General features: G+C 44.2%; 1 protein-coding gene across 3 annotated transcripts; it reads right to left on the bottom strand.

Moving 5' to 3' along the window:
• Positions 1 to 47,033: 47,033 nt before the first annotated feature.
• Positions 47,034 to 102,553, bottom strand: LOC142581968 (neprilysin-1-like). 3 transcript variants are annotated; one of them, XM_075691401.1, is made up of 12 exons: positions 102,423 to 102,553; positions 91,886 to 91,954; positions 90,284 to 90,472; positions 82,766 to 82,933; positions 77,992 to 78,129; positions 75,291 to 75,467; positions 72,571 to 72,712; positions 70,472 to 70,570; positions 69,447 to 69,737; positions 65,440 to 65,637; positions 63,518 to 63,744; positions 47,034 to 48,198 (listed from the first exon to the last, which is right to left on the bottom strand). In XM_075691401.1, the coding sequence occupies exons 1-12, from the start codon at positions 102,495 to 102,497 to the stop codon at positions 47,851 to 47,853; spliced, it is 2,121 nt and encodes a 706-aa protein (XP_075547516.1). In that variant the 5' UTR covers positions 102,498 to 102,553; the 3' UTR covers positions 47,034 to 47,850. The 3 variants fall into 3 exon arrangements, with proteins under 3 accessions (XP_075547516.1, XP_075547517.1, XP_075547518.1); XM_075691402.1 differs by lacking the exon at positions 70,472 to 70,570; XM_075691403.1 differs by lacking the exon at positions 63,518 to 63,744 and having other exon boundaries at positions 48,060 to 48,198.
• Positions 102,554 to 105,088: the final 2,535 nt, after the last annotated feature.

A 105,088-nucleotide genomic window follows, 5' to 3' on the forward strand; every position in this document is an offset into this window, starting at 1 on the left:
GGCTATAGGCTTACCGATTTTTCATTTTTTCGAGAAAATTATTCTGAGCTTATTCGTTTAGTTCTTGCACACAGAACAGCCAGCACTTGCGTTAGGTGTGATTTTTGCGCCGCAGCAGCGCTTTGAGAGAATATTTTTAGCTGGCTGAGACAATATTTTCATGGGCTATAGGCTTACCAATTTTTCCTTTTTTCGAGAAAATGATTCAGAGCTTATTCGTTTAATTCTCACACAGATAACAGCCAGCACTTGCGTTAGGAGTGATTTTTGCGCCGCAGCAGCGCTTTGAGAGAAATTTTTAAAGCTGCCTGAGACACTATTTTCATGGGGTATAGGCTTACCGTTTTTTCATTTTTTCGAGAAAATTATTCTGAGCTTATTCGTTTAATTCTCGCATAGAGAACAGCCAGCACTTGCGTTAGGAGTGATTTTTGCGCCGCAGCATAGCTTTGATAGAAATTTTTCTAGCCCGGCGGAGACGCTATTTTCATGGGCTACAGGGTTACCAATTTTCCATTTTTTCGAGAAAATTGTTCGGAGCTTATCCGTTTAATTCTCGCATAGAGAACAGCCATCACGTGTGTTTGGAGTGATTTTTACGCCGCAGCAGAGCTTTGAGAGAATTTTTTCTAGCTGGCTGAGACGCTATTTTCATGGGCTATAGGCTTACCAATTTCCCATTTTTTCGAGAAAATTGTTCGGAGCTTATTCGTTTAATTCTCGCATAGAGAACAGCCAGCACTTGCTTTAGGAGTGATTTTTGCGCCGCAGGAACGCTTTGAGAGAAATTTTTTTTAGCTGGCTGAGACAATATTTCATGGGCTATAGGCTTACCGATTTTTCATTTTTTCGAGAAAATTATTCTGAGCTTATTCGTTTAGTTCTTGCACAGAGAACAGCCAGCACTTGCGTTAGGTGTGATTTTTGCGCCGCAGCAGCGCTTTGAGAGAATATTTTTAGCTGGCTGAGACAATATTTTCATGGGCTATAGGCTTACCGATTTTTCCTTTTTTCGAGAAAATGATTCAGAGCTTATTCGTTTAATTCTCGCATAAAGAACAGCCAGCAAGTGCGTTAGGAGTGATTTTTGCGCCGCAGCCGCGCTTTGAGAGAAATTTTTTTTAGCTGGCTGAGACAATATTTTCATGGGCTATAGGCGCACCGATTTTTCATTTTTTCGAGAAAATTATTCTGAGCTTATTCGTTTAATTCTCGCATAGAGAACAGCCAGCACTTGCGTTAGGAGTGATTTTTGCGCCGCAGCATAGCTTTGAGAGAAATTTTTCTAGCCCGGCTGAGACGCTATTTTCATGGGCTATAGGGTTACCAATTTTCCATTTTTTCGAGAAAATTGTTCGGAGCTTATCCGTTCAATTCTCGCATAGAGAACAGCCAGCACGTGTGTTAGGAGTGATTTTTACGCCGCAGCAGAGCTTTGAGAGAATTTTTTCTAGCTGGCTGAGACACTATTTTCATGGGCTACAGGCTTACCGATCTTCCATTTTTTTGAGAAAATTATTCTGAGCTTATTCGTTTAATTCTCACACAGATAACAGCCAGCACTTGCGTTAGGAGTGATTTTTCCGCCGCAGCAGCGCTTTGAGAGAAATTTTTAAAGCTGCCTGAGACACTATTTTCATGGGGTATAGGCTTACCGTTTTTTCATTTTTTCGAGAAAATTATTCTGAGCTTATTCGTTTAATTCTCGCATAGAGAACAGCCAGCACTTGCGTTAGGAGTGATTTTTGCGCCGCAGCATAGCTTTGATAGAAATTTTTCTAGCCCGGCGGAGACGCTATTTTCATGGGCTACAGGGTTACCAATTTTCCATTTTTTCGAGAAAATTGTTCGGAGCTTATCCGTTTAATTCTCGCATAGAGAACAGCCATCACGTGTGTTTGGAGTGATTTTTACGCCGCAGCAGAGCTTTGAGAGAATTTTTTCTAGCTGGCTGAGACACTATTTTCATGGGCGATAGGCTTACCGATTTTCCATTTTTTCGAGAAACTTGTTCTGAGCTTATTCGTTTAATTTTCGCATAGAAAACAGCCAGCACGTGCGTTAGGAGTGATTTTTGCGCCGCAGCCGCGCTTTGAGAGAAATTTTTCTAGCTGGCTGAGACAATATTTTCATGGGCTATAGGCTTACCGATTTTTCATTTTTTCGAGAAAATTATTCTGAGCTTATTCGTTTATTTCTGGCATAGAAAACAGCCAGCACGTGCGTTAGGAGTGATTTTTGCGCCGCAGCCGCGCTTTGAGAGAAATTTTTCTAGCTGGCTGAGACAATATTTTCATGGGCTATAGGCTTACCGATTTTTCATTTTTTCGAGAAAATTATTCTGAGCTTATTCGTTTATTTCTCGCATAGGGAACAGACAGCAGATGCGTTAGGAGTGATTTTTGCGCCGCAGCAGCGCGTTGAGAGAAATTTTTCTAGCTGGCTGAGACAATATTTTCATGGGCTATACGCTTACCGATTTTTCATTTTTTCGAGAAAATTATTCTGAGCTTATTCGTTTATTTCTGGCATAGAAAACAGCCAGCACGTGCGTTAGGAGTGATTTTTGCGCCGCAGCCGCGCTTTGAGAGAAATTTTTCTAGCTGGCTGAGACAATATTTTCATGGGCTATAGACTTACGATTTTTCATTTTTTCAAGAAAATTATTCTGAGCTTATTCGTTTATTTCTCGCATAGGGAACAGACAGCAGATGCGTTAGGAGTGATTTTTGCACCGCAGCAGCGCTTTGAGAGAAATTTTTCTACCTGGCTGAGACAATATTTTCATGGGCTATAGGCTTACCGATTTTTCATTTTTTCAAGAAAATTATTCTGAGCTTATTCGTTTATTTCTCGCATAGAGAACAGCCAGCAGATGCGTTAGGAGTGATTTTTGCGCCGCAGCAGCGCTTTGAGAGAAATTTTTCTAGCTGGCTGAGACAATATTTTCATGGGCTATAGGCTTACCGATATTTCATTTTTTCGAGAAAATTATTCTGAGCTTATTCGTTTATTTCTGGCATAGAAAACAGCCAGCACGTGCGTTAGGAGTGATTTTTGCGCCGCAGCCGCGCTTTGAGAGAAATTTTTCTAGCTGGCTGAAACAATATTTTCATGGGCTATAGGCTTACGATTTTTCTTTTTTTCAAGAAAATTATTCTGAGCTTATTCGTTTATTTCTCGCATAGGGAACAGACAGCAGATGCGTTAGGAGTGATTTTTGCACCGCAGCAGCGCTTTGACTGAAATTTTTCTACCTGGCTGAGACAATATTTTCATGGGCTATAGGCTTACCGATTTTCTATTTTTTCGAGAAAATTATTCTGAGCTTATTCGTTTATTTCTCGCATAGAGAACAGCCAGCAGATGCGTTAGGAGTGATTTTTGCGCCGCAGCAGCGCTTTGAGAGAAATTTTTCTAGCTGGCTGAGACAATATTTTCATGGGCTATAGGCTAACGATTTTTCATTTTTTCGAGAAAATTATTCTGAGCTTTTTCGTTTATTTCTGGCATAGAGAACAGCCAGCAGATGCGTTAGGAGTGATTTTTGCGCCGCAGCAGCGCTTTGACAGAAATTTTTCTAGCTGGCTGAGACAATATTTTCATGTGTTTTAGGCTTACCGATTTTTCATTTTTTCGAGAAAATTATTCTGAGCTTATTCGTTTATTTCTGGCATAGAAAACAGCCAGCACGTGCGTTAGGAGTGATTTTTGCGACGCAGCCGCGCTTTGAGAGAAATTTTTCTAGCTGGCTGAGACAATATTTTCATGGGCTATAGGCTTACCGATTTTTCATTTTTTCGAGAAAATTATTCTGAGCTTATTCGTTTATTTCTGGCATAGAAAACAGCCAGCACGTGCGTTAGGAGTGATTTTTGCGCCGCAGCCGCACTTTGAGAGAAATTTTTCCAGCCTGCTGAGACAATATTTTCATGGGCTATAGGCTTACGATTTTTCTTTTTTTCAAGAAAATTATTCTGAGCTTATTCGTTTATTTCTCGCATAGGGAACAGACAGCACTTCCGTTAGGAGTGATTTTTGCGCCGCAGCAGCGCTTTGAGAGAAATTTTTTTAGCTGGCTGAGACAATATTTTCGTGGGCTATCGGCTTACCGATTTTTGATTTTTTCGAGAAAATTATTCTGAGCTTATTCGTTTAATTCTCGCATAGAGAACAGCCAGCACTTGCGCTAGGAGTGATTTTTGCGCCGCAGCATGGCTTTGAGAGAAATTTTTCTAGCTGGCTGAGACGCCATTTTCATGGGCTATAGGCTTACCAATTTCCCATTTTTTCGAGAAAATTGTTCGGAGCTTATCCGTTTAATTCTCGCATAGAAAACAGCCAGCACTTGCGTTAGGAGTGATTTTTGCGCCGCAGCAGCGCTTTGAGAGAAATTTTTCAAGCTGGCTGAGACAATATTTTCATGGGCTATAGGCTTACCGATTTTCCATTTTTTCGAGAAAATTATTCTGAGCTTGTTCGTTTAATTCTCGCGTAGAGAACAGCGAGCAAGTGCGTTAGGAGTGATTTTTGCACCGCAGCAGCGCTTTGAGAGAAATTTGTCTAGATGGCTGAGACAATATTTTCATGGGCTGTAGGCTTAACGATTTTTCATTTTTTCGAGAAAATTATTCTGAGCTTATTCGTTTATTTCTCGCATAGAGAACAGCCGGCTCGTGCGTTAGGAGTGATTTTTGCGCCGCAGCAGCGCTTGGAGAGAAATTTTTCTAGCTGGCTAAGACAATATTTTCATGGGCTATAGGCTTACCGATTTTTCCTTTTTTCGAGAAAATTGTTCGGAGCTTATTCGTTTATTTCCCGCATAGAGCACAGCCAGCACGTGCGTTAGGAGTGATTTTTGCGCCGAAGCAGCAGCGCTTTGAGAGAAATTTTTCTAGCTGGTTGAGACAATATTTTCATGGGCTATAGGCTTACCGATTTTTCATTTTTTCGAGAAAATTATTCTGAGCTTGTTCGTTTAATTTTCGCATAGAGAACAGCGAGCAAGTGCGTTAGGAGTGATTTTTGCGCCGCAGCAGCGCTTTGAGAGAAATTTTTTTAGCTGGCTGAAACAATATTTTCATGGGCTATAGGCTTACCGATCTTCCATTTTTTCGAGAAAATTATTCTGAGCTTATGCGGTTAATTCTCGCATAGAGAACAGCCAGCACTTGCGTTAGGAGTGATTTTTGCGCCGCAGCATAGCTTTGAGAGAAATTTTTCTAGCCCGCCTGAGACGCTATTTTCATGGGCTATAGGGTTACCAATGTTCGATTTTTTCGAGAAAATTGTTCGGAGCTTATGCGTTTAATTCTCGCATAGAGAGCAGCCAGCACGTGTGTTAGGAGTGATTTTTACGCCGCAGCAGAGCTTTGAGAGAATTTTTTTTAGCTGGCTGAGACACTATTTTCATGGGCTACAGGCTTACCGATCTTCCAATTTTTCGAGAAAATAATCCTGAGCTTATTCGTTTAATTCTCGCACAGAGAACAGCCAGCACTTGCGTTAGGAGAGATTTTTGGGCCGCAGCAGCGCTTTGAGAGAAATTTTTCAAGCTGCTTATGAGACACTATTTTCATGGGCTATAGGCTTACCAATTTTCCATTTTTTCGAGAAAATTATTCTGAGCTTATTCATTTAATTCTCGCATAGAGAACAGCCAGCACTTGCGTTAGGAGTGATTTTTGCGCCGCAGCAGCGCTTTGAGAGCAATTTTTCAAGCTGGCTGAGACAATATGTTCATGGACTATAAGCTTACCGATTTTTCATTTTTTCGAGAAAATTATTCGGATCTTATTCATTTATTTCTCGCATAGAGAACGGCCAGCACTTGCGTTAGGAGTGATTTTTGCGCCACAGCAGCGCTTTGAGAGAAATTTTTCTGGCTGGCTGAGACAATATTTTCATGGGCAATATTCTTACCGATTTTCCATTTTTTCGAGAAAATTATTCTGAGCTTATTCTTTTATTTCTCGCATAAAGAACAGCCAGCAGATGCGATAGGAGCGATTTTTGCGCCGCAGCAGCGCTTTGAGAGAAATTTTTCTAGCTGGCTGAGACAATATTTTCATGGGCTATAGGCTTACCGATTTTTCATTTTTTCGAGAAAATTATTCTGAGCTTATTCGTTTAATTCTCGCATAGAGAACAGCCAGCACTTGCGTTAGGAGTGATTTTCGCGCTGCAGCAGCGCTTTGAGAGAAATTCTTTTAGCTGGCTGAGACAATATTTCATGGGCTATAGGCTTACCGATTTTTCATTTTTTCGAGAAAATTATTCTGAGCTTATTCGTTTAGTTCTTGCACACAGAACAGCCAGCACTTGCGTTAGGTGTGATTTTTGCGCCGCAGCAGCGCTTTGAGAGAATATTTTTAGCTGGCTGAGACAATATTTTCATGGGCTATAGGCTTACCAATTTTTCCTTTTTTCGAGAAAATGATTCAGAGCTTATTCGTTTAATTCTCACACAGATAACAGCCAGCACTTGCGTTAGGAGTGATTTTTGCGCCGCAGCAGCGCTTTGAGAGAAATTTTTAAAGCTGCCTGAGACACTATTTTCATGGGGTATAGGCTTACCGTTTTTTCATTTTTTCGAGAAAATTATTCTGAGCTTATTCGTTTAATTCTCGCATAGAGAACAGCCAGCACTTGCGTTAGGAGTGATTTTTGCGCCGCAGCATAGCTTTGATAGAAATTTTTCTAGCCCGGCGGAGACGCTATTTTCATGGGCTACAGGGTTACCAATTTTCCATTTTTTCGAGAAAATTGTTCGGAGCTTATCCGTTTAATTCTCGCATAGAGAACAGCCATCACGTGTGTTTGGAGTGATTTTTACGCCGCAGCAGAGCTTTGAGAGAATTTTTTCTAGCTGGCTGAGACGCTATTTTCATGGGCTATAGGCTTACCAATTTCCCATTTTTTCGAGAAAATTGTTCGGAGCTTATTCGTTTAATTCTCGCATAGAGAACAGCCAGCACTTGCTTTAGGAGTGATTTTTGCGCCGCAGGAACGCTTTGAGAGAAATTTTTTTTAGCTGGCTGAGACAATATTTCATGGGCTATAGGCTTACCGATTTTTCATTTTTTCGAGAAAATTATTCTGAGCTTATTCGTTTAGTTCTTGCACAGAGAACAGCCAGCACTTGCGTTAGGTGTGATTTTTGCGCCGCAGCAGCGCTTTGAGAGAATATTTTTAGCTGGCTGAGACAATATTTTCATGGGCTATAGGCTTACCGATTTTTCCTTTTTTCGAGAAAATGATTCAGAGCTTATTCGTTTAATTCTCGCATAAAGAACAGCCAGCAAGTGCGTTAGGAGTGATTTTTGCGCCGCAGCCGCGCTTTGAGAGAAATTTTTTTTAGCTGGCTGAGACAATATTTTCATGGGCTATAGGCGCACCGATTTTTCATTTTTTCGAGAAAATTATTCTGAGCTTATTCGTTTAATTCTCGCATAGAGAACAGCCAGCACTTGCGTTAGGAGTGATTTTTGCGCCGCAGCATAGCTTTGAGAGAAATTTTTCTAGCCCGGCTGAGACGCTATTTTCATGGGCTATAGGGTTACCAATTTTCCATTTTTTCGAGAAAATTGTTCGGAGCTTATCCGTTCAATTCTCGCATAGAGAACAGCCAGCACGTGTGTTAGGAGTGATTTTTACGCCGCAGCAGAGCTTTGAGAGAATTTTTTCTAGCTGGCTGAGACACTATTTTCATGGGCTACAGGCTTACCGATCTTCCATTTTTTTGAGAAAATTATTCTGAGCTTATTCGTTTAATTCTCACACAGATAACAGCCAGCACTTGCGTTAGGAGTGATTTTTCCGCCGCAGCAGCGCTTTGAGAGAAATTTTTAAAGCTGCCTGAGACACTATTTTCATGGGGTATAGGCTTACCGTTTTTTCATTTTTTCGAGAAAATTATTCTGAGCTTATTCGTTTAATTCTCGCATAGAGAACAGCCAGCACTTGCGTTAGGAGTGATTTTTGCGCCGCAGCATAGCTTTGATAGAAATTTTTCTAGCCCGGCGGAGACGCTATTTTCATGGGCTACAGGGTTACCAATTTTCCATTTTTTCGAGAAAATTGTTCGGAGCTTATCCGTTTAATTCTCGCATAGAGAACAGCCATCACGTGTGTTTGGAGTGATTTTTACGCCGCAGCAGAGCTTTGAGAGAATTTTTTCTAGCTGGCTGAGACACTATTTTCATGGGCGATAGGCTTACCGATTTTCCATTTTTTCGAGAAACTTGTTCTGAGCTTATTCGTTTAATTTTCGCATAGAGAACAGCCAGCACTTGCGTTAGGAGAGATTTTTGGGCCGCAGCAGCGCTTCGAGAGAAATTTTTCAAGCTGCTTATGAGACACTATTTTCATGGGCTATAGGCTTACCGATTTTCCATTTTCTCGAGAAAATTATTCTGAGCTTATTCATTTATTTCTCGCATAGAGAACGGCCAGCACTTGCGTTAGGAGTGATTTTTGCGCCACAGCAGCGCTTTGAGAGCAATTTTTCAAGCTGGCTGAGACAATATGTTCATGGACTATAGGCTTACCGATTTTTCATTTTTTCGAGAAAATTATTCGGCGCTTATTCATTTATTTCTCGCATAGAGAACGGCCAGCACTTGCGTTAGGAGTGATTTTTCCGCCACAGCAGCGCTTTGAGAGAAATTTTTCTGGCTGGCTGAGACAATATTTTCATGGGCAATATTCTTACCGATTTTCCATTTTTTCGAGAAAATTATTCTGAGCTTATTCTTTTATTTCTCGCATAAAGAACAGCCAGCAGATGCGATAGGAGTGATTTTTGCGCCGCAGCAGCGCTTTGAGAGAAATTTTTTTAGCTGGCTGAGACAATATTTTCATGGGCTATAGGCTTACCAATTTTGCATTTTTTCGAGAAAATTATTCTGAGCTTATTCGTTTATTTCTCGCATAGAGAACAGCCAGCACGTGCGTTAGGAGTGATTTTTGCGCCGCAGCAGCGCTTTGAGAGAAATTTTTCTAGCTGGCTGAGACAATATTTTCATGGGCTATAATCTTAACGATTTTTCATTTTTTCGAGAAAATTATTCAGAGCTTATTCGTTTAATTCTCGCATAGAGAACAGCCAGCACTTGCGTTAGGAGTGATTTTTGCGCCGCAGCAGCGCTTTGAGAGAAAATTTTCTAGCTGGCTGAGACAATATTTTCATGGGATATAGGCTTACCGATTTTCCATTTTTTCGAGAAAATTATTCTGAGCTTATTCGTTTATTTCTCGCATAGAGAACAGCCAGCACGTGCTTTAGGAGTGATTTTTGCGCCGCAGCAGCGCTTTGAGAGAAATTTTTTTAGCTGGCTGAGACAATATTTTCATGGGCTATAGGCTTACCGATTTTTCATTTTTTCGAGAAAATTATTCTGAGCTCATTTGTTTATTTCTCGCATAGAGAACAGCCAGCAGATGCGTTAGGAGTGATTTTTGCGCCGCAGCAGCGCTTTGAGAGAAATTTTTCTAGCTGGCTGAGACAATATTTTCATGGGCTATAGGCTTATCGATTTTTCATTTTTTTGAGAAAATTATTCTGAGCTTATTCGTTTATTTCTGGCATAGAGAACAGCCAGCACGTGCGTTAGGCGTGATTTTTGCACCGCAGCAGCGCTATGAGAGAAATTTTTCTAGCTGGCTGAGACAATATTTTCATGGGCTATAGGCTTACCGATTTTTCATATTTTCGAGAAAATTATTCTGAGCTTATTCGTTTATTTCTGGCATAGAAAACAGCCAGCACGTGCGTTAGGAGTGATTTTTGCGCCGCAGCCGCGCTTTGAGAGAAATTTTTCTGGCTGGCTGAGACAATATTTTCATGGGCAATATTCTTACCGATTTTCCATTTTTTCGAGAAAATTATTCTGAGCTTATTCTTTTATTTCTCGCATAAAGAACAGCCAGCAGATGCGATAGGAGTGATTTTTGCGCCGCAGCAGCGCTTTGAGAGAAATTTTTTTAGCTGGCTGAGACAATATTTTCATGGGCTATAGGCTTACCAATTTTGCATTTTTTCGAGAAAATTATTCTGAGCTTATTCGTTTATTTCTCGCATAGAGAACAGCCAGCACGTGCGTTAGGAGTGATTTTTGCGCCGCAGCAGCGCTTTGAGAGAAATTTTTCTAGCTGGCTGAGACAATATTTTCATGGGCTATAATCTTAACGATTTTTCATTTTTTCGAGAAAATTATTCAGAGCTTATTCGTTTAATTCTCGCATAGAGAACAGCCAGCAGATGCGTTAGGAGTGATTTTTGCGCCGCAGCAGCGCTTTGAGAGAAATTTTTCTAGCTGGCTGAGACAATATTTTCATGGGCTATAGGCTTATCGATTTTTCATTTTTTTGAGAAAATTATTCTGAGCTTATTCGTTTATTTCTGGCATAGAGAACAGCCAGCACGTGCGTTAGGCGTGATTTTTGCACCGCAGCAGCGCTTTGAGAGAAATTTTTCTAGCTGGCTGAGACAATATTTTCATGGGCTATAGGCTTACCGATTTTTCATATTTTCGAGAAAATTATTCTGAGCTTATTCGTTTATTTCTGGCATAGAAAACAGCCAGCACGTGCGTTAGGAGTGATTTTTGCGCCGCAGCCGCGCTTTGAGAGAAATTTTTCTAGCTGGCTGAGACAATATTTTCATGGGCTATAGACTTACGATTTTTCATTTTTTCAAGAAAATTATTCTGAGCTTATTCGTTTATTTCTCGCATAGGGAACAGACAGCAGATGCGTTAGGAGTGATTTTTGCACCGCAGCAGCGCTTTGAGAGAAATTTTTCTACCTGGCTGAGACAATATTTTCATGGGCTATAGGCTTACCGATTTTTCATTTTTTCGAGAAAATTATTCTGAGCTTATTCGTTTATTTCCGGCATAGAAAACAGCCAGCACGTGCGTTAGGAGTGATTTTTGCGCCGCAGCCGCGCTTTGAGAGAAATTTTTCTAGCTGGCTGAGACAATATTTTCATGGGCTATAGGCTTACGATTTTTCATTTTTTCAAGAAAATTATTCTGAGCTTATTCGTTTATTTCTCGCATAGGGAACAGACAGCAGATGCGTTAGGAGTGATTTTTGCACCGCAGCAGCGCTTTGAGAGAAATTTTTCTAGCTGGCTGAGACAATATTTTCATGGGCTATAGGCTTACCGATTTTTCATTTTTTCGAGAAAAGTATTCTGAGCTTATTCGTTTATTTCTCGCATAGAGAACAGCCAGCACTTGCGTTAGGAGTGATTTTTGCGCCGCAGCAGCGCTTTGAGAGAAATTTTTCTAGCTGGCTGAGACAATATTTTCATGGGCTATAGGCTTACGATTTTCATTTTTTCGAGAAAATTATTCTGAGCTTTTTCGTTTATTTCTGGCATAGAGAACAGCCAGTACGTGTGTTAGGAGTGATTTTTGCGCCGCAGCAGCGCTTTGAGAGAAATTTTTCTAGCTGGCTGAGACAATATTTTCATGGGCTATAGGCTTACCGATTTTCCATTTTTTCGAGAAAATTATTCTGAGCTTATTCGTTTATTTCTCGCATAGAGAACAGCCAGCACTTGCGTTAGGAGTGATTTTTGCGCCGCAGCAGCGCTTTGAGAGAAATTTATCTAGCTGGCTGAGACAATATTTTCATGGGCTATAGGCTTACCGATTTTTCATTTTTTCGAGAAAATTATTCTGAGCTTATTCGTTTATTTCTGGCATAGAAAACAGCCAGCACATGCGTTAGGAGTGATTTTTGCGCCGCAGCCGCGCTTTGAGAGAAATTTTTCTAGCTGGCTGAGACAATATTTTCATGGGCTATAGGCTTACCGATTTTTCATTTTTTCGAGAAAATTATTCTGAGCTTATTCGTTTATTTCTGGCATAGAAAACAGCCAGCACGTGCGTTAGGAGTGATTTTTGCGCCGCAGCCGCGCTTTGAGAGAAATTTTTCTAGCTGGCTGAGACAATATTTTCATGGGCTATAGGCTTACGATTTTTCATTTTTTCAAGAAAATTATTCTGAGCTTATTCGTTTATTTCTCGCATAGGGAACAGACAGCAGATGCGTTAGGAGTGATTTTTGCACCGCAGCAGCGCTTTGAGAGAAATTTTTCTACCTGGCTGAGACAATATTTTCATGGGCTATAGGCTTACCGATTTTCCACTTTTTCGAGAAAATTATTCTGAGCTCATTCGTTTATTTCTCGCATAGAGAACAGCCAGCAGATGCGTTAGGAGTGATTTTTGCGCCGCAGCAGCGCTTTGAGAGAATTTTTTCTAGCTGGCTGAGACAATATTTTCATGGGCTACAGGCTTACCGATTTTTCATTTTTTCAAGAAAATTATTCTGAGCTTATTCGTTTATTTCTCGCATAGAGAACAGCCAGCAGATGCGTTAGGAGTGATTTTTGCGCAGCAGCAGCGCTTTGAGAGAAATTTTTCTAGCTGGCTGAGACAATATTTTCATGGGCTTACCGATTTTTCATTTTTTCGAGAAAATTATTCTGAGCTTATTCGTTTATTTCTGGCATAGAAAACAGCCAGCACGTGCGTTAGGAGTGATTTTTGCGCCGCAGCAGCACTTTGAGAGAAATTTTTCTAGCTGGCTGAGACAATATTTTCATGGGCTACAGGCTTACCGATTTTTCATTTTTTCAAGAAAATTATTCTGAGCTTATTCGTTTATTTCTCGCATAGGGAACAGACAGCAGATGCGTTAGGAGTGATTTTTGCGCCGCAGCAGCGCTTTGAGAGAAATTTTTCTAGCTGGCTGAGACAATATTTTCATGGGCTATAGGCTTACCGATTTTTCATTTTTTCGAGAAAAGTATTCTGAGCTTATTCGTTTATTTCTCGCATAGAGAACAGCCAGCACTTGCGTTAGGAGTGATTTTTGCGCCGCAGCAGCGCTTTGAGAGAAACTTTTCAAGCTGGCTGAGACAATATTTTCATGGGCTATAGGCTTACGGTTTTTCATTTTTTCGAGAAAATTATTCTGAGCTTTTTCGTTTATTTCTGGCATAAAGAACAGCCAGTACGTGCGTTAGGAGTGATTTTTGCGCCGCAGCAGCGCTTTGAGAGAAATTTTTCTAGCTGGCTGAGACAATATTTTCATGGGCTATAGGCTTACCGATTTTCCATTTTTTCGAGAAAATTATTCTGAGCTTATTCGTTTATTTCTCGCATAGAGAACAGCCAGCACTTGCGTTAGGAGTGATTTTTGCGCCGCAGCAGCGCTTTGAGAGAAATTTTTTTAGCGGGCTGAGACAATATTTTCATGGGCTAGAGGCTTACCGATTTTTCATTTTTTCGAGAAAATTATTCTGAGCTTATTCGTTTATTTCTCGCATAGAGAACAGCCAGCACGTGCGTTAGGAGTGATTTTTGCACCGCAGCAGCGCTTTGAGAGAAATTTTTCTACCTGGCTGAGACAATATTTTCATGGGCTATAGGCTTACCGATTTTCCATTTTTTCGAGAAAATTATTCTGAGCTTATTCGTTTATTTCTCGCATAGAGAACAGCCAGCAGATGCGTTAGGAGTGATTTTTGCGCCGCAGCAGCGCTTTGAGAGAAATTTTTCTAGCTGGCTGAGACAATATTTTCATGGGCTACAGGCTTACCGATTTTTCATTTTTTCGAGAAAATTATTCTGAGCTTATTCGTTTATTTCTCGCATAGAGAACAGCCAGCAGATGCGTTAGGAGTGATTTTTGCGCCGCAGCAGCGCTTTGAGAGAAATTTTTCTAGCTGGCTGAGACAATATTTTCATGGGCTATAGGCTTACCGATTTTTCATTTTTTCGAGAAAATTATTCTGAGCTTATTCGTTTATTTCTGGCATAGAAAACAGCCAGCACGTGCGTTAGGAGTGATTTTTGCGCCGCAGCCGCGCTTTGAGAGAAATTTTTCTAGCTGGCTGAGACAATATTTTCATGGGCTATAGGCTTACCGATTTTTCATTTTTTCGAGAAAATTATTCTGAGCTTATTCGTTTATTTCTGGCATAGAAAACAGCCAGCACGTGCGTTAGGAGTGATTTTTGCGCCGCAGCCGCGCTTTGAGAGAAATTTTTCTAGCTGGCTGAGACAATATTTTCATGGGCTATAGGCTTACCGATTTTTCATTTTTTCGAGAAAATTATTCTGAGCTTATTCGTTTATTTCTCGCATAGGGAACAGACAGCAGATGCGTTAGGAGTGATTTTTGCGCCGCAGCAGCGCGTTGAGAGAAATTTTTCTAGCTGGCTGAGACAATATTTTCATGGGCTATACGCTTACCGATTTTTCATTTTTTCGAGAAAATTATTCTGAGCTTATTCGTTTATTTCTGGCATAGAAAACAGCCAGCACGTGCGTTAGGAGTGATTTTTGCGCCGCAGCCGCGCTTTGAGAGAAATTTTTCTTGCTGGCTGAGACAATATTTTCATGGGCTATAGACTTACGATTTTTCATTTTTTCAAGAAAATTATTCTGAGCTTATTCGTTTATTTCTCGCATAGGGAACAGACAGCAGATGCGTTAGGAGTGATTTTTGCACCGCAGCAGCGCTTTGAGAGAAATTTTTCTACCTGGCTGAGACAATATTTTCATGGGCTATAGGCTTACCGATTTTTCATTTTTTCAAGAAAATTATTCTGAGCTTATTCGTTTATTTCTCGCATAGAGAACAGCCAGCAGATGCGTTAGGAGTGATTTTTGCGCCGCAGCAGCGCTTTGAGAGAAATTTTTCTAGCTGGCTGAGACAATATTTTCATGGGCTATAGGCTTACCGATATTTCATTTTTTCGAGAAAATTATTCTGAGCTTATTCGTTTATTTCTGGCATAGAAAACAGCCAGCACGTGCGTTAGGAGTGATTTTTGCGCCGCAGCCGCGCTTTGAGAGAAATTTTTCTAGCTGGCTGAGACAATATTTTCATGGGCTATAGGCTTACGATTTTTCTTTTTTTCAAGAAAATTATTCTGAGCTTATTCGTTTATTTCTCGCATAGGGAACAGACAGCAGATGCGTTAGGAGTGATTTTTGCACCGCAGCAGCGCTTTGACTGAAATTTTTCTACCTGGCTGAGACAATATTTTCATGGGCTATAGGCTTACCGATTTTCTATTTTTTCGAGAAAATTATTCTGAGCTTATTCGTTTATTTCTCGCATAGAGAACAGCCAGCAGATGCGTTAGGAGTGATTTTTGCGCCGCAGCAGCGCTTTGAGAGAAATTTTTCTAGCTGGCTGAGACAATATTTTCATGGGCTATAGGCTAACGATTTTTCATTTTTTCGAGAAAATTATTCTGAGCTTTTTCGTTTATTTCTGGCATAGAGAACAGCCAGCAGATGCGTTAGGAGTGATTTTTGCGCCGCAGCAGCGCTTTGAGAGAAATTTTTCTAGCTGGCTGAGACAATATTTTCATGTGTTTTAGGCTTACCGATTTTTCATTTTTTCGAGAAAATTATTCTGAGCTTATTCGTTTATTTCTGCCATAGAAAACAGCCAGCACGTGCGTTAGGAGTGATTTTTGCGACGCAGCCGCGCTTTGAGAGAAATTTTTCTAGCTGGCTGAGACAATATTTTCATGGGCTATAGGCTTACCGATTTTTCATTTTTTCGAGAAAATTATTCTGAGCTTATTCGTTTATTTCTGGCATAGAAAACAGCCAGCACGTGCGTTAGGAGTGATTTTTGCGCCGCAGCCGCACTTTGAGAGAAATTTTTCCAGCCTGCTGAGACAATATTTTCATGGGGTATAGGCTTACCGATTTTTCATTTTTTCGAGAAAATTATTCTGAGCTTATTCGTTTATTTCTCGCATAGGGAACAGACAGCAGATGCGTTAGGAGTGATTTTTGCGCCGCAGCAGCGCGTTGAGAGAAATTTTTCTAGCTGGCTGAGACAATATTTTCATGGGCTATACGCTTACCGATTTTTCATTTTTTCGAGAAAATTATACTGAGCTTATTCGTTTATTTCTGGCATAGAAAACAGCCAGCACGTGCGTTAGGAGTGATTTTTGCGCCGCAGCCGCGCTTTGAGAGAAATTTTTCTAGCTGGCTGAGACAATATTTTCATGGGCTATAGACTTACGATTTTTCATTTTTTCAAGAAAATTATTCTGAGCTTATTCGTTTAATTCTCGCATAGGGAACAGACAGCAGATGCGTTAGGAGTGATTTTTGCACCGCAGCAGCGCTTTGAGAGAAATTTTTCTACCTGGCTGAGACAATATTTTCATGGGCTATAGGCTTACCGATTTTTCATTTTTTCAAGAAAATTATTCTGAGCTTATTCGTTTATTTCTCGCATAGAGAACAGCCAGCACTTGCGTTAGGAGTGATTTTTGCGCCGCAGCAGCGCTTTGAGAGAAATTTTTTTAGCGGGCTGAGACAATATTTTCATGGGCTAGAGGCTTACCGATTTTTCATTTTTTCGAGAAAATTATTCTGAGCTTATTCGTTTATTTCTCGCATAGAGAACAGCCAGCACGTGCGTTAGGAGTGATTTTTGCACCGCAGCAGCGCTTTGAGAGAAATTTTTCTACCTGGCTGAGACAATATTTTCATGGGCTATAGGCTTACCGATTTTCCATTTTTTCGAGAAAATTATTCTGAGCTTATTCGTTTATTTCTCGCATAGAGAACAGCCAGAAGATGCGTTAGGAGTGATTTTTGCGCCGCAGCAGCGCTTTGAGAGAAATTTTTCTAGCTGGCTGAGACAATATTTTCATGGGCTACAGGCTTACCGATTTTTCATTTTTTCGAGAAAATTATTCTGAGCTTATTCGTTTATTTCTCGCATAGAGAACAGCCAGCAGATGCGTTAGGAGTGATTTTTGCGCCGCAGCAGCGCTTTGAGAGAAATTTTTCTAGCTGGCTGAGACAATATTTTCATGGGTTTTAGGCTTACCGATTTTTCATTTTTATGAGAAAATTATTCTGAGCTTATTCGTTTATTTCTGGCATAGAAAACAGCCAGCACGTGCGTTAGGAGTGATTTTTGCGACGCAGCCGCGCTTTGAGAGAAATTTTTCTAGCTGGCTGAGACAATATTTTCATGGGCTATAGGCTTACCGATTTTTCATTTTTTCGAGAAAATTATTCTGAGCTTATTCGTTTATTTCTGGCATAGAAAACAGCCAGCACGTGCGTTAGGAGTGATTTTTGCGCCGCAGCCGCACTTTGAGAGAAATTTTTCCAGCCTGCTGAGACAATATTTTCATGGGGTATAGGCTTACCGATTTTTCATTTTTTCGAGAAAATTATTCTGAGCTTATTCGTTTATTTCTCGCATAGGGAACAGACAGCAGATGCGTTAGGAGTGATTTTTGCGCCGCAGCAGCGCGTTGAGAGAAATTTTTCTAGCTGGCTGCGACAATATTTTCATGGGCTATACGCTTACCGATTTTTCATTTTTTCGAGAAAATTATACTGAGCTTATTCGTTTATTTCTGGCATAGAAAACAGCCAGCACGTGCGTTAGGAGTGATTTTTGCGCCGCAGCCGCGCTTTGAGAGAAATTTTTCTAGCTGGCTGAGACAATATTTTCATGGGCTATAGACTTACGATTTTTCATTTTTTCAAGAAAATTATTCTGAGCTTATTCGTTTATTTCTCGCATAGGGAACAGACAGCAGATGCGTTAGGAGTGATTTTTGCACCGCAGCAGCGCTTTGAGAGAAATTTTTCTACCTGGCTGAGACAATATTTTCATGGGCTATAGGCTTACCGATTTTTCATTTTTTCAAGTAAATTATTCTGAGCTTATTCGTTTATTTCTCGCATAGAGAACAGCCAGCACTTGCGTTAGGAGTGATTTTTGCGCCGCAGCAGCGCTTTGAGAGAAATTTTTTAGCGGGCTGAGACAATATTTTCATGGGCTAGAGGCTTACCGATTTTTCATTTTTTCGAGAAAATTATTCTGAGCTTATTCGTTTATTTCTCGCATAGAGAACAGCCAGCACGTGCGTTAGGAGTGATTTTTGCACCGCAGCAGCGCTTTGAGAGAAATTTTTCTACCTGGCTGAGACAATATTTTCATGGGCTATAGGCTTACCGATTTTCCATTTTTTCGAGAAAATTATTCTGAGCTTATTCGTTTATTTCTCGCATAGAGAACAGCCAGAAGATGCGTTAGGAGTGATTTTTGCGCCGCAGCAGCGCTTTGAGAGAAATTTTTCTAGCTGGCTGAGACAATATTTTCATGGGCTACAGGCTTACCGATTTTTCATTTTTTCGAGAAAATTATTCTGAGCTTATTCGTTTATTTCTCGCATAGAGAACAGCCAGCAGATGCGTTAGGAGTGATTTTTGCGCCGCAGCAGCGCTTTGAGAGAAATTTTTCTAGCTGGCTGAGACAATATTTTCATGGGTTTTAGGCTTACCGATTTTTCATTTTTTCGAGAAAATTATTCTGAGCTTATTCGTTTATTTCTGGCATAGAAAACAGCCAGCACGTGCGTTAGGAGTGATTTTTGCGACGCAGCCGCGCTTTGAGAGAAATTTTTCTAGCTGGCTGAGACAATATTTTCATGGGCTTACCGATTTTTCATTTTTTCGAGAAAATTATTCTGAGCTTATTCGTTTATTTCTGGCATAGAAAACAGCCAGCACGTGCGTTAGGAGTGATTTTTGCGCCGCAGCCGCACTTTGAGAGAAATTTTTCCAGCCTGCTGAGACAATATTTTCATGGGGTATAGGCTTACCGATTTTTCATTTTTTCGAGAAAATTATTCTGAGCTTATTCGTTTATTTCTCGCATAGGGAACAGACAGCAGATGCGTTAGGAGTGATTTTTGCGCCGCAGCAGCGCGTTGAGAGAAATTTTTCTAGCTGGCTGAGACAATATTTTCATGGGCTATACGCTTACCGATTTTTCATTTTTTCGAGAAAATTATACTGAGCTTATTCGTTTATTTCTGGCATAGAAAACAGCCAGCGCGTGCGTTAGGAGTGATTTTTGCGCCGCAGCCGCGCTTTGAGAGAAATTTTTCTAGCTGGCTGAGACAATATTTTCATGGGCTATAGACTTACGATTTTTCATTTTTTCAAGAAAATTATTCTGAGCTTATTCGTTTATTTCTCGCATAGGGAACAGACAGCAGATGCGTTAGGAGTGATTTTTGCACCGCAGCAGCGCTTTGAGAGAAATTTTTCTACCTGGCTGAGACAATATTTTCATGGGCTATAGGCTTACCGATTTTTCATTTTTTCAAGAAAATTATTCTGAGCTTATTTGTTTATTTCTCGCATAGAGAACAGCCAGCAGATGCGTTAGGAGTGATTTTTGCGCCGCAGCAGCGCTTTGAGAGAAATTTTTCTAGCTGGCTGAGACAATATTTTCATGGGCTATAGGCTTACCGATTTTTCATTTTTTCGAGAAAATTATTCTGAGCTTATTCGTTTATTTCTGGCATAGAAAACAGCCAGCACGTGCGTTAGGAGTGATTTTTGCGCCGCCGCCGCGCTTTGAGAGAAATTTTTCTAGCTGGCTGAGACAATATTTTCATGGGCTATAGGCTTACGATTTCTCATTTTTTCAAGAAAATTATTCTGAGCTTATTCGTTTATTTCTGGCATAGAAAACAGCCAGCACGTGCGTTAGGAGTGATTTTTGCGCCGCATCCGCGCTTTGAGAGAAATTTTTCTAGCTGGCTGAGACAATATTTTCATGGGCTATAGGCTTACCGATTTTTCATTTTTTCGAGAAAATTATTCTGAGCTTATTCGTTTATTTCTCGCATAGGGAACAGACAGCAGATGCGTTAGGAGTGATTTTTGCGCCGCAGCAGCGCGTTGAGAGAAATTTTTCTAGCTGGCTGAGACAATATTTTCATGGGCTATAGGCTTACCGATTTTTCATTTTTTCGAGAAAATTATTCTGAGCTTATTCGTTTATTTCTGGCATAGAAAACAGCCAGCACGTGCGTTAGGAGTGATTTTTGCGCCGCAGCCGCGCTTTGAGAGAAATTTTTCTAGCTGGCTGAGACAATATTTTCATGGGCTATAGGCTTACGATTTTTCATTTTTTCAAGAAAATTATTCTGAGCTTATTCGTTTATTTCTCGCATAGGGAACAGACAGCAGATGCGTTAGGAGTGATTTTTGCACCGCAGCAGCGCTTTGAGAGAAATTTTTCTACCTGGCTGAGACAATATTTTCATGGGCTATAGGCTTACCGATTTTCCACTTTTTCGAGAAAATTATTCTGAGCTCATTCGTTTATTTCTCGCATAGAGAACAGCCAGCAGATGCGTTAGGAGTGATTTTTGCGCCGCAGCAGCGCTTTGAGAGAAATTTTTCTCGCTGGCTGAGACAATATTTTCATGGGCTACAGGCTTACCGATTTTTCATTTTTTCAAGAAAATTATTCTGAGCTTATTCGTTTATTTCTCGCATAGAGAACAGCCAGCAGATGCGTTAGGAGTGATTTTTGCGCCGCAGCAGCGCTTTGAGAGAAATTTTTCTAGCTGGCTGAGACAATATTTTCATGGGCTATAGGCTTACGATTTTTCATTTTTTCGAGAAAATTATTCTGAGCTTTTTCGTTTATTTCTGGCATAGAGAACAGCCAGTACGTGCGTTAGGAGTGATTTTTGCGCCGCAGCAGCGCTTTGAGAGAAATTTTTCTAGCTGGCTGAGACAATATTTTCATGGGCTATAGGCTTACCGATTTTCCATTTTTTCGAGAAAATTATTCTGAGCTTATTCGTTTATTTCTCGCATAGAGAACAGCCAGCACTTGCGTTAGGAGTGATTTTTGCGCCGCAGCAGCGCTTTGAGAGAAATTTTTTTAGCGGGCTGAGACAATATTTTCATGGGCTAGAGGCTTACCGATTTTTCATTTTTTCGAGAAAATTATTCTGAGCTTATTCGTTTATTTCTCGCATAGAGAACAGCCAGCACGTGCGTTAGGAGTGATTTTTGCACCGCAGCAGCGCTTTGAGAGAAATTTTTCTACCTGGCTGAGACAATATTTTCATGGGCTATAGGCTTACCGATTTTCCATTTTTTCGAGAAAATTATTGTGAGCTTATTCGTTTATTTCTCGCATAGAGAACAGCCAGAAGATGCGTTAGGAGTGATTTTTGCGCCGCAGCAGCGCTTTGAGAGAAATTTTTCTAGCTGGCTGAGACAATATTTTCATGGGCTACAGGCTTACCGATTTTTCATTTTTTCGAGAAAATTATTCTGAGCTTATTCGTTTATTTCTCGCATAGAGAACAGCCAGCAGATGCGTTAGGAGTGATTTTTGCGCCGCAGCAGCGCTTTGAGAGAAATTTTTCTAGCTGGCTGAGACAATATTTTCATGGGCTATAGGCTTACCGATTTTTCATTTTTTCGAGAAAATTATTCTGAGCTTATTCGTTTATTTCTGGCATAGAAAACAGCCAGCACGTGCGTTAGGAGTGATTTTTGCGCCGCAGCCGCGCTTTGAGAGAAATTTTTCTAGCTGGCTGAGACAATATTTTCATGGGCTATAGGCTTACCGATTTTTCATTTTTTCGAGAAAATTATTCTGAGCTTATTCGTTTATTTCTGGCATAGAAAACAGCCAGCACGTGCGTTAGGAGTGATTTTTGCGCCGCAGCCGCACTTTGAGAGAAATTTTTCTAGCTGGCTGAGACAATATTTTCATGGGCTATAGGCTTACCGATTTTTCATTTTTTCGAGAAAATTATTCTGAGCTTATTCGTTTATTTCTCGCATAGGGAACAGACAGCAGATGCGTTAGGAGTGATTTTTGCGCCGCAGCAGCGCGTTGAGAGAAATTTTTCTAGCTGGCTGAGACAATATTTTCATGGGCTATACGCTTACCGATTTTTCATTTTTTCGAGAAAATTATACTGAGCTTATTCGTTTATTTCTGGCATAGAAAACAGCCAGCACGTGCGTTAGGAGTGATTTTTGCGCCGCAGCCGCGCTTTGAGAGAAATTTTTCTAGCTGGCTGAGACAATATTTTCATGGGCTATAGACTTACGATTTTTCATTTTTTCAAGAAAATTATTCTGAGCTTATTCGTTTATTTCTCGCATAGGGAACAGACAGCAGATGCGTTAGTAGTGATTTTTGCACCGCAGCAGCGCTTTGAGAGAAATTTTTCAACCTGGCTGAGACAATATTTTCATGGGCTATAGGCTTACCGATTTTTCATTTTTTCAAGAAAATTATTCTGAGCTTATTCGTTTATTTCTCGCATAGAGAACAGCCAGCAGATGCGTTAGGAGTGATTTTTGCGCCGCAGCAGCGCTTTGAGAGAAATTTTTCTAGCTGGCAGAGACAATATTTTCATGGGCTATAGGCTTACCGATTTTTCATTTTTTCGAGAAAATTATTCTGAGCTTATTCGTTTATTTCTGGCATAGAAAACAGCCAGCACGTGCGTTAGGAGTGATTTTTGCGCCGCAGCCGCGCTTTGAGAGACATTTTTCTAGCTGGCTGAGACAATATTTTCATGGGCTATAGGCTTACGATTTCTCATTTTTTCAAGAAAATTATTCTGAGCTTATTCGTTTATTTCTGGCATAGAAAACAGCCAGCACGTGCGTTAGGAGTGATTTTCGCGCCGCAGCCGCGCTTTGAGAGAAATTTTTCTAGCTGGCTGAGACAATATTTTCATGGGCTATAGGCTTACCGATTTTTCATTTTTTCGAGAAAATTATTCTGAGCTTATTCGTTTATTTCTCGCATAGGGAACAGACAGCAGATGCGTTAGGAGTGATTTTTGCGCCGCAGCAGCGCGTTGAGAGAAATTTTTCTAGCTGGCTGAGACAATATTTTCATGGGCTATAGGCTTACCGATTTTTCATTTTTTCGAGAAAATTATTCTGAGCTTATTCGTTTATTTCTGGCATAGAAAACAGCCAGCCCGTGCGTTAGGAGTGATTTTTGCGCCGCAGCCGCGCTTTGAGAGAAATTTTTCTTGCTGGCTGAGACAATATTTTCATGGGCTATAGGCTTACGATTTCTCATTTTTTCAAGAAAATTATTCTGAGCTTATTCGTTTATTTCTCGCATAGGGAACAGACAGCAGATGCGTTAGGAGTGATTTTTGCACCGCAGCAGCGCTTTGACTGAATTTTTTCTACCTGGCTGAGACAATATTTTCATGGGCTATAGGCTTACCGATTTTCCATTTTTTCGAGAAAATTATTCTGAGCTTATTCGTTTATTTCTCGCATAGAGAACAGCCAGCACGTGCGTTAGGAGTGATTTTTGCGCCGCAGCTGCGCTTTGAGAGAAATTTTTTTAGCTGGCTGAGACAATATTTTCATGGGCTATAGGCTTACCGATTTTTCATTTTTTCGAGAAAATTATTCTTGGCTTATTCGTTTATTTCTCGCATAGAGAACAGCCAGCAGATGCGTTAGGAGTGATTTTTGCGCCGCAGCAGCGCTTTGAGAGAAATTTTTGAAGCTGGCTGAGACAAAATTTTCATGGGCTATAGGCTCACCGATTTTCCATTTTTTCGAGAAAATTGTTCGGGGCTTATTTGTTGATTTCACGCATAGAGAACAGCCAGCACGTGCGTTAGGAGTGATTTTTGCGCCGCAGCAGCGCTTTGAGAGAAATTTTTCAAGCTGGCTGAGACAATATTTTCATGGCCTATAGGCTTACCGATTTTTCATTTTTTCGAGAAAATTGTTCGGGGCTTATTCGTTGATTTCTCGCATAGAGAACAGCCAGCACGAGCGTTAGGAGTAATTCTTGCGCCGCAGCAGCGCTTTGTGAGAAATTTTTTTAGCTGGCAGAGACAATATTTTCATGGGCTATAGGCTTACCGATTTTCCATTTTTTCGAGAAAATTATTCTGAGCTAATTCGTTTATTTCTCGCATAGAGAACAGCCAGCACGTGCGTTAGGAGTCATTTTCCCGCCGCAGCAGCGCTTTGAGAGAAATTTTTTTAGCTGGCTGTGACAATATTTTCATGGGCTATAGGCTTACCGATTTTTCATTTTTTCGAGAAAATTATTCTTGGCTTATTCGTTGATTTCTCGCATAGAGAACAGCCAGTGCGTGCGTTAGGAGTGATTTTTGCGCCGCAGCAGCGCTTTGAGAAAAATTTTTCAAGCTGGCTGAGACAATATTTTCATGGCCTATAGGCTTACCGATTTTTCATTTTTTCGAGAAAATTGTTCGGGGCTTATTCGTTGATTTCTCGCATAGAGAACAGCCAGCACGAGCGTTAGGAGTAATTCTTGCGCCGCAGCAGCGCTTTGAGAGAAATTTTTCAAGCTGGCTGAGACAATATTTTCATGGGCTATAGGCTTACCGATTTTCCATTTTTTCAAGAAAATTGTTTCGGGCTTATTTGTTGATTTCACGCATAGAGAACAGCCAGCATGTGCGGTAGGAGTGATTTTTGCGCCGCAGCAGCGCTTTGAGAAAAATTTTTCAAGTTGGCTGAGACAATATTTTCATGGCCTATAGGCTTACCGATTTTTCATTTTTTCGAGAAAATTGTTCGGGGCTTATTCGTTGATTTCTCGCATAGATAACAGCCAGCACGAGCGTTAGGAGTAATTCTTGCGCCGCAGCAGCGCTTTGTGAGAAATTTTTTTAGCTGGCAGAGACAATATTTTCATGGGCTATAGGCTTACCGATTTTCCATTTTTTCGAGAAAATTATTCTGAGCTAATTCGTTTATTTCTCGCATAGAGAACAGCCAGCACGTGCGTTAGGAGTCATTTTCGCGCCGCAGCTGCGCTTTGAGAGAAATTTTTTTAGCTGGCTGTGACAATATTTTCATGGGCTATAGGCTTACCGATTTTTCATTTTTTCGAGAAAATTATTCTTGGCTTATTCGTTTATTTCTCGCATAGAGAACAGCCAGCAGATGCGTTAGGAGTGATTTTTGCGCCGCAGCAGCGCTTTGAGAGAAATTTTTTTAGCTGGCTGTGACAATATTTTCATGAGCTATAGGCTTACCGATTTTTCATTTTTTCAAGAAAATTATTCTGAGCTAATTCGTTTATTTCTCGCATACAGAACACCAGCAAGTGCGTTAGGAGTGATTTTTGCGCCGCAGCAGCGCTTTGAGAGAAATTTTTCAAGCTGGCTGAGACAATATTTTCATGGCCTATAGGCTTACCGATTTTTCATTTTTTCGAGAAAATTATTCTGAGCTAATTCGTTTATTTCTCGCATAGAGAACAGCCAGCACGTGCGTTAGGGGTGATTTTTGCGCCGCAGCTGCGCTTTGAGAGAAATTTTTTTGGCTGGCTGAGACAATATTTTCATGGGCTATAGGCTTACCGATTTTTCATTTTTTCGAGAAAATTATTCTTGGCTTATTCGTTTATTTCTCGCATAGAGAACAGCCAGCAGATGCGTTAGGAGTGATTTTTGCGCCGCAGCAGCGCTTTGAGAGAAATTTTTCAAGCTGGCTGAGACAAAATTTTCATGGGCTATAGGCTTACCGATTTTCCATTTTTTCGAGAAAATTGTTCGGGGCTTATTTGTTGATTTCACGCATAGAGAACAGCCAGCACGTGCGTTAGGAGTGATTTTTGCGCCGCAGCAGCGCTTTGAGAGAAATTTTTCAAGCTGGCTGAGACAATATTTTCATGGCCTATAGGCTTACCGATTTTTCATTTTTTCGAGAAAATTGTTCGGGGCTTATTCGTTGATTTCTCGCATAGAGAACAGCCAGCACGAGCGTTAGGAGTAATTCTTGCGCCGCAGCAGCGCTTTGTGAGAAATTTTTTTAGCTGGCAGAGACAATATTTTCATGGGCTATAGGCTTACCGATTTTCCATTTTTTCGAGAAAATTATTCTGAGCTAATTCGTTTATTTCTCGCATAGAGAACAGCCAGCACGTGCGTTAGGAGTGATTTTTGTGCCGCAGGAGCGCTTTGAGAGAAATTTTTCAAGCTGGCTGAGACAATATTTTCATGGGCTATAGGCTTACCGATTTTCCACTTTTTTCGAGAAAATTATTCTGAGCTTATTCGTTTATTTCTCGCATAGAGAACAGCCAGCACGTGTGTTAGGAGTGATTTTTGCGCCGCAGCAGCGCTTTGAGAGAAATTTTTCAAGCTGGCTGAGACAATATTTTCGTGGGCTATAGGCTTACCGATTTTTCATTTTTTCGAGAAAATTATTCTTGGCTTTTTCGTTTATTTCTCGCATAGAGAACAGCCAGCCGATGCGTTAGGAGTGATTTTTGCGCCGCAGCAGCGCTTTGAGAGAAATTTTTCAAGCTGGCTGAGACAATATTTTCATGGGCTATAGGATTACCGATTTCCCATTTTTTCCAGAAAATTGTTCGGGGCTTATTCGTTGATTTCTCGCATAGAGAACAGCCAGTGCGTGCGTTAGGAGTGATTTTTGCGCCGCAGCAGCGCTTTGAGAGAAATTTTTCAAGCTGGCTGAGACAATATTTTCATGGGCTATAGGCTTACCGATTTTCCATTTTTTCGAGAAAATTCTTCGGGGCTTATTTGTTGATTTCACGCATAGAGAACAGCCAGCACGTGCGTTAGGAGTGATTTTTGCGCCGCAGCAGCGCTTTGAGAGAAATTTTTCAAGCTGGCTGAGAGAATATTTTCATGGCCTATAGGCTTACCGATTTTTCATTTTTTCGAGAAAATTGTTCGGGGCTTATTCGTTGATTTCTCGCATAGAGAACAGCCAGCACGTGCGTTAGGAGTGATTTTTGCGCCGCAGCAGCGCTTTGAGAGAAATTTTTTTAGCTGGCTGAGACAATATTTTCATGGGCTATAGGCTTACCGATTTTTCATTTTTTCCAGCAAATTATTCTGAGCTAATACGTTTATTTCTCGCATAGAGAACAGCCAGCACGTGCGTTAGGAGTGATTTTTGCGCTGCAGCAGCGCTTTGAGAGAAATTTTTTTAGCTGGCTGAGACAATATTTTCATGGGCTATAGGCTTACCGATTTTTCATTTTTTTGAGAAAATTATTCTGAGCTTATTCGTTTATTTCTCGCATAGAGAACAGCCAGCACGTGCTTTAGGAGTGATTTTTGCGCCGCAGCAGCGCTTTGAGAGAAATTTTTCAAGCTGGCTGAGACAATATTTTCATGGGCTATAGGCTTACCGATTTTCCACTTTTTTCGAGAAAATTGTTCGCGGCTTATTCGTTGATTTCACGCATAGAGAACAGCCAGCACGTGCGTTAGGAGTGATTTTTGCGCCGCAGCTGCGCTTTGAGAGAAATTTTTTTAGCTGGCTGTGACAATATTTTCATGGGCTATAGGCTTACCGATTTTTCATTTTTTCGAGAAAATTATTCTTGGCTTATTCGTTTATTTCTCGCATAGAGAACAGCCAGCAGATGCGTTAGGAGTGATTTTTGCGCCGCAGCAGCGCTTTGAGAGAAATTTTTTTAGCTGGCTGTGACAATATTTTCATGGGCTATAGGCTTACCGATTTTTCATTTTTTCGAGAAAATTATTCTGAGCTAATTCGTTTATTTCTCGCATAGAGAACAGCCAGCTCGTGCGTTAGGAGTGATTTTTGCGCCGCAGCAGCGCTTTGAGAGAAATTTTTTTAGCTGGCTGAGACAATATTTTCATGGGCTATAGGCTTACCGATTTTTCATTTTTTTGAGAAAATTATTCTGAGCTTATTCGTTTATTTCTCGCATAGAGAACAGCCAGCACGTGCTTTAGGCGTGATTTTTGCGCCGCAGCAGCGCTTTGAGAGAAATTTTTTTAGCTGGCAGAGACAATATTTTCGTGGGCTATAGGCTTACCGATTTTCCATTTTTTCGAGAAAATTATTCTGAGCTAATTCGTTTATTTCTCGCATAGAGAACAGCCAGCACGTGCGTTAGGAGTCATTTTCGCGCCGCAGCTGCGCTTTGAGAGAAATTTTTTTAGCTGACTGTGACAATATTTTCATGGGCTATAGGCTTACCGATTTTTCATTTTTTTGAGAAAATTATTCTGAGCTTATTCGTTTATTTCTCGCATAGAGAACAGCCAGCACGTGCTTTAGGCGTGATTTTTGCGCCGCAGCAGCGCTTTGAGAGAAATTTTTTTAGCTGGCAGAGACAATATTTTCGTGGGCTATAGGCTTACCGATTTTTCATTTTTTCGAGAAAATTATTCTTGGCTTATTCGTTTATTTCTCGCATAGAGAACAGCCAGCAGATGCGTTAGGAGTGATTTTTGCGCCGCAGCTGCGCTTTGAGAGAAATTTTTTTAGCTGGCTGAGACAATATTTTCATGGGCTATAGGCTTACCGATTTTTCATTTTTTTGAGAAAATTATTCTGAGCTTATTCGTTTATTTCTCGCATAGAGAACAGCCAGCACGTGCTTTTGGCGTGATTTTTGCGCCGCAGCAGCGCTTTGAGAGAAATTTTTCAAGCTGGCTGAGACAATATTTTCATGGGCTATAGGCTTACCGATTTTCCATTTTTTCGAGAAAATTGTTCGGGGCTTATTTGTTGATTTCACGCATAGAGAACAGCCAGCACGTGTGTTAGGAGTGATTTTTGCACCGCAGCAGCGCTTTGAGAGAAATTTTTCAAGCTGGCTGAGACAATATTTTCATGGGCTATAGGCTTACCGATTTTCCACTTTTTTCGAGAAAATTATTCTGAGCTTGTTCGTTTATTTCTCGCATAGAGAACAGCCAGCACGTGTGTTAGGAGTGTTTTTTGCGCCGCAGCAGCGCTTTGAGAGAAATTTTTCAAGCTGGCTGAGACAATATTTTCATGGGCTATAGGCTTACCGATTTTTCATTTTTTCGAGAAAATTATTCTTGGCTTATTCGTTTATTTCTCGCATAGAGAACAGCCAGCAGATGCGTTAGGAGTGATTTTTGCGCCGCAGCAGCGCTTTGAGAGAAATTTTTCAAGCTGGCTGAGACAATATTTTCATGGGCTATAGGCTTACCGATTTTCCACTTTTTTCGAGAAAATTGTTCGGGGATTATTCGTTGATTTCACGCATAGAGAACAGCCAGCACGTGCGTTAGGAGTGATTTTTGCGCCGCCGCAGCGCTTTGAGAGAAATTTTTCAAGCTGGCTGAGACAATATTTTCATGAGCTATAGGCTTACCGATTTTTCATTTTTTCGAGAAAATTATTCTGAGCTAATTCGTTTATTTCTCGCATAGAGAACAGCCAGCGCGTGCGTTAGGAGTGATTTTTGCGCCGCAGCAGCGCTTTGAGAGAAATTTTTTTAGCTGGCTGAGACAATATTTTCATGGGCTATAGGCTTACCGATTTTTCATTTTTTTGAGAAAATTATTCTGAGCTTATTCGTTTATTTCTCGCATAGAGAACAGCCAGCACGTGCGTTAGGAGTGATTTTTGCGCCGCAGCAGCGCTTTGAGAGAAATTTTTTTAGCTGGCTGAGACAATATTTTCATGGGCTATAGGCTTACCGATTTTTCATTTTTTTGAGAAAATTATTCTGAGCTTATTCGTTTATTTCTCGCATAGAGAAAAGCCATCACGTGCTTTAGGAGTGATTTTTGCGCCGCAGCAGCGCTTTGAGAGAAATTTTTCAAGCTGGCTGAGACAATATTTTCATGGGCTATAGGCTTACCGATTTTCCATTTTTTCGAGAAAATTGTTCGGGGCTTATTTGTTGATTTCACGCATAGAGAACAGCCAGCACGTGTGTTAGGAGTGATTTTTGCGCTGCAGCAGCGCTTTGAGAGAAATTTTTCAAGCTGGCTGAGACAATATTTTCATGGGCTATAGGCTTACCGATTTTCCACTTTTTTCAAGAAAATTATTCTGAGCTTATTCGTTTATTTCTTGCATAGAGAACAGCCAGCACGTGCGTTAGGAGTGATTTTTGCGCCGCAGCAGCGCTTTGAGAGAAATTTTTTTAGCTGCCTGAGACAATATTTTCATGGGCTATAGGCTTACCGATTTTTCATTTTTTCGAGAAAATTATTCTGAGCTAATTCGTTTATTTCTCGCATAGAGAACAGCCAGCGCGTGCGTTAGGAGTGATTTTTGAGCCGCAGCAGCGCTTTGAGAGAAATTTTTTTAGCTGGCTGAGACAATATTTTCATGGGCTATAGGCTTACCGATTTTTCATTTTTTTGAGGAAATTATTCTGAGCTTATTCGTTTATTTCTCGCATAGAGAACAGCCAGCACGTGCGTTAGGAGTGATTTTTGCGCCGCAGCAGCGCTTTGAGAGAAATTTTTCAAGCTGGCTGAGACAATATTTTCATGGGCTATAGGCTTACCGATTTTCCACTTTTTTCGAGAAAATTATTCTGAGCTTATTCGTTTATTTCTCGCATAGAGAACAGCCAGCACGTGTGTTAGGAGTGATTTTTGCGCCGCAGCAGCGCTTTGAGAGAAATTTTTCAAGCTGGCTGAGACAATATTTTCATGGGCTATAGGCTTACCGATTTTTCATTTTTTCGAGAAAATTATTCTTGGCTTATTCGTTTATTTCTCGCATAGAGAACAGCCAGCAGATGCGTTAGGAGTGATTTTTGCGCCGCAGCAGCGCTTTGAGAGAAATTTTTCAAGCTGGCTGAGACAATATTTTCATGGGCTATAGGCTTACCGATTTTCCACTTTTTTCGAGAAAATTGTTCGGGGCTTATTCGTTGATTTCACGCATAGAGAACAGCCAGCACGTGCGTTAGGAGTGATTTTTGCGCCGCAGCAGCGCTTTGAGAGAAATTTTTCAAGCTGGCTGAGACAATATTTTCATGGGCTATAGGCTTACCGATTTTTCATTTTTTTTAGAAAATTATTCTGAGCTTATTTGTTTATTTCTCGCATAGAGAACAGCCAGCACGTGCGTTAGGAGTGATTTTTGCGCCGCAGCAGCGCTTTGAGAGAAATTTTTTTAGCTGGCTGAGACAATATTTTCATGGGCTATAGGCTTACCGATTTTTCATTTTTTTGAGAAAATTATTCTGAGCTTATTCGTTTATTTCTCGCATAGAGAACAGCCAGCACGTGCTTTAGGAGTGATTTTTGCGCCGCAGCAGCGCTTTGAGAGAAATTTTTCAAGCTGGCTGAGACAATATTTTCATGGGCTATAGGCTTACCGATTTTCCATTTTTTCGAGAAAATTGTTCGGGGCTTATTTGTTGATTTCACGCATAGAGAACAGCCAGCACGTGTGTTAGGAGTGATTTTTGCGCTGCAGCAGCGCTTTGAGAGAAATTTTTCAAGCTGGCTAAGACAATATTTTCATGGGCTATAGGCTTACCGATTTTCCACTTTTTTCGAGAAAATTATTCTGAGCTTATTCGTTTATTTCTCGCATAGAGAACAGCCAGCACGTGCGTTAGGAGTGATTTTTGCGTCGCAGCAGCGCTTTGAGAGAAATTTTTTTAGCTGGCTGAGACAATATTTTCATGGGCTATAGCCTTACCGATTTTTCATTTTTTCGAGAAAATTATTCTGAGCTAATTCGTTTATTTCTCGCATAGAGAACAGCCAGCGCGTGTGTTAGGAGTGATTTTTGCGCCGCAGCAGCGCTTTGAGAGAAATTTTTTTAGCTGGCTGAGACAATATTTTCATGGGCTATAGGCTTACCGATTTTTCATTTTTTTGAGAAAATTATTCTGAGCTTATTCGTTTATTTCTCGCATAGAGAACAGCCAGCACGTGCGTTAGGAGTGATTTTTGCGCCGCAGCAGCGCTTTGAGAGAAATTTTTTTAGCTGGCTGAGACAATATTTTCATGGGCTATAGGCTTACCGATTTTCCACTTTTTTCGAGAAAATTATTCTGAGCTTATTCGTTTATTTCTCGCATAGAGAACAGCCAGCACGTGTGTTAGGAGTGATTTTTGCGCCGCAGCAGCGCTTTGAGAGAAATTTTTCAAGCTGGCTGAGACAATATTTTCGTGGGCTATAGGCTTACCGATTTTTCATTTTTTCGAGAAAATTATTCTTGGCTTATTCGTTTATTTCTCGCATAGAGAACAGCCAGTGCGTGCGTTAGGAGTGATTTTTGCGCCGCAGCAGCGCTTTGAGAGAAATTTTTCAAGCTGGCTGAGACAATATTTTCATGGGCTATAGGCTTACCGATTTTCCACTTTTTTCGAGAAAATTATTCTGAGCTTATTCGTTTATTTCTCGCATAGAGAACAGCCAGCGCGTGCGTTAGGAGTGATTTTTGCGCCGCAGCAGCGCTTTGAGAGAAATTTTTTTAGCTGGCTGAGACAATATTTTCATGGGCTATAGGCTTACCGATTTTTCATTTTTTCGAGAAAATTATTCTGAGGTAATTCGTTTATTTCTCGCATAGAGAACAGCCAGCACGTGCGTTAGGAGTGATTTTTGCGCCGCAGCAGCGCTTTGAGAGAAATTTTTTTAGCTGGCTGAGACAATATTTTCATGGGCTATAGGTTACCGATTTTTCATTTTTTTTAGAAAATTATTCTGAGCTTATTCGTTTATTTCTCGCATAGAGAACAGCCAGCACGTGCTTTAGGAGTGATTTTTGCGCCGCAGCAGCGCTTTGAGAGAAATTTTTCAAGCTGGCTGAGACAATATTTTCATGGGCTATAGGCTTACCGATTTTCCATTTTTTCGAGAAAATTGTTCGGGGCTTATTTGTTGATTTCACGCATAGAGAACAGCCAGCACGTGTGTTAGGAGTGATTCTTGCGCCGCAGCAGCGCTTTGAGAGAAATTTTTCAAGCTGGCTGAGACAATATTTTCATGGCCTATAGGCTGACCGATTTTTCATTTTTTCGAGAAAATTGTTCGGGGCTTATTCGTTGATTTCTCGCATAGAGAACAGCCAGCACGAGCGTTAGGAGTAATTCTTGCGCCGCAGCAGCGCTTTGAGAGAAATTTTTCAAGCTGGCTGAGACAATACTTTCATGGGCTATAGGCTTACCGATTTTCCATTTTTTCGAGCAAATTATTCTGAGCTAATTCATTTATTTCTCGCATAGAGAACAGCCAGCAGATGCGTTAGGAATGATTTTTGCGCCGCAGCAGCGCTTTGAGAGAAATTTTTCCAGCTGGCTGAGACAATATTTTCATGGGCTATAGGCGTACCGATTTTTCATTTTTTCGAGAAAATTATTCTGAGCTTATTCGTTTATTTCTCGCATAGAGAACACCCAGCAGATGCGTTAGGAGTGATTTTTGCGCCGCAGTAGCGCTTTGAGAGAAATTTTTCAAGCTGGCTGAGACAATATTTTCATGGGCTATAGGCTTACCGATTTTCCATTTTTTCGAGAAAATCATTCTGAGCTAATTCATTTATTTCTCGCATAGAGAACAGCCAGCAGATGCGTTAGGAGTGATTTTTGCGCCGCAGTAGCGCTTTGAGAGAAATTTTTCTAGCTGGCTGAGACAATATTTTCATGGGCTATAGGCTTACCGATTTTTCATTTTTTCGAGAAAATTATTCTGAGCTAATTCGTTTATTTCTCGCATAGAGAACAGCCAGCACGTGCGTTAGGAGTGATTTTTGCGCCGCAGCAGCGCTTTGAGAGAAATTTTTTTAGCTGGCTGAGACAATATTTTCATGGGCTATAGGTTACCGATTTTTCATTTTTTTTAGAAAATTATTCTGAGCTTATTCGTTTATTTCTCGCATAGAGAACAGCCAGCACGTGCTTTAGGAGTGATTTTTGCGCCGCAGCAGCGCTTTGAGAGAAATTTTTCAAGCTGGCTGAGACAATATTTTCATGGGCTATAGGCTTACCGATTTTCCATTTTTTCGAGAAAATTGTTCGGGGCTTATTTGTTGATTTCACGCATAGAGAACAGCCAGCACGTGTGTTAGGAGTGATTCTTGCGCCGCAGCAGCGCTTTGAGAGAAATTTTTCAAGCTGGCTGAGACAATATTTTCATGGCCTATAGGCTGACCGATTTTTCATTTTTTCGAGAAAATTGTTCGGGGCTTATTCGTTGATTTCTCGCATAGAGAACAGCCAGCACGAGCGTTAGGAGTAATTCTTGCGCCGCAGCAGCGCTTTGAGAGAAATTTTTCAAGCTGGCTGAGACAATATTTTCATGGGCTATAGGCTTACCGATTTTCCATTTTTTCGAGCAAATTATTCTGAGCTAATTCATTTATTTCTCGCATAGAGAACAGCCAGCAGATGCGTTAGGAATGATTTTTGCGCCGCAGCAGCGCTTTGAGAGAAATTTTTCCAGCTGGCTGAGACAATATTTTCATGGGCTATAGGCGTACCGATTTTTCATTTTTTCGAGAAAATTATTCTGAGCTTATTCGTTTATTTCTCGCATAGAGAACACCCAGCAGATGCGTTAGGAGTGATTTTTGCGCCGCAGTAGCGCTTTGAGAGAAATTTTTCAAGCTGGCTGAGACAATATTTTCATGGGCTATAGGCTTACCGATTTTCCATTTTTTCGAGAAAATTATTCTGAGCTTATTCGTTTATTTCTCGCAAAGAGAACAGCCAGCACGTGCGTTATAAGTGATTTTTGCGCCACTGCAGCGGTTTGAGAGAAATTTTTCTAGCTGGCTGAGACAATATTTTCATGGGCTATAGGCTTACCGATTTTCCATTTTTTCGAGAAAATTATTCTGAGCTTATTCGTTTATTTCTCGCATAGAGAACAGCCAGCAGATGCGTTAAGAGTGATTTTTGCGCCGCAGCAGCGCTTTGAGAGAAATTTTTCTTGCTGGCTGAGACAATATTTTCATGGGCTAATGGCGTACCGATTTTTCATTTTTTCGAGAACATTATTCTGAGCTTATTCGTTTATTTCTGGCATAGAGAACAGCCAGCACGTGCGTTAGGAGTGATTTTTGCGCCGCAGCAGCGCTTTGAGAGAAATTTTTCTAGCTCGCTGAGACAATATTTTCATGGGCTATAGGCTTACCGATTTTCCATTTTTTCGAGAAAATTATTCTTAGCTTATTCATTTATTTCTCGCATAGAGAACAGCCAGCACGTGCGTTAGGAGTGATTTTTGCGCCGCAGCAGCGCTTTGAGAGAAATTTTTTTAGCTGGCTGAGACAATATTTTCATGGGCTATAGGCTTACCGATTTTTCATTTTTTCGTGAAAATTTTTCTGAGCTCATTCGTTTATTTCTCGCATAGAGAACAGCCAGCAGATGCGTTAGGAGTGATTTTTGCGCCGCAGCAGCGCTTTGAGAGAAATTTTTCTAGCTGGCTAAGACAATATCTTAATGGGCTATAGGCTTACCGATTTTGCATTTTTTCGAGAAAATTATTTTGAGCTAATTCGTTTATTTCTCGCATAGAGAACAGCCAGCACGTGCGTTACGAGTGATTTTTGCGCCGCAGCAGCGCTTTGAGAGAAATTTTTCTAGCTGGCTGAGACAATATTTTCAAGGGCTATAATCTTAACGATTTTCCATTTTTTCGAGAAAATTATTTTGAGCTTATTCGTTTATTTCTCGCATAGAGAACAGCCAGCACGTGCATTAGGAGTGATTTTTGCGCCGCGGCAGCGCTTTGAGAGAAATTTTTCTAGCTGGCTGAGACAATATTTTCATGGGCTATAGGCTTACCGATTTTCCATTTATTCGAGAAAATTATTCTGAGCTTATTCGTTTATTTCTCGCATAGAGAACAGCCAGCAGATGCGTTAAGGGTGATTTTTGCGCCGCAGCAGCGCTTTGAGAGAAATTTTTCTAGCTGGCTGAGACAATATTTTCATGGGCTATAGGCTTACCGATTTTCCATTTTTTCGAGAAAATTATTCTGAGCTTATTCGTTTATTTCTCGCATAGAGAACAGCCAGCAGATGCTTTAGGAGTGATTTTTGCGCCGCAGCAGCGCTTTGAGAGAAATTTTTCCAGCTGGCTGAGACAATATTTTCATGGGCTATAGGATTACCGATTTTTCATTTTTTCGAGAAAATTATTCTGAGCTTATTCGTTTATTTCTCGCATAGAGAACAGCCAGCACGTGCGTTAGGAGTGATTTTTGCGCCGCAGCAGCGCTTTGAGAGAAATTTTTCTAGCTGGCTGAGACAATATTTTCATGGGCTATAGGCTTACCGATTTTCCATTTTTTCGAGAAAATTGTTCGGAGTTTATTCGTTTATTTCTCGCATAGAGAACAGCCAGCAGATACGTTAGGAGTGATTTTTGCGCCGCGGCAGCGGTTTGAGAGAAATTTTTCTAGCTAGCTGAGACAATATTTTCACGGGCTATAGGCTTACCGATTTTTCATTTTTTCGAGAAAATTATTCTGAGCTTATTCGTTTATTTCTCGCATAGAGAAAAGCCAGCAGATGCGTTAGGAGTGATTTTTGCGCCGCAGCAGCGCTTTAAGAGAAATTTTTCTAGCTGGCTGAGACAATATTTTCGTGGGCTATAGCCTTACCGATTTTTCATTTTTTCGAAAAAATTCTTCTGAGCTTATTCGTTTATTTCTGGCATAGAGAACAGCCAGCAGATGCGTTAGGAGTGATTTTTGCGCCGCAGCAGCGCTTTGAGAGAAATTTTTCTAGCTGGCTGAGACAATATTTTCTTGGGCTATAGGCTTACCGATTTTCCATTTTTTCGAGAAAATTATTCTGAGCTTATTCGTTTATTTCTCGCCCAGAGAACAGCCAGCAGATGCGGTAGGAGTGATTTTTGCGCCGCGGCAGCGCTTTGAGAGAAATTTTTCTAGCTGGCTGAGACAATATTTTCATGGGCTATAGGATTACCGATTTTTCATTTTTTCGAGAAAATTATTCTGAGCTTATTCGTTTATTTCTCGCATAGAGAACAGCCAGCACGTGCGTTAGGAGTGATTTTTGCGCCGCAGCAGCGCTTTGAGAGAAATTTTTCTAGCTGGCTGAGACAATATTTTCATGGGCTATAGGCTTACCGATTTTCCATTTTTTCGAGAAAATTGTTCGGAGTTTATTCGTTTATTTCTCGCATAGAGAACAGCCAGCAGATACGTTAGGAGTGATTTTTGCGCCGCGGCAGCGGTTTGAGAGACATTTTTCTAGCTGGCTGAGACAATATTTTCATGGGCTATAGGCTTACCGATTTTCCATTTTTTCGAGAAAATTATTCTGAGCTTATTCGTTTATTTCTCGCATAGAGAACAGCCAGCAGATGCGTTAGGAGTGATTTTTGCGCCGCAGCAGCGCTTTGAGAGAAATTTTTCTAGCTGGCTGAGACAATATTTTCACGGGCTATAGGCTTACCGATTTTTCATTTTTTCGGGAAAATTATTCTGAGCTTATTCGTTTATTTCTCGCATAGAGAAAAGCCAGCAGATGCGTTAGGAGTGATTCTTGCGCCGCAGCAGCGCTTTAAGAGAAATTTTTCTAGCTGGCTGAGACAATATTTTCGTGGGCTATAGGCTTACCGATTTTTCATTTTTTCGAAAAAATTCTTCTGAGCTTATTTGTTTATTTCTGGCATAGAGAACAGCCAGCACGTGCGTTAGGAGTGATTTTTGCGCCGCAGCAGCGCTTTGAGATAAATTTTTCTAGCTGGCTGAGACAATATTTTCATGGGCTATAGGCTTACCGATTTTCCATTTATTCGAGAAAATTATTCTGAGCTTATTCGTTTATTTCTCGCATAGAGAACAGCCAGCCGATGCGTTAGGAGTGATTTTTGCGCCGCAGCAGCGCTTTGAGAGAAATTTTTCTACCAGGCTGAGACAATATTTTCATGGGCTATAGGCTTACCGATTTTCCATTTTTTCGAGAAAATTATTCTGAGCTTATTCGTTTATTTCTCGCATAGAGAACAGCCAGCAGATGCGTTAGGAGGGATTTTTGCGCCGCAGCAGCGCTTTGAGAGAAATTTTTCTAGCTGGCTGAGACAATATTTTCATGGGCTACAGGCTTACTGATTTTGCATTTTTTCGAGAAAATTATTCTGAACTTATTCATTTATTTCTCACATAGCCAACAGCCAGCACGTGCGTTAGGAGTGATTTTTGTGCCGCAGCAGCGCTTTGAGATAAATTTTTTTAGCTGGCTGAGACAATATTTTCATGGGCTATAGGCTTACCGATTTTCCATTTTTTCGAGAAAATTATTCTGAGCTTATTCGTTTATTTCTCGCATAGAGAACAGCCAGCAGATGCGTTAGGAGTGATTCTTGCGCCGCAGCAGCGCTTTGAGAGAAATTTTTCTACCTCGCTGAGACAATATTTTCATGGGCTATAGGCTTACCGATTTTCCTTTTTTTCAGGAAATTTATTCTGAGCTTATTCGTTTATTTCTCGCATAGAGAACAGCCAGCAGATGCACTAGGAGTGATTATTGCGCCGCAGCAGCGCTTTGAGAGAAATTTTTCTAGCTGGCTGAGACAATATTTTCATGGGCTATAGGCTTACCGATTTTTCATTTTTTCGAGAAAATTATTCTGAGCTTATTCGTTTATTTCTCGCATAGAGAACAGCCAGCAGATACGTTAGGAGTGATTTTTGCGCCGCGGCAGCGGTTTGAGAGAAATTTTTCTAGCTGGCTGAGACAATATTTTCATGGGCTATAGGCTTACCGATTTTCCATTTTTTCGAGAAAATTATTCTGAGCTTATTCGTTTATTTCTCGCATAGAGAACAGCCAGCAGATGCGTTAGGAGTGATTTTTGCGCCGCAGCAGCGCTTTGAGAGAAATTTTTCTAGCTGGCTGAGACAATATTTTCACGGGCTATAGGCTTACCGATTTTTCATTTTTTCGGGAAAATTATTCTGAGCTTATTCGTTTATTTCTCGCATAGAGAAAAGCCAGCAGATGCGTTAGGAGTGATTCTTGCGCCGCAGCAGCGCTTTAAGAGAAATTTTTCTAGCTGGCTGAGACAATATTTTCGTGGGCTATAGGCTTACCGATTTTTCATTTTTTCGAAAAAATTCTTCTGAGCTTATTTGTTTATTTCTGGCATAGAGAACAGCCAGCACGTGCGTTAGGAGTGATTTTTGCGCCGCAGCAGCGCTTTGAGATAAATTTTTCTAGCTGGCTGAGACAATATTTTCATGGGCTATAGGCTTACCGATTTTCCATTTATTCGAGAAAATTATTCTGAGCTTATTCGTTTATTTCTCGCATAGAGAACAGCCAGCCGATGCGTTAGGAGTGATTTTTGCGCCGCAGCAGCGCTTTGAGAGAAATTTTTCTACCTGGCTGAGACAATATTTTCATGGGCTATAGGCTTACCGATTTTCCATTTTTTCGAGAAAATTATTCTGAGCTTATTCGTTTATTTCTCGCATAGAGAACAGCCAGCAGATGCGTTAGGAGGGATTTTTGCGCCGCAGCAGCGCTTTGAGAGAAATTTTTCTAGCTGGCTGAGACAATATTTTCATGGGCTACAGGCTTACCGATTTTGCATTTTTTCGAGAAAATTATTCTGAACTTATTCATTTATTTCTCACATAGCCAACAGCCAGCACGTGCGTTAGGAGTGATTTTTGTGCCGCAGCAGCGCTTTGAGATAAATTTTTTTAGCTGGCTGAGACAATATTTTCATGGGCTATAGGCTTACCGATTTTCCATTTTTTCGAGAAAATTATTCTGAGCTTATTCGTTTATTTCTCGCATAGAGAACAGCCAGCAGATGCGTTAGGAGTGATTCTTGCGCCGCAGCAGCGCTTTGAGAGAAATTTTTCTACCTCGCTGAGACAATATTTTCATGGGCTATAGGCTTACCGATTTTCCTTTTTTTCAGGAAATTTATTCTGAGCTTATTCGTTTATTTCTCGCATAGAGAACAGCCAGCAGATGCACTAGGAGTGATTATTGCGCCGCAGCAGCGCTTTGAGAGAAATTTTTCTAGCTGGCTGAGACAATATTTTCATGGGCTATAGGCTTACCGATTTTTCATTTTTTCGAGAAAATTATTCTGAGCTTATTCGTTTATTTCTCGCATAGAGAACAGCCAGCAAATGCACTAGGAGTGATTATTGCGCCGCAGCAGCGCTTTGAGAGAAATTTTTCTAGCTGGCTGAGACAATATTTTCATGGGCTATAGGCTTACCGATTTTCCATTTTTTCGAGAAAATTGTTCGGAGCTTATTCGTTTATTTCTCGCATAGAGAACAGCCAGCACGTGCGTTAGGAGTGATTTTTGCGCCGCAGCAGCGCTTTGAGAGAAATTTTTCTAGCTGGCTGAGACAATATTTTCATGGGCTATAGGCTTACCGATTTTCCATTTTTTCGAGAAAATTATTCTGAGCTTATTCGTTTATTTCTCGCATAGAGAACAGCCAGCAGATGCGTTAGGAGTGATTCTTGCGCCGCAGCAGCGCTTTGAGAGAAATTTTTCTACCTGGCTGAGACAATATTTTCATGGGCTATAGGCTTACCGATTTTCCTTTTTTTCAGGAAATTTATTCTGAGCTTATTCGTTTATTTCTCGCATAGAGAACAGCCAGCAGATGCACTAGGAGTGATTATTGCGCCGCAGCAGCGCTTTGAGAGAAATTTTTCTAGCTGGCTGAGACAATATTTTCATGGGCTATAGGCTTACCGATTTTTCATTTTTTCGAGAAAATTATTCTGAGCTTATTCGTTTATTTCTCGCATAGAGAACAGCCAGCAAATGCACTAGGAGTGATTATTGCGCCGCAGCAGCGCTTTGAGAGAAATTTTTCTAGCTGGCTGAGACAATATTTTCATGGGCTATAGGCTTACCGATTTTCCATTTTTTCGAGAAAATTGTTCGGAGCTTATTCGTTTATTTCTCGCATAGAGAACAGCCAGCACGTGCGTTAGGAGTGATTTTTGCGCCGCAGCAGCGCTTTGAGAGAAATTTTTCTAGCTGGCTGAGACAATATTTTCATGGGCTGTAGGCTTACCGATTTTCCATTTTTTCGAGAAAATTGTTCGGAGCTTATTCGTTTATTTCTCGCATAGAGAACAGCCAGCACGTGCGTTAGAAGTGATTTTTGCGCCGCAGCAGCGCTTTGAGAGAAATTTTTCTAGCTGGCTGAGACAATATTTTCATGGGCTATAGGCTTACCGATTTTCCATTTTTTCGAGAAAATTGTTCGGAGCTTATTCGTTTATTTCTCGCATAGAGAACAGCCAGCACGTGCGTTAGGAGTGATTTTTGCGCCGCAGCAGCGCTTTGAGAGAAATTTTTCTAGCTGGCTGAGACAATATTTTTATGGGCTTTAGGCTTACCGATTTTCCATTTTTTCGAGAAAATTGTTCGGAGCTTATTCGTTTATTTCTCGCTTAGAGAACAGCCAGCAGATGCGTTAGGAGTAATTTTCGTGCCGCAGCAGCGCTTTGAGAGAAATTTTTTTTCTGGCTGAGACAATATTTTCATGGGCTATAGGCTTACCGATTTTTCATTTTTTGGAGAAAATATTCTGAGCTTATCCGTTTAATTCTCGCATAGAGAACAGCCAGCACGTGCGTTGGGAGTAATTTTCGTGCTGCAGCAGCGCTTTGAGAGAAATTTTTCTAGTTGGCTGAGACTATATTTTCATGGGCAATAGGCTTACCGATTTTTCATTTTTTCGAGAAAATATTCTGAGCTTATCCGTTTAATTCTCGCATAGAGAACAGCCAGCACGTGCGTTGGGAGTAATTTTCGTGCTGCAGCAGCGCTTTGAGAGAAATTTTTCTAGTTGGCTGAGACAATATTTTCATGGGCAATAGGCTTACCGATTTTTCATTTTTTCGAGAAAATTATTCTGATCTTATTCGTTTTATTATCGCATAGAGAACAGCCAGCACGTGCGTTGGGAGTGATAAATAATAGCCTTACCAATTTTCAATTTTTTTTTCGAGAAAATTCTTCTGAGCTGAGCCGTTTATTTTGAGCGTAGATTGCAGCCAGCACGTGCGTTGGGAGCGATTCCTGCGCCGCAGCAGCGCTTTGAGAGAAATTTTTCTTGCTGGCTGATGCAATATTCTCATGGTCTATAGGCTTACGGATTTTTCATATTTTTCGAAAAAATTATTCGGAGCTTATTTGTTTAATAAGTGCGTAGATTGGAGACTGCACGTGCGTGGGGAGCGATGCTTGCGCAGCGGCAGTGCTTTGAGAGAAATTTGTTCAGCTGTCTGGGGCAATATATTCATGGGCTTATCGCTTTTTTTCCTTTTTTCGAGAAACTTTTTCTGAGCTATTTCTTTTATTCAGCGCGTAGATTGGAGTCTGTGAAAATATTATCTCATGCAGGACACAAAATTTCTCTCAAAGCGCTGGTTCGCCGCAGGCATCGCTCCCCACGCACGTGCTGACTTCAATCTACGCGCCAAGGCTGCTCCGACATTTTACTGAGCTATTGGCATATCTTCTTCCCTGCAAAATCTAATTTCAACAATTCTTTTATTCATCGCTTAAATAACCTGCAGCGCATTAGCATGCAGAGTGATACGACGAACTAGTTCTTTCCAGAGAAGTAAGTGCAGCAAGGCTGCGCCGACATTTTACTAGGCTATAGACTTACCTTTCTTTCTCTGCAAAAGCTAATTTCCCCAATTCTATTATCCATCGCCTAAATAGATGGAAACACTTGCGTTAGCATCTTAATGATTTGAGCGGCCAGTCGCGCGGCAACTTTACATGTATTCGCGGGCTTCTTTCTCGCACCAAAATCTTATGTAGCATACAGTGAGCAACAGAAAGATGTGTCGGGAGTTTGTCATGTTTTTGTACATTTTCTTCATTGAAGCTTTTAATCGATTTAATGTATGTGAGAGGTGATTTGATTAGAATTTTGATACTATGTGGAATTAAACGGAATTGAAAAAAAATTAATCTATTTCCAAGCGACGGCAAACAAGCTTGATTCTGTCCAGCTACTTCGCCTTGCATATATTTAAATCTTGTTGCATGATAGTTGGGACACCTTATATAAGTTGACATATGTAAACACACATTACGTGCATACACCCTTCAAATGCAACTTTTAGTGCATCTAGTCGGTTCACTAATGCTGCGGAGGTTGCTAAATTGTTCTAGTCTTCACTTACCTGAGGGATGAATGAGCGAAAATTCCGGTTATTCTTACACACGGGAACACCGACATTGTATTGATGGTCTGCGCAAGACGAAGCGTGAAATCTCCGTTCATTTTGTAGTGTTTTCGCGGTGGGGAAGCAGGAGACGAAGTAAGAAGGCGTAAGAAAACCTAACGTTGTTTATTCCATGACGGCTCGTAGAGTAATGCAGCTCTGTGGCCACATGGCTGGGTTAATAGAACAAGCTGTTGCGGCAATCGCGCCGCCGCTATCGTTCTAGCGGTGATGATAACACAACACTCCTCCCTTTTATTTCAGAAGGTGCACTTGCATCCTTATAAAGAACGCGCTTAGTATCGCTCGGGTGGACGTCGTTGTCTTGACGGATAGCGCCTTTACGGAGCTGATGTCTCTGATGGAGGAGCGGGAGCTGGAGGGACAGACTCCAGGGGCACCGGCTCTTCTGACGTTGGTTGGTCGCCAGTCTGGCTTTGAGGGAAGGTCAGGAACCCCTCCGTGAAGTCCGAGTGGGATGCCCTTGGTGTCATCATAGTTCCTGCGCCAGCAAGCAGCGCGTCGAGATGCCGACGCCAGATGAACTTGCCTTTGACTTTGTCTTGAACTCACCGTGACTTTGTATGAGACTGTTCCAGCTTTCTTCAGAACGATACCACGAACCCACTTCGTTGAGCATCTGTAATTGCGAACTAAAACACTGTCGTTAACACAAAAACCGTCTCTGTTGCTCCTCCGCTGATGCACTTGGGTGAACTGACTGTGTATCACCTTCCCCTCCACGGTAGGCTTCATTGCATCCAGCCTGGTGCGCAATCTTCTACCCATCAACAGGTTAGCTGGAGCTTCTCCAGTCGTATGGTGAGGCGTGTTTCGGCACGCCAATAAGAAGTTGTGAAGTGTTTCTTCGACAGACTCACTGAGAGATGACTTGCGTAGAGCAAACTTCAACGTTTGCACGAAACGTTCCGCCAGACTATTTGTGCTTGGGTGATAAAGGGCGCTCGCAACATGTCTGGTCACGACGTCCCGCGCAAACGCCTTGAACTCTTCGGACACCAGTTGTGGTCCATTGTTGGACAACACCGTCTCCGGCACTCAGAATCTCCAGAAAAGTTCACGCAAGCAGGCAACAGTACGCTCGGACGTTGTGCTTCGCATAACGAACACTTCCGGCCACTTCGAGCGAGCATCTACAACCACTAAAAACGTAGTTCCTCGGAAAGGTCCCGCGAAGACCAAGTGAATTCGCCTCCATGGTTCGGTCGGCCATGCCCATGGAAGCAGAGGTGCCTCAAATGGATCATTCCGTTGTTCCTGGCAGGCTTGGCAACTTCGTACCTTTGTCTCTGGAGTCTGCATCAATTGACGGCCACCACACGTAGCTGCGAGCCAGCTCCTTGCTCCGCGCAATGCCTGGATGACCTAGGTGCAGTTCGTCGAGCACGGATTCCCTAAGAGGGTACGGAATAACAACCCTCAGGCCATACATGAGGCACCCTTGATGCACGCTAATCTGCAAATGTCTGTCGAAAAATGGTTTTAAGCTTGCATCGCGGAAGTGCAGTGGCCCTGAGGCCCCCATTTACCCTCGCATTAAAAAATAGTGCAATGGCCAGCCTATGCTTGTAAGCCGGAGAACTTTACTGAGCACCGGATCAAGTGCTGGAGCGAGCGCAATCTGTTTGGCGGACACAGGTATAGAGTCCATGGAGAGTCAAAGCATAAAACGATTCCTCGCCTTCGGACGTGCCGTCTTCAGTAAGCTGGAGCGGCAACCTTGAAAATCTGCTTCGTCATAATTGGACTTTTTGCACACGAGCGAGTACTTGTAAGCGGCGTCTGTTAATGCGAGCGACCCATAAACACAGGCCGAGAGCTTCCATCTTCACTTACATGAGAAAGTCCTGCACCCACACCGTACTGGGAAGCGTCACATGCCACTTGCAAAGGTTTATCTGTGTCCTAATACGCCAGGATCCAGGGTGACGCCAACGCATTCTTGATTTCGTCGAACGCCCCTTGACACGATTCATCGCAGAGCCATGGCTGGTCGTGACGCAGCAGTTTGTAAAGTGGACTCGCCAGAGTAGACAATCCAGGAACAAACTTCTCTCAGTAATTTACAATGCCCAGAAACGATTGTAGTTGCTGCTTGCCTGTGCGTGCGGACGCTTTCATCAGTGCTTTTATCTTGTCTGGCCTTGTGCTGACACCTGCTGCACTGATAACATGACCCAGATACTGTAATTCCGTTTGGAAAAATGAACACTTTTCTTTCCTTACTCGAACCCCGCGCTCACTAAACCGCTTCAGAACCGCTTCGAGATTTGCAAAATGCTCGTCTGACGTCTTGCCGGTAATGAGAACGTCATCCAAATAGCAGCTGACTCCTTTCAGGCCTTTCAACAATGTGTCCATAATTCTTTGGAAAATGGAAGGTGCCGAAGAAACCCCTAACGGCAGCCTGTTTACGGAAAAAAATTTCTTTGAGTATTTAGTGTCAAGTACTTACTTGACGACTCCGACATTATTACCTGCTGATAGGTTCGATTTAGGTCAATTTTAGAAAATTCCTGGCCCCCAGCGGGCGCGGTGAACATCTCGTCGATTCTCGGAAGTGGATAGCAATCAGTTTCAACACAAGGGTTTAGGGTGGTCTTATAATCGCCGCATGGTCTTATGCCACCGTCCTTCTTCACTACTGGCACAACCGGCGTGGCGTAGTCACTTGCCGCGACTGGTGAAATGACTCCCATGTCTTCCAACTTCTTAAGCTCAGCCTCGAATGCCGGTTGCAGTGCAAAGGGCACACTTCTTGCCTTCATAAATTTTGGCACGCTACCTTCTTTCAGGGACAATTTCGCGCTTTTTTTTCTGTATTTGTCCCCAGTTCGTCCGGAAACAAACTAGTACCTGTCTAGAAAAGCGCGCAGCCTAGAACATGCAGAATCGTCCCACCTGGGAATAGCGTTCAGCTTGAACATACGGCTCCAGTCGAGTCGGATGGCTTGCAACCATTGACCTAGCAGAGGGGGTCCATTTCTCTCGTGATGTAAAAAGGCAGCTGAGCCCTCTGCTCTCCGTAATGCACGGCAACGTGAGCAACTCCGACAGGCTGGATGATGGCTCCATCGAACGTTTGCAGCTTCAGCGTCGTAGGCATGACCTTGATTGAGGGAAACATTTGACGAAACTGATCCAAAGACATTACGGACACAGTAGCCCAAGTATCGGGCTTCATTTCCAAGGGTACTTCTTGTACGTGCATTGAAATTTTTATCGGCTCCGGACCAGGCGAAACAATTCCCTTCACCTTAACAGAAGCTTGAACGGGACTAAACACCTTCATCACGTTTCGACGCGCTCCCTTCGTCGTTCTCTGCTTGTTAGCTTGGCACACTCTTTGAATGTGACCTTTCTTATCACATTTGAAACAGATGACCGCAACGTGCGGGCACAGTCTGCTTGCATGCTTCGCAGACCCGCAGCGGTAGCAATTTTCCTGCGTCATATCAGTTTCCCCAAGCGCTCCGACTTTGTGAACGTCTGATACGCTTGATTCCGAAGCGTGTGCTTCTGCCACGCTCTTTTTCGCCGCTTCCATGGCTAGCGCTCGTCCTACGGCTTTCTGGAAGGTTAGCTTGTTACCCTCCGTGAATAACACGCGCTGTATATCTTCTCGACACAGAGCGCAGACAAAACGGTCCCGCAATGACTGATCGAGGCAGGATTCAAATTCACATGTCTGGGCCAATTTCCGCAACTGCGCAACGTATTCCGAAATTGATTCAGTCTCAAGTTGCGCTCTTCTGTGAAATTTTGCGTGTTCGCTAATTACCGACAGCTTCGGTGACAAATGGTCACCAAAAAGTCTCTTTAAGAACTCGAAACCTTCAACTGACGAAAATTTCGGCGCAGTCAACGACTCGAGAAGCCTGTACGTCTTTGGGCCTATGAGAGTCAAAAAAGCGTGTACCTTGTCGTCCTCGGGGATACGGTTGACCTGAAGAAACGACGACAAGAGTTCCTCGCACGACGGCCAGTCGCTTGCGGACTCGTCACAGAGCTCGAGGTGTCCCAGTCGACTCACGATTTGCGCCACTGCACACGCCGCGGCTGGACCTTCCGTAGCGATGTCAGCTTGCCGCAGAATTGGTCAGAATCCAACCCTCGTCGCCAATATAGTGTTTTCGCGAAGGGGAAACAGCAGACGAAGGAAGAAGGCGTAAGCAAAACCAAACGTGGTTTATTCCATGACGGCTCGTAGTGGAATGCAGCTCGGTGGCCTCATGACTGGGTTAAATAACAAGCTTTCGCGATAATCTCGCCGCCGATATCGCTCTAGCGGCGATGATAACACAACATAATTTCTTCATCGAGTCTGTCTGCGAGCAGCGCTTCATGAAACACCAGCATGAGTTCGCTTTTATTATTATTGTGTTAATCTGTGCAAATGCGTGCCCATCAGATGGATTTAGAGCTTGAGAACGATACTGCTGCCTAATATATTCGCTGACGGGGGCAGCACTGTAGTAAGACAGACACATGAAAGATCTCACTTCATTTGCATTCCCATGTATCCTCCTAAAGAACTAAGGAACAGAAAATACAACCCAGTCGAAAAAGAATCCATTTGAGCTTCAGAGCAAGCTAACTTATTTAATATATTTGGCCGAAAGAAACCCGTAATGAGGCGATCGAGATACATGTCAAAGGTATACGTAGTGTCTGGGTGAGAGTAATATCTTCGTCCTCCACAAACGTAACGAAAAGAGGAATGCTCTTTTCTTTGCGACCAAAACGAACGCAGTCAACTTAGGAAGACCAGAAGGTGTGCCATGTATTCTTCTATTAATCTGTGCGCAAAAAGCCATTCCGTTAGCTCTGTACTACAGTTTCATGTCTTATTATATACAAAAGCGTTACACGAAATTTCTATGCACCTCCAACGTTTCGTCATACACGCTACACTCTGCCCACGCTGAGGTTTCAGTTTAAACAAATCTATGTGCGCCGCAGTGCTTGCAGCGTGTACACGCGCGGCTACTCCCAGAAGGAGCATTTCGATGGTGGGTTCATGGGCGCCCCCGGTGAGCAGGAGAATGCGGTCGCAAACTCGGGCGTGTTTCGCAACGGCACGATGCAGCGCGAGCGGCCGGACCAGTACCGACTGTTGCGCATCCTCTTGGTGATCAGGTCGCACCACTTGAGGCAGTGCGCAACGAAAAAAGTCTGCTCGGCGCTTAGCCCGACGTCGGGGACCACGGCCAGGCGCTCTTGAGGAGTTAGGCGATTGTACGCCGCGTACGCCAGTTGGAGGCCATTGAAGTCCGCGAAGCCCTCCGAGTCAATGTCGTCGTCGATAGTGATCCCGGCCCGCTCTTGCTCCGCCTGCGATAGATGTCCAAGGCTAATAACAGTGCCGATACCAACGTCCTTTCAAACCAATAGCTTACCTAAAGACGAGATGCCCACAGGCAGATCACGTTCCTCGATTTTAGCAAGCCACACGGCGCCACTTTCAAACCAGTACCTATGTGACATTTTGACGTTCCATTTAATTACCACAGCTGTAATATGGACACTCGCGACATGTTCGCGCCGCCGCCGTCAGCGCCGTCGTGCTGTCACGGTATATCGTCGGCATATGCGCGGACGCGATTGGCGGGTTAGACGGTCTACAGTAGAGCGATAGACGCGCAGTGCGCGCGGTTGCAAACAAGAAAAAAGAGAAAATGACGAAGAAAGTGACTCACCGCCATGCTCTGTACAGCCAGATCGGCAGTGCAGTTCTGCACTAGAGCGCAATTAACTCTTCCGCTACTGGCTCAAGCATTCCGAGCACAAACACTAGCATCCTTCCCGTAGCTGTGGGAGCACAATTGTCTGAGCGGACCCGACGCCCAGCGTCGAGCTACATTCGCCAACGGTTTTCCTTCAGCCTCGTCTAGTGCGGCAATTGAGCTGCGACACCTGCAATACTGATGGAGGTGCTTCTCATCCAGCCACGATTCTTGAACGCCTGGTATGCACCAGAGTCCTTTCCCTGCCACGCAGTAGGAGCATGCCTCGCTTGTTGCGCCTCGCCAATTGGTCGCCCTCGTGTATTGTTAGGACACCGTCCGAGGGGCTTCAGCATAACGCTAAACCTTGCTATCACTTTCTGTTGATCGCTTTTCGGCTGCAACTGCCGAATGCTTTACTTTAGGGGAAGCGCAAGCATTTCGAAACCCTATACAAATGCCGGAATACCTTTAAGTGCTTTAATTATTTACGATGTAGCTTTCCTATACAATCCACTTGCGGTTTCCGTTCCAAGGTGATGGACCTGTCGTGACCTCATGCTGCAGAAGGTGGTCACGTGGAAGAAAAACGCAGCGGCGTTCTGGTTCGCGTGGCTGAGCGCAGAACATATAGGAAAGGCACCACAAAACGCCAACATATAGGCCGCGCAACGACTACCGCAGTATAGCAGATGACAAAGCGAGACAGATGCTGTGCATCGCGCAGTCCTCTCGTTCACAGATGCAGTGTTTATAGCGTTTTTTTTTCAAGGCCTTTTTTTTTAGTTTCGGAACTCCTTTCCTCGCCTACGAGTAGCAGGTGGCCCGCTGCCGTTCCCCCCACCGCCGTGCTGCCATCGACCTTAGCGACAAGTGTCCGAGCGTCGACGGCTATACCCTGGCGTGGTTATGGTTGTGTGCCATGGAGATTGGCATTTACATTGGGCTCATTAATTAAAGGAGCGTTCTAGCTTCACAACTTTGAGAGCGCAGCTCTTAGGCGCCCGTACCTGCGGCGACCACCGGCGTCGGCGTAACACAGTGAACGAGGACACAAGCAACAGACGAAATGACAACGTAGAGGGCCGCGTGCAATGAAAGGCGGTGCCAGTGAATAGAGCGCGAGGGGGAAAGGGGAGGTGGACGGTGCAGCGGCACCATATGGTGCAAAGCGGTGGAGGAGGGTATAATGAAAGTGAGAGAAGAAAAGCGCAGTGCCGCGCAATACGTGTCATGCGATGATCGCTATGTAGGAGACGGTGCCAAAGTACCACACGTGGTCTGTTCACGTTTTCATCGTTCTTCGGTCACAGCTTTTCACTGGCTTACAAATGCTAAACGTTATCCCTCGACGCACGACGTGTCTGCATGTATCAGAAGTTTCTCGAATGTTATCGATAGATCTATCCGCCGGCTGTTTTCACCAAAGCTTTTTGTGATCTGACTGTATGCGCGACGCGAATTGTGTAGTACTTTCTGGAAGCCACGCGGACACCAGAGGTTACACTGGAATCTTTGATAAGTAATGTATAAAAGTCGACAAGCTGGACCCGCAGGTAAGATTCTCGAAGGTCGCCGCTATAGTTGAGCTTGAGCGTTACTTGTTTTGCTGTGCACAAGTTTGCCCAATAAAGAGTAATTTGCGACTCCCTGTTTCGACACTGTGTCGTTCTTCTCTGTCACTACCACGGTACAATAAATCCTAATGCAAAACATTATCAGCCAGTTCTTTTTAAACAATGTGCGATGCAACCGATAGAAGTGCTTCGTCTGCCGCAGCTGCTAAAGGAACTGCTTCCGAGCTTCTCAGCACCGCCTTCGAGAAGACCCTGTCGCTCAGAATGAAATTCTATGCAACAATACATTGTGAATTCAAAACACCTAAACAGCTGTGTTCAAAAGTCGCATTAGGGAGTAGCGTAATCGTCGGTGAATTTTCTTTATACTCTTACATACGAAGAATTTAATGAGCTGTATCTGATTGAAATCTGAATTAAAGCTGTGTTCCTGTAAGTGTCCTCCTTTTAAGTAAAATGAAAGCAGCTTTCCGGAGAGATCTTCGACGCTCCGCGCATGAAACGTGTGCTGAAGACGAACACCTCTTTCTACCGTGGTATAAGGCCTGTGTGACATTGGGCCTGTGTATCCGCGGAGTAACACACAGCTATCACTTATTACTCCCATAATCGGCTGCGCTAAATGCACTGAAACGTTACATCATCGCTATCCATGGGCAGAAGGGTTTAGCGTATTTAATTATTTAGAAAGCTCCAAGATCGCATATTATTCAAATACTTCCGCTTACAAATGTTCTCGAAGAATGCATCATTTTTCCAACTTACAGACATAGTTATGCGAAGCTATTTTGTTTTCAAGTCATGACATTGAATTAAAAGAAGGAATGCCCACTCATGCCTCACTGTTGCCTTGTTCAGGCGACAGCAAGCCATATCGAAGGACGGGGGTTTTGCTTCTTATTGTCGAAATTTCAAGGCTGATATACACGTGCCAGATCTCATTAGTGCACTTACTTGTCGTAAAATACCGCAAAGTTAACCCCGCGATCCGAATGCACTTCAGGCGCTTTAAACGTCATGCAAGGCACCCTCTTGCGCCAGCTACGCGCCTAACAGCAAGTTCTTTGTTCAACAGAATTCAACCGTTCACGTTAAAGAAAGCATCCCATACTTACAATTTGTGTGCAAGTTAAGGAGTACTCAGAATGAAAATATATGTCACCTTTATTATTACAAAACACTCGTCACGAGCACGCCAGCCAATGGCTCTCCCAAAGTATATCATTAAAGTTAGGCATTACCACACTGTTATTGTGAAATAAATAAATGCAATTGAAAGTGGATTAAAAGAAAGCAAGCCGCAGATGGGACACGAACTTGCTTCTTCTTTTCATCCACTTTCATTTTCATTTAATTCTCATTTATCTATTTCAATTAAGAACTGCGGATAATTTCGCCTATGCTGTCCATGGTGTCTTTGTTTGTTGGCTTCTTATGATAATATTAATAAATATCGGGCGTCTTGGTTTCCTTTATTCTCCTTGATTAAACAGTGAGGGTCTCGAATCCGGCAGCTTTTATGCCTTCGTGTAGCATGTGTGACAATTCATATTTAACAGCGCCAAAAAACACACGGATCAGTACCAATTAGGTGGCACCCAAACCCATCTGAATTAGCATGAGTGGGTTTATTGACTAGTTGCCTTTACCCAAAAAAAAGTTCACGTAGTCGTGATGCCTGCGGCAGAAGGGATATTCGACATCTTCCGCCAAGGGCGTGAGTTGTGACGCTGGCTAACACTCCCAGGGTTAGTTCTAATAGATAAATATAAATACCCCATAAGGTGAATGAGAAAACGGCGCCGGGGTAGCTGAATTGGTAACACCATTGTATGCGTAATGCGGAGGCGTGGGTTCGCATCCCACCTGCGGCCAGTTGTAGTTTCAAAGACTTTCATTCTTATTTATTTATCATTTCTTTAATTCAGTTAGGAACTGCAGATCATATCCCTTACGCTGTCCTTGGTGTCATTGTTTGTTGCTTTTTTACTGTATGACTATATACATAGAAACGCTAGGCAATGAAGTTAAAACCCTTGAAAGAATTCACAGGATAGGTACCCGCACAAGTAACCGAGACCACCCGATCATCCGTAGATTGTTTGATTACGCCGAAAAAAAACCAAAATCTTATAGTGCTGCTACAAACTGAAAGACACACCATTAACTGTTTCCGAAGATTTTTCTAAAAGAATAAGGGAAATGTGCACGCACTTGTGGCATTCAGCGGTAAGTGGAAGGGCAAACGGAGCAAAAGTGAGGCTAACATTCGACAAACTGAGAATCGATGAAAAAGTGTATACTTGGGACTAAGTGAAGAATATTATGAGTGAATTACCGCAGAAAGTAAGTCATTCAAAACAGTGCCTTTCCACTTCGACTTCGCTGAAATCCTCTAAAAAAAAGTTTCAAAATGACAGCCCACCACCAAAACTCTACGAATCCTTTCCCTAAATGCTCAAAGTATTTGATCAATTAGAGAACCTAATCCTGTCATATCAACCTCACATTTTAGTAATAACAGAAACGTGGCTTAACCCTGGTGAATGTGATTCTGAAGTTATTCCTCCTTTATACAAACTGTTCCGTAAAGACACAGGACCAAGAGGCGGTGGTGTCGCGATAGCAATTAAAAATAATATAAAATCCTTAGAACTTGATGGCATTCCCGACCATGAAAGTTTTGGTGCAAGATAACATATTGTAACAAAAACATAACTGTAGGGGGCGTTTATCGGCCCCCAAATGCAGCACCTGACTTCATCGATCAGATTCATGATTGCCTTTCAAAATACACTAATTATAAATAAACTTATTATTGCCCGAGATTTTAACCTTCCCGGTATGGACTGTAACAACCGCTCACATGACGGCCGTGATGTCGCAAGTTCAGAATCAGTGCTAGACGTGGCGTTTACGTTTTCGCTGAACCATATGACAACTGATAAGACCCGTATTACTTCAACATCATCATCTTCACTTGACTTAGTTCTTATAAGTAGTACATTAGAAGGATCTTCCGTGTCCATCGAGAATGGCATTTCAGACCGCAAAGCGCTTATTCTAACCTGTCCTATTTCAACCACGCGAAAATATAAAAAACCACAACCTACATACCTTAAGAATTATACACACGCCAATGATCCTGCTGTACTAGGCTTCCTAGAACGCCAGTTTCATACATTCAGTGAACTAACAAATGTACAAGAACTCTGGACGCGTTTTAGAAATACTGTTAAGTATTGCGAAGACATCTTCATTCCAAATAAATAGAAACGCATTAACCGAGAATACCCGTGGATAACACGCCAAATAATCCAACTAAAAAGAAAATAAAACGACGGCGGAAAAAGGGTACCAAGTGCACGTTAGACGATCTTATCGGTACATTAAAACAAAAAATATCGGAAGCAAAAGCCCGTTTCTTTGACACTACATTACCTTCGTTTATGGCGCATGACCCTCACAAATTCTGGCGATATTTTTCAGATGAACGAGAAAAAATAACGCAAATCAAAATCTCGGATCATGTTATTCAGGATCCTGAATAACTCCTTTCAGACAGTTTTTACGAAACATGCTACAAAGGCAGCTTTAACACCTTACGATGTCAGAATACCAATGGAAGAATTAACTGTAAGTGAAGAGTTTCTATTGCATAAGCTTGATCTTAAAAAATTTACCGGTCCCGATCACATTTCTAACTCATTCTTAAGTCGATACGCAAGCTGGACATCGAAGTATCTATTTAAAATATTCACTCTTTCGCTTCAAACATCAGTGTTACCAGACGATTGGCGCAAGGCTGCAATAATTCCAATACATAAATCGGACTCGAAATTAGATTTAAACAACTACCGCCCAGTGTCATTAACAAGCTCATACTGCAAACTAATGGGACACGTAATATTTAAGGCCATAATAACTCACCTAGAAACAAACAAACTTCTATATAAACAACAACACGGTTTCCGATCAAGCCTGTCAACTATAACCCAACTAGCTGAGTTAACTCATGACATAGCTAACGTACTTAATAATGATGGCCAACTAGATGCAGTTTTTTTTTTAGACTTTTCTAAAGCGTTCGACGTAGGTACGCACCAGGATTTACTCACAATATTATCAGTTTTTGGTATTAGTAATAAAATAATATCCTGGATGAACAGTTTTTTAACCAATATTTAACAGAGCATTGCAATCGATAACCATCTTTCACAACCACTCGATGTCTACTCCGGAGTGCCTCAAGGATCGGTTCTGGCACCACTTTTGTTCTTGATGTACATTAACGACATCCAGTTTTCCATTAAAAACTCAATTCAGATGCGCCTGATTGCTGATGACTGTGTCGCGTACACAGTCGTACACAACTCAGACAACCAGATAGAGCTTCACAATTCACTGCAAACAATTTACTATTGGTGCAACACTTGGGGCGTAAAACTGAACACAAAAACACATTACATGTCTTTCACAAATAAGAAACTCCCGATTGACTTTACATATTCAATCGGAAGGTCAATAATCAACAAAAGCGACCAGGTAAAATACCTAGGCATTAAACTCACGCCTAAATTTAACTGGGAGCCTCATATCTCGACCACGTGTCAAAAAGCCGTATAGGCAAACTATCGTTTTTTAAAAAGGAAACTGCGCGCAGCACCACCACACCTCAAACTAAATGCGTACAAAACACTAATAAGACCATGCCTAGAATACGGTGATCTAATCTGGAGCCCTCATCAAAAATGCCTTATAAATAAAATAGAACGCATACGAAAATTAGCAATTGGGCTTGTATATTCAGATTACAAGAGGCAGTCCAGTATCTCAGGTCTGCTGGCAAGGGCAAAGCTAAAATCCCTCTCGCAGAGAAGGACAATTTCGCGACTAAAATTCATCTATCAATTATACCATGGTCATTTCCAGATAACGCGTTCTCAATACCTGCAAGATCCTCCAAAACGCTCAACCAGACTAAATCATTCCAAAACAATCTATCTTCCCCCAAGTCGTGTTAATGTTCACAAACACTCCCTTTTTCCGTCGGCCATTTCCCAGTGGAACAAGTTAACTAACGATATCGTGTGTTGCAATAACATCGACTCTTTTATTAACCGGATTCAGTGTATTGACTTTACACCATGATTTTTTATCATTGCATTTCTGTATCACTCCTGCACGGGCCGTGAAGGGCCTGCAGTACATTTAAATAAAGAAAAGATACACACACGCAATAGGTAATGACAGTTTAGAGAGAGCATCAGGGAAATTATTATAGTATTTAACTGAAGTACAGAAATGGCAAAAAGATTCAATGAAAGCGGATGAAAAAAAGAACTGGCCGCAAGTAGGATACGAACCCACGTCCTCGCTTTACGCGTCAGATGCTCAATTTTTTTAATTGCCCTCGGCAGACAGCACAATTCTACACCATGGGCTAGTCCACTCGAAGAGAGGGACATTACTTGCACAATAATTTAAAATTAATACTCCAATAATTAACAAAAAATTATAACTAATTTTTAATTTATGTACCTTACAGCACATATTCTAATTAACAATTTCTAGCGGGTGAGAGTGCAAAATATATCCACTTGAAAAGAATTGTGTGGATGACACCATTTACAATATATGCGCCATCAAACTTGCGGTAACAAATGCACTGCCGTTCCAATCCCTTTCTTAACAAAACGTCGACTTATGCATTGAAACACAAAAATAACTGGAACGCCAATCCATTTCTCCGCAAAGTTTGGGAATTATATATCTAAACTGGTGTCATCCCGAGAATTCTTTCAAAGGCTACCCACCTCATGAACTCCTCGGCTAGAAGTTCTAAATTGCAATATGTGCCATAATGTAATTAGATGTTATTTGTATATTTTGGTAATTATTCGATTATATATTTCATTCATTATGCAAGTAATGTCCGCCTCTTCGAGTAGACCAGCTCATGCAAAGAATGAGGCTATCTGCCACAGGCAACCTTAAAAGATTTTTGAAAATGTTCGTGGAACAACCTGGTATATATAAACACTGGAGATCAGTTGCAACAAATGATTAAGGACCTTACCAGAGAAAGTGGAAAAGTGGGTTTGAAGATTAACATGCAGAAGACAAAGGTTATCCTCAATACCATAGCAAGGAAGCAATAATTCATGATCACCAGTCAGCCCCTAGAGTCTGTACAGGAGTTCGTTGATCTGGGTTATTTGCTCACAGGGAACTCTGATCATGAGAAGGAAATGTACAGAAGAATAAAAAATGGCAGGAGTGCATAGCGCCGGCATTACCAAATACTGACTGCAAACTTACCACTGCCGTTGAAAAAAGAAGTGTACAATCATTGCATTCTACCGGTGCCAACATACGGGGCAGAAACTTGGAGGTTAACAGAGAAGGTCGAGAAAAAGGAAAGTTCCTCAGTGGGCTAGTTGGTTCGACATAATTAACAATGTTGCGCAATGCGACGCGGACGAGAAGGTTTCTCTCGCTTAAGTACATTTTCCTTCGTCACTTTGCGCAACAATGGTGTCAATTATTACGAGAACAAGTCAAGGAGCAAGCAAAGAGCGATACGACGATAAATATTAGGCGTAACGTTAAGAGACAGGAAGAGAGCGCTGTGGATCAGAGCAAACGGGGATAGCCGATATTCTAGCTGACATTAGGAGAAAAAAAATGGAGCTGGGCAGGCCATGCAATGTGTAGGGTAGATGGCCGGTTGACCATTAGGGTTGCAGAATGTGTGCGAAGGGAAGGGAAGCGCAGTCGAGCTCGGCAGACATTTTGGTGAGGTGATAAAATGAAGAAATTTGCAGTGCAAGTTGGAATCAGCTAGCGTAAGACAGAGGTAATCGGAGATCGCTGGGAAAGGTCTTGCTCCTGGTTGTGGACAAAGAAAATTATGATGGTGATTATGATGATGATGATGATGTACTGCAATGGACAGTGGTCTGCTCCGGACCACCATAGGTTGCACTTCGGTTCTCGAAAAGGCAGGACGTGTGTCGAGTGAGCTCCTGAACAACACTTGGATGTGTGGTGAACGCAGTTTAAGTCATGAAACCTCAAAGAGAAGCGGCGCAATGTTAACCAATTTCTCTCGCATTTACCGTTAATCAGCACAGAATCTTCTTTCTCTGGCCTATTCGTAGTGCGTTCTGGCAAGTGTCTACAAATCATCAACCCGTCCATGTTCGCTCTCTATTAATTGTGCTTTTTTAGGTAACAGTTGGAGCCGGGTGTTACTGAAGTTAATGCTCGTAAGATCAGGCACCGGCCTATCTTTATAACGGATATGTAATTCGCGAGAGCTGTTGAATAATGATGACCAGTTTTTACAAATGAAGTCATTATGACTCTACAGATGCTTCTACCTTTTTTTAAGCTCTGCCTAGTGCTACCAATCTCTGGAATATACTCTCGAATAACGTCGCTCCCCAATACAACCGCGGCACATTTCGCAGTCGTCTCGTCAAAGAATATTTTGCCCTCGCAACCCTCCAGTCTTTTCGTGCCTGTATTTCTTCCTGTGCCTTTCCATATCTCCATCAGTCATCTTCATTGATATGGTAGTACTCGGTTCTTGCGTATGCTACGTTTGTAAGTTTATTTCTCTAATCAAATTATGAGTGCGTTCACACGACTTTCATTATCTGTAAACCTGTAGGCTAGCGCAAATGGCAGAGTTTAATTTTTATGTACCCCTGTTTTCTTTTTCTGCCTTCTTTGGCTTTGCACTCTGCCACTACATTGTAGTAATTGAACGATTGTTATTGTTATTGTCACGTTTGTACGCCTGCCATCTAGCGGAATGATTTTCGTGTAATATTTACTATTATGTACCCATGAGTACTTTCTCATGCTTTTAGTTTTGGTTTTACACTTTCTTGTGTCGACTCTTTTGATCTTGCGTGTTATTCCGCTGTGCGAATAAAGCTTTTGTAACGTTTATGTTTCTCGTTTTTCGTTAACACTTGTTTTGTGTTGACGTAAGTGTAGTTTCCCCGTTACGTATTGCCCCCCCCCCCCGAAGTTATGTGAAGTATTCAATAACAAATATATAAATTTGTCAACTCCGTTTTGAGGTGCGCTACAACCACGGAGAGTGACCGCAGCGGCATTTACCTTTATGTAAGACTGACGCAGGCAGTACACTCGCTTTGCGTACTGAAACATCGACGAGGAGTCGGTGGTGTGAACAGTTCCGCTAATGGGGTCCAGGCGTATGCTATTCACGTCGTAGCCGTGCATGACCTCGTGACCAACGATCTGCGCATATCATCGGTAGAGCACGCATTTGTATACACATTACCATTATGGCTCCTTGAGTTCTCACACGTAGACACGCGAGAGCTCAATAAAAAAAATCACAGTTTCGCCCAAAAGGTTAAGCACTGATTGCGATAGCAAATTAGTAGGAAGCTATACTTTGTAAAGTTAGTAGTTTTATCGACCGTGCAAATTTGTAAACATTCGCTTATTAACTAAACTAACAAGTGCGGTGTCACGCGCTCACAGGCGAACATGAAAACATCACACTCGATGACCGCGGACACTCGCTGTGAAAACGCTAGCGTGAGGAAGCGCGGCAGCAGCAGCGAGCAAAGTGACCTTTGTGCTGCCTATCGCTTTAACGCAAACTGAGCGGCGAGAACCCAGCACACACAAAGCTATGAGACGTCGGCAACCTAGACTCTCTCCCCATCGCGGATCGCCTTCAAGATAGGTCCCGCGGGGCCGCGCCATACGTAGTTGCCGCCGGAATAGAACGCCCCCTCCCCTTCCCTCCCCCCGGTGCCTCGCGCGACGGAAGACGGCGCGCTTCCTCGCCGCTTTCCTCCCTCGCGCAGACGAGATTGAGTCACCATCGTCGGCTCATCCTCGCACGCTTTCACTCGCACATATAGCATACGACGCGCGGGGATGATATTATCGGCCTTGGATTTAATACGGAACATCATGTCGATGGCGGCGACGACGACGGTGGAAATGCACCTGGAGTGTCCATATAATCGATATCGCAATAAAACAAAATTTCATTTGTAGAAAAAAAAATTTTTCGCATTTTTGAAGCGCACTTCCCTTTTCAGGAGACCTTCTCACCCAACGTGCGCGAGTCACGCATGTGCCGTCGATAGCGGGACAGAATGACGGCGGCAACGCCAACGGCGGGAAATGCACCTCTAGTGGCAACTCCAGAATCCGTTACTTGTACTGGCAACACTGTCCAAATAAAGATGGCTACGACATCCAGGTTCACGGCCGTAGGTCGCTCTAACGGCGGCTCTTTCGTTTGGTGCTGTGCTCAAGTTGCTCGTTTGTGGCGCAGAATCTAGGTGGTTTATCAAAGCCGAGAGGGCCCTTGCTGCCGATTACCTTAATCTGACCGGTCTCAAGAATTTCAGCGACGAAGCCGCGGAAATCGTCGCGCTGTGCGTACAAACGTCCGGGCTGTCTAGTGAACCGCATCAGTGTTCTTTAAAAACAAAAAGCCTTGTAAGCGAGCCGGAGGTTGAAAAAGGGAAGTGTTTGGGCGTAGTGGGCCTCCGAAAGGTGCAAGCACTTGTTCGCGGCGTTGCTCCATCGCTACAGACGATAGTTGACTGTTTTCGACCTTTATAGGTAACTCCGCACTGTCAGTCATATCACAGTATATCACAACGCGTCCCACAGTATATAGGAAATAACATTCACCGTCCGTTCAGAAGGTAAATGCGGATATTGCGCACTGATAGAACGAGGCCCAAAGATTTTAGGTTACCTAGTCGGTGTGTCTTGGGATAAAAACAAATCAGATTTCTGTTTGTGAGCATGGGTGCACCTTTCTTTGCATAGTTAGCTGATCCGCGTCTGATGACGTTGTCACGTCTGATGACGATGACGTCTGATGAAGATAGTCAGCGTCTGATGTCTGGAACTTGTTCGTGCTAACAGTTCACAGTGTTCCGAGGTATATGCTCCAAGCTTGGGAAACCGCAGACACCTGCCGCTCGTAGGAATTCTCAAAGCCCAGATAAACGTGAGAAGTAAATACTAACCAATCATATCGAGTTGGCGCTTCTTTCAACAGGTTTCCGAAATTTATCGAAGGTTTTCTTTTTATCAATCTCACTTTCATTAGTGCAAGTGCACGACTCGGGAACGACTCAACCAGTTGTAATAGAATTCGGCTGTTTGCACAGTGTCGGATTGCAAACTAGCGGCGCTATGGCCAGGCCGAACGCTCCAAAGCTGAAACAAGCAGTTTTTTGAAGTCGCTTCTAAATTTAGTGCGAGCAAATAACTGACAACTCACTGCGCTGAATGGGAAAGCACTATATTTTGCTAACACCACTAAACTGAAACATGCTATCAAAACGATAGGTCACCTCGCCGCATAACATGTGTCAGGATCAACTTCAAACCTTCCGAGCTAGTTATCGTTCCTGCTACCGGTACCTGCGGACAAAAGTACATTAACGGGAATATTCCTGATGCTTAAGGGATTAGTAACACTAATGCTGCGGCAGAAAACTAACCTAACCAAACCAAATGAACCTTAAGCACACTTCAATACAACGGGTGGACTTCGTGGATAGTACTTTAACAGAGGTACTCTCCGCGATGTGAAACGCCAGCAACAGATTTAAAATATATAAAAAGAAAGCAATGGTCTATTCGCCGGGAATTAAGTCATCCCGAGTGAAGTGTTTCTTAAAATCATCCTTGTGTCAGTCACCTCTTTCCTAATGTGCAAGTTTCTTATTCATGCCACACATTGTTACAGCGCACGCTTTAAAGTGTGAACCTGCGGCTGAACCTAGATCGGCTGATTTTTGGCGCTGCCGCTAGGGGGCGAGCATCTACTTGGAGTCGCGAATAGCGTCCGTAAGATTGCTACCGCAATAAAACACTTATTGGAGTTTTGAGGGGGAGCGACCGATGGATGCAAGCCAGGACTCTTCCGAATGCTTTCACTGCAAGTTCACCACGGTATTCTTACAGAAGCCCCATCTCCTGGGCGAATGTACGTAGCAGCTGATATCTGCTCAATAAAGTCCATGCATTTCATAAGAATGTCTCGCAATTATGCAGTCAACATACGATTTTTTTGTCTCAATTCAGGTAATGTAGCCAGTGGTGAAGTGTCACCATGTTTGCATTTATTTAAAGAACTGTTCTGGGGAGTGCTCCACAGGTAGCATTACATTTGCCCAGCCGCCACAGCCGGAGTGAGAAAATATTTATTCGGATGTCATTTTTTTTTCTCAGTTTGTAGCACTTGGTTCGGAAATTTCGCATTCCGAACAGTTAAATACACTTCAAGCAATGCGCCTACATAAAATACCATGATGATGATAAGAGGAAGAAGAAAAGACTAAGCACCGCAAGCTGGCAGATGGCATGCCACTGTCCCTATAAAACGGAAGCTTAAGCGGTCGACAATTGAGAATGACGAACGAGTAATTGTGATGCGAAAGGGTCAAATGGCTCACTGAGCGAAAAGGCCACCGTCCTTGCGTCGGCATTTGCAAAACGGCACCTAAATTCTTTTTAGCTGTGACGCCATGTTACGAGCGCGCCTCGACGGAAGGGCGGGCGAAAGGGTACACCAGCCAGGTGTTGCGCGAGGGGAGAGGGCATCGCCGCTTCGCTGGCATTCGGCGTTGGCACCGCAGGCTCCTGCTGCTGCTTGCTAGGCTCGGGTGGCACGTGCAGCTATGGTACATTACTCGCAACGCAGTGCTCGAGAGCGTTCAATTGGGCATTAACGCTTTCGCATTCACAACTCATAAGAAGTGCTTAGGTATCCTCGGATATTTTCTTCAATCAACGGTAAACCTGAGCTGACTATTAGCAAACGTCAACGACCTTGCAGTAACGGGCGGCACCATCTCCCTTGGACCTTCATTTGCAATTCTTTTTTTATCGTTGTGCTAGAATACTTTACGATGTTTCTCGAATTTCTTCCAATTTTGCGAGAAGCTTAAGAAAAAACTTGCCGGGGTTTGAGCGGCCAGAACTAGGATATGAATATGAGGCACCACGTAGCGGTGGACACAAGATTATTATCAACCACCTAGGCCTTTTTAACATGCACGCAATACATAGCACACGGGCCTATTTGCATTTCGCCCCATCCAAATGCCACCGCCACGGTCGAGATTCGATCCCGCGCCCGCGAGCTTAGCAGCGCAACGCCACTAAGTCACCCCGGCAGGTGAAAACAAGCTTCTTCGCGGTATCTCTTACACTTATATACGAAAGTGAACGGGTAGCCTATTCACATGAATAAGAACAGCGGTTCTTAACCCGTCCGTGCTATTCACGCCTTGCTAGGCAATGGCTGCTGCCAGCGCACAATTCCGCACTTAGTTCCGCGTTGCTGATTTACGTCGAAAGGAACCAGAGGCGTTCCTGAAATGGCAAAAAAAAAAACAATGAGAACGATGCGCGTAAGTTAAGTTCTGGCACCATTTTTCATCCACAAACTCGTACGGTAATCACAGATTCCGCCTTTTATGTAAAAAAAAATGGGCTCCAATCCACGCTGCGAAAGTAGTTGGCCAGCGAAGTTGTGGTATCACCTGATAAAATATACCAATGCGGCGTAACCTTGAACTGGGTCCTGCCGAGCCTGTGAACGACGCCGTTATGTACATTAATGTTGCTGTTCGTTTCGGTTGCCCATCGTATTCGCGCTGCTCTTCGGAAGTCCTAACTATGCGTGGCTTCTCCATGGTGCTATCTCAACACAAATGATATCATTTGATAGGTGGGTTCTCCTTTTGCATATAAAAGTGTAGTTACGTCACCCCTTGCTTCGTGTGCTACAGCTGCCGCTTCACGGTAACTGCAGATTATGCAACCGTAATCTTTACCGGGAAACGCTTGCGGCTAACGCTATGCGCGATGGTCAGCTTTCTGGTTCTTTTTTGCCTTTCCACCACACGATCCGCGCAGCACCTGTCGCGGATGCACGGAGGCGGACGCCATCTGGTGGTGCTGTAAGGAACACCGCGGCACACGCGGCGCGCGCCTCCCGCTGTGATTGGTTGAATTTTTGCCCACGGATACGACAAACGCATTGGGGGGCTAGACGTATGCAGCTGCGCTGTAAAAGTGATTAACTTTACGGTTTATTACTTTCGACAACATGGCTGCACCGCGGTACGAAAAGCAAGTCGGTGCTCTAGGCAAGGATATAGACACGGCATTCGTAGCTCTGCTGCCAGTTATCTGAAAATGCTACATAGCGACAGACGCGTAATGACGTTATCTGCGTAAGTATTCATGAGCACCGACTCTGCGTATCCCGACTTCAGTGTTTCGGTCGCTTTCATCCGTGCAAGTGCGTACTTGACCGAGGCCTCCATAGTTGAGGGCGGCCGTCCCAAGGGCGAAGAAAAACGGCGGCTGCACGATGCCGGCCTGGATAGTCATCGTGTTCAGCATCTCGTTGTAGAAGGCGTTGACTTCACCCGACGTGAAGTTCACCGTGTCGTTTCGGAAGAGGCGCAGCGTCATCAGTCGGTGCGCCTCTAACCATGGGGTGAAGAAATTAGCGCCGGCGTCCGGAAAATCAGCTGCGGCGGCGCGGAAAGAAAAGCGGCATCGACTATGGTTGGAGTTTGACGGCATTAGCGATCTGTCTGTATTTTGCAAATGACAATACACGTCAAAGACCGTGCTTTCCAAGGAGCTCACATCATCATCGGCTTGCGCACCGCCGTTATTTGGAGGGATCTGCCAATCAGCGCGACGAAGAAAAAAAGACAAGAATGGAAATCGAAGTGGATAATCAGCGAACAAGCAGAAGCTGCCTGCATTTATAGAGTATTTTTGCGAAAGCATTGTAAATGCACAGGGTAGACGTGGCCTCCCCACTCCTAAACCACCTTATATACAAAAACAAATTAACTCAAATAAAATAAATGAAGGAAACAATATAGAGACAAGGGCAAGAGAAGCCTTACCCTGCTTTGTAAAGGCTGTAAAAGGGAGATATAAACTCTCTACTAAAATTAGTTAAAATTTGAAGCAACATAATGAAAAAATCTTGTCCTCAGCAGCGAAACGCCAAAACCACTAAATCGGTGCGGTGGGTTTAAGTTGAATAAAGCACTTCAAGAAACAAGAAACAAATGAAACAAAAGTGAATAGCTCACTTCATCTTATCAAGAAGTTACCAGGGCCGATGCTACAAGCATCGTTGATGTCAGTCCGTTTTGGGGCGGTAGACTTCTTTGAAATGCCTAGCGCGACGTGGCCATTGTCACGGTCTGTTCTGCATTTTTCCAAGCATGCTGAATACGTGAAAGACTCGACGCGGCGTGGTGCACAGTCGAGGCGATTGATCGGAGAAATGAACAGCCATATCTAGATACCTTTTCGCTCATTATAAATGACACGCGCGCATGCATGCATGCAAATTGTTCAATAAATAACTACGTACGCATGTGAGCAGTATGAGAGAGTTCGCGCAAAACTGCGCGATACAACGTGAACAACGGGAGACGCGGCAAGTTGGACCATGTTTGACCAAGCTTGAACAAATTTCACACCACAGTTTTACTTGAAGCTGATATGCACTAACTGGTCCAATACAACGTTTCATTGCCGTATTAGAGAGACCGTCAAGTTTATTTTATATGTAACGATCAATTGTACTCGTCGCGGATGATTACGTAGCTGTCTTGCTAATTTGCCCCCGGGAACTTTCCCGCCGGACATTCTGCCCAGTAAGACTAACTTATGTTCGCTATAGAATTTCATCCCCAGTCTTTCCGTAAAACAATGAACGGGGCTAGTTGGTGGACCTTCTTGATTGTATTGCGCTTAGTGTTGCATTAACAAAACTAATGGACGAACATAAGGAACAAAACGTGGACGTACGTGGCACACGTACATCCACGCTTTGCACACGTACGTATTTGAGCCACGTACGTCCACGTTTTGTTCCTTATGTTCGTTCATCAGTTCCGTCAGTGTAACACTAAGCGCAATGCAATCATGAATTTGCAGTCTTTACAATATGAGTAGTCTTGTTCTCAGCAACAATGCGTATTTTTAATATGCTCACGTGAGTTCTTGACTTCTGTTTCTAAGAAAAATGAACCTGAGATGCGAGAAAGAAGACGTGGCACATGCAGCAAAGTTACGGAAGCGTAATGGGCTGGGCATGGTCATTATGCAGGCCGTTCCTATTGCTTTGTTGGGTTCGTAAATCGGTAGCACGATTACCTACTCATGCCGTCGTAACGTTCGCTACCAATGCTCACCGAAAAATGCTTCCATATGACGGACGGTGTCGATATCCTTGGGGTAGCCAATGAGGAGCCCCATTTTGGAGGCCTTTTTGATGCTCAAGCTCCGCATCCAGCCCTCCATCCAAGGCACATTTTGGACCTTATCGAGCAGGACTTGCATTACGTTCAGAGCGAGCACAGTTGCCGCCTTGAGTGCAGATGATGGGACCACTGCGAAGGTGAGAAGGCTTTGGCTAAAGAAAAGTGTTGTTCATGGTAAAGCTGCAGCGCGCACGCAGGACGAGCGATACACGAATTTCACAAGCATGTAACTTGCGCGCGCTGCAGTCTTATCGTGAATAATTACCAACTCGCTCAGTTTTCAGTTTTCTTTCAAGCAGCTGCTCAGAAAGAGAGACATCAACTTTATTTTGCAAGCACCCCTTTGTCCGAGCCGTCGCCGCTGGTAACACTTTGTGTCGTAATTTGGCCTATTTTAGCGTGCTCATTTGTTGCGTTAAATGAAGGTCCGCGACGTCTAAACCACAGAGAAACTACTGGTGAGGTTCACAGCATCCTAACAAAGTTATTATGATAGCCTTTCTACAGCAAGTGCCGGTTTCGTTTCTGCCGTGACGCGGCGTCATGACGCAGAAGGTAGTCCGTATGAGCGAGTGCTTCAATTCGGGGGAGATCGGGGGGGGGGGGCAGCCCTCCCCCCATCGGTAGGTCAACTGTTAGGTGAAACGGCTCTGGTTCAGCGAAACGGCTCTGATTGGTTGTGCGTGGTGTGATGCGCGCGCCTATGCACCTGGAATCCTCGCTGATAAATCGCGCTCCGGCGCAGCTGTCACCTCGTCAAACCGCACCTTTCCCGCAGCTTCCCTGCTCTTGGAGAAACTGGGTTCTTGCGTGACCAGACCACCACCGAAACTTGTGAGCCAATACAATCTTAGCTTGAAAACAGGAAAGCAGGTATTTTCTTATAGCTGCATGCATTTCTCCGAGGCACTGCACATGACCGTCACTATCCTTCTTCGGCTAAGATTCTTGGCGCAGCGTAATGTTACATGAGCCACTTGAGCATGAAGCCACCTGCTCGTGAATTAGTGAAAGTTCACCTTGGTTTCTTTAGGTTACCAGTTCGTTTTCATTCGTTTAGTTATGCATTATGAGTGCTATGATATAACAAAGACGCATGCATTTTGTCGACTTTCGTAAGTAAGCAGGTGCGAAACCATAAAATATATTGTTGTAGTGGCTACGGTGGTCCATGACGCAACTGATGTTCTTTGTTGCAGCTAGACTTGTTAGCTTTGAGTTCATACAAGTCCAAATCTCTGCCTCTCGTGTTAAACGTTTGACAGAAAAAAAGGAACGTGTTCTCGCGTACATCGTGTTGGTTATTGTGTATTATATATATATATATATATATATATATATATATATATATATATATATATATATATATATGTATGTATATATATATATATATATATATATATGAGCGTATGCGTGTGCATGATTGCGTTGGAGTACATGACCGGGGTTGTTGGAGAAGTATGGGAGAGGCCTTTGCCCTGCAGTGGGCGTAACCAGGCTGATGATGATGATGATGATGATGATGATGATGATGATGATGATGATGATGATGATGATGATGATGATGATGATGATGATGATTATGCGAGTGCGCACTATAGTTGTCGGCGCCCAGTGAGGGCCCCCTCTAATGAAGGGAGATTTCAAGCCCTGGTAGGAGCAGCGAATTACGAGGATTTGACACTTGCCGCGGTACGCGCGTTCATCTGCTATGCTGCTACACCGGCCCTCACAAATAGTAGCAGCATATCAGACTCACCTCACCTCTTCCCACGTCACCACACACCACCATCATGACACCACGGCACAGTAGAAACGAAGCCGAAACAGGCTGTAGAAATGCTATTATGTTAAAATATTTAGAACGTTCTGAGATTTGCCGGTGGTCAATTACCACAAAAGCAAATTGAATACTCAACAATGTAATGTCAGTACTTTTTGAAATGTGCTGTACAAGAAGTTCAAGGGGCCGAGGTTTTCTGGAGAAGCGACTCCGCTCACTGACCGAGAACTTTACGAAGAAATGCAAATTTCGGCCCACCACGCTCAAAAGCGTGTTTCGACTGAAAATTCAACGACTCTGTTGAGTAGACGACTGCGCACGAGTAGCAGAGTGGCTCAGTGACTGTGTTTCAGTAACACTTAACGATGCTACGGAGCTATAACTTCGTAGTGAGGAATCTTCAACGTGCACTGCAAAGTGTCCGGATGTTGGAAATATCATCTTTCACTCTTCCTCAGCAAAAAAAAAGGCACGCACAAACGTACGCATTTGGGCTGGTTGGTTCATGACATGAATAGGGAAAAACAGTGCAATGAACAGGAGGCCGGAAAGAAAGAAATTTCAGTTATATGTTTGTAAAGGTAGGTTCTGTGTTCTGAGTATTGGAACACGAATATGGAAGATTCCTTTGCGTCGTTGGCCCCTAGGTGGCGAAATTTTCACACCTTGGTAACACTAAAAGGTACTGATTTCCAAATGAAATACTGTTGGAAATCAAGAAAGGAAGAGTGGCTTATTACTCTCTTACGCACGCATTTTACTTGGCTGCGCTGCTGCTTTGTTTTCTGCCATAACAAACGGGCTAATGAAGTTTGACGACCTCGCGCATGTGATTTTTTTATAATATTAATTTTTCTGTGACTGGTGACTAAGCATTAGAAAGCACTCAATGTTAAGAGTCTAGTGCCTCAGCAAACAACGGGACTCTCATATAATCGCGAGGCTGGGTCGATTCACTCCACCAGAATATTTGCCTGTGGGATAAAGACTGACTGACAGGCTTGTTGGTTCACGATTACCGGGAAAAGAAGAACGGAACTGTTAGACGGCACGAACCTGGAAGTGGGTTATCTGTCTCTGCCTTGATAGCTCGCGTGCATCAAATAGCCCGCACCATCGGAGACTTCGAAGGTGCATGTTTGTGTTCTCTTCCGCCAATGTCTAGATTGACATGTGCTTTAATTTGGTGACTGTCCGGCGAAGACGGAGAAAGGGCTGTCTACGCCCTGAATTGTGTAACACAGGTAAAGTTGCTCAAGGAGTTCGTTACTGTTCCACAAGGAGTTCCCCATCATCCCGAAAACAGGATATGTAGGGAAAGTAATGCGACTCATTTTCTTATCACATGCAGAGGAATTGGGAGGGCTGGGCCTCTGGTAACAACCGTTTCTGGTAGGTGTTAGCTGAACGATCCGACGCAGCTCAGTCACTTCTTAGCCTTTACGTAGGACGGAGCGCATGAAAAGCGAACAGTTGTTTCAACGTTGCGTCACGGTTCGAAATGCTGCGCAGAGTCGGTCACCAATACGTCATGCACATTACGTCATGCAAAGGAGCGATACATTTCATTGTAAAGAATGCATTAAAACAAACCAATAAACTTTCGCTGCGCCAAAAGGACCCACACACTAGAAAATACGCTGAAACCCACTACATTGCCCTGACGTGCGGTCACTCTCGTTCCAGCTCTTAATTGGAAAAAATTTGGCCTCCGTTTTCCACACTAGTAATTAGCCCTTTTTCTCTGCCAAATGAATATAAATTTAGCAGAAGTACTTGTTTGTTTCAAATGATGTAGTCTGCCATTTAGTTAACCTTCAGACATGTAAAAAAATATTCTGAGGTCTTAGGTGCGAAAACCAAGATACGATTATGAGGCAGGTCGTAGTGGGGACTCCGGATCGATTTTGATCCCCTAGAGTTCTTTAACGGCCCCCCAATGCATGGCAAACTGGCGTTTTTCGCATAAAATGCAAAACGCACCAGCGAAAACGAGACAAACGCGGAGGCATCACGACATCACAAGGCGATCGCAGTACGCCTTGTGATCATTTCGATGTTTCCCTCTCTATCCTTCCATTGCTGTGTGGCACCATATGCAAACCATTACGAAGAAGCAACTAGTCCAACACTACGTCGACATTTGCACACTCACGGCGGCGGAGGTAGCTGCTCATGACGGCCGCTTCCATGATCCCGCTCACAGTCACGAGGCAGGCCTGCTCGAATTGCCGGCCTTGCACAGTCGCCATGACGGCACCGCTGGAAAGTGGCAGAAGCTGTCGAACGAGTCTCCAGGACAGCACCAGCCGCGCATCGTCGCGGCGGATGTCCCCGTTAGCCACGAGCAGCTTGGCCACCTCCGTCGAGTTTCCCAGCACCAATAGAGCGTCGGATTCGCCGTACGCGCCGCCCGTGTACTTCGCGATGAGTCTCCGCCACTCGTCTGAAAAAGCGCACGTATTAGGTGCGGTGAGACGGTGAAAAATCGTACGGTAGACTTACAATTAGACGAGTAATGACCATGGCCGTGCACTTATAGTTGGGTTGACTGTTGGGCTAGTTGGTCGTCCATATTTGAAGTAGTGGCTTAGCGCAAATAAAAACCACGGACACAAGGAAGACAGACAAGGACAAGGCGCTTGTCCTTGTCTGTCTTCCTTGTGTCCGTGGTTTTTATTTACGCTAAGCCACTACTTATAGTTGGGCTGTCTATAAAACATCAAATTAAAAAAAGCACATTTCACTTTTTAAAAATATTTTTGTCTATTTTACAAATGCACCATATTTCTTTCGTATGATACAGAGTGTAAAGAAAATATTACCAAAAAATAACATTGGGTCCATCTGATCTCTTTATTCATCTCGCCCTGGCATTATTCGTGACTATGGAGTACAATGCTAATTTAACATCACACTCGAACAACCTGGGTAAAAAATGTCTTCTGCACTGTTAAGACACAAGTTCACTTCGTTCATCTCGAACTCTTTGTCAGGCGAAGGTCGCAATATTGCAATTACTGTATTTTTTCTTTCTTTTTTTTTTCCTGTGGGGATACAGATTCCCTAGTTGCTCTCCACAGGTACGTTGGCTCCATCCACGCACGCAACCTCGTGCGCGGGTTTAAAGTCGAAAGTTCGCCTATTCTGCCCTAGGTGGACGATCACCGACTGGCTTACCCTTGGAAACGACGCCTCCAGTCAACGTGCCGAATTCGCCAACGGTCGTAACCTCCCCGTTGCTCGGCACATTTTTCAGCTTGCGGATCAACGTCAGCACTGATATGAAATGAAAAAAAAAAAAAAAGAACTGCGGCTGATGCAACGCACCTCGTTGAAATCTACATTCAACGAAGCTTCGTTTAAATGCATAAGCAATGCAGAAAGCTGCGTTAGTTTCCGTTTTCTTTTTTTCGTTGTTGTCTTTTTGCAACGTCAGTGCACGGTGAAAGCGGATGCCCTCGCCCAAACCACACCATCCAAATCTCAAGCTGTACAACCGCCGCCCCTTCGCATCTGCTCGCGCGCATGCGCATATGCCCTCACGCATCCCTGCTACGCAGTGTGATGCATGCGGCGATCGGCTCAAAGAGTTAGTTGGCGTTGGCACGACAGAAGTATGCGCGCGAGCTTTTTTGTGCATGAGTAGCGTGTGGAACACGCGCATGGACGTCAGGAATGCCCACGTAGGGTCTGCGAGGCAGCACCCAACTGGAAGTTCTGACGTACACGCGCGATGCCCTAAAGCGCATGATTGCAACGCCAGATCGCTTTCGTGAGCTTGACGGTTTGGTGTCAGTGATAGTCTCCTTGAAGGCCTTTGAAATCAGTGCAACCTAGCCAAATGACGTCCTCCTAATGTTTATCACCAAGTGACCTGCTTTGAACGTGCGTACGATTGTTGCTGAAATAGTAATAAAGGGAACAGAAAGTGATCGTGGACTAACGGTTAGTGCATTGGGCTCCTGCGGTGGGGGACCGAGGTTCGATGCCACCATCGGGTACGTAACCTTTTATTAACTACGAGCTATCCTGGAAGTCAGCAGCAGCACTCAGCATCCACGGTCGAAAATATCCGAAACAGTTCGCAAAGGAACCTTTGCTATAAAAAAGAGCAAGACTTAGTACATAAATGTCGCAGGAATAATCGGGATCCTTGTTTTTTTTACATTATTCTAATGTATTCTCCATACTTGACTTGTGACGTTAGCGTATGCCGCAGGCCCAGGTTTTCGAATAAAGCCGTGTCCCATCTAACTGGTTTCGTTCAGTATGTTTACCCAACTACGTACTAAACGTTGCATTCAAAGAAGATTGACCGGTTCGTCTAGTTGGTACTACAATAATTTTGTGGCCAATAGCGTTTATTCGGAAATAGTTCAAAAGGACAATAGACAAAGACGAAATGCCCGACTGCATGGTGTAGGATGGGCACAGAAATGGTCCCAATGCTCATTATAACGTAAATGAACAAGGTCTTGTAGGATAAGGAGTAGCACTACACCTCCTACAAAACATGGCCTTGTGGACTACTTTTTGCAGTTATTTTCTTTGTTAGAAAAGTCCAGAAACTAATGTAAAAGAGGAATCGACAAACTAGTCGCTATTTCTTGTTTTTGTTAATGTCGTTTCTTTAATATGTATTAATAGTGCTTGAGAACTAGAATTTGCAGAGATTAGTTTGTCTCAAGATTTTCGAGCAGCTCTCTTTGCCATTACATGTTCTTGTGAATGATTTCACTTGTTTAATTAGAAGGTTTGTGTCCAAAAGGAGACCAGTACTTGAGTTTATCGTTTCTAAAGCTTACCAAAATATTCATAACTTTGGGCTGCCGTACAACAAAACCACCGGCATCTCTTCGATTTTCGCGCCAGGCAGCAGCCTGTATTTGTCAGCGGTTTTGATGGCTAAAAAAAAATAACCCCCGATTTTTATTCCGCAAATTTAAAAAATAACATAAAACACAGAAACGAAGGAGCCCATATACACACTGCCAGCCCTATACAATTCTATGGGATGATACCAGCTGATTGCATATACGGCTTGCGGGCCACACGTACAAGTTTTTTCCGGTATGCTCTCATCGGCAATTGGTGGCTAATATTGCTCCGAATTATATTATTACTGATGTCTGATGCCACGCGTTGTTGGTTTTCGGAACCATCGTTGTTTCATATTTCCTGCAGCAAATTCATGTGCGTTTTTCCTTTTTTTTTTTTTTCAATAACCCTTGCTGAAGCGTGCAACGCAGGTTTACCAAGGGAAAAAAAAAACGTACGCTTTGCTTCGGCGACCGCGATGTGACCGGCTAGCTGAACGATGTCCAGGTTTGAGTCGTACTCGTGTAGAAAGTAGGCGTAGACATCAAAGTCGACAGCTGCATTTTTCAACCATGGCACGTAGTCTTTGTCTGTATCCATCTGCAGTAAAAGTGACGCCATCGCGAGACGTTACATTTTGAAGTGCAGCTAAACATTGTCTAGCGATGTCCCCATATTACTCGCAGATTTTCGCGGTGGTCATGCGGTTCTGGTTTCAGAAACAGCAGAACTCGGGCACTGCACCACTTCCACACTCTAGAAAAGGTTCAATTACATATGTGCTCTATTTCCTTTTAATATTATTTTCTGTTTATTGACTGCACGGAGAAAATTTACTAGGAAAAAAAGAAGAGGATACAACAGTAAAGTGTACACATTATGGTAAGTTCCTGATCATACAAGTTCAACTAAATCTAGCAAAATACAAGGTATAGAATATATAGACAATCGATTTCAGTTAACTTCTCAGTATACACTACAATACAACACGCATCTACACAGACACAAAACCGTACAAGTATAGTCAAATTCCTACGTTTGAAATGTTTGTTAAAGTTGCGCAAAATTTTGAATGGTTAGCAGCTGATACTGCCGAGCCGGGAAGGTGATTGCAGTCACCTGAGATGCGGGAGGAAAGACAACTGACAGCCTCTGGTTTATCGCAACCTAGTTCCGGCATTGTGAGGACGGTGTAATTAGCCTCCAATTAAATAAAGATACACTCAGTGATCGAAATTGCTTGATAAGCGCGACAATTCGCGAAGGTTTGCTATAAGGATTAGTCGCAGCGACCTTTTTATTTCGGCTATGCTTGCCGTACGGCGATATTTATTGAGAACGAAAGAAGTAGAGTTCTTTTAAACGATTTCAAGAGAGTAAACTAAGTTATAGGGGACTCGCATGAGACCGCCAGCCTTGTATTGCCGTGAGGCGACGAAGTTTTTTTATTATTTTAATTTTTTTGCCGCCATTGTGAGGAACAGACACGGGTGGACGGTAGTACAGCTGCTCGACTTGCACAAAGCACGTTTGTATGTTTTAACGCGATAGCGTTTAGGAGCTCGTGTCGCAGAAAAGCCGGTGTCGTCGGCGTCGGTGTTGGTGTCGGCGTCCGCGGCGTTAGCCGTGAGCGATAAATCACGGCAGGCACTTCATAAATAAAAAATTGGAGGACGCTTAAGCTTCGCCTTCAAGAGTGGAACGCGACAGCGTTCCCGTCGACCCGCTAAGGGGTATTGGGCTACGGCGCAGCGACTACGCACCCCGTATCGGACGCGGTGAGCGTCGAGCAACGCAGCGTTCGGCGCGACAACGAAATGTGCGCCTGAGCAAGCGACGCACGCCTGAGCCTTAGCAACAGCTCGTTTCTAAGGAAACACCGCGTTCACTAGAGGCGCTTATGTACCGCTTTGAAGCATCGAACTCGTGGCTCAGTGGTAACGTCTCCGTCTCACACTCCGGAGACCCTGGTTCGATTCCCACCCAGCCCATCTTGGAAGTTGCTTTTTATTTATGAAGTACCTGCCGTGATTTATCGCTCACGGCCAACGCCGCGGACGCCGACGACACCAGCTTTTCTGCGACACGAGCTCCTTAACGCTGTCGCGTTAAAAAGCAACTTCCAAGATGGGCTGGGTGGGAATCGAACCAGGGTCTCCGGAGTGTGAGGCGGAGACGTTACCACTGAGCCACGAGTTCGATGCTTCGAAGCGGTACAAAAGCGCCTCTAGTGAACGCGGTGTTGCCTTAGAAACGAGCTATATACTCCGACGTAGCGCGCGCGCGCGTCGAACTCCGCGACGCCACGCTGGAGAAAAAAATTGGAGGACGCTTAAGCTTCGCCTTCAAGAGTGGAACGCGACAGCGTTCCCGTCGACCCGCCAAGGGGTGTAAGACAATGGGCTACGGCGCAGCGACTACGCGCCCCGGACGCGGTGAGCGTCGAGCAACGCAGCGTTCGGCGCGACAACGAAATGTGCGCCTGAGCAAGCGACGCACGCCTGAGCCTCAGAAACAGCTCGTTTCTGGTGGTCCGCCCACTTGGTGGTCCGAGGAGCGCGGCCACGCGCGCCGTGTTACCTCTAACAGTGGCCGCGCCTGTACATCTAAAGAAAAGGAGATAAATGACCACTAAAAACAGGTGCATCTTGCGAGATCCTACTGTCTTGTGGAAAAGCCTACAATGGACAGACTGGCAAGCAGCCTGCGTCAGCACAATAATACCTTAAAGGTAACGCTTACCTCCCATCTTTAAGCACACTGTATAAGCCTGTGGTTGTAAGCCTTTTTTCGATAGGACTGTGATAGTCGTCAAGCACAAAGAGAAAAAAATTTCGTGAACTTGCAGAAGGCTTTCGCAAACAGATAATGTCTGATGATCGCGTATGGGAGGCGTCTATCCCTTTGTTAAATTGTGAGATGCGAACGCATGGTGATCTCTTTCATTGACTTAATGACATGCGCACGCAGATTGAGTCCCCTTTTTTGTTTTCTTCTTATTCAACTTTAGTTATTAGGTGGCGCTCGTCCTAAGTAGTTCCTTCTTGTATTGCCGTCGTTTTCCGCGCCGATTAAAACTGCACCTCGGATCCAGACCTTAGTCCGTTCCCGTGTATTTAGACAGGCGCCTCTCGAAGTTTATGACCTTCCGTGTTCCTTTGAAAGGGGTCAGACGTACGGTCAAAATTTTCTTTGCTTGCCACTTCAGGGTTATGCATCCGAACTTGACGTAGGTCGGAAAGCCGTACTCGAAGCCCAGCCTCACGATCCTCTCGGCGATGTTGAAGTTGGGATCGGGCGGCATGTTGGACAGGTCGAGTCCGACTATGTCGAGGAACGACTTCAGTGCAGGCACCTGAATTAACATCGTCGTCGTGGCGATGCAGGTCACTCACTGATGCAAATCACTCTGCCTATTCACTTTATCTCGTAAAGTTACCTATGCCTATGATGATCCCGCTGCTTCTTTTTTTTTTCACAAATACCCCTAAGTTCTTCTGCACATCTCCATTGCTGACCAGTTAATGCAACGCTTTATCAACTCGGCTAACCATTTCACAAAACTTTCTTCCCCTTGGGCATTTCGGCACAACTAGTTTGCCATACTCACAATAATAAGTGTTCCTATGGTTCAAGTTGTTGATTTATTTCAGCCTCGTTCTGCGATATACTAACTTCTTGGTCTAGAGCAACCACTCCGGAACGGCGTTGGTCCTGGGTTTGATCTCTAAACAAGGACGATTTTTTTTTAGCTGTTAAGGCCCTCTTTCTGAGAAATACTTCCTTTTTTGTAACTTAATGCTAAGTCGGGCAGATGACAATATTTCACTTTAAGTCTACACAGTAGTTGGCCGAAGAATAGGCCAAAGCTGGGCGAAACAAGTTTGAATGAAGCTTAGTATTTCATGCAACTTCCGTATTAGAACTTGTAAGCATACTTCTTTCATGAGGAGATATTCTGCGTAAATACCTAATTATGAAACGAACGAAAGAAACGTCAAAATAGAGTGAACAACATTTTAGACCAACAAATTTAACAAGTTCGTTACGGACGATGCCGTGGACGTATTCTGTGAATTATTCATGTGTGCTTATCATAATAAGTCCACTAAGCAGTATCTTCGACATATAGATCGATCAAAAAGGTGCCCTTCGTACTCGCGTACCTGAGCCGTGGCTCGAATTTAAGTGCTTTAGTGGTTGTGTTTATTGTTACAAGGACATCGAAAGGCGAAGAAATTTCGGAGCTTATATATACAGATGGTGACATTAGTTCTAGCGAGGGAGCCGCTTACGACGTTTATAAGCTTCATCGCGCTCGCGAGCTACGGTGGTAGGAAATAACTCTGAGAAAACAAAACATTAGTAAGGGACCTCCAAAACACGCTTCTTTACCAAGACACAGCCCCGGTTTGCGCCAATACACTATGCCTTTGCATCGTATCCAACGTGTTCTACAAACCTTGTACTGACATAGTGGCCGTACAGCTAACAATTAAAAGCTTGTTAATTATATATTAGGCACAATAATTACTTATTTATCATCTTCAGGCATCAAACAATTACCTGTGCATTGAACCTTGAGTATCATCCCATTTATTTCATCTTCGGAATATTGAAAAGCATAACACTACGGAACGGATTAAGAATTTTCACTCATTCTGCTAGTTTCGTCAAGGGTACAGATTGCGGACGCTATAAGAGAGCTCTCTGCAGGATTGTCAAATATTAAAATATGGAATATTTTATGCCTAGCACTCTTGAAAGACACCCGTTCAGGCACCTTAAATATACGCTGCATGTAAAACGTTGTGAAAAACAACGAAAGAACTAAACTCGCTAGTGGTGACGTACTACCGAGAGCAAACGCAAAGTTATTTAATTTCACAGTACAGGTCAAGCCAGAGGCGTGTCAAGGTGTTTGTGGCACATCCTAAATATCATTAAATTCATCCGTGGTTTTCTTTTTACGTGATATCCTGGCATGCACAATTGTGCAACCACCGCCTGAAGGGATTAAGCAGAACATAAGAATTACTGGTTGCTTCTCTAAAAGCTTCGAGTCTACATTCCTACTTACATTTCGTTCATTGTCGCTTGTTTTAATAACCACTAGTCTTGGTATTTTACAGAAAGCGTTATATTGATAGAGACTTTCGTACGCCTCGTAATTACCAGCCATTCATAGGCAACCCTTTACAGAAACTTTGTATTCTTCCTACAAACCCTTTACAGAAACTTTGTATTCTTCCTACAAAAATTATAGGAAAAATAGGAATCTCAGGTCTGAAGAAAACATGTAGACAGTCTGCAGACTTCCTGCCACCCTCTGTGACCTCTTTGTTACCAAATAGTAGACATTTATTTTTGCAGAAAATCTGCAAATGCTTTGCACTGACGGGATGCAGAAAGTGTGAAGTAAGTCTACAAAACTTTCGCAGTCAGAGAACGCAGACAGTCTGCTGAATGTTCGCAGACACATAATGTGGAAAGTCTTCAGGCCTTCTGCAACCACAGAATGCAGAAAGTCCGCAGAGCTTCTGCAGTCACATAACGTGGAAAGTCTGCAGAACTTTTGCTGCCACGGAATGCGGAAAGCCCGCAGAAGTTCTGCACTCACATAATGCGGGAAATCTGCAAGGCTTCTGTAATCACAGAATGCAGCAAGCCCACAGAACTTCTGCAGTCACATGTTGCGTAAAGTCTGCAGAACTTCAGCAATCACAGAATGCGCAAAAGCCCACGGAACTTCTGCAGTCACATAATGTGGAAAATCTGCAGAGCTTCTGCAATCACAGAATGCGCAATGCCGGCACAACTCTCGCAGTCACAGAATGCAGAAAGTCAGCAGAAAATTTGAAGTAACCGTAATTGCGCACCTCGGATCTAGTAGTGTTCGCCATACTGACGCAGGCGCGGAACAGGCCAGCAGCCTTCTGAGTGGAGTTCTGATGCGAGAGCGGAACGTCGACAGCGTGCAGCGTGGATTCGGTCAGGTCACGCATGTACTGCTGGACCTGTGGTTACATGCGGTGCTGACATAAAAGTGCGATCACCGCGACACACGGTCTTCGATGTGGGCGCAGAAAGGCAACGCACTAAAATGTGGCAGCCGCATTGCACAATAGCAAGTCTTAAAGAGTTCCTTAAAATATTCACCGAACGTAAAATGGGGCCTATTGGCAACGACTTAATGTGCTGTACAGCGAAAGACACGACACATTCCGCGGTAGTCCAGGGGCTATAGCTTTGCGCATCTGGGCTTGATGTCGCAAGTCCGATCCCGGCCGCGATGGCAGCATTTCAATTGGGGCGAAATGCAAAAACGCTCACATACACATTTAGGCGCACGCCAAAGAAGCCCATGTAGGGAAAATTAATACCGAGTCCCCTACTACAGTTTGGCTCATAATCAGATTGTGCTTTTCGAACGTAAAGCCCCAGAATTTGTTTCAAATTTTTAACGGTACGACTCAAGAAGAAGGTAAAACACGGGCGTGGCACTGTGCTCACGGCTAAGGTTGATTGGAAGAAAATTAATACTTATTTATGAGCGCTAAAAATATGCGGAAAAAAGGTACAATAAGAACAAAAGCACCCCCACCACGAAACTTCGATGAAGTGCGGTTACTAGTAAGCGAAATGGGGCTATGGTTGGTTGAACTACTATGGGTACTGATGTGGAATATAGACTTCTGATTGGCCCTCTTTGAGTACGAGATTCATTTAACTGGTTATGCTACTTTTGTCTTCTCTGACAGTGTAAATGACACTGGCCTCTGTCCCATGCACTGCAAACTCGGGAAATGATAGAGCATACTTTTTATTAGTGGTAATTTTCTTCAGCCCTCATCAGACAAGGCGAGCACTAGGATTTAAATGCACCATGGGGAGAATGATATGCACAAGCTGCAATTGAATGGGAACACTGTATAGCGAGCAGGACAGCTGTAAGAATCTGTAAATAAGAGAAAGGCGTAGGATTTGTAGGGAAGGGTGATAAAATAGATGTCAGGGTATGGAGAAAATCTAGGTCTCAAATTTCCAAATATGAGGAGGTGACACGTCTCATAGTCTCGATGTGAAGGTACAGTCTTTAAATATACCAGGTGGTTGATTAATATCCTTTTTTTAATACAGAATTTTTAAATAATTTCTTGTAGCAGATGGCACAATTTTAATTCTTGAACTGGATTGTTCGATGAGAGGGACATTATTTGCGCCAGAAATTGAAATTCCTGATCATCTAACTGAAAAATTTTAATGATTAAGTTTTGAACTAGTTATTTTACGGTACAAATTGCAGAATTGTAGCCATTGAGTTTGCGAGAGATATGTACTTGAAAGGAATTCTGAGGAAGGCATCGGTTTAGAGGTATGCGCTGCCAAACTTGCTGTAAAAATTCGATGTTGTTCCACTTAGCTTTTCTTGCAAAATGCCGTTTTATGACCTAAAGCAGAAAAATAACTAGAACGCCAATATATGACAAACTAACTCTCTTTACACTTACTCGCTTAACAACAGTGCTGTCACTGTCACCCCCTTGTACAAATATCTTGGTATTCATATTACAACAAACTTATCATGGAAGACGCATACAAAACATGTTACAGCAAAAGCATCTAGCACACTTGGTTACCTAAAACGAAACCTACGTGAAGCCCCTTCAGCCACTCGTGCAATAGCGTACAGAACCTTTGTTCGTCCGCAGCTTGAATTCGCTTCCGCCATCTGGTCGCCACATCAGGAATATTCAATAAATTCTCTCGAATCTGTTCAAAACCGTGCCGCGCGTTTCATCGCGAAAGATTACAGTAGGCATTCTAGCGTGACTGCTATAAAGAAATCACTATCACTCCCATCTCTAGAATCTAGAAGGACGATAGCTCTGCTTTGCTTACTGCACAAAATCACTCACAGTCAACACGCAACTACATTACCCCTTTCCCGCCCATTTCGCACATCTCGCCGCTTATATAACGCACACAGTTTCACACGTGTTTTCGGCCACACAAATGCATTTAACAAATCTGCATTACCTCTGGCAATAGCAGCTTGAAACGATCTTCCAAGCCACAATGTTGAAATTAATAATCTGGACACGTTTAGAGAAACATTAAAAAAAATGATTCCGTAGTTATGCGCACATGTTTCATTTGTACCATGTCACTTGACTGTCATTCTGTGGACAGCATGTCACTTGACATGCACTTGCAGTTCTTTGCAGGAATTTGATGAGCCATGCGCGTTTCTGATCGTCCAGGGTGTTTTTGTTCTTCGTTTGCTTGATGTTGTTCGGCGTATTTCGATTCAACTTTTTTTTTTCAATTGTTTGATTTGTTGTTAGCTATGTTTTTTGCTCCTGTTTTCGACATGTTGTTTCTCTTACCCCCCTCACGCAATACTCCAGTTGGAGCCTGTGAGGTATATGTATAAATAAATAAAAAATATTTCGTCGCACACTTTAGAAATCACTATCTCAAAACTGGTGCCATGTTGAGTATTTGTCCCAAGTGGACATGGCTTTGCCAATTCAAAGGCTACAATTTGTAAATTCGGATTTGTCATAAAATAACTAGTTCTTTTATCGTTTAAGTACCCACAGCACCAGTTTGACACTGCAAATGGGTAGGGGGGTAGCAAAAAGGAGTAGAGTTAAAGAGTAGCAGGTACAATAGCACATACGAACTAACCGAATGCAGCACAGCACATAATTTCTTAATAAGGCCCTTAAAGCACAAAACTGTGACAAACCCATAAAGCACGAAACTTGTTGTACCGAGAGTCGATCCCACCAGCGGGCAGGTAATTCAATTTTTTTTAATATGAAATATTCGGCAAAACAGCAGCCAGCCGCCACGGTAAAAAAAATCCGAGAGGGTGCAAAAAAAAAAAAGCTCCACTTAAAAAGAATCGGGCAGGCTGTACCAGGGACGCAGCAGTCGAAAGCGTGAAAAGTCTTGTGCGGGCTGTGGAGGGCATATGGGCACTAGGGCACAAAAATCGACGTAACGAAACACGCAAGTTACATTTGTTCACGCATTAGAAAGCTTACAGTCTTAACTTTGTTACACTAGTGGCGGTCTTGCGGTGTAATCTAGCAAACCTGCTCGTTCCGTACTCGTAGTGGGCCCGTTTGCTTTAATAAAATGCAGATGCAGCAGATGCAACGAGCTGAAATCTATGTACAGCGAACCTTTCTGTGACTGCATAGAGAGCCGAAACACTTTTTTTGTCGAATGCCCGAACAAAGTGACACGGAATGCTATATTCGGGCATTCTACAGAGGTTAATGCGATGCCGCCACCGCTACCGTGGATGTGCGAAAGGGAGCTTTCTGGTTAGATTTCAGCAACATGGCTGAGTAAAACTCAGTCCGTTTCCGGTTCTTTTTTTTTCTTTCCCCGACAAAGGCCGGCGGCGGCGCTACCGCGGATGCGAGAGCCATCTGGTGGTGGCGCAAGGAACAAAGTGGCACGCATGGCGCGCGTACTGCGCTGTGATTGGTTGGCCTATTCTGCAGAGAACAGCCAGGCCGCAGCACGCGCGGGCACGAAACCCGGCCTCCAGCCATATTCGCAAAGAAAGGCTTCGCTTTTAAAAGGGTGTTGGACTCTAAGTACAGTGTACTAGACTATTCTAGTAGACTCTAGCTCTAAGAAATGAGACAACCTCCCCCCCCCCCGCTACTGGCGCCGCCCGAGACTGCTTTGTGCCGGTCGGCACAACTGCTCTTGTAGATGGTTGGGGTTCCAACGCTTGCGCTTGCCACAGTGACCTGCGCCTGCGTTCTCTACGGAGACGGACCCGTTCCGCCGTGGTTCACAGGGGGTTGGATATCCCTTTGTCTTGCTGCCCGACTCTCTACGCGCCACATTGTTCCGCACGTGTAGAACGCGGTAACACCATAGCTGAGCAATCGTGAAATTTCTGTTACTGATTCCACACCTGCAGGCCTTAGAATTCCTGATGAGCCCCGGTCTTTGGTTTCATGGATTATGCCTATACTATGGCTGAGGGAGCTCTCTCAAACGCGATAACTCTCTTTCAGCTCGACAAACGTACTGCCGAGCTATGCATCTCTGAACGCCGAGCGAGAGGGTAAATTTAGCGTCGATTGCGTCATGCCTGGCGCGGCAATAGCGCCGTCGACGCACGCGATACATGCATGAACGTGTGAAGTTTTTTGTTTTCTTTTTCTGCTAAGAACTTCCGCTAAAATAAGGCGCGAGGGTAGTACGGCTGCAAAGGTATAAGCCACAAATGTATAACACATTTTTGTTACACGCCGTTTTAGCAAGCGACGTCCTACACCGAACTGAAAGACGTTTCATGTCTAAAGCAGGTAAAAATAATTCGTGAACTTTTGCTAATGAGAGCTTTATGCAAAATTTTTCGATTTATTATGCAACTTACATCGGCCTCTTCGAGTAATCCAGGAATGACGTTCTGAAATCTGATACACGCAATATTATTTTTTTTTAATTCTATAGACCGTACTACTTCTTCATCAGTCAGGATGCCCGATTTCGAAAAGTTGTCATTCTGCGCTATTTATGGCCCCTTTGTCGTCCGTGCGATTAAAAAGCTTTCTGCCGGTGTTGCGTCGGATTAACCCATGGAGTGGCAAGACGATCCCAGCATAGACTCACCGAAGTGATGACGTCGAACCCGGGTCCATTGAAGCGCGAGCATACGAAGCTGTAGAAGTCGTCGCACGGCTCGAATCTGTGGTCCAGCGTGGATTTCAGCAGCTCCGTCGCGTACCGGCAGTCGCTCGTGTTGCATACCTGAGCCATGCTTTCGGCGATGTGCTTCCGCTACACAGACAGACAGCGGTAAATTCCTCTACAGTCGTCCGCCCCCCTATTAAGGTAAACTGTAGCACTGCGGCACCCATTTGACAAGCACTGCAGATGGAGGTGCTTTACTCACCAGTAGTGCCTTGTGCAGGGCAACCCCAACTCCTCAATTTTTCGATTAATGATTCAGTCGCGATTAATCGGTTGATGTGGCGTGAGCAAAAACAGGAAAGCAGGTATTGTCGCACAGCTGCACGCGTTTCCCCGAGGCACTGCACATGACGGTCACCACCCTTATTGTTCGACTAAGACTGTTGGCACAGCATACTGGCGCATGAGCCACCTGAGCGTGAAGCGCTCATGAATTAGTGAAGGTTCGTATTGGTTTCTTTAGGTTACCAGTTAATTTTAAATCGTTTAGTTGTGCATTATGAGTGCTGCGTTATACCAAAGACGCATGCATTTTGTCCACTTTTGTAAGTGGACAAAATCCAAAGTTTAAAGCATAAAATATATTGTTGGAAGTACCTGAGGTTGTCAATTAAGTGAGGCAAGTAATGTTCTGTGTTGCAGCTATAGTTATTTGATTTCAGTTCCCATAAATTTATGCTTTTACCTCCCGAGTAATTTTTCAAATAAACGTTTCCAGAATGCCCAATTTTTCTAACTGCTTGATTGAATCGGTACGTTAAATGCCCGAAATACACTGAGAATAACAGATTTGTGTGCAGAGCCACGAAAATGTATTTATCTACAGAAAGTTGCCATCCCCACACTGCTTGAAGTTGGCTTTTTCAGTGCCAATAAAGGAAGCAATAGGTGAACGTCCCAAGCACAACTTCCTTGGCCTGTGAGAGTTATCACTGTCACGAAGAATCACATTTAGTCATATAGGAAGTACGGCACACATTAAAGTCAATATCACAAGGAGTGCCGTTCCAGTCTTCACAGCGCGTATGCGTTTCCCCATTTATAAATTTCTTTATCCGTAATATCACTATCGCTTCTCACTGGACTACCATATATATATATATATATATATATATATATATATATATATATATATATATATATATATATATATATATATATATACACATTGCCACATCCAGTACGCGGCACTTAGAGGAAGACGAAGGTCGCGCGCATTACTGAAGAGAAGAAGAGGTCCTTGCGCAATCGTTTTTCATTTGCCCTGCAATTAAAGTGTCCTGCCCTCTTTTTTTTATCAATTCCTGCTGCTTGTGAATCGCCACACTGGTGGAGGCGCTAGGTAAATGTTTGGGACGCCTGTCAACAGCCCCACATGAAGCCCAGGTTGTTTTCCTCGGGTCGAAACACCCATTCACCGCGCCAGCCATCACCTACTAGGCCTAAGCCCAGAATTTGGTCCCCTACCAGGAAGTCTACCTGTTACCACGAGTGCCCAAGCCATGGCAGACCCAGGCCCTGCACAGGTGACTCTTCCGACTCCTCGATCTCCCGTGAGCTTCCACGGCAATGCCTACGAGGATGCAGAAGGCTGGCTCGAGGAATACGAGCGCGAAGTCAAGTATAATGAGTGGCATGGTGGACAGAAGCTATCCCATGTGTATTTCTCTCTTGAAGACGGAGCCCGCATGTGGTTCGTAAATCGCGAGGGAATCTGGCCAAGCTGGGATGAGTTCCGCCATACGTTCGGGAGCACCGAAAGGCGAAACCACGCGCAGCGTCTTCTCGAATCGCGGATTCAAAAGCCGAATGAAACTGTTGCCATGTTCGCTGAGGACACAGCTCGTCTTTGTCGTCGTGGAGGCCCCGATATGCCCGAGGCAAAAAAAATTCAGCCACCTCATGCGCGGCGTAAAGGAGCAGCTGTTTGTGGGTCTTGTGCGGAACCCGCCGACGAGCGTCGATGAATTTATGACAGAATAAACGGCCATAGAGTGCGCGTCACACCTACGCAGCCACCAGTATGTTCACCTGACCAGCACTAGACCGGCAAGCGCCGCAGCAGTGACGGTCAGCTATACGAAGTAACTATATAGACAGCTATACGAAGTAACTATAGTGGTTTTATCGGCCGTATAATGTTGTAAACATTCCCTTACGAGCTAAATTGACAAGCATGGTGTCACGCGCACACAGGCATACATAACACATGTCACTCGATGACCGCGGAAACCCGTTGTCAAAACGCTGGAGTGAAGAAGCGCGGCAGCAGAAGCGAGCGAATCGGCCTTCGTGCTGCCTCACTTCAACGCCAACTAAGGGGCGAAAAGACAGCGCACACGAAACTATGAGCACTGGGCGCACTCTGTCCCCGTCGCAGATCACTTTCAAGATAAAGCCCGCGCCGCCACCGAAGTAGGACGCCTCCCCTCCCCACGGTATCTTGCGCGTGACGGAAGACTGCGCGCTCCCTCCCCGCTTTCCTCACTTGCGCACGCGAGCTTGTGCCGGTATCGTCGGCTTACCGTCGCACGCTTTCACTCGCACATATATAGCATACGGCGCGCGGCGACGATGTTATCGCCCTTGGACTGTACGGAATATCACGGTGAGTCCGACGCCAACGGCAGAAATGCGCCTGGATTGTCCATATCAATGCTGCCGCAATAAAAACTATGTTCGACATCCGCCCATCATGGCACTGAGTGGCGCCGGCCAACCCTCGCGGGACTAGATCTAGCAAACATATATACCCAACTTAGTGCACGACTTGATAGCCGCCACCGTAAAACAATGGTAGTGCTACGCACGCGTAATGCAGAGGTTGTGGGTTCGGCTCCCACCGGTGACAAGGTATCTTTTCGTCCACTTTTATTTCCCTTTTCTTCATTATTTTCTACATTTCAACTACAGCTAATTTCCCCAATGCTTTCCTTGACTTCAGTGACTCTTAGCTCTATATGGTCAGGAATAACAAAAAACCGAGGAGCCCCTGAGTTTCGTTTCTTCTCTGGTTCATTGATAGCGAGGGTCTCCAATCTGGCAGCCTTGATGTTATTAGGTGGCGCACGAGGGTACGGTGGCTAGAACTAACGAGGGCTTATTAGCCACGTACCTACTCAACTACGTTCACGTGTTACGTGCCGTCATCGGGCAAAAGAAAAGGGTTTTCCACATCCGCCCATCATGGCTCTGAGTGACGCTGGCCAATACTCCCCAGGGCTAGAACTAGTAAACATAAATATCAAAGTTAGTGGACGAATTCATAGGCGTCGCGGTAGTCGAACTGGCAGTGTCACGCACGCGTAATGCTGAGGTTGTAGGCTCGGCTCCCACCGGCAACACGTTATCTTTTCGTCCACTTTCATTTACCTTTTTTATTCTTTTCTACATTTCAGTTTCAATCACAGCAAATTCCCCGATGCTTTCCTAGGCTTCACTGTCTGCTAGCTTTATATGGTCATGATTATATATCAGCGTATGCGAGTGTGCGCGCTCTATACTGGTTGAAGTTCCGCGCCTGTCCTGTGTGTTTCCTTCTTTGTCCTTTGTTGTTTGCGCGGTTACATGATGCATTCCTATACTGGTCGTCGCCCTATGACTCCCCTGCACTTTAAGCACTGTCTATAACGTCGGCGGGCTCCATTTTGACCGCAAACACTAGCTTTTTGCCCGCACTTCGATAATTATGTCAGTAAGAAAAAGTCGTTTTTTTTTTCGCATGCACTGTACTATATATATATATATATATATATATATATATATGACATTTAAAACTTTCGTAACATTTCCGCATATAAATTGTTAGTCCCAAATATAGCAAGAAAACTATATCCAGGTACGTGGCCATCTGCCGCAGCAGAAAGCAACCACTTATATGCTAGTTCCAGTGCTTTTTTTCTTTCTCTTAGCACGCTTCAAGCATAAGGGATATTGAGGCACCCGTTCAGTCAGCAGTATATTCCGATTTATAAAACTCCCTCTAACTTAAGAATTTGGGGGCCGAGAGGCAGGGGGAGGAGGTTGGGAAGTTCTTATATATGGCTGATGTGCAATCAAAGTTTACAGTGTGTACTCTAATTGTGACACCTTTTCAGCAAGCACTCGAATGCATCATACAAACTTTATCCGCACTGTTTCCGTTTCTCGAAGGCAGCTGTGGCAACAAATTTAAACTTGCAGGGAACGGGCGCCGTGCTATGGATCATGTGGTGGTAAAGTTTAACAGTAATCGAATGATTCAACTTTCTTTGGTAAATTATTACTCACCGCGGTAGCTCTATGACTATATCGTTCCGCTGCTGAGAACGAGGTTGCTGATTCGATTCCTGCCGCGGTAGCACGCATTCCGATGGAGGCGGAATGCAAAAACGCTCGTGCACCGTGCATTGAGTGCATGTTAAAGAACGCAAGGTGGTCAAAATAATCCGAAGTCCCCCAACACGACGTGCCTCATAATTATATCGTGGTTTTTACACTTAAAACTGCAGAAAGATAAAGTAAATTACCTTTAGAAGCGCCCCGAAGCTTTATGCATGTGTTCTAATGCTAATGCATGTGTAAAACGTAGGACGTTTTCCTGCTAGTCTGAGAAAATTGTGGGCGCCGACTTCTTATTTGGCAAAAAAATGGGCAGGGTTTTACATGGCCAGTGTATGCACAGTATGAGGTTTTTGAGTTTAAATACGACCTTTGCAGTAAACTATTCACTTCACAAAGTACAAACAACATACCACATCAAGAAAAATTTTAAAACCCTAATCACTGTTACATCTGGCACCGCGAGTACTTTCGCACCACAAAAAAAAAGCAATAAAAAGTCGAGTAGGCTGTATAAAGGCCGCAGTTGGGAGCGTGAAACGTCTTGTGCCTGCTGGAGAGGATCCATCGGCACTAGGGTAGAAATGGCGTAACCAAACACACCAGTTACATTTATTCTCGCATTGAAAAGATTGACGCCTAACTTACGTTACAGCTAGTGCGGCTCTTACGGTCGAATTCTGACGCGGGTTAGCTCCCTATTCGAGTGGACCCATTTGTTCTGCAGAGGCTGTTTGGGCACTAGTGTACAGAAAAAAAGCAGTTTTGCCTGAAAGGCGAGACATCGATTACGATAGCAAATGCGTAAACAGTTATGCGAAGTAAGGATAGCAGCATGGTCCTTCAATGGTTTCTGTGAAACGTATTGACGGATCCTGATAGTTTTATCAGCCGTATAAGCTTGCAAACGTTCGCTTACCATCTAAATTAACAAGCCTGCTGTCAGCGCGCTCAGGCAGACATATCACACTCGATGACCGCGGGCATTCGCTGTCAAAATGCTGGCGTGAGGAAGCGCGGCAGCAGCAGTGAGCGAAGTGACCTTCATGCTGTGCATCGCTTCAACGCAAACTGAGGGGCGAGAACGCTGCAAGCACAAAGACACGAGCCGCCGTTGCACCTAGACTGTGCCCCGAACGCAGATCGCTTTCAAGATAGGACGCGCGCGGCCGCGCAATGCGCAGTTGCTGCCGCAGTACAACGCCTCCCCCAACGCCACGCGCGCGACGGAAGACAGCACGTTTTCTCGCCGCTTTCTTCCCTTGCACGCGCTAGATTGAGGCGCGATCGTCGGTGGCCGTCGGGTGCGGAAGCGCAATACGCAGTTCCTGCCGGAATACAATGCCACCCCTCCCTCCGTCCCTCCCTCCCGCCCATCCCCCCGGGACCTTTCGCGCGACAGAATACTGCGTGTTTCCTCCCTGCTTTGCTCCCTTGGGCTGCGATCGTCAGCTCCCCTCACGTAGTATGCGGTGTGCGGCGACGGTGGTACCGCCCTTGCACTTTATACGGAACATCACGGCTACGGCGACAGTGACGGTGACGCCAAAATTCGCCAGAAGTGTCCATATAATTGCTATCGAAATAATAATCCACCCTCTACTGGTGGCACCCGAGATTGCCCTGCGCCGCTCGAGCCTACCGCACTCTTAGATGGGTGGAACTATTGCGCTTGTCTCAATTGCCTACGTCTGTGCACTCTATGAAGAAAGACACGTTACACCGGGGTCAAATGAGTTGAGTAACCCTCTGTGTTGCTGCGTACGTTTCACCTCGCTTTTTCTGGATCTTAAGTGTTGAACGCAAGGGCACCATAGCCGAGAAAGAGTGAAATGTCTGCGACAAATTGCACACTTATAGGTCTTATAACTCCTGATGAGCTCCGGTTTGGGTTTTATGGATTATGCATACTGTTACTCAGTGAGCTCCCTCAAACATGACCACATCCGCTCAGTATCGGCAAACGTGCTAACGAGCTACGACTCTCTTAGAGCCGGGCGCGAGGCTAAGTTTAGCTCCGATTGCGTCATGCGGGGTGCGACAGCGGTGCCATCTGTGCACGAGACAGATTCATGAAGGAGTTGCTGATTATAATTTTATTTTTTTTTTGTACAACAATACCAAAGTAAAGTGCGTGGGTTTAATACGGTTAAGAATATGTAAGCGATCATAGCATAACATGTTTTCGCTACATGTGGTTTTAGCAACCGACTCCCTCTGACCAATTTTGAAGGCGTTTCATGTCCAAAACAAAAGAGATCTTTACTAAATTTTTGCCTGAGTTCGCCTCCCCTTTAACAGTCATACATTGTCGTACAACAAACTAACATGTTGCACTTAAGTTTCGCGTTTTACCGAAGTTACGACGTTCCATGTCAAAGGAACAACGAAATGCTGTTGAAGTAAAATTAATTGGTATAGTAATTAATTACCAATTTGTTTGTGCGACTATTCACAATTCAAACCTTGCTCCGCGTATGAGAAACGCAACTATGTGCTTTGGATTAAGCTTCTAGCGCTAAAATCAGGATTTTCAGGCATCACCCTCAGCGTACCAAACATGCAGGTAGTGGGGTTAACTAAACAGCTCAGAAGCGTTACAGACATGTTTTCCCGATACCCTGGTACCGCTAGACGCTGCACCACATTGGAACACACCAGAAATTGAGGCCAGGTTATGTATTACATAAGGCGGAAAAGTTCGAGATTGCGAGATTTAATTACAGGCAGTAAAGAAACACTAATGCAACAGCTAAAAAAAGAAATAGCTTGACGATTCCGCTGGAAATTGCTCAAAAGAACTGCTTCTTGGCCTAGTTGATATTTGCGGAAATACACAGCATTTACCACTAAGATCACACACAAAAAGAAAGACACCTTAACGCTTGTGCTGTCGACAGTGTGTCCTGTGCATTACCAGTTGCTGTGTAACTCCTTTTTTGCACCATATATGCTTTGCAGCTAGAAATTGGGACATGATTCGGCAAGGTCGTACAAGTCTGCTCTATTGATTATAAGGGCGGGAGGGTCCCCTTCTCTCGCTCTCTTTTTTTTTTTTTTTTGGTACGGAGCGTCGCCAACCAGTCTCTCCGCACGGTATACCGCAGCGCCACTTACCATGGACCACAGGACGTAGGCGAGCGAAACACCCACCAGCCCTCCGGGCAGCAGTCCCCAGATCCAAGCCAAGGTGAGCGCATTGAAGCGCACAGCGTCGTGTTCTTCTTGCGGCTGCGCAGGCGCTGCAATCGGGATGTGGGCTTCCCTCGTCCCACTCGCTGCAACGTCACCGCCGATGACCTGCGTCTGATTGATGGTCGTTGGATTTGAAGGCTCAGGGATTGAGTTTTCGTCCTACCGGAGATGATCTCTATAACTGCAGTATGACTGAAATAAAAGTAAAAACTAATTCGGATCCATCGTCAGCGTGGGCCTCGGTTGGTGTCGGTGCATTCGTTCTTGGCCGCGCAATAATCAGTTGCCATCGCGGTCGAAATTGACCACTATATATGGCCGGCTTAAAGGTGGGCTTCTTCTGAACGTGCACGTGGTAAAAGACTTTGAATTTGAATTTCATTTCTCGTTCATTCAAACGAGGGTGGGCTACGACTTAAGGCATAAAGCCTGACAAATGTCTCAGCCTCCGCAAACGACAAGCTCGACAGCAGAGCACATACATACGCCTAATTTTGAAAATGCCAGCAGCGTTGACTACAGTGAAAAATCACGGTAGTAATGTGTATTATTGTTATATTCAAGCTTCTTCAAATTTATAGAGCAGCAACAGCATACGTACCAACAATAAATTCTTACATCCTAATTGTGTGCTAAAATTATACAAAATAAAATAAAAAATATTAAAACGTCATCAGCCTTATACCGCCGTGTATAGCAACAGCATGCGCACAAAAATATATCACATCCAAACTGTTCGCTAAAGTTATGCGAAATAAAATGAAAATAATAACTGGAAACAGGATACGCACACCTTCAAACATATTTGTTTCAATACAAAAATACAAAAAAAGAAATCATGTAAGGTGGCATTCTGAAAATAAAATATATGTACTGCATGGCAGAAACTTTTTTTCATTTTATAAGCTCATTTATCCAATTTAAAGTGTATCCTCTCTATGTAACCAACCTTGTATTACTTTTTTAACTGTAGTTGAAGTTTTAAGGGTGCATATTCACTGCATCTGTTCATTATTTTTGTGGACTGTACACAAAACGTATGCTTTCAGTTGTTTTTTGGTCTAGGTTGTGTGCTATGTAGCAAGAAATTTTCTTTCTTTTATTACACGTTCTTGATCCAGAGTGGTTACGTTCACTCCTTTGCATGCCTGAGTTTTTTTTTCTTTCTAGAAAAATTTCCATATAGTATATGCAGTCCGCTCGCAGCATGTCATATTTCTGGAATAGTGGCACTGTTCGCAGATGTGCAAAACAGCCACAGTTCTTTTTTTCTTTTTTTGCATATGAGCGAATAATTATTTTCGGGGAGGTAATCAATTTCGTGTAATTTGTTCTGATGGTTGTACCCCAAAGCGATATTGCGTAGCAAAATTTTGAACAAATAGGTTCATTATACAGATCTTGTTTTTCTCAGCCACGGCGGGATCAGGTGCGCAATTTTATAGATATAGTGCCAAGAGGCATCAGCGCTTGTTCATACAGTTAGGTTATAGCGTTGTCATAGAGATTTAACATCATGCGTACCTGTACAGTCGACTTTTGTCCTTTGCTTGGCTGTGCAGATGGAGTGTCTGTACTTGAGTCAGTATCACCCTGCGCCAAAATAAAGTACAACCGAAAGTTCAGATATCAACAAAACTGTTCATATAGGAGGTTGTGGCCAAGTACTGCACCAGGGTGGCCAATCCTTCTCTGGTGAGGGAGTGCGTTACCGGTTCTGGTCACCGGGATCAGGCCACACTGCAGGCCTGTTTATGCAATTTTATCAACACGCGAATTTTTAAATCCGGTGGAAAACTACGCGGCACCGGGATTCGAACCACGGACCTCCTGCACGCGAGGCGGGTGTTCTACCTCTAAGCCACCGCTGCACTCCGTCACTGCACTGCGTCCTAGCGAAACAGGAACTGCTCACAGCAGGGACTACTTGCATAAAAATGGTTCATTGTGGCATGTCCGCTACGTCTATACGCATTGGGAGGCCATAAATAGAGACGCGAGCAGATTTGTGCTCTGAAAGTCGATCACTACAACTAGCTGTCGGTAGTGTATGGAATGTCAGTTCTACATGCGACTCCGTTCAGCAGAGGAAAACCCCGCATCGTGCAACCCAGACGTAATCCATGGAGTCTGCAGTATATAACATGGCTTGCTTATGGCTAGCTGGAATATGATTGGTGCGAAAGATAGCTGCATAATTTTAGAAGACAGGACAACACACTTGCTCTCATGGTCCTTTCCCGTTGTCTCCTCTCCCAAAGTTACGCAGAGCTGTTTCGCCCCAATTCCTAATCCTGCATGTCGGCCTCGTACGACAGCATGCAGTCATACCCGTTGCCTTCCGCCATCCCGCGGATCAGTCGAAGTCCTATGTTCCGTGGCTCGCCGCTAGCGGGCTTCGAACTCCCCGCCAACATGCTGAGACATAGTGCCGCTACGTAATTCGCCATCAACGCCTGAGCACCGACGCATCATGCGACACCAGCTGTAGTCGTGCAGCCAGTCGTCACCTCGTCTAGGGCTGCCACTGCAACACAGCAGCCAAGGCAGCACTCCGCAGGCGTGCCATGAGGGACAAAGTCATACCCGCGACATTGTATATGTGATGTGTTTTTCTTCAATATGTAATGTATCTTTGATATGTGTATTTTTCTTTCGCTGTTTGTTTACACTTTTTACTGATTGTTATTTTTTACGTGCATGTATTTTATTTCACCGTTTGCTTACAAGCTGCTCTGAAATATCAGGGTCAGGAATCCCGTCAGGTTGCTATTTCAGCAGCTTTTAATTCCTGTCCTTGCATCTTTCTTTACTGTTTCATTTTAGTTATCTTTTCTTGTGTAACCACTATCATTGTATATGAATATTGCATCATTGTATTCTAACATACCGTTGTGTGAAAAATATTGCTCAATAATCTACAACTGAAACTGACAGGTTTTCTAATCTTGTGGCAACGAAGGAAAAAATACAGGGGCGGGGCGTCTGCACCTATGTCACTGCAGGGAGTTGTTCGCGGCAGCGTTTGACAGAGCATTTCGTTTCTTGGAACGGACACTGAATCGGCGTAGCTTCCACGAGCGGCGCATCTGCCAAAACGCGGGAGGGAAAATCAGAAAAAGATAAGACGTAATACCACGCGAAGTAAAATGTCTTGTTTTGCTATTGCAAATACACTTAAAACTCGATCTAACGAAACTCGACTTTACGAAGTTCCCGATTTAACGAAGAAATTTACATTCCCTGGCAGGTACTCATTGGGTTTAACGTTATCATCAACCCAAATTAACGAAATAAACTTGGCTGAATTCAATTTAACGAAGTTTTCACCGAAATAGAGTAAAAATAAGCGGCGATTTCTTTCTAATTTTGTCAGACAGGGACTTATTCAAGCGTGCTCTCCGAAGCTATCGCGTTAAAACATCTAGGTGCCATGGTCATATCCCTAGCTTTATTCTGACGAGGCTGCACGGAACAGCCGACTCAGCACCGCCTCGGTAGGGGCGGCGGTAGTCAGCTATTTCATGGTTTGTGTGACAGGTGGCTAGATTAGGGGCAAATACAATGCCGCAGTAGCCCTTTCGTGCAGCTACGTTACAATTTTAGATTTTGAAAGAACGCGAAATGCTTTTCTCGATCTTAATAACTTCCCGATTTAACGAAATAATTCGAGCGTGGTCAGCACATCGTTTCAACTGCAATGTGTTTATGTTTTCTCTTCCCCCAGCTTAAGCTGTATGCGAACGCGTATGAGAATGTGGAACTTCTTCCAGGAGATGAGAATGTGGAACTTCTTCCAGGAGAGTTCTTAGTTTTGCGCGCTTTGCATCAGTAACGTTCCATTCAGTGTCATTTATAAAGGAGCGTCGGCATGCATATCTCCATACGCATTCGGCGCGTCGAACTGTGTCCCGGCGACGCACCGCCGTGTTATACTTACCGCAGTGCTCTCTCCCGCCGCTCAACTCCTCTCCACTTTGTGGCTTTCGTAACGTGCTCTCTCAGTTTTATAGCACGGCCTGCCGTGCGACACCGTGACTGAACTCCTGCACCCCTAGGGCTGCCCTTCACGCCACAGGACACTTCTACATGCGCTCCGGACATTCGCCGAGGCTGTCGGCCTCGCCGACCGCCTTTAGCTCCATCACATTTCCGCGGCGTGCTGCTGTTTCTGGTGCTCCTTCTCTCCCCCTACTTTCATTCCCTACCCCCTGTGCAGCGCGGTTGAGGTGTCCTCTGCTGAGAGACAGTTACTGCGCTGCACTATACCCCAACCTTTCCTTCCCATACACAAGAATCTCCTTCTCTCTCTCTCTCTCTCAGTTTTATTGGTTAGCTGTAGGCACTGAAATACGCGGCGGCGCGTGTACGGTGAATGTATACTCCGTACCGCACATAGCAGTCAACGCTGTCTTGCAGTGGCTTCGCTCGCACTTGGATGCAGTTCGATGTTTCTTGACCGCACTTTTGCGCAACTGTTGTTTATATAGGCTAAGTAATGAATGAAATAAGTTTTATTCCTTAGAAATAAACAGACTGTGGTATGCGGCTGCTATTACCTTGTTTTAGAACATTTTAATAATTTTTGTCGTTCGCTCTTTTCCGGTTTTTTTTTTTTTATTTGCAACCCGTCGTGAGGAGCCTCACGTGCATGCTCACGCGAGCGAACGCTGTTGGCGCGCAGCGAAGCGCGGACGGAAAGCGCGGAGTGATAACGTTTCTTGACCGAACTTCTTGCGTGGCTTCCACAGCGTTGACTGCCATGTATGGAACGGAGTATAGGCGTCGCGTGAATATACGCAAGAATATACGCTTCAGCGCTAGGACGTCGGCGCACCGTTCGTTCTCGCCCTCGCATGCGACAACGAACTGCGCCTGCCGGACAGTCGGTGAGATGCTTGTCGTCTAGTTATCTGCAGCTAAGAACAATCGCGATATGCTCACTGCGGCGCCAGGAGTGTCCGGGAGCGCGATCGCGGTGTTCTCGGCGTCGAGAGAGGACTCGGGCGCTAGGCAAAGTACTTATACATGCATTCATAATTGGCACACGGGCCATGCAGTGCGATGCTGGCGATGAGCGTTGTGCTTCAATGCGGCTTTTCGTGCCACGTGCGTTTGGGGGCACGTAAACAAGTGTAGTTGTGCCGCTGTAGCTCACTGATAGCTCCAGCGGCGACCTTGACACGTATATATGCCTCTATTTCCATAAACATACAATTTATGGGGGACTTAAGAAAAAAGTTGCTCGCAGCAACTTGACGGACCTTAAACCCCGTCTGAGGGTAGCAGCAGAAGGCTCAGGCACTGATTCAGGACCGACGAAAACAATACATCAGCAAAGAAAATGACAAGTTGGCTTAGACATTATGCCAGCAAACAGAAATGCAATGTAAAAAAAACATTACAAACCAGTAACCAACAAGTACGTGATGGTTACTGCCAACGGCGTACAGAAGCATCTAATTCGCCGCGAATATGTTTTTCCAGCTGGATTGCATGCTACTGCGTGGGTGCTGCAGGTAGAGCTGCGAGTATTTTTACAGCCCCCGATAGCCTTATAGCTGGACCACACGTACTTTGTACTTTGTACTTGTTCCAGTTATCTGGAAGGCATTTGGAAGGCGCAGGTATTTAATTGTCTGACGAAAAATTTGGGCCAATTCCGAACGCAGCGCAGTCGGACACAGCGTTTCGAAGCGCTAGCTGTCACAAGGATCGAATGATGTGAGAAATTGGCACGTAATGCATGCGTCATACGTTTCAAACGGCGATCGTGGTCTAATGCTTAGAAAATTGCGCCGCTGTGCTGGAAGGCAATGGCTAATTACCACTATCAGGTCAGGCATTTCCTTACAGCTGGACTTCACCCACTGTGGAAGCATCTAAAACAAAACTCGAGGTTTGTTGAGCGAGCGCGTCATAGTCTGCACGGTGTGACAAGTTTGCGAGAGATAAGAGACATAGAAAAAGCACTTGAGGGAGCTCGTTCCGGCGTTCTTGATAGAAGAACCAGCTACAGTATGTGCATTTCACCAGGCAATGGTGTTCTTTTTTTTAAAATAAAATTTCCACGGTCTTGATTGTGCAAACTCGTCTTCATACTATTTTGTTATTTACTTATTGTTTTTGAATGAAGAATAAACAAACTGAAACCCGCTCCTACATTCCGGCCCACAAACGCCGCTCTCGTAACATTATTTGCCGCCGCTCGCTTGCTACGATTACTGGACACTCACTATGGCACACATTGCTTGATCCCCAGCCGGCCGCTTCTACTTCTACCGGAGGGAGTGGAGGTGGAGTTGTTGCTACAGCCCCACCCGCCCCCGGTGCTATTGTTCGAGCTGTCGCCGGGCCTTCGTCGCAAGAAACTACAGCCATGGACTTCCAAGACATCTCGAAAGATCGCCATGACAACGCTGCCATTATGGAAGAGGACCTTTCGCAAGGGACGCCATCAGAATGTCCTTATTCCAATTGGTCTTTACACCTCAAGCGAAGAACGAAGAAGAAGCTCGCCAGAGGCGAACAAGTGTGCGTGGCAGGCAGGGTAATCTCTCCGCTATCACCCTCCTCCGCCACCGAGTTATCATCAACATCCTACGCAGCTGCAGGCGCTGTGGCATCAAAGAAGCCTTCTTTTAAGAAGAGGCGACGACTCCCCCCCCCCCCTCCCTGCCACGTAGCGGCTTCAAATTCATCATTCGACCCAAGAAAGGCCTTCAGGTGAAGAGTTTCACCAACCACCAAATCTCGAAAGCCGTCTCGGTCGTCTGCAGAGGGAAAGCTGACGATTCCCATTTCTTCGTGCGCTTGAGACCCGGCTCCAACATAATTATTGTTGGTACCCTAGATCAGGAGGTCGCGGATATTGCGCGCAAGATCACGCGGATTGTGTCGACCTTTACGAAGTCGACACAATCCACAGGTCGACCCGAAGTCGACCTTTACGAAGTCAACTCCTACGTTGCGGCACCGTACGGAGTGTCCCGGGGCTTCATTAATGAAATCGACCCGGATGCCCCGCCCGAGGAGTTGATGACTCACCTAAGGGTGAGGACCCAAGGCGTGGAAATCGTGCAGGCCCGCATGCTGGGAAAGACCAACACGGCCGTGATCACGTTCAGCTCTCACGTAGTTCCACGATATGTCTAGTACTACGGAGGGGAGACCGAGTGCCACCCCTACAAGCCCACAAAACAAATCTGTTGCATGTGCCAGCGCATGGGACACCGATCAGACGTTTGTCCTACCCCGAACATCAAGATCTGTCTCGCTTGCAGGACGCACGACCCGACGGACGACCACGAGTGCTCACTCAAGTGCGCCGTCTGCGGCGAAGCCCACGCCACGGGGTCTCGCGAGTGCAAGCAAAAGCTAAAAAACAACAACACTACCACCAAAAAGCATCCTCCACCCGGAAGGAGGAAGGAAGACGACGACAATGATGGAGGAAGGCCAAGGCGAAGCGGCCTGAGGTGATTCAGCTCGAAATCATCGGCGAGCCGCTCAAGGTCCCGGTCCCGATCCCAGTCCAGGTCCTGGTCCCGATTGAGCTCGGAGTGGCCAAAGCTAGGAGAGAAGCAAGGGCAGCGGCAGCCTTCTACCTCAAAATCCACGTCGAAGCAGAAGAACCAATCGGGCAAGAAGAACCAAGCCAACAACAACAAGGTGAGCCGGAATCAGTCTAGTACCTCCTCCGCTCAAAATACCAGTGAAAATAGGTCAATGTACGCGCATCAGGGAAGCAAATAAAAACTCAAAGCTCAGGTTAGCGACCTAAATCAACGCATGCAACGCTTAGAAGCGTTGCTAACCAAAACAAGCAACAACACACAGGCAGGACCGCAAAGCGGAACGATAGGCTACCAGCCCGACATCTCAATTCCTCCCCTCTCAAAATCCACCACGCCATCATCGCTCCCCGGTGCGGCCTCGGCAGCGGCAGGCCAGTCAAGTGTAGTAACCCTCGAAGGCATTTATGCTACGATACAACAGATGCTTTACCAGATGGGCGAATTAACCAATAAAGTCAAGGAGAACACACTAAGCCATGAATACCTTGAAAGAAGAATACGCAATGTTGAGTTTGGCTCGCGCAAGCGGGTCGACGACAAGAGCAGCAACCCACGCATCAAGGCGTACAGGCGCATAAACAACACGAGTGACGTCAGGGACGCCGACAACTGCGATGGCGGTGGCATGAACGGCAGCAATGGCTAACACCACACGCAGCGCGCCCGAATACCTCGATATCTGGCAGTGGAATTGTCGCTTTTTCAACAAGAAGGCAAGTGCACTCCAACTCTTCATCCAAAATCACCTATACTTCAAAATCACCCCCCCCCCCCGACTTCATCTGCCTTCAGGAGGTCGGGGACCAGCTGATCAGGCTACGGGGTTACTACGTAATTAATTACGCGGGATCACCGAAGGACGCGGTTTTAGTTCACAAAACGGTGACGGCCGTGGGACAACATTCTCAACATCAGGACATTAATCACGTGCTAGTGGAAGTCCTCCCGCAGAAGAGGGGTAGACGTAGCACCTTCATCCTGAATTTGTACAGTCCGCCGAGGGCTCAGCAAGACGACTTCCGCAACATCATTTACGACAGCGTAAGAGCCGCTGGCTGCAACCAGCTGGTAGTGATGGGAGACATGAACGTTAGACACACGACTTGGGGCTACCAACAAGACACGTAAAGAGGGAGGGCGCTCCTCGATGCGGTTGACCAAATGGGCCTCGAATATATAACCAACCTCCTCCAACCTACCCGAGTAGGCAACCGTGTAAGTCGAAACATGTTTCCGGACCTGTCATTTGTCAAAAACGTAAGGGAATACTCATAGGCGCACCTGGGCGAAACTTTGGGCAGCGATCACTACATCCTCAGAATTTCGGTATCCACGCCGAAACCCCCCACCCGAAAACGGTATAACGGACATAGCAGAATGCATGCAGCACCTTCGCGACGCCAACATCCAAACCACTAAAACAATCCAGCGCACGGTCGAGACGCCCGAAGTCGACCGCCGGCTCTTACACCTGTGGGAAGCCCGTGAGGGCCTCCTCAAACGGTGGTAGCGACAGCGGTTAAACCGGAAACTACGTCTACGAATCGAGAAAATAACAGACGAAGCCAGAAATTACGCAAACGAGCTCACGCAGCAAATTTGGGTACAGTTTCGAACCTCGCTCAAGGGTACCCTGAGTACGGCGCAGACGTGGGCCATCCTACGTTGCCTGATCGAGCCTGACAAGGCGAAATCGACAACCAGTCGGACGCTTCTAGAAATCGCTCACAATTTCCCCGGAAACGACCAGGATCTGATTAACACCCTAAAAACCAGGTACCAGGGTAGCGACCCCATACGACCCTGCCTCCTAAAATACGAAGCAGAAGCAAGACCAGAACTGGACGCTCCCATCACGGAGGAAGAGGTGTATGCCGCGGCACGAGCCTCACAGCGCAACACTGCTCCCGGAGTTGACAAAATCACCAATGTCATGATTAGAAGCCTGAGCCCAATGCACATCCAGGACTTGACCGAATGCCTGAACGGGGAACTCTGGAGCAAGGGCCACGTACCAAACGAGTGGAAACACGCGGAAATCGTGGCCATTCCCAAACCCGGCAAGAAGCCCGCGATCGACGCCCTGCGTCCCATCTCGCTGACTTCGTGCCTCGGCAAGCTGTACGAGAGGGTCATCGAAACTCGCCTCCAACATTACATAGAGGACGGTGACCTCTTCCCGCACACCATGCTTGGCTTCAGGCCGGAACATTCTGCGCACGATGCGTTCCTAATCCTAAGGGAAGTTCTCAAGGGCATCCTGAAGGGAGGAGAACACCTCCTGCTCGCACTCGACCTAAAAGGGGCATCTCTCACGAGGCCATTCACAAGGAACTGAACGACATCAGCTGCGGGGAGCGCATCTTTAATTACGTTAAATCGTTCCTGACGGGCCGGACGGCAACCATCGGAATAGGCCAGACTCGATCGGGTACGATCGACGGGCCGATCAAAGGAACACCGCAAGGGGCGATAGACTCCCCGATTCTCTTCAACGTCGCAATGCTAGCACTGACCAAAGAGCTGCGGAAGATCCCCGACCTAGGTTACGCCCTGTACGCAGACGACATCACTCTCTGGGCCACCAAGAGCTCCCTAGCGCGAGAAGAGGCGACCCTTCAAGAGGCCGCAACGGCCGTGGAGAGATTTGCGGCACCGAGCGGGATGCGTTGCGCGCCCGAGAAGTCCGAGGTGATCCGGGTGCACGGAGGAGGAATCTACAAATCCCACGGCCCTATCGACCTATATCTTGAGGGCCAGAAATCACGGAATGCGATAAGACTAGGATTCTGGGTTTTTGGATCTAGAGCAACCTGGAAGCCTCCCACACCATCCAAACCCTAAGGTCTGCCACCAACCAGGTCTCGCGGATTATCAAACGAATTACAAGAAGCCGCAAGGGCATGCGAGAAGAGGAAACGTTTTGCCTCGTCCAGGATCTGGTGATCAGCAGAATAAAGTATAGCATGCCGTGTCACTACCACTCGCTAAACAAACGCGACCAAGAACAAGTCGATGCCATCATCAGAGGCGCGTACAAAACGGCCCTGGGTCTCCCTGTCACCACCTCAAACGAGAAGTTAGCGGCCATCGGGATCCACAACACCTTCGCTGAGCTGTCGGACGCGGTTCTTGCCTTGCAAAAGGCCAGACTACAGAACACGGCGGCGGGCAGAGCCATACTCCACCGGACCGGAACGGCAACGGAGCTCCGTGCCCTCGATGGGCAAAGATCACTCCCGTCTGAAGTCAGAGGCAAGATCAAGGCGAACCCGATACCGAAGCACATGAGTCATGAACTCCATGAAGGACGACGCAAGGCTCGCGTCGACAGACAGCACCGACAATTCAAGGGTGACCCGTACGTAACGTACGTGGACGTGGCAACGTACCCTGTAGGGGGCCTCTTCGCGGTAGCCGCCGTGAACTGGAGAGACAACTCCTTGACTTTCGCGGCCTCCGTAAGGGCAGAGACCCCAACGGCGGCTGAGACCATAGCCGTGGCGCAGGTAATAAAGCAAGAAGACAGGGTAAGCAGGGAAGTTCATGTCGTTACCGACTCGCAACAGGCCTGCCGTAACTTTACCAACGGATGAACACCGCTGCTGGCGGCTCAGATTCTAGGCCCGAGGCTGCAAGAATACCATCAGATCACGTGGACGCCAGGCCACGCGGGTCTGGAGGGGAACGAAAGGGCGAACGCCCTAGCTCGAGCGCTAATCAATCGAGCGGGGCAAGACCAATCGTCTCATCAGACCCCACCCTTTACCTTCATGCCCCTGCCGTCCAATTACTGCGACTGACTCGAGATCCAGCGACTCAACCACAGGATTTATCCTCCGCCTCACAGAAAGATCAGCACTGAAGATGCAGTAGCTCTCCGACTTATTCAGACCAACACATTTCCAAACCTACACAGATACAGTAAAATGCTCCCACATACATATCGCGGCATCTGCCCCTAGGTGCGGCGACGCACGCCCTACACTCTTTCCCATCTCGTGGGAGTGCGGGGGCAAACCTCAACGCTTAAACACGCCTAGCACGTCATTTGAGCGGTGGGAGGTACAGCTGACCGGCGATACCCTGATGGGACAAGAAGCTCTCCTCTAGCAAGTACGTCGAGCAGCCATGGCCAGTGGAGTCCTGGAATGACACCACCCACTCGACCTCAAGAGCAACCACCTCGATGGTCCGAATAAATGTTTTCTCTCTCTCTCTCTCGAATGCTTAAGAATATCCACGCGTAATATTATTAGAGCATCGCCGTATGTAAAAGACTGAAACATCCACATCCAACGAATAATTTTTCACTTCATGATCAACTGATAAACATAAATCAAGACACAGAATGTAGCATTGCGAGACACCCTTATCGAGCATACAACGTATAGGCAAACTGATGTATAGGCTGCTGTAGTCTCCTATATAGTTCTATCCAGGAAGTTAGGACACTGCGTGGTTTGAAGAAGCGCGGGGCTTACTCGTTCAGGCCCCTCGGGCTGCTGCTTCTGGGTTGAGCTGGGTTCTGGAGGCATCACCGTATCTCTAGGAGCCATTTTCCCGCGGCGACATTTAGGACCACGGCGCGTGGAATCTCAAGAGCAAACTTCTTCTTCTCGTTCTTCCACGAAAAAAAAAAGAACATTCAGGTCGTGGAAAAAACTGATAACGCACTGGTTCACAAGAGACGGAGATACTACAATATTTAATTAGAGGAGAGAATGACAGTATGAACGCAACCCCGTGCGTTATTTCGTTTAATCTAGAGTTTCAACCAGAGCGCGTTGCATTGGCAACCATATCGAGGTGTTAAAGAGAGTTAAGGCTGGTAGTGTTATGGGCAGTATATATTATAAATTACAATAAACACTCGACTGAATGAACACCCATGGGGTCAAAGAAACTAGTCATGAGGTCAAAACGACTTCCGGTCGCTGGAAGAGATTTCGCTTCACGTCGATTCTGATTTCTGAAACCAGGATAGACAGGTTTAGCAACTCGTCTGCACTCTGACGTTTGGGCAGTTGCTTCACAAAAACATCTCAACGTATCAGTCTCTCGTTTTAAACGGGAAAATAAGCCAGTGTATTTTGTAATAGGACGACTCGACTAGGCAGGCGTTGTGCCCCTTCCGGATGCCAGCCTGCTCCTCGCTTTTCCTTTCCTGCCATGTGTATGTATGTTTTAAATTAATAATAATAACAATAATTTCGAAATACCGGCATGCCTGTATCCATTCCAGTGCACATATTTGTGAATTGCATAACTATATAATAAATATTTTACATACTTTCAAAAGGAGTCGAAAGGTGTGCTTTTCAAATCAAAATGCAATCGTCGAAGGAAGGTGAGGAGATGTTACCGTGCGAGAAGAACAAGGGGATCTGAGTGGATCGATTCTTTGCTAGTCGCAATCATACGAGGACAATGAAGCCAGATAAAACATAGCGTAAGGTAATTGTTGTGTTTAACTGATATGTAGAAACAATCAAAGTAGAAGAAAATGAAAGTGGAGGGAGTTTAACCTGCAACAATTAAGCTCCCTCGGCGCCATCCTTCCGGCCACTTTCTACGGTATTTGTTTGCAAATCTAGCCCTTGGGGTGGTAGCGAGCGCCGCTCTCTGCCAAGGCGGCGGACATGGAAAGTACTTTTAACAGCAGGCGTCACGTATCACGTAAGCTTGTAGTCGGGCGACTGGTCAATAAATCCCAACATACTACGTCACGGCATCAAGGCTGCCAAATTCGTGGCTCTCGCTATGCAATGAGCGAACACGAAAGGCTTGACGCCTGTTCTCGGCCCCTACATTTGTAGGGACCGGGATGTAGGGACCGGGCAAACTTGTTGGATCGAATCCAACAAAGTTTACTGTGATTAAGTATGCACGCGGAAGAATAACTGATAAAAAACACATTGAAGTACAATTAAACTATTTTTATCCCGACAAAAATTTCAGGTCGTAAGAAGTTACAGGTGTAGCTCCGGTCGGTGGAGCATCGCCAAGCGTCAAAATATTGGCCTCCACTGTATCTACAACTGCGTCCTAAGCCATCGAGGATACCGGACGATGTTACCAGATTGACTACCAGTCATGCTCTTTAAGTTCCCGCGCGAGCCTACTGCAAAATAGTTTAGCTTCTTGCACGTTAATCTTCAAAGCAATGTTAAACTTGCATATTCACGTCATATCTTTCTTGTAAGTAAACGATACCCAACAACAGTAGCGTCATCTCATCCTATTTTTGTGAAGTCCGATCTGATCGAACTGCATTTTGCCGATTAAGGCAAGTTTCCAAACCGCTTGAGTTCTGTTTGCTGGGAAGCGGATATAGTAGTAAAATTGACAGATCAATTTACAGAAACTGCTTTTGGAAAGTTGGTAATGTCATCAACATGACTGACAAGAATTGTATGAAGTGTGCATACTATAGATACATTTCCGTTTAATGCCGAAGTATGCTTCAATGCCAATTTTGTCATTAGTATCTTATCACAAAAGGTTATTAATTAGCATTTTGAGAAATGCTACAAATTTCAATTGCCTGGGATATTAGTCGACAAATCTAAAAAAAGAACTTGAATAGTAATGCAGCGGAACTTCAGAAAGCTATCGCTGACTTTGATAATAATCGGCAGCGGTTTCAACCGGAACTTTCTACTGCGAAAATGAGTCCTTAACTCTACATCACACCACCTCTCTTTGGTTTTCCTTAGTACAAAACATTTCAACAGCACAGTTTCAGGCTCATATATATGGATTCGAAACAGCCCGAAAAGCGTGAATGAACAGGACAAAGCAAGGACAAAAAGGACACTAACATGTACTGCGCATAACGCAGAGGGGAGTTCAAATACACTTGTGTACTTATAGCTGTACGTTAAAAAAAAAGTTTGTCGAAATTATACCGGAGTCTCTCACTGCGGCGTACCTCATAATCATATCGTGCATCTGACACATGAAACCGCAGAATTTAACTTTAATAATTTTAATTGAGACTACTGTGGGGAGTGCGCGGACATGCTTCTGGCTTTCCATACACCACCACATAACCGCTGACTTCATTATCTCGTAGTGAGTGAGTGCAATTGTTTGAGTAAAAAGCAGGGACTGGAACGCTACCTTCACTGCGGAAGAATTCTGCTGT

Source organism: Dermacentor variabilis, chromosome 5, assembly GCF_050947875.1.
Source record: "Dermacentor variabilis isolate Ectoservices chromosome 5, ASM5094787v1, whole genome shotgun sequence".
NCBI lineage: Eukaryota > Metazoa > Arthropoda > Arachnida > Ixodida > Ixodidae > Dermacentor > Dermacentor variabilis.

Excerpts from the sequence above, each read along its gene's own strand:
- LOC142581968 (XM_075691401.1), bottom strand. The coding sequence starts at position 102,497 with ATGGCTCCTAGAGATACGGTGATGCCTCCAGAACCCAGCTCAACCCAG. Across the intron at positions 91,955-102,422 it reads AGCCCGAGGGGCCTGAACGA|GGTGATACTGACTCAAGTAC; the intron begins GTAAGCCCCGCG and ends ATTTTGGCGCAG. Across the intron at positions 69,738-70,471 it reads TGGAGGCGTCGTTTCCAAGG|ACGAGTGGCGGAGACTCATC; the intron begins GTAAGCCAGTCG and ends GCGCTTTTTCAG.